Source organism: Colius striatus, chromosome W (genome assembly GCF_028858725.1).
Source record: "Colius striatus isolate bColStr4 chromosome W, bColStr4.1.hap1, whole genome shotgun sequence".
Classification (NCBI taxonomy): Eukaryota; Metazoa; Chordata; class Aves; order Coliiformes; family Coliidae; genus Colius; species Colius striatus.
This window is the reverse complement of record NC_084789.1, coordinates 27,494,479-27,638,657: the sequence shown is the minus strand read 5'-3', so window position 1 is coordinate 27,638,657 and position 144,179 is coordinate 27,494,479. Positions and strand designations below refer to the sequence as shown.

The 144,179-nt window shown below is 47.8% G+C and overlaps 2 protein-coding genes and 3 pseudogenes across 7 annotated transcripts; 1 reads left to right on the top strand and 4 right to left on the bottom strand.

The window, feature by feature from the left end:
- Positions 1–79,147: 79,147 nt before the first annotated feature.
- On the bottom strand, positions 79,148–79,811 carry LOC133628631 (heat shock protein beta-11-like; annotated as a pseudogene).
- Positions 79,812–80,827: 1,016 nt separating this feature from the next.
- Positions 80,828–81,396, top strand: LOC133628407 (heat shock protein 30-like; annotated as a pseudogene).
- A 3,245-nt stretch (positions 81,397–84,641) lies between these two features.
- Positions 84,642–103,421, bottom strand: LOC133628472 (ras-related protein Rab-5C-like). 5 transcript variants are annotated; one of them, XM_062016651.1, is made up of 7 exons: positions 103,334–103,381; positions 92,807–92,865; positions 92,283–92,528; positions 91,093–91,244; positions 90,668–90,790; positions 89,838–89,931; positions 84,642–85,697 (listed from the first exon to the last, which is right to left on the bottom strand). In XM_062016651.1, the coding sequence occupies exons 3-7, from the start codon at positions 92,446–92,448 to the stop codon at positions 85,582–85,584; spliced, it is 651 nt and encodes a 216-aa protein (XP_061872635.1). In that variant the 5' UTR covers positions 92,449–92,528; positions 92,807–92,865; positions 103,334–103,381; the 3' UTR covers positions 84,642–85,581. The 5 variants fall into 5 exon arrangements, with proteins under 5 accessions (XP_061872635.1, XP_061872634.1, XP_061872632.1 ...); XM_062016650.1 differs by lacking the exon at positions 103,334–103,381 and adding an exon at positions 103,266–103,309; XM_062016648.1 differs by lacking the exon at positions 103,334–103,381 and adding an exon at positions 94,327–94,812.
- Positions 103,422–104,605: 1,184 nt separating this feature from the next.
- On the bottom strand, positions 104,606–128,412 carry LOC133628406 (potassium voltage-gated channel subfamily H member 4-like; annotated as a pseudogene).
- Positions 128,413–128,911: 499 nt separating this feature from the next.
- Positions 128,912–129,937, bottom strand: LOC133628669 (hypocretin neuropeptide precursor-like). 2 transcript variants are annotated; one of them, XM_062017094.1, is made up of 2 exons: positions 129,917–129,937; positions 128,912–129,355 (listed from the first exon to the last, which is right to left on the bottom strand). In XM_062017094.1, exons 1-2 carry the CDS (start codon positions 129,935–129,937, stop codon positions 128,912–128,914), a joined length of 465 nt encoding a protein of 154 aa, XP_061873078.1. The 2 variants fall into 2 exon arrangements, with proteins under 2 accessions (XP_061873078.1, XP_061873079.1); XM_062017095.1 differs by having other exon boundaries at positions 128,912–129,349.
- Between the last annotated feature and the right edge of the window lie 14,242 nt (positions 129,938–144,179).

Below are 144,179 nucleotides of genomic sequence, written 5' to 3'. Positions count from 1 at the left end.
GGGTCTTTAATAATGCCTGTGCCACTGGAGCTGCTGGATCTACTCCAGAGTACAGTTGCAGGCTTTTAAATAATCTCTCAAGAAAATCAGTCGGGGTTTTGTCTTTTTTCTGTCTCTCATTGAATGCTTTGTTAATATTCTGTCCTCGGGGAACAGACTCTCTGATTCCCTTGACAATGATGGCTCGTATGTCTGCCATATGGGCTCTGTGCTCCGCCATCTGATTATTCCAATTGGGCCTTTGCAAGGGCCATTTCACATGTGCGTCTGGTCCTGCCTGGTGCTGTTGATCCCAGATTCTCATTCCTGCTCTTTGAATCATTTCCCTTTCCTCCATTGTGAATAATATAGTTCATCCCAGGTATACAGATTCAGCCCTAAGAACTGATCTAATCTCTCAGACACACCCAGAGGATCCTCTATCAAACCTCCTCTTCGGGTGGGCTCTTAGCTTTCTTTTCCTTAAGAGCGAACATGGATATCTTATGAGAAAGTTGGGGTATCCAGAGACTCGCATATTCAATTTCCTCTTGGGTAACGGTCTTCTTATCATTTACCCACAAATTGAGGTCTGCTCATAACCAGTCCTCAAAAGACCCAAATATGGGCCAAATGATATGGGGATTTCCTAATGACTCTTCCCCCCACCCCAAACTTCCATACAGTAATGTACCATCTTTTCCTTACTCTTTTGTCTTGTACAGGGGGGAATCATTCCAAAATTTTATCATCATCCCCAGAGGACTTTCTGGGGGAATACCTGGCAGCCTATCCTTATGCCACCCATGGGATCAGAGGGCTTGCTCTTCCTCTGTCCCAACTTCTAGAGTGCTCTTGACTCGTTCTCACAATCGTTCCCCTCGGTCGTGACCCACGCCCTCGCGGGCAATGGGAACTGCACTACTGGAGGGTCCGCACTCACTTGGTATCCTTGAGACCTCTCAGTCACTCTCACTCTAGGATAACCACCCCGACCGAACGGAACCACACAAATACTCAATCCAGAGTCTTCGTTCGGATCTTCGTGCACAAAAATTATGGAGTACTGCAGGTTTATTTGCTTATTTGCCAAATTTAGAAGGGGTTCGGAATACAGAGTTTGGCAAGGGAATTTCCCACACCAGGGCCATCTGCAGATGGGGCGCCCCCCTAGTCTGGGAATCCAATACCAAATTTACCTGTATCCGAGTCACGGCACCAAATTGTTATAAGTTGCTGTGAAAAAGTCCACAGGCCAATTTAAATGACTCACAGATCAAATTTATTAAGCGAGCGGCAAATAAGCAAAGCAGCACTGGGCAGCCAGGAGACCCTGCTCCACCAACGGCGTGTGACCCCGCCCCCCCCCCCCCCCCATCAGAGTCCTTTTATACAGTCCTTATCGGTCGAGTGCATCGCTCCCTGGTGTACTCTGCGCATGTGCCCGTCTTGTTACTAGGGGGTCTTCTTCTGCCTCCTGGTGGTCATAGGGTGGTGACTGGGATGAAGTCAGTAGTCTTCCTCTAGTGACTCGCTCATGAACTCATCTCTTGGCTCTTATCAGCTCATGCACAACCTATTGTACCTGCTAAAAGCAGCTTGGCCAACTGCACCTGTGCACATTGTAGAGACTTTACAGTTAAGGTTTTAAAAGACTTTTACAATTACTTTAAATGGTTCCTTGCACAACTATTCTTTCATGATTTGATTAACAAACATGACCTATTCCATTACAGACTGGAGATAGCGCTCATAGGAAAGCAGCTGCAAATGTGACACAGTGCTGGCTGATAGAATACATGGGGACCTACTTAACACTGTAGTTGGGGTGTGCCTTCCAGCTTTTTTGTAGCTCCCATACGCAGTGGTATAACTTAATCAACAGCATATATTTTTCAATGGGACCTGAGCAGTACAAGTGAGTGTTATTGGAGATAGCTCCCACGAGAAAAAAGCTAAAATTGTGATACAGTGCTGGCTGATACACTACATGGGGACCTACATAACACTGTAATTGGACTCTGCCTTCCAGCTTTTTTGTAGCTCCCATACGCAGTTGTATAACTTAAGCGAAAGCATATATTTTTTAAATGGGACCTGAGCAGTACGAGTGAGTGTTATTGGAGATAGCTCCCACGAGAAAAAAGCTAAAATTGTGATAAAGTGCTGGCTGATAGACTACATGGGGACCTAGTTACTACTGTACGTGGGGGTTGCATTCTTTCTTTCTTGTAGTTCCCATACGCAGTGGTATAGCTTAATCGACAGCATATATTTTTCAATGGGAGTTGAGCAGTCCAAGAAACTGTGATTGGAGATAGCGCCCACAGGAAAGCAGTTGCAAATGTGACACAGTGCTGGCTGATAGACTGCATGGGGACGTACTTAACACTGTAGTTGGAGTATGCCTTCCTACTTTATTGTAGCTCCCATACGTAGTCATATAACTTCTACCGACAGAATGTATTTTTCAAGGGAGCTAACGAGGCCAAGAGCGTGGGATTGGAGATAGTTCCCACAGGAAAGCAGCTTAAAAGGTGACACAGTGCTGGTTGAGAGACTACATGGAGACATACTTAATACTCTACTTGGGGTCTCCCTTCCTGCTTTCTTGTAACTCCCATACGCAGTGGTATAACTTCTACCGCCAGCATGTTTTTTTTTCAATGGGAGCTGAGCAGTCCAAGTGAGTGGGATTGGATAGCTCCCACAGGAAGGCAGGTGCAAATGTGAAACAGTGCTGGCTGATAGACTACATTAAGACCTACTTAATACTGTAGGTGGGCTCTGCCTTCCTGCTTTCTTATAGCTGCCATACGCAGTGGTATAACTTAAGTGACAGCATATATTTTTTCAATGAGACCTGAGCAGTATAAGTGAGTGGGATTGGAGATAGCTTTCACAGGAAAGCAGCTGAAAATGTGACACAGTGCTGGCTGATAGACTACATGGGGACCTACTTACTACTGTAGGTTGGGTCTGCGTACCTGCTTTTTTGTAGCTCTCATACACAGTGGTATAAATTCTGCCGAAATCTGTATTTTTTCAATGAAAGTTGACTAGTCCAAGTGAGTCGGATTAGAGAAAGCTCCGACAGGAAAGCAGTTGCAAATGTGACACAGTGCTGGCAGGTAGACTGCATGGGGACCTACTTACTACTGTAGATGGGGTCTCCCTTTGTGATTTCTTGTAGTTCCCATAGGCAGTCATATAACTTCTACCGACAGAATCTATTTTTAGAGGGAGCTGACGAGGCCAAGAGCGTGGGATTGGAGATAGCTCCCACAGGAAGGCAGCTTCAAAAATGACACAGATCTGGCTGACAGACTACATGGGGATCTACTTAACACTGTAATTCGGGTCCGCCTTCCTGCTTTCTTGTAGCTCCCATACGCAGTGCTATAACTTATATCGGCAGAATGTATTTTTTCAATGGGAGTTGAGCAGTCCAAGTGAATGGGATTGGAGATAGCTCTCACAGGAAAGCCGCTGCAAATGTGACACAGTGCTGGCTTAGAGACTACATGGGTACCTACTTACTACTGTAGGTGAGGTCTCCCTTCCTGCTTTCTTGTAGCTCCCATAGGCAGTGGTATAACTTCTACCGCCAGCATGTATTTTTTGAATGGGAGCTGAGCAGTCCAAGTGAGTGGGTTTGGAGATAGCTCCTACAGGAAAGCAGCTTCAAAGGTGATACTGTGCTGGCTAAGAGACTACATGGGGACCTACTTACTACTGTAGGTGGGGTCTGCCTTCCAGTTTTCTTATTGCTCCCATACGCAGTGGTATAACTTGTACCGACAGTCTGTATTTTTTCCATGGGAGTTGAGCAGTCCAAGTGAGTGGGATTGGAGATGGCTTTCACAGGAAAGCAGCTGCAAATGTGACACAGTGCTGGCTGATAGAATACATGGGGACCTACTTAACACTGTAGTTGGGGTGTGCCTTCCAGCTTTTTTGTAGCTCCCATACGCAGTTGTATAACTTAAGCGAAAGCATATATTTTTTAAATGGGACCTGAGCAGTACGAGTGAGTGTTATTGGAGATAGCTCCCACGAGAAAAAAGCTAAAATTGTGATAAAGTGCTGGCTGATAGACTACATGGGGACCTAGTTACTACTGTACGTGGGGGTTGCATTCTTTCTTTCTTGTAGTTCCCATACGCAGTGGTATAGCTTAATCGACAGCATATATTTTTCAATGGGAGTTGAGCAGTCCAAGAAACTGTGATTGGAGATAGCGCCCACAGGAAAGCAGTTGCAAATGTGACACAGTGCTGGCTGATAGACTGCATGGGGACGTACTTAACACTGTAGTTGGAGTATGCCTTCCTACTTTATTGTAGCTCCCATACGTAGTCATATAACTTCTACCGACAGAATGTATTTTTCAAGGGAGCTAACGAGGCCAAGAGCGTGGGATTGGAGATAGTTCCCACAGGAAAGCAGCTTAAAAGGTGACACAGTGCTGGTTGAGAGACTACATGGAGACATACTTAATACTCTACTTGGGGTCTCCCTTCCTGCTTTCTTGTAACTCCCATACGCAGTGGTATAACTTCTACCGCCAGCATGTTTTTTTTTCAATGGGAGCTGAGCAGTCCAAGTGAGTGGGATTGGATAGCTCCCACAGGAAGGCAGGTGCAAATGTGAAACAGTGCTGGCTGATAGACTACATTAAGACCTACTTAATACTGTAGGTGGGCTCTGCCTTCCTGCTTTCTTATAGCTGCCATACACAGTGGTATAACTTAAGTGACAGCATATATTTTTTCAATGAGACCTGAGCAGTATAAGTGAGTGGGATTGGAGATAGCTTTCACAGGAAAGCAGCTGAAAATGTGACACAGTGCTGGCTGATAGACTACATGGGGACCTACTTACTACTGTAGGTTGGGTCTGCGTACCTGCTTTTTTGTAGCTCTCATACACAGTGGTATAAATTCTGCCGAAATCTGTATTTTTTCAATGAAAGTTGACTAGTCCAAGTGAGTCGGATTAGAGAAAGCTCCGACAGGAAAGCAGTTGCAAATGTGACACAGTGCTGGCAGGTAGACTGCATGGGGACCTACTTACTACTGTAGATGGGGTCTCCCTTTGTGATTTCTTGTAGTTCCCATAGGCAGTCATATAACTTCTACCGACAGAATCTATTTTTAGAGGGAGCTGACGAGGCCAAGAGCGTGGGATTGGAGATAGCTCCCACAGGAAGGCAGCTTCAAAAATGACACAGATCTGGCTGACAGACTACATGGGGATCTACTTAACACTGTAATTCGGGTCCGCCTTCCTGCTTTCTTGTAGCTCCCATACGCAGTGCTATAACTTATATCGGCAGAATGTATTTTTTCAATGGGAGTTGAGCAGTCCAAGTGAATGGGATTGGAGATAGCTCTCACAGGAAAGCCGCTGCAAATGTGACACAGTGCTGGCTTAGAGACTACATGGGTACCTACTTACTACTGTAGGTGAGGTCTCCCTTCCTGCTTTCTTGTAGCTCCCATAGGCAGTGGTATAACTTCTACCGCCAGCATGTATTTTTTGAATGGGAGCTGAGCAGTCCAAGTGAGTGGGTTTGGAGATAGCTCCTACAGGAAAGCAGCTTCAAAGGTGATACTGTGCTGGCTAAGAGACTACATGGGGACCTACTTACTACTGTAGGTGGGGTCTGCCTTCCAGTTTTCTTATTGCTCCCATACGCAGTGGTATAACTTGTACCGACAGTCTGTATTTTTTCCATGGGAGTTGAGCAGTCCAAGTGAGTGGGATTGGAGATGGCTTTCACAGGAAAGCAGCTGCAAATGTGACACAGTGCTGGCTGATAGAGTACATGGGGGCCTACTTAACACTGTAGGTTGGGTCTGTGTACCTGCTTTTTTGTAGCTCTCATACGCAGTGGTTGAACTTATTTCGACAGAATGTATTTTTAAAGGGAGATGACAGGGCCAAGAGCGTGGGATTGTAGATAACTCCTACAGGAAAGCAGCTGCAAATGTGACACAGTTCTGGCTGAGAGACTACATGGGGAATCACTTATTTCTGTACGTGGGGTGTGCCTTCCTGCTTTCTTGTTGCTCCCATACGCAGTGGTATAACTTCTACTTCTATTTAAGTCATCTTTAGTCCAACATCCTAACTGTTTAGCCAAGTTCATGGCCTTATTGGCTGCTCCTCCTGGCAAAAGGGTGGCAACTATGACTTGCTTCAGTTCACTCCAAAATCATGGGGGACCAATATCAGTACAATCAAACTCATAATAACTAAATTTTTTGTGGGAACTATTATTATGGTCAGCAAGCTGCATTAGCGTGGTTAAGTTAGGGTGGAATAAAGAGAGTTTCCCGAAATAACAGGGTCCACCCAGGGGATTTACTGGTATTCCGTTCCGGACCCTTTCTCTACAGATTAAAAATATACCCGTGGGCAATTTCTTCGGTGATGTAATACTAGAGACATTACAGCTGGAATACAATTGCTTAAATACCGTTTCTGACTTCAAAGAAGAGTCTAAGGTGGCCCAATATTTTCGATTTCTATTAAAGTCATGGATATCCCGTGACATAAAACTTATCCAATTTCCCCCAGTTCCATTAGTACCGAAGCTTGCATTGACACTTCCAAACATGTCTATTTCCTCAGGGGGTGAGGCTAATGTGGTATTAAGGGACTTAATTATCTCACATTGACATTTCCAGTCCGAACGACTGTGATCATCACTAATTGTGTTCAGTCCCGTCCTATTACACAAGGTGTTATTGTCTACTAGTCCACAAAATTCCTCCGGATTCCACACAGGCAATCCTTTCAAACACGTTTTAAAAGGATTAGTAACCCCTCCCAAACTAAGACAAAGAGATGATTGACCAGTTTGATTAGCAAAGGTTATCCAAATATTATCTCTAGGCTGATTAAAATGCGTCAAACTGTTAGCTATTATAGTTACACTAAAAGCTATGGTTATAACAAAACACCTCATTATTATTCATTAAATTCATTGTCTTTTTGTTATATAATCTTCAGTCTTTTGATTGTTAGCCAGTCCTCCAATGACCACAAGACGAGGGTGTATTTATTCTCCAATCTCTTCCTGTCCTTTTTCGTCAGATGGTTTGATCTCCGCAGCTTCAAGGACAGCTCTTGTCCACCTGGCTGGCACCCAAATGGATCCTGTGGGAGAATCAACACACAGTATAATACTTTGGCCGGAGGCTACCATATCCCTGTTTTAGGGTCACGATATTTAACCCATATTTCTTTCTTTCTCTCCTTTTGTGCCTTTGGATTACGATGTATTATTACAGGTGGTAGCTTCTGTTCCCCAAACACACACAGGTGGTTCATAACAAATAAGGCCTTTAACAATTTCATATGTGGGTCTTTCACATCCCCATATTTACCAAGATATCTTTTTAGAGTCCCATTAGCTCTTTCTATTATGGCTTGTCCTGTGGGGGAATAGGGAATCCCTGCTACATGTTTAACTCCCCACTGCCTCATAAACTTTTCTATGCTTCTACTTATATAGGCCGGCCCATTGTCTGTCTTTATTTTCTGAGGAATTCCCATTGTTGCAAAACAACTATATAAATGACGCTCCACATTTATGGCCCTCTCCCCTGTCTGTGCTGTTGCCCAAACGAATTTGCTCCACGTGTCTATGGTTACATGCACATATTTTAGTCTTCCAAACTCTGCCACATGAGTGACATCCATCTGCCAAACTTCAACCCCTTGTTTACACCATGTGCTCACATCTGCGCTCCTGCGCTCCTCTTTCAGGGAACATGCCTAAAAGGCATCCTTAAGGTCTGTCACACTATACCACTGGTACTCTGGACTCAACTGACTCAATAAGGTGTGCAGGTTAGCTACCACAGGGAACCTAGTAATAGTTCTCTTGTTTATCTCCCGGAGGTCATGTACTAATCTATAAGTCCCATCAGATTTCTTTACTGGCAATAAGGGAGTATTGTAAGGGGACATACAGGACTCAAGTAGTCCCTTAGATATTAGTCTTTCTATTTCTGATTAATCCTTGTCTACCTTCTTGTGACAAGGGGTACTGCTTTACCTTTACCGGCAGCCCAAGGTTTTTCCTAAGTCTATAATTAAGTCTCTCCCTACTAAATTATGATCAGCCTCCGGACCTAACAAAAATGATCCTACAGCATATTTTTGCTGCTTCAGATTTTATCAGTACCTCCTTCACAAGAGGTACTTTAAATGGTTCCTCTTTTGCCCCTACTACTTGTGCTTTCTCTGAAAGTATCTTACACCCCTGGGGCAATCACTGGATCGTAGATCTCTCAGCCCGAGTCCACTAAAAATTCTACTTCCCGACGCTGAGGACCTAACTTCAGTTTTATCAAGGGCTTGATTACTCTTGTGGTCCTCAGCAAATAGAGCCCCTGACTCCCCCTATTCTTCCTTAAAAACATTCCGTCGTCCTTTGATTCTTTTTTTTTTTTTTCCTGTTGAATGCACCTGTCTCCCAGGCTTTTGTTTCCCTTTCTAGCCCTTTTTCTTGCCAGTCTTCTAATTTTTCTAGTTTCTTTCAGATGTCTACCCATGATTTTGCCACAAACTGGGTCTTTAATAATGCCTGTGCCACTGGAGCTGCTGGATCTACTCCAGAGTACAGTTGCAGGCTTTTAAATAATCTCTCAAGAAAATCAGTCGGGGTTTTGTCTTTTTTCTGTCTCTCATTGAATGCTTTGTTAATATTCTGTCCTCGGGGAACAGACTCTCTGATTCCCTGCACAATGATGGCTCGGACGTCTGCCATATGGGCTCTGTGCTCCACCATCTGATTATTCCTATTGGGCCTTTGCAAGGGCCATTTCACATCTGCGTCTGGTCCTGCCTGGTGCTGTTGATCCCAGATTCTCATTCCTGCTCTTTGAATCATTTCCCTTTCCTCCTTTGTGAATAATATAGTTCATCCCAGGTATACAGATTCAGCCCTAAGAACTGATCTAATCTCTCAGACACACCCAGAGGATCCTCTACCAAATCTCCTCTTCGGGTGGGCTCTTAGCTTTCTTTTCCTTAAGAGCGAACAAGGATACCTTATTAGAAGGTTGGGGTATCCAGAGACTTGCATTTTCAATTTCCTCTTGGGTAACGGTCTTATCATTTACCCACAAATTGAGGTCTGCTCATAACCAGTCCTCAAAAGACCCAAATATGGGCCAAATAATATGGGGATTTCCTAATGACTCTTCCCCCCACCCCAAACTTCCATACAGTAATGTACCATCTTTTGCTTACTCTTTTGTCTTCTACAGGGGGAATCATTCCAAAATTTAATCATCATCCCCAGAGGACTTTCTGGGGGAATACCTGGCAGCCTATCCTTATGGCCACCCATGGGATCAGAAGGCTTACACTTCCTCTGTCCAATCTTCCAGAGTGCCCTTGACTCGTTCTCACAGTCGTTCCCCTCGGTGACCCACGCCCTCGCGAGCAATGGGAACTGCACTACTGGAGGGTCCGCACTCACTTGGTCTCCTTGAGACCTCTCAGTAACTCGCACTCTAGGATACCCACCCCAACCGAATGGAATCACACAAATACTTACCCAATCCAGCGTCTTCGTTCGGATCTTCGTGGACAAAAATTATGGGGTACTGCAGGTTTATTTGCTTATTTGCCAAATTTAGAAGGGGTTAGGAATACAGAGTTTGGCAAGGGAATTTCCCACACCAGGGCCATCCGCAGATGGGACGCCCCCCTAGTCTGGGAAACCAATACCAAATTTTCATGATTTGATCAACGAACATGACCTCTTTCATTAGAACCCCATGTAGTCTATCAGCCAGTACTGTGTCACATTTGCAGCTGCTTTCCTGTGCGAGCTATCTCCAGTCCCACTCACTTGGGCTACTTAGGTCCCAATGAAAAAATACATGCTGGTGGTAGAAGTCATACCACTGCCTATGGGAGCTACAAAAAACCAGGAAGGGACACACCACTTAGAGTAGTAAGTAGTTCCCCATGTTGTCTCTCAGCCAGCACTGTACCACTTTCTAAGCTGCTTTCCTGTGGGAGCTATCTCCAATCCCACTCACTTGGACTGCTCAACTCCCATTGAAAAAATACAGACTGTGGGTAGAAGTTATACCACTGCGTATGGGAGCTACAAGAAATCAGGAGGGAAGACCTCATGTATAGTAGTAAGTAGGTCCCCGTGTAGTCTCTCAGTCAGCACTGTGTCACATAAGCAGCTGCTTTCTTCTGGGCACTATCTCCAATCCCAGTCATTTGGACTACTCAACTCCCATTGAAAAAATACAGACTGTCGGTTAAGTAATACCAATGCATATGGGAGCTACAAGAAAGCAGGAGGGCAGACCCCACCTACAGTAGTAAGTAGGTCCGCATGTAGTCTATCAGCCAGCACTGTGTCACATTTACAGCTTCTTTCGTGTGGGAGCTATCTCCAATCGCACTCAGTTTGACTGCTCAACTCTGAAAAAATATATGCTGTCACTTAAATTATACCACTGCGTATGGGAGTTGCAAAAAAGCTGGAAGGCAGACCCCACCTACAGTAGTGTGAAATATGTTCCCTTAATTCGTGTCAATGTGGATAAACGAATATGGATGATAATTTTTGGTAGCTTTATTTGTTCTTGTGTAACTTGTTCTTGCGTTTCGTAACGGCAGCTTGACAGGTGTCTTGGAAGACTAGCTTGAACCAGATTTTGCTAAGGAGGGTGTTTCTGCTTCTTGTAACAGCAGCTTGGCAGATTTTTTGGGGAGATTAGCTTGAAACAGTTTTGCCGAGATATACACATGGAGGTCGCCTGGGGGACACCGTGAGGAAGACTACTGACTTCCTTCAACGACCACCTAAAGAAGGTGAAAAAGATCCTCGAGATGGAACAAAGCACGCGCGAGAAGGAGAGGACCCCTTCCCAGAAATGATTAACATTTTTCAGCCCCTTCGAGGAAAAGTCATGAATACGTATAAGGCCTACCCTACTTAATGCGAACTTGGGATGTGACGGGTGTGCTTCCTGATAGAGCAGAGGCTCTCAGTGCACCCAGCGCTGTTTGCTTGCTCTTATTCATCCAATAAATTCCTAAACGCAACCGGAATCCTGCTCGGGGATACTTTATTTATCACAATTGGGGGCTCGTCCAGGATGGTCTTGGTTCCTGAATTCTGACTTGAATTAGGAGGGGCACCCCACCATTTGGTTGCTCTTGATCAGGTCGGTTCAGGACTAACACCAGCCTGAACCTGAATAGGGGCAAGCAAAGAATTTGATTTTTATAAGCTCCCTTGCCGGCTGCAGCAGTTTATTTTGCCCATAATTCTGCGCGTGAAGATCTGAACGAAGACGACGGAGTCGTAAGTATTTAAGGCGTATCCCGTTCGGTTGGGTGGGTTTCGGTTGCCTGTGTGTGTAAGAGTGTGATTGAGATGGAACCTGGTTCCGAAGCGAGTGTGGAGGTCTTCTAACTGCGGTTCCAATCTCCCGAGAGGGACTTGGCCGGTGAAGGACCAAAGCGATTCCTATAGTATTCATGGGTGGGTGATAGGTCCTAAACCCCCTGCAAGGCACTCTTACTGGTAACCAAGGGCTGTAGGAATTGCCACAGTAAAATTCCTAGATGGGTCAGAAAAAGTCAAAGACCCAGGACCTAAAGAAAGGGAGCAAATTACCAGACATACCATCAGAAAGTCCATTAGGAATAATGATTAGGGATTGGAATGAAAGGGGCCCCAGAAAAGGAAAAAGTAAATTCAAATTAGTCCAATATTGTATGATTGAATGGCCAAAGAAACCTTTAAAGCCACATATCTTTTGGCCTGTTTTTGGATCTTTTGAGGACAGGATTTGCCAGGCCTTAAATATATATGTTAATTCAAAGGAACCTTTTTGTTAGGAGGAAAGTGATTATGCAGGATTATGGGTTAGGACTTCACGTCCTTTTCCGACCTCAATACTTACATTGAAAGCAAATGAAAAGTTTGAGGAAGAAGAAGGGAATAAAAATGGAAAAGTAAAGGAAAAAGATGATAAATGGGAGCCACTGGATAACTTACCGCCTCCATATTCTAACAATCCACCTCTGGTGGCGGATCCCACCCGGGTGGCCGTAGTACCCCCACTAGTGCCACCGTTGCCCCTGTCTCCACCACCAACAGCACCGGAATTAGATCTACCTCCCGCTGCATGTACGCGAAGTAGGACTGCCACATCTGAGGGAGCTTCTCTATATCCCTTACGAGAGGTACCCCTCGGAGGTAATCAGGGAGGCATTGGGTTTGTGGCAGTCCCTTTAAATACCACAGATGTAAGAAATTTTAAGAAAGAAATGGGGACCCTATTAGATGATCCCCTTGGGGTAGCTGAAAAATTAGACCAATTCTTAGGCCCCAATACTTATACCTGGGAAGAAATACAATCTATTTTAGGGATCTTATTTACTGCTGAGGAAAGGGGTATGATTAGACAAGCTGGAATGACAATTTGGGAAAGACAAAATTAGATTGGACCTCCTGGGGATCATAAATGGCCAAATATGGGCCCTCACTGGGATCATCAACAACCCCAAGGGAGGCAGAACATGAGAGACCTGAGAACATTAATTATCCAAGGGATAAGTGAAGCGGTCCCCCGAGGACAAAACATTAATAAAGCATTTAATGAGGAACAAGGGAAAAACGAATCACCAACGGAATGGTTAGAAAGGTTAAGAAAAAGTTTACAAATGTATTCTGGAATAGATCCAAATACAGTGGCTGGGACTGCACTCAGAACACAATTTGTAGCAAAATCTTGGGGGGATATAAGAAGAAAATTGGAAAAATTAGAAGACTGGCAAAATAGAGGGTTAGAGGAATTACTTAGAGAAGCTCAAAAAGTCTGCATAAGGAGGGACGAAGAAAAGCAAAAAGCAAAAGCAAAAATCTTTGTAGCAGCCATAAGAGAGAGTAAGGAAGCTGAAATATCATCTGGGGAGAAAGGGAAAAAGAAAATAGAGATGACACCCCAGGGACGACCTTCTAGAGAGAGGTCTGGTATTCCCGTCTGTTACTACTGTAACAAGAAGGGGCATATTCAGAAGAACTGTAGAAAACGGGAACAAGATGAAAAAATGTTTAAAGAAGAATAGGGGAGTCAGGGGCTATATTTGTTGGGGACTTCAACGTCAACAGAGCCCTTGATAAAATTACTAATAGGTCCCCATAAGGAAGAAGTTTTATTTTTAGTCGATACAAGTGCTGAAAAGTCAACCATCCAAAAGCTCCCAAAAGGGATAGAAAAAGAGAAAAATTATATGTCAGTAATTGGGGCAAAAGGAGAACCCTTTAAAGTGCCCATTCTAAAAGATGTAGTAATAGAGTCAGAGAAGAAAATTTACCTTAATGATTTGTTGCTACTACCTGAAGCAGAATATAATTTACTGGGGAGAGATCTGATCCTGAAATTAAATCTAAGCATCCAGAGTCAAGGGGACAAGTTACAGATTAAGTTATATCCCCTAACACAAGAAGGTGAGAAAAATATTAATCCCTTAGTATGGTATAAAGAGGGAGAAACTGGAAAAATACAAATGGATCCCATAAGTGTTCAAATAATAGACCCACATCGCCCAATAAGAATCAAACAATACCCCATATCCATGGAAGGTTGGAAGGGGTTAAAACCGGTGGTTGACAGACTTTTAGAACAGGGGACTTTGGAACCCTGTATGTCACCCCACAATACACCTATCCTCCCTGTAAAGAAACCAGATGGATCATATAGAATGGTACAAGATCTAAGGGCTGTAAATCAGCGAACCATCACTAAATTCCCTGTGGTGGCAAATCCTTATACTCTATTGAGTCATATTTCTCCAAAATATACTTGGTATAGTGTGATAGATTTAAAAGATGCATTTCGGGCTTGTCCTTTGGACGAGGGGTCCAGAGATTATTTTGCTTTTGAATGGGAGGATCCTGAGACAGGACGAAAGCAACAACTAAGATGGGCCGTGCTGCCACAGGGGTTTACGGAATCACCGAATTTATTTGGACAAACTTTAGAAGGAATTTTGCAGGATTTTATAATACCCAAAAAAATTAAATTATTGCAGTATGTAGATGATCTATTAGTGGCAGGGGAAACTGAGGAAGAGACTCGAAAGGCTACCATAGAGTTGTTAAACTTTTTGGGAAAGAGAGGATTGAAAGTGTCCCAGTCAAAATTACAATTTGTAGAACAAGAAGTAAAATACCTAGGACATTGGCTAAATAGAGGAAAAAAAAAATTAGACCCTGAACAAGTATCTGGGATTTTATCTTTAAGACCACTAAAAACAAAAAAAGAAATTCGGCAGATATTAGGATTGTTAGGATATTGCAGACCATGGCTTGAAAATTATAGTGAGAAAGTAAAATTTTTATATAACAAATTAACTAACAACCAGCTTAAGTGGCTTGCAGAAGATGACCAGAGATTTGAGGAAATAAAAAGTGCATTAATACAAGCACCTGTACTGAGTCTCCCAGACTTAGAGAAACCTTTTTATCTTTTTGTAAATACCTCAAATCAAACAGCGTATGGAGTCCTCACTCAGGACTGGGCAGGAACCAAAAAGCCTGTGGGATATTGCTCTAAACTACTTGACCCAGTAAGCAGAGGCCGGCCTGCTTGTCTCCAAGCCCTAGTCACGACGGCTTTATTAATAGAGGAAGCCAGGAAAATTACCTTTAGTGCACCCTTAAAGGTGTACACCCCACATAATGTTAGGACAGTTTTACAACAAAAAGCAGAAAAATGGTTAACGGATAGTCGGATTTTAAAATATGAAGCAATATTAATAGATTCCCCTGACCTAGAATTAAAAGTAACATCTGCACAGAGCCCAGCACAATTTTTATTTGGAGAACCATTAGAGGTACTACAACACAATTGTTTAGAAATAATCGAGACCCAAACAAAAGTTAGACCTGACTTAATTGATACTGAACTAAAAGAAGGGGAAATACTGTTCATCGATGGATCTTCTTGAATGGTGGAGGGAAAGAGAAAATCGGGGTATGCAATAATAAATAAAGGGTTAGACATAGATGAGTCAGGACCCTTGAGGCCAACGTGGTCAGCTCAAGCTTGTGAGTTGTATGCCCTTTATAGGGTCTTAGAATTACTGAAAGGAAAGAGCGGGACTATATTCACAGACTCTAAATATGCATATGGAATAGTACACTTTTGGAAAAATTTGGGAAGAAAGAGGCTTAATTAATACCCAAGGGAAGAATTTAATACATCAAGAATTAATAATAACAATCCTAAAAACTCTAAGGGAACCAAAGAAAATAGCCATAGTACATGTAAGAGGACACCAAAAAGGATTAGATTACTGAACTAGAGGAAATAACTTAGCAGATAAGGAAGTTCAGGAAGCAGCTCTCAGGGCTCAGACGATTAAAGTCTGTGTAGTACAAACTAAGAGGGGCAACAATGAAAAGAAACAAGAATAAAGAGAAAAGAAATTTACCCCTGAGGAATTAAATAAATTGGAGAAAATAGGGGCCAAATTAGAACAAGGGAAATGGATGTTACCTGATGGGCGGGAAATGTTGTCAAAAGCTAGACACGTTATGGAACGCTTACACGCACAAACGCATTGGGGCACGCACTTTACTTCTAAAGTAATAAAATTATTATGCCAATCACTAGGTATCCAGTGGGAATACCATACTCCCTGGCACCCACAGAGTTCGGGAAAAGTAGAAAGGATGAATCAAACAATAAAACAACAGCTAGCTAAATTGATGATTGAGACCCAAATGTCCTGGACAAAGTGCTTGCCATTGGCACTTTTGAATATAAGAACTAAACCCCACAGTGAAACTGGATTATCACCATATGAAATGTTATATGGCATGCCCTATTCCCAAGGGATGCCTCTAGAGAACAATGTAATTGAGGATCAAACTATCCAGAAATATGTGGTAACCATTGGAAAAAGATTTAAAGAATTAAGGGAAATTGGGATGTTAGCCCAGACTCCACCGCTTGGATTTGCAGTTCACCAATTAGAACCAGGAGATAAAGTTCTAATAAAAGCATGGAAGGAAGAAACCTTATCTCCTCTCTGGGAGGGACCTTTTCTTGTTTTATTAACTACAGAGACGGCTGTGAGAACTGCTGAAAAGGGATGGACCCAGGTTTTGCAAGTAAAAGGTCCAGTGAAAGAATGGAAAGTCGCATCTGAGCCTGGAGAGACTAAATTGACCTTCAGACGATCTTGAAAGAGCACGCAACAAAGGAGACTTTGTGACGGTAACTGAGAGTGGTGGTAAGATCATTTTGCGAAAAATTCCCTCCCTCAACACCTAAGCACACTTTGAAGACAGAGTGCTATTACAATAAGGTAGGGAGAAACTCCACACAAGTTTAAAGGACTGTAAGGCCACGTGTTAGAAACTGAACTAAATAAACCCGGAAATCCCTTTAATACTGAAGTTTGGCAAAAACCATATGAGTCTCATCTAGCATGATCCATATGAGACCCCTGAAGAATACCCCTGCTGCCGTGAAGATGAATAACCCCGCTGCTGGAAGCACCCCAGTAGGCGGTGGAGGCAGAGGAGTAAAAAGGTGGGGTTTGATTTTGTTTGTATGGATCAACCTAATCCTACATGGAGTTTCAGCCGATTCGTGCTCCAAATGCTACCAACAAGTGGCATATGGGAAACAAACGGTGTCAACTCTGGTCTATCATACCCACATAAATGCTGGGTGTTAAAAAAGAACTCAATTGGAAAAATGCCAAACAGCGGGATTGACTCTTTGGGTAGCTGACAATCTTGGAGACAAGACAGGAAGAGTAGTCCATGGCTATGGAACTTGTCCCAAGGGAGAGAAATATATATGTTTCACTCAAGGAGGAATGTGGGGGTATTCAGATGGAGGAGGACAACAAGATAGATTTAAAGAAGAATTAGTAAAGAATGTTACACGAAGATTAAAAACAAATCGCAACTGACCTCCTTCAACTTCAAAAACATTATATGAAAAACTCAAAGAAAGGATGAGCACATGGGATTTACCAACTAAAGGACAGAATTTATTTGTAGATTTGATGCAGAAAATAGCTACAGAATTGAATGTATCCTCTTGTTGGATATGTGGAGGGACTCAGATGACTGAGCAGTGGCCATGAAGAGGAGAGAGTGTGGAACCCCGACAATTATTAGAATGGAACAACACCCATAAATCCAGCACAAACAGACCTGAAGGATGGGTGCTAAGTCATGAAGTAATAGGTCAGTTTTGTATATCTAGAAATAGCAGTGATTTTACACAATATGTTGGACATACAACTTGCAAAATGATCTTGACCACTAACTCAACAAGTAGTACCTGGTGGCCAAAGTCACCCAATGGGTACTGGACTACCAACTGCTCTGGCAATCAAATTCAATGTTGGAAAAACAAAATGAATGCAAACCCATTTGAAGAAATTAGGGATTTGAAGTCCTTTTGGGAAAACCCTAGAAAAACAAATAGCAATTGGAAGTCTCCTGATGGGCTATTTTGGATATGTGGGCAAAGAGCATATAACGAATTACCAAAGAGATGGAGAGGTAGCTGTACCATTGGAATGATCCAACCCGCCTTTTTCTTGCTGCCAAAAATGAAAAATAATCATTTGGGAATACCTTTGTATGAGACCCTGAACCGAAGAAAGAGAAGTATATTAATAGGGGGAGCACAAAAGTGGAAAGATAATGAATGGCCCCCTGAACGAATCATTAATTATTATGACCCAGCTACATGGGCACAAGATGGAAGTTGGGGTTATAGAACTCCTATCTACATGCTAAACCGTATCTTTCGGTTACAAGCAGTAGTTGAAATAATTACTAATCAAACTGCTTGGGCTTTAGAATTAGTAGCAAAACAATTATCTCAAACTCGAGCAGCCGTGTATCAGAATCGGCTAGCCTTGGATTATCTACTGGCAGCAGAAGGAGGCGTGTGTGGAAAATTTAATACATCTGAATGTTGTATAGAAATTGATGATCATGGGGATACAATTACAAAGATTGCAAATGAAATTAAACGAGTCGCACATGTACCTGTACAACGATGGGACTCAATTTTGAAGAATGACTGGTGGGATAATTTATTTGACGGTGTTTGGTGGAAGAAAATAGGATTTATGATATTGTGTTCAATATTAAGCTTATTGTTTTTACCTTGTATGATCCCATGTTTCATTAGACTGATCCACTCTATAATCCAAGGTATGCAAATTACTGCTATGCCCATAGATCCTGAAAAAGCAACAAGCGGTAAAACCAACCCTTTGATGATACTAAAATTGAAGGAAGATCCAAAATTGATATCAATCAAACAAATACTAAGTCCATTAGAAGCTAAAACATGAATCAATAGTATCAAAAAGAAAATGGGGGATTGTGAAATGTTTTCCCTTGATCCATGTCAATGTGAATCAACGAATATGGATGATAACTTTTGGTAGCTTTATTTGTTCTTGTGTAACTTGTTCTTGCGTTTCGTAACGGCAGCTTGACAGGTGTCTTGGAAGACTAGCTTGAACCAGGTTTTGCTAAGGAGGGTGTTTCTGCTTCTTGTAACAGCAGCTTGGCAGATGTTTTCGGGAGATTAGCTTGAACCAGTTTTGCAGAGATATACACACGGAGATCGCCTGGGGGACACCGAGAGGAAGACTACTGACTTCCTTCAACGACCACCTAAAGAGGGTGAAAAAGACCCCCCCTGAGATGGAACAAAGCATGCGCGAGAAGCAGAGGACCCCTTCCCAGAAATGATTAACATTTTTCAGCCCCTTCGAGGAAAAGTCATGAATACGTATAAGGCCTACCCTACTTAATGCGAACTCGGGATGTGACGGGTGTGCATCCTGATAGAGCAGAGGCTCTCAGTGCACCCAGCGCTGTTTGCTTGCTCTTATTCATCCAATAAATTCCTAAACTCAACCGGAATCCTGTTCGGGGATACTTCATTTATCACAGTAGTAAGTAGGTCCCTATGTAGTGTATCAGCCAGCACTGTGTCACATTTGCAGCTGCTTTCCTGTGGGAGCTATCTCCAATGACACTCACTTTGACTGCTCAACTCCCTTTCAAAAAATACAGACTGTCGGTTAAGTAATACCACTGCATATGGGAGCTACAAGAAAGCAGGAAGGCAGAAGCCACCTACAGTAGCAAGTAGGTCCCCATGTAGTCTATCAGCCAGGACTGTGTCACATTTGCATCTGTTTTCCTTTGGGAGCTATCTCCAATAACACTCACTGATCGTCCTGCGCTGCACCCCCGTCCGACTCTGCCCACTTGGCATTCCCCTGCAAGTCGTCCCAGGGATAACTCGGTGGGCTGGGCTCGAATGGGAAGCAGCTCTCCTGCGGGGGCTCTGCTCCGAAGCCCCTTCGCCTCTCTGACTTTGTAAAAACTCTTGGGTAGAGAAGAACTTTTTTTTTTTTCGATGTGTTTCGATGGTCTCTTGTCGCTCCAGTTTCTTTAATACTTCCTGCAGGAACCTGTCCGTTCCGTTGTCCGTGTCCTTCAGCCTCGGCGCAACGGTCAACGCCTGGGCTGCAGGCATTTCTTTTAAAGTATTTATCATGTCTCTCCAAACGAGACCTAGATCTTTACTGATCTTACTATTGTCCTTATCATCACTAATAGTGGCTTCCCAGAGAAGGTTTACAATTTCTCGCCACTCACCAGAAAAGGGAGGTGAGGCATAATTAGTCCCGATACCAAACAGTCCAGCTGTTGACTCGACTACAGTCTCAGCCATATCAAGCCGCTGAGTTACAGCAGCGGCCAAATCGTTTTCCAACTTATACTTTTTAAAACAGTTAATTACTTCTCTCCACTGTTTCATCAGTTTCCGAGCAGTCTTATCTTTATCTATAACCAAGTCCCAAAGACAAGTCCCATATGCTCTCCACTGCTCCTCACCAGATAAATCAGTCAGTTTTAAGTCCACTCCCCGCTTTTCTAAAAAGCGATGTAAAAGTGAGAGTGCTACCTTCTTATCCATGTTGCTGGCTCCTCGTCTCACCGCAACCTGTAGTCACTCCCCCGGGTACAGCAAACTCTGCTTGGGATCCGGCAGGCTTCCACCTCCGATGACTGCCTCTGCCTCTGGATTTTCAAGTCTCAGCTCCCCGTAGGCAGGCTATTTACCCGGTAACATCCAGTGAGGGTCCCTGTTCGGGCGACATTTGCGGCAAAGTTTTCGGCTCTTGGCCTAAAAACAAGACTCGAAGTCTGAAAACCAGGCTCGAAGCCTGAAACCAGGCTCGAAGCCTGAAAAATGAACCAGACTCAAAGCCTGAAAAACCCAGGCTCAAAGCCTGAAAAACCAGTTCCAAGCCTACTTCATGCGGCAATCAACCCAGGGTCCGATTCTCAGCTGGGTGGGAAGAAATCAGTCCTACTCAATGTTGGTGATGGCAGAAATCTTCTTCTTTACTGAGAGCAGGCTCTAACTTATACACACAGCAGCTTCAAAACTAGCTCAGCAACAGCAGCTAATAGATTACATTTTCTTGTTCATCCTACTTGCGTTTTCTGCGATAAGCAAGCTCCCTCACATTTTCCCATCTTGTTTTTCCCCAAAGTTTTTTACCATTTTTAGCCAAAAACAGTCTGACCTTGAGGGAACAGAAAGCGGCCTGCTGTCTACATGACAGCAACTGCTTTAACCATGGCTCTGACTCTGGTCTTGATTGTGCATTAAATTCATATAACTAGAGCTCAGGCTGCCTTGCCCCAACAGGCCTAACATTATACCCTGGGATCCATGTCCATTCTCCCTTAACCATTCCTCCACAGCTTTTGGCTTAGTAACAGGGAGAGCAGGTTGCAGTGAAGACCAGGTAAAGAGTTTGCGGACTCTCCCCCGGCTCCTGGGTTCACACCCACCTCCGGCCCGGCTGGGCCCATCTGACGTCTCTGCGATCACTATTTAGGGGATGGGAATTTGAAATGCGAGGTGGGATGTGTAAGAGTGGTACAAGATCGAGGCGACCACGCGGACCCTTCAGTCAGAGAAGGAGAAAGGAAGTAGAAGCAATAGACCAGAGACTCCTCTGCAAACTATGGAGAGAATGCAAGCTGTGCCCCTGCAACCTATGGAGATCCATGGCAGGACCGAGAGTTACCAGCAGCTCCATGTGAGTGAGTCCGGACGGGCGAGGGACTGTGTGGGGAGACGACCATGGCCCAGGCCGTGTTGGAGAGCCTGCACATCGCAGAGCAGCCCCACACAAGAGGCAAAGAGGAACTGCAGTCTTTGGAATAAGTGTGCGTCGGAGCAGCCCGTGCAGGTCTGCCGTGTGTGTGAGTTACCCCACGGACTTGCAGGGAGGACTGGTGTGGAGTTCACGCGTTCTGAGGAGGGACAAACGGCAGAAGCTATCGGGAACAGGCTAACTGAAACCCCCACTGCCTGCCCCCCCGAATCGTTCATGGGGGGACAGGGTAAAAACACCGGGATCAGGGCTCTGAGCCCGGGAAGAGGGGAGGTGTGGCAAGAAGGTGTTCTTAAAAAGGCTGGTTGGACTCTTCATTGATGTATTACTTTGTGTTGTTTCATTTTGGTTATGTTTTGGGTTTTTGGGGGTATGTTTTAGTTGATGTTGCATTAAATTATTTTTCTGTTTTCTTCCCCAAACCCAGTAGCCTGGTCTGTTTTGTCCTGAAACTTAAGCGGCAATTAAGCTCTCCCTGCCCTTGAGCAATTCTCAGCCTCTTCTGTACTTGAGGCTAATCCTGGTATTTGTTCCCTGATGGGCCTAAACCAGGACAGGCTGGCACCCAAATGGATCCTGTGGGAGAAACAACACACAAATACCCACGTCCCCAGTATAATACTTTGGCCGGAGGCTGCCATATCCCTGTTTTAGGGTCACGATATTTAACGCATATGTCTGTCTTTCTCTCCTTTTGTGCCTTTGGATTATGATGTATTATTACAGGTGGTAGCTTCTGTTCCCCAAACACACACAGGTGGTTCATAACAAATAAGGCCTTTAACAATTTCATATGTGGGTCTTCAACATCCCCATATTTACCAAGATATCTTTTTAGAGTCCCATTAGCTCTTTCTATTATGACCTGTCCTGTGGGGGAATGGGGAATCCCTGCTATATGTTTAACTCCCCATTGCCTCATAAACTTTTCTATGCTTCTACTTATATAGGCTGGCCCTTTATTTACACCATGTCCTTATATTTGCTACCACCAGCACCTCCTCTCACTCCACCACGTGTCCACCTCTTCTGTACCTTCCACCTCTCACATTAAAACCTGAGATCTTCCGGACGCCTACCACATCTCCCCCTCCCTATGCTCGATGACTCCAGTGTCCTGTGGCACGGGCATATGATCAGGTGCTGGTCGTGTTCCACTTCACTATTCAATCCTGCCAATAGTTGAGTGACTCCATCTTGATCTGCATCACAGGGAGCACTCCGAGAAACACGTCGATCTGCAAGAGAGACTCAGTAGAACTTTATATCTTCTACGCCCCATGCTCTCCCCCTCCCTAAGACGGTTGAGCTGTACTTTTAAAGTAGTGTGAGTGCATTTAAAGACCGCCTGTCCCTGGCTAGTGTGAGGGATACCGTGGCTCAATGCATGGAGATAGCTGGTATGTCCATGACCCGTCCGGGCAGCCTGCTCCACTGTTTTTAATAACTCAAATTTTACTAACAAGCATCAGACCCTAACAATCAGCAGCAAAGCTAGCGTGTTTATAGCACTTCTAATTGGTCCTTTCTCTAAAAGCCAGCTGTAGTTTTCTGTGACAAGCCTTGCAGTTTCACACGCTGCCCCAGCCTTCTCTTTGCTCCAAGTTGTTATCTCGTAGGTATTTTTGCTTCTTCGTTTCTCACAGTCGAGAGCAGCTCAAGGACAATCTGCACATTAGTTTAGCAACTCATGCCTGGTAAGCTTCTTCTTAATCACTGAAAAAAAAAGCACAGCTGACAAACAAAGTTATTATACTCATGCTAAAGGTAAAATCTCTAGCAGGTCTATGTTGCAAAGTTGTATGGCTAATACTACTTACATTACTAATCAAGTCTTCTAATGTCATTGAGGTTTGGTTACTTTGTTTGCTAGGCCAGTATCCTAATATTCATAGCTGAGTTAATAAAGCAGATACTCCTACACCTGGAGCAAATATACTAGTTGCTATTATTGCTGAGGGAGACCAAAGGTAACATAGTCATCACATTCGCCAGTAAATGCATGCACAAACTGTTTTGGACAATGATGTTTCTAAATCATTGTGTGATTAGGCATCAAGATCGTCAGTTGTCCCAAACTGCATGGTCCCCTTTGTAATCTCGAGGGTATTCCAGGCCATGCCTTGTCCCCACAGATCAGAAAAATTCCCTTTGGTAACTGTACAGGCACAAGACTAGACCTGGATCTTTTTGGTGAAGTATAATTGCACCAAGATGTCGTGTTCTTATACATGCCCAGGATGGGATCCACATTCTGTCCCAAATGTTTTGGTATTGCTGGTAAAATGAAACATAACACAAAAATCCATCTTTATAGATCCCAATAATTCTAACTCCTGTGGCTCTGTTGTCATTATTGGCAACCATGAAATGATCAAATCCCAGCTGTCAACTTTGCCATTACCCTTAACTAAGGGATTTGGTTTTAATGCATTTGGTACAGGCCATTGTGCCACATCTGATGGAACTCCCACCAAACAGGTAGAAAAAGGATTATCTGGAGTGGCCATTGATAAACATATTGTAGACTGATTGATTGCTTTGGCCAGTGTAAGCCACATGTTTTGCTTGGTTTGTTGAAATTGCCTAAAACCGTTTACCACAATCATTTGAAGCATCAACAGTATGACAAAATCCTTTTTTTTTTTTTTACTCCAGATCAAAAAAAAAAAATTCTTCACCAATGAGTCTAAAACAGAAACCACCTTTTAGCTTCTCAATGTCAAAATGTTCTGTTCTTCCAACTTTCATTCCTGACACCTAAATCACCTTAGAAAGTTTCCACTGTAAGAAAACCACTATTCATCATCACATTTACAGCAAAATGCATAACATCACGACCAACAGTTTTTACACTCTTTGAGGCGAGGGACTGAGGATGGAAAGGATGAGCCCAGCGGTCCGTGAGGGCTGGGGCCGGCAGTGTCGGCGCGCGGTGTGTGTGTGGGGAGCACTCCAGAGACAGTGACCGGGCGTGGGAAGTGGCTGCGGATGAAAGGACTGGGGGGGAAATCTGGCTCACTCCGTGCCGTCCCCGGCGCCGGCGGCGCAGTCGGTATTACTCTCTCCCGTGTTTTCTTTTTCTTCCCTCGCATGCCCGATGGTATCCAGTCTAACATGGGATCGCTCTCCCCCACTCTCCTCTGATCATCCTGCGCTGCACCCCCGCCCGACTCCGCCCACTTGGCATTTCCCTGCAAGTCGTCCCAGGGGTAACTCGGCGGGCTGGGCTCGAATGGGAAGCAGCTCTCCCGCGGGGACTCTGCTCCGAAGCCCCTTCGCCTCTCTGACTTTGTAAAAACTCTTGTGTAGAGGAGAACTTTTTTCTTCACTCCGCGTAGCCGCACCACCCCCGTCTCCTCACCAGACTCCGTCTTCTAGCTCTCATTTCTGCCACTCTTCCACGTAGATCACCCATCTTCGGTGGCCAATGAGGCGACTGACTTTTCCCCTTTGTCCCGCCTCCATTTCCGTCAGGCGTCAACTTTGGCGGATCGTGGGGTGTCTGACTTTTCTCTTTTCTCGGTATCATCCGCCTTAGCGCCGCTCCCGGCATTACTATCGGTGCTGCTCCTGGCGCTGCTCTCGGCGCCTCTCCCGGCACTGCTCCCGGCGCTTCTCCCGGCGCTGACCGCTCTACAGGCGGGGGGGGGGGGGGGTGGGGAGCTTTACTTTTGAGACGGTAGGAGCCAGCAGGGTGGATTAGAACCAGTCGTGCTCATCGTTTTTATTCTTACTCTGTGCTGCTGATGCATGCTCAGCAGCCTTCTTTTCTACCTGATGTTGCAACAACTCATTGTGCACTATCTTCCAAAGCTTCCCTAACTTTTCAGCTATCTCATCGTCCTCCGGGGTAGCTTCCCACAGCAAATCCCCAAATTTACGCCATTCGCTCAATTCATGCACTGTATGTGGATTCTGAAACACTCCCTTAGCATACCCATAAGCTAACAACCCTGGTGGGTCCTTTTCCAGATCAATACCCTTTATCTTCCGCTTCTGCAAGAATGCAGTAAATAAATCATATGCCGCTTGCCTTTTCATACCTATTATCGTCAGCGCACTGTTGCAGCCCTTCAAGGTCCGACGGCACGTATTGACAGGGCTCGTCTATACGGTCACCAAGGGCATGGCGTGTTCCCAATTTTCACGCTTATTGCCATCCTTGCCACATAGGACCCGAATACCTTCGTCGCTCCGCCTTGGCGCCCAGTCGGTATATCACGTCCTTCCTGTATCGCGTCGGGGTCATCTTTCCTCTAGCCAAGTCTGCACAAAACTCCCCACACCTATGGGAGCTAAAAGAAAGCAGGAAGGAATACCACACCTACAGTAGTAAGTAGGCTCCCATGTAGTCTCTCAGCCAGCACTGTGTCACCTTTGAAGCTGCTTTCCTGTGGGAGCTATCTCCAATCCCACGCTCTTGGCCCCGTCAGCTCCCTTGAATAAATAAATTCTGTCGGTAGAAATTATACCACTACGCATGGGAGGTACAAGAAAGCAGGAAGACAGACCCCACCTATATTACTAAGTTGGTCCCATGTAGTCTATCAGCCAGCACTGTGTCACATTTGCAGCTGCTTTCCTGTGGGAGCTATCTCTAATCCCACTCACTTGGACTGCTCAGCTCTCATTGAAAAAATACATGCTGGCGTTAGAAGGTATACGACTGCCTATGGGAGCTACAAGAAAGCAGGAAGGGAGACCCCACCTACAGTAGTAAGTGGGTCCCCATGTAGTCTCTCAGCCAGCACTGTGTCACCTTTGAAGCTGCTTTCCTTTGGGAGCTATCTCCAATCCCACTCACATGGACTGCTCAACTCCCATTGAAAAAATACAGACTGTCAGTAGAAGTTATACCACTGTGTATGGAAGCTACAAGAAAGCAGAAAGGAAGACCCCACCTACAGTCCTAAGTTGGTCCCCATGTAGTCAATCAGCCAGCACTGTGTCACATTTGAACCTGCATTCCTGTGGGAGCTATCTCCAATCCCACTCACTTGGATTGCTCAGGTCCCATTGAAAAAATACATGCTGACGGTAGAAGTTATACCACTGCATATTGGAGTTACAAGAAAGCAAGAAGGCAGACCCCACCTACAGTAGTAAGTAGGTCATGTTGTAGTCTATCAGCCAGCATTCTGTCACATTTGCAGCTGCTTTCCTGTGAAAGCTCTCTCCAATCTGACTCACTTGAACTACGCAACTCCCATTGAAAAAATACTGACTGTCGGTTAAGTTATACCAGTGCGGATGGGAGCTACAAGAAAGCAGGAGGGCAGACCCCACCTACACTAGTAACTAGGTCCCCATGTAGTCCCTCAGCCAGCACTGTGTCACATTTGCACCTTCTTTTCTGTGGGAACTATATCAAATTCCACTCACTTGGACTGCTCAACTCCCATTGAAATAATACAGACTGTCTGTAGAAGTGATACCACTGCATATGGGACCTACAAGAAAGCAGGAAGGAAGTCCCAAACTACAGTGTTAAGTAGGTCCCCATTTAGTCTATTAGTCAGCACTGTGTCAAATTTGCACCTGGTTTCCTGTATGCGCTATCTCCAATCCCACTCACTTGGACTGCTCAACTCCCATTGAAAAAATACATTCCGTCGGTGTGAGTTATAACACTGCGTATGGGAGCTACAAGAAAGCAGGAAGGCAGACCACATCTACAGTGTTAAGTAGGTCCCCATGTAGTCTATCAGCCAGCGCTGTGTCACATTTGCAGCTTCTTTCCTGTGAAAGCTATCCCCAATCCCAGTCACTTGGACTGCTCAAGACACAAGTGACTCACAGCGCCCATTGAGAAAATATATGCTGTCCGTTAAGTTATACCACTGCATATTGGAGCTACAAAAAAAGCAGGCTGGCAGACCACAGCTACAGGAGCAAGTAGGTTTGCATGTAGTCTATCAGCCAGCACTGTGTCAAATTTGCCGCTTCTGTCATGTCGGAGCTATATCCAAACCGACTCACTTGGACTGCTCAACACCCCATTGTAAAAATACATGCTTTCCGTTAAGTTATACCACTGAGTATGGGAGCTATAAGAAAGCAGGAGGCAGAACACAACTTCCATAGTAAGTGGGTCCCCATGTAGTTTATCAGCCAGCACAGTGTCACAATTGCAACAGCTTTCCTGTGGGAGCTATCTCCAATCCATCTCACTTGGACTTCTCAACTCCCATTGAAAAAATATAGACTGTCGGTAGAAGTTATACCACTGAGTATGGGAGCTACAAGAAAGCAGGAAGGTAGATTCGACCTACAGTAGTAAATAAGTCCCCATGTAGTCTATCAGCCAGCACTGTGTTAAATTTGCAGCTACTTTACTGCAGGAGATGTCTCCAATCCCACTGACTTGGACTGCTCAGGTCCCATTGAAAAAATATACGCTGTCGTTTAAGTTATACTGTGGGGAGTTTTGTGGAGACTTGGCTAGAGGAAAGAGGACATGATAGAATACAGCTGGTTAGGCAGTGAGCATTACGCGATAAGATATTGGACTCCTGCTCAAGGATGTGAGAGGAAGAGAGAGGTATGATAACAGGAGGAGAAAGCAGGAGCTTAGTTTGGGTTAAGCAGCCACAAGTATCTGGAGTATGTTGAAACAAGGGCGAGGTTTGCATCTAACTGGGAACCAATGATGAGCTTAGCTTTTGCAATATGTATGAGCCTGATAATTGTATCTATAAAAGAACTGTATCTTTGCCAATAAAGTTGAGACTTGTTGCACTACAGGGTGGGCTTGTCTCCTGTTGTCTTCAGCAAATGGTGACCCCGACGTGATACACGAAGGACGTGATATACCGACTGGGCGCCACGGCGGAGCGACGAAGGGGTTCGGGTCCTATGCGGCAAGGACGACTATAAGCGTGAAAATTGGGAACACGCTGTGCCCTGGGTGACCGTATAGACGAGCCCGGCTGATACGTGCCGCCGGACCTTGAAGGGCTGCAACAGCGCGCTGACAAATAGGTATGAAAAGGCAAGCGGCATATGATTTATTTACTGCATTCTTGCAGAAGCTGCAGATAAAGGGTATAGATCTGCAAAAAGACCTACCAGGGTTGTTAGCTTATGGGTATGCTAAGGGAGTGTTTCAGAATCCACATACAGTGCATGAATTGAGCGAATGGCGTAAATTTGGGGATTTGCTGTGGGAAGCTACCCCGGAGGATGATGAGATAGCTGAAAAGTTAGGGAAGCTTTGGAGGATAGTGCACAATGAGTTGTTGCAACATCAGGAAGAAAAAAAGGCTGCTGAGCATGCATCAGCAGCACAGAGTAAGAATAAAAACGATGAGCATGACTGGTTCCAATCCACCCTGCTGTCTCCTACCGTCTCAAAAGTAATGCTCCCCCCCCCCCCGCGTGTACAGCGGTCAGCGCTGGGAGAAGCGCCAGGAGAGGCACCAACAGTAGTGCCGAGAGAGGCACCAAGAGCAGCACCGAGAGTAGCGCCGGGAGCAGCGCTGAGGCGGATGATACTGAGAAAATAGAAAAGTCAACCACCCCACGATCCGCCAAAGTTGGCGCCTGACGGAAATGGAGGCGGGACAAAGGGGAAAAGTCAGCCGCCTCGTTGGCCACCGAAGATGAGTGATCTACGTGGAGGAGTGGCAGAAATGAGACCTAGAAGACGGAGTCTGGTGAGGAGACGGGGGGTGGTGCGGCTATGCGGAGTAAAAAAAACCTTCTTCTCTACACAAGAGTTTTTACAAAGTCAGAGAGGCAAAGGGACTTCGGAGTAGAGCCCCCACGGGAGAGCTGCTTCCCATTCGAGCCCAGCCCGCCGAGTTACCCCTGGGACGACTTGCAGGGGAATGCCGAGCAGGCAGAGTTGGCCGGGGGTGCAGCGCAGGATGATCAGAGGAGTGGGGGAGCGCAACCCCATGTTAGACTGGGCACCATCGGACATGCGAGGGAAGAAAAAGAAAACACGGGAGAGAGTAATACCGACTGCGCCGCCGGCACCGGGGACGGCACGGAGTGAGACAGACCCCCCTGCCCTTTCCATCCGCAGCCGCCGCCGCGCAGCCTCTTCCCGTGCCCGGTCACTGTCTCCGGAGTGCCCCCACACACACACTGTGCGCCGACACCGCCGGCCCCAGCCCTCACGGACCGCTGGGCTCATCCTTTCCATCCTCAATCCCTTGCCTCAAAGAGTGTGGAAACTGTTGGTCGTGATGTTATGCATTTTGCTGTAAATGTGATGATGAATAGTGGTTTTCTTACAGTGGAAACTTTCTAAGGTGGTTTAGGTGTCAGGAATGGAACTTGGAAGAACAGAACATTTTGGCATTGAAAAGTCAGTAACATAGTAAAAAAGAAAGAAAATAGGGTTAAAAAGGTTTCTAAAAAGTGATTTGTGTTTTGGACTCATTGCTGAAAGATTGGGGTTTTTTTTGATCATGAGTAAAAAAAAAAAAAAAAGAAAGGATTTTGTCATACTATTGATGCTTCAAATGATTGTGGTAAATGGTTTTAGGCAATTTCAACAACCCAAGCAAAACATGTGGCTTACACTGGCCAAAGCAATCAGTCTACAATATGTTTATCACTGACCACTCCAGATAATCCTTTTTCTACCTGTTTGGTGGGAGTTCCATCAGATGTGGCACAATGGCCTGTACCAAATGCATTAAAACCAAATCCCTTAGTTAAGGGTAATGGCAAAGTTGACAGTTGGGATTTGATCATTTCATAGTTGCCAATAATGACAACAGAGCCACAGCAGTTAGAATGATTGGGATCTATAAAGATGGATTTTTGTGTTACGTTTAATTTTACCAGCAATACCAAAACATTTGGGACAGAATGTGGATCCCATCGTGGGCGTGTATAAGAACACAACATCTTGGTGCAATTGTACTTCACCAAAAAGATCCAGGTCTTGTGCCTGTACAGTTACCAAAGGGAATTTTTCTGATCTGTGGGGACCAGGCATGGCCTGGAATACCCTCGAGATTACAAAGGGGACCATGCAGTTTGGGACAACTGACAATCTTGATGCGTAATGACACAATGATTTAGAAACATCATTGTCCAAAACAATTTGTGCATGCATTTACTGGCGAATGTGATGACTATGTTACCTTTGGTCTCCCTCAACAATAATAGCAACTAGTATATTTGCTCCAGGTGTAAGAGTATCTGCTTTATTAACTCAGCTATGCAAATTAGGATACTGGCCTAGCAAACAAAGTAACCAAACATCAATGACATTAGAAGACTTGATTAGTAATGTAAGTAGTATTAGGCATACAACTTTGCAACATAGACCTGCTAGAGATTTTACCTTTAGCACAAGTATAATAACTTTGTTTGTCAGCTGTGCTTTTTTTTTCAGTGTATGAGAAGAAGCTTACCAGGCATGAGTTGCTAAACTAATGTGCAGATTTTCCTTGAGCTGCTCTCGACTGTGAGAAACGAAGAAGCAAAAATGCATACGAGATAGCAGCTTCGGGCAGGGACGAGGCTGGGGCAGCGTGTGAAACTGCAAGGCTTGTCACAGAAAACTACAGCAGGCTTTTAGAGAAAGGACCAATTAGAAGTGCTATAAACACGCTACCTTTGCTGCTGATTATGGAGTTCTGATGCTTGTTAGTAAAATATGAGTTATTGAAAACAGTGGAGCAGGCTGTCCGGAGGGGTCATGGACATACCAGCTATCTTGATGCATTGAGCCACGGTATCCCTCACACTAGCCAGGGACAGGCGGTCGTTAAATGCGCTCACAGCTCAAATGTCTTACGGAGGGGGGGAGCATGGGGCGTAGAAGATATAACAGTCTACTGAGTCTCTCTTGCAGATTGACGTGTTTCTCGGAGTGCTCCCTGTGATGCAGATCAAGATGGAGTCACTCAACTATTGGCAGGATTGAATAGTGAAGTGGAACACGACCAGCACCTGATCATATCTTCCTGCAATTGGCTCAGCTAGCATATGTGCTAGGCAGACACGTTATGTATCAGCCCGTGCCACAGGACACTGGAATCATCAAGCATAGGGAGCGGGAGATGTGGTAGGCGTCCGGAAGATCTCGGGTTATAACGTGAGAGGTGGAAGGTACAGAAGAGGGGGGCACGGGGTGGAGTGAGAGGAGGTGCTGGTGGTGGCAGATGTGAGCACATGGTGTAAACAAGGGGTTGAAGTTTGGCAGATGGATGTCACTCATGTGGCAGAGTTTGGAAGACTAAAATATGTGCATGTAACCATAGACACGTGGAGCAAATTCGTTTGGGCAACAGCACAGACAGGGGAGAGGGCCATAAATGTGGAGCGTCATTTATATAGTTGTTTTGCAACAATGGGAATTCCTCAGAAAATAAAGACCGACAATGGGCCGGCCTATATAAGTAGAAGCATAGAAAAGTTTATGAGGCAGTGGGGAGTTAAACATGTAGCAGGGATTCCCTATTCCCCCACAGGACAAGCCATAATAGAAAGAGCTAATGGGACTCTAAAAAGATATCTTGGTAAATATGGGGATGTGAAAGACCCACATATGAAATTGTTAAAGGCCTTATTTGTTATGAACCACCTGTGTGTGTTTGGGGAACAGAAGCTACCACCTGTAATAATACATCATAATCCAAAGGCACAAAAGGAGAGAAAGAAAGAAATATGGGTTAAATATCGTGACCCTAAAACAGGGATATGGTAGCCTCCGGCCAAAGTATTATACTGGGGACGTGGGTATTTGTGTGTTGATTCTCCCACAGGATCCATTTGGGTGCCAGCCAGGTGGACAAGAGCTGTCCTTGAAGCTGCGGAGATCAAATCATCTGACGAAAAAGGACAGGAAGAGATTGGAGAATAAATACACCCTCGTCTTGTGGTCATTGGAGGACTGGCTAACAATCAAAAGACTGAAGATTATATAACAAAAAGACAATGAATTTAATGAATAATAATGAGGTGTTTTGTTATAACCATAGCTTTTAGTGTAACTATAATAGCTAACAGTTTGACGCATTTTAATCAGCCTAGAGATAATATTTGGATAACCTTTGCTAATCAAACTGGTCAATCATCTCTTTGTCTTAGTTTGGGAGGGGTTACTAATCCTTTTAAAACGTGTTTGAAAGGATTGCCTGTGTGGAATCCGGAGGAATTTTGTGGACTAGTAGACAATAACACCCTGTGTAATAGGACGGGACTGAACACAATTAGTGATGATCACGGTGGTTCGGACTGGAAATGTCTATGTGAGATAATTAAGTCCCTTAATACCACATTAGCCTCACCCCCTGAGGAAAAAGACATGTTTGGAAGTGTCAATGCAAGCTTCGGTACTAATGGAACTGGGGGAAATTGGATAAGTTTTATGTCACGGGATATCCATGACTTTAATAGAAATCGAAAATATTGGGCCACCTTAGACTCTTCTTTGAAGTCAGAAACGGTATTTAAGCAATTGTATTCCAGCTGTAATGTCTCTAGTATTACATCACCGAAGAAATTGCCCACGGGTATATTTTTAATCTGTAGAGAAAGGGTCTGGAACGGAATACCAGTAAATCCCCTGGGTGGACCCTGTTATTTCGGGAAACTCTCTTTATTCCACCCTAACTTAACCACGCTAATGCAGCTTGCTGACCATAATAATAGCTCCCACAAAAAATTTAGTTATTATGAGTTTCATTGTACTGATATTGGTCCCCCATGATTTTGGAGTGAACTGAAGCAAGTCATAGTTGCCACCCTTTTGCCAGGAGGAGCAGCCAATAAGGCCATGAACTTGGCTAAACAGTTAGGATGTTGGACTAAAGATGACTTAAATAGAAGTAGAAGTTATACCACTGCGTATGGGAGCAACAAGAAAGCAGGAAGGCACACCCCACGTACAGAAATAAGTGATTCCCCATGTAGTCTCTCAGCCAGAACTGTGTCACATTTGCAGCTGCTTTCCTGTAGGAGTTATCTACAATCCCACGCTCTTGGCCCTGTCATCTCCCTTTAAAAATACATTCTGTCGAAATAAGTTCAACCACTGCGTATGAGAGCTACAAAAAAGCAGGTACACAGACCCGACCTACAGTAGTAAGTAGGCCCCCATGTACTCTATCAGCCAGCACTGTGTCACATTTGCAGCTGCTTTCCTGTGAAAGCCATCTCCAATCCCACTCACTTGGACTGCTCAACTCCCATGGAAAAAATACAGACTGTCGGTACAAGTTATACCACTGCGTATGGGAGCAATAAGAAAACTGGAAGGCAGACCCCACCTACAGTAGTAAGTAGGTCCCCATGTAGTCTCTCAGCCAGCACAGTATCACCTTTGAAGCTGCTTTCCTGTAGGAGCTATCTCCAAACCCACTCACTTGGACTGCTCAGCTCCCATTCAAAAAATACATGCTGGCGGTAGAAGTTATACCACTGCCTATGGGCGCTACAAGAAAGCAGGAAGGGAGACCTCACCTACAGTAGTAAGTAGGTACCCATGTAGTCTCTAAGCCAGCACTGTGTCACATTTGCAGCGGCTTTCCTGTGAGAGCTATCTCCAATCCCATTCACTTGGACTGCTCAACTCCCATTGAAAAAATACATTCTGCCGATATAAGTTATAGCACTGCGTATGGGAGCTACAAGAAAGCAGGAAGGCGGACCCGAATTACAGTGTTAAGTAGATCCCCATGTAGTCTGTCAGCCAGATCTGTGTCATTTTTGAAGCTGCCTTCCTGTGGGAGCTATCTCCAATCCCACGCTCTTGGCCTCGTCAGCTCCCTCTAAAAATAGATTCTGTCGGTAGAAGTTATATGACTGCCTATGGGAACTACAAGAAATCACAAAGGGAGACCCCATCTACAGTAGTAAGTAGGTCCCCATGCAGTCTACCTGCCAGCACTGTGTCACATTTGCAACTGCTTTCCTGTCGGAGCTTTCTCTAATCCGACTCACTTGGACTAGTCAACTTTCATTGAAAAAATACAGATTTTGGCAGAATTTATACCACTGTGTATGAGAGCTACAAAAAAGCAGGTACGCAGACCCAACCTACAGTAGTAAGTAGGTCCCCATGTAGTCTATCAGCCAGCACTGTGTCACATTTTCAGCTGCTTTCCTGTGAAAGCTATCTCCAATCCCACTCACTTATACTGCTCAGGTCTCATTGAAAAAATATATGCTGTCACTTAAGTTATACCACTGCGTATGGCAGCTATAAGAAAGCAGGAAGGCAGAGCCCACCTACAGTATTAAGTAGGTCTTAATGTAGTCTATCAGCCAGCACTGTTTCACATTTGCACCTGCCTTCCTGTGGGAGCTATCCAATCCCACTCACTTGGACTGCTCAGCTCCCATTGAAAAAAAAACATGCTGGCGGTAGAAGTTATACCACTGCGTATGGGAGTTACAAGAAAGCAGGAAGGGAGACCCCAAGTAGAGTATTAAGTATGTCTCCATGTAGTCTCTCAACCAGCACTGTGTCACCTTTTAAGCTGCTTTCCTGTGGGAACTATCTCCAATCCCACGCTCTTGGCCTCGTTAGCTCCCTTGAAAAATACATTCTGTCGGTAGAAGTTATATGACTACGTATGGGAGCTACAATAAAGTAGGAAGGCATACTCCAACTACAGTGTTAAGTACGTCCCCATGCAGTCTATCAGCCAGCACTGTGTCACATTTGCAACTGCTTTCCTGTGAGCGCTATCTCCAATCACAGTTTCTTGGACTGCTCAACTCCCATTGAAAAATATATGCTGTCGATTAAGCTATACCACTGCGTATGGGAACTACAAGAAAGAAAGAATGCAACCCCCACGTACAGTAGTAACTAGGTCCCCATGTAGTCTATCAGCCAGCACTTTATCACAATTTTAGCTTTTTTCTCGTGGGAGCTATCTCCAATAACACTCACTCGTACTGCTCAGGTCCCATTTAAAAAATATATGCTTTCGCTTAAGTTATACAACTGCGTATGGGAGCTACAAAAAAGCTGGAAGGCAGAGTCCAATTACAGTGTTAAGTAGGTCCCCATGTATTCTATCAGCCAGCACTGTGTCACATTTGCAGCTGCTTTCCTATGAGCGCTATCTCCAGTCTGTAATGGAATAGGTCATGTTTGTTAATCAAATCATGAAAGAATAGTTGTGCAAGGAACCATTTAAAGTAATTGTAAAAGTCTTTTAAAACCTTAACTGTAAAGTCTCTACAATGTGCACAGGTGCAGTTGGCCAAGCTGCTTTTAGCAGGTACAATAGGTTGTGCATGAGCTGATAAGAGCCAAGAGATGAGTTCATGAGCGAGTCACTAGAGGAAGACTACTGACTTCATCCCAGTCACCACCCTATGACCACCAGGAGGCAGAAGAAGACCCCCTAGTAACAAGACGGGCACATGCGCAGAGTACACCAGGGAGCGATGCACTCGACCGATAAGGACTGTATAAAAGGACTCTGATGGGGGGGGGGGGGGGGCGGGGTCACACGCCGTTGGTGGAGCAGGGTCTCCTGGCTGCCCAGTGCTGCTTTGCTTATTTGCCGCTCGCTTAATAAATTTGATCTGTGAGTCATTTAAATTGGCCTGTGGACTTTTTCACAGCAACTTATAACAATTTGGTGCCGTGACTCGGATACAGGTAAATTTGGTATTGGATTCCCAGACTAGGGGGGCGCCCCATCTGCAGATGGCCCTGGTGTGGGAAATTCCCTTGCCAAACTCTGTATTCCGAACCCCTTCTAAATTTGGCAAATAAGCAAATAAACCTGCAGTACTCCATAATTTTTGTGCACGAAGATCCGAACGAAGACTCTGGATTGAGTATTTGTGTGGTTCCGTTCGGTCGGGGTGGTTATCCTAGAGTGAGAGTGACTGAGAGGTCTCAAGGATACCAAGTGAGTGCGGACCCTCCAGTAGTGCAGTTCCCATTGCCCGCGAGGGCGTGGGTCACGACCGAGGGGAACGATTGTGAGAACGAGTCAAGAGCACTCTAGAAGTTGGGACAGAGGAAGAGCAAGCCCTCTGATCCCATGGGTGGCATAAGGATAGGCTGCCAGGTATTCCCCCAGAAAGTCCTCTGGGGATGATGATAAAATTTTGGAATGATTCCCCCCTGTACAAGACAAAAGAGTAAGGAAAAGATGGTACATTACTGTATGGAAGTTTGGGGTGGGGGGAAGAGTCATTAGGAAATCCCCATATCATTTGGCCCATATTTGGGTCTTTTGAGGACTGGTTATGAGCAGACCTCAATTTGTGGGTAAATGATAAGAAGACCGTTACCCAAGAGGAAATTGAATATGCGAGTCTCTGGATACCCCAACTTTCTGATAAGATATCCATGTTCGCTCTTAAGGAAAAGAAAGCTAAGAGCCCACCCGAAGAGGAGGTTTGATAGAGGATCCTCTGGGTGTGTCTGAGAGATTAGATCAGTTCTTAGGGCTGAATCTGTATACCTGGGATGAACTATATTATTCACAATGGAGGAAAGGGAAATGATTCAAAGAGCAGGAATGAGAATCTGGGATCAACAGCACCAGGCAGGACCAGACGCACATGTGAAATGGCCCTTGCAAAGGCCCAATTGGAATAATCAGATGGCGGAGCACAGAGCCCATATGGCAGACATACGAGCCATCATTGTCAAGGGAATCAGAGAGTCTGTTCCCCGAGGACAGAATATTAACAAAGCATTCAATGAGAGACAGAAAAAAGACAAAACCCCGACTGATTTTCTTGAGAGATTATTTAAAAGCCTGCAACTGTACTCTGGAGTAGATCCAGCAGCTCCAGTGGCACAGGCATTATTAAAGACCCAGTTTGTGGCAAAATCATGGGTAGACATCTGAAAGAAACTAGAAAAATTAGAAGACTGGCAAGAAAAAGGGCTAGAAAGGGAAACAAAAGCCTGGGAGACAGGTGCATTCAACAGGAAAAAAAAAAAAAAAAGAATCAAAGGACGACGGAATGTTTTTAAGGAAGAATAGGGGGAGTCAGGGGCTCTATTTGCTGAGGACCACAAGAGTAATCAAGCCCTTGATAAAACTGAAGTTAGGTCCTCAGCGTCGGGAAGTAGAATTTTTAGTGGACTCGGGCTGAGAGATCTACGATCCAGTGATTGCCCCAGGGGTGTAAGACAAGTAGTAGGGGCAAAATGGGAAACATTTAAAGTACCTCTTGTGAAGGAGGTACTGATAGAATTTGAAGCAGCAAAATATGCTGTAGGATCGTTTTTGTTAGTTCCGGAGGCTGATCATAATTTATTAGGGAGAGACGTAATTATAGACTTAGGAAAAACCCTGGGCTGCCGGTAAGGGTAAAGCAGTGTCCCTTGTCACAAGAAGGTAGACGAGGATTAACCAGAAATAGAAAGACTAATATCTAAGGGACTACTTGAGCCCTGTATGTCCCCTTACAATGCTCCCATATTGCCAGTAAAGACATCTGATGGGACTTACAGATTAGTACATAACCTCCAGAAGATAAACAAGAGAACTATTACTAGGTTCCCTGTGGTAGCTAACCCGCACACCTTATTGAGTCAGTTGAGTCCAGAGTACCAGTGGTATAGTGTGATAGACCTTAAGGATGCCTTTTGGGCATGTTCCCTGAAAGAGGAGTGCAGGGATTATTCTGCTTTTGAATGATCCTGACACCCATAAAAAACAACAGTTGAGATGGACTCTATAACCACAGGGATTTACAGAGTCCCCCAATCTTTTTGGACAAGCACTAGAACAGATCTTGAGAAATTATGAGTTAGGCAAAGAAGCTATTTTAGTTCAATATGTGGACGATTTATTATTAGCAGGGAGAGATGAAGAAGCTGTTAGACAGGAAAGTATTAAATTGCTTAATTTCCTGAGTTTACAAGGGTTGAAAGTGTCTAAATCTACATTACTGTTTCCTGAAGGAAAGGTAAAATATTTGGGACACTGGTTTATAAAGGGAAGTAAGAAACTTGATCCAGATCGAGTAAATGGGATACTGTCCCTACAAGCTCCAAAGAGTAAGAGACAAGTTAGACAGCTTTTAGGTCTGTTGGATATTGCAGACAATGGATTGAAAATTTTATTAAGAAGGTAAAATTTTTGTACCAGAAATTAGCTCGAGATGGAATAGTTAAATGGCCCAAAGAAGATGACAGAGACTTTGAGAATTTAAAAGTGGATTTGATTAATGCTCCTCTGCCTAGCCTGCCTGATATTAGAAAACCTTTTATTTGTTACCTCTGGAGGGGAGTTAAAGGTGTTTTCTCCCCACAACATTCGGGGGAGGTATTACAACAAAAGGCGGAAAAACGGATAACTGATGCTAGGCTCTTAAAATATGAAGGTATATTAATCCACTCTCCGAAATTAGAAATAGAAACCACCAGTATTAGGAGCCAATACCCCATGGTATCCCCAAAGTTCCGGAAGAGTGGACAGAATGAATGGAGAAATTAAGAAACAGCTAATGAAATTAATGTTAGAAACAGAAATGTCCTGGATTAAATGTTTACCCTTAGCTTTGTTAGAGACACGGGGACTTCTCGGTTTGAAATGTTGTAAAAAGGGAATGGTGGTACAGAGACCACCCTTAGATATTGCTATCCACACGGTTAATCCTGGGGACAAAGTCTTGATAAAAACCTGGAAAGAATCATTTTAACCCCCCCGATGGGAGGTTCCTTTTCTTGTCTTATTTAAGGACCAATTTCCCAGGATCAGTGGGAAGCTGCAGAGGTCCCAGGAGAACTGAAACTTCAGCTGCATAAAAAGTGACATGTTAACTGAGGAGTGTAGTGATTTCCTTTTTGTAAAATATTAGAGTTTAATGTTTACACTGTGATCGTCAGAAAGGTGTGAGATAATCAGTAGGGTTGTAATACCTATTTTAAAGTAACAGATTGTGGAATAGGAATAGCTTAGAAGTATAGAACAACTGAGTCCAGTGGGGACTGTAATTTAAGTTTATAAAAGGGTGCTTTATACTTAGAAGGCCCGGAGGACCGAGACCTGGATGTGAAAGCCAGTGTTTCAGGCACCCCGTGGGTGCTGGAGGAAAAGGCAAGAGGCCTATAAGGAGACAGAGAATACCCCTGAAGATTATGACTGCTGCCGAGAAGATCATAAACCTCACTGCTCTAAGCAACAGAGTAGGTGAAGGAGGCAGAGGCGTACTGGGAGTGGGATATAGAGTCTCTCAAAGCCTCAAACTGGGAATCCTAAGCCTACCTCTAAGAAGGGCAAAAGCGTTGCACCTAAAAGAATGTGGGGTGAAAAACTAAAAAGGAAAGTATCATTTTATATGATAAAGGCCCAACCCATTATCCAGGGATGGTATGTTGTTATCTGGCTGATGGAGTGGTTAACTCTCCTGCTGCTGGCTATGTTATAGCATGAACCCCCCATTTTATGAGGCAATCGGACTGAACCAATCAGACCTGTGAATAGCTCAAAGTGGGTTTATTCGAAAACCAGTGTAACCCCATGCCTCTTTAAAGGTATTTAATGCCAGCAGTGAATATTGTATTCAGGTAACCGTTGTTCCATGCATTTTATAATCACCCTGTAGAGTTTGTCTATAATAATTGGAATATCAGGGTTCTCCGGCACAAGCCGGAGCCTTTCACAGCCCTAACTATAGCTACCTTGATGGCAATTGGGGCATCGGGAGCAGGGACAGGGATTACATCTCTAGTGCAGCAGAACCAGAAATTCCAAGCTTTCAGAAGTAGCTTTACAAAATTGCCGGGAGTTGGATCTGCTGTTTTTACAACAAGGGGGACTGCGTGCAGCCCTAGGGGAAGAATGCTGTTTTTATGCAGATCATACCGGTATAGTGAGAGACATGATGACAAAATTACGGGAGGGCTTGGAGAAACGAAAACAAGAAAGGGAACAGCAATAAGTTTGGTATAAGTCATGGTTCAACTATTCCCCTTGGCCCACAAGACGTTATTGTCAGCTATAGCTGGGCCCGTCATTCTACCGGTATTAGTGCTGATGACTGGGGCTTGTGTATTCAATAAGGTAATGGAGATTGTAAAAACCAGACTAGAAGCAGCCCATTTAATGCTGGTTAGGAAGCAATACAAGCAGCCAACAGAGACGATGAAATAAGTGAAACACCTGTTTTAGAAATGGCTAAAGATGTTCTTAGATTTCATGAACGACATGAGGAAAAAAAAAGGGGGGATTGTAATGGAAGAGGACATGTTCGTTAATAAAATCATGAAAGAATAGTTGTGCAAGGAACCATTTAAAGTCATTTTAAAAGTCTTGTAAAACTTTAACCATAAAGTCTTTACAATGTGCACAGGTGCAGTTGGCTAAGGTGCTTATAGCAGGTACAATAGATTGTGCATGAGCTGATAAGAGCCAAGAGAAGAGTTCATGAGCAGGCCACTAGAGGAAGACTACCGACTTCATCCCAGTGACCACCCTACAACCACCAGGAGAAAGAAGACGACCCCCTAGTAATAAAACAGGCACATGCGCAGAGTACACCAGGGAGCGATGCACCCGACCGATAAGGACTGTATAAAAGGACTGTGATACGGGGAGGGGAGGGTCGCGCGTCATTGGTGGAGCAGAGTCTCCCGGCCGCCCAGCGCCGTTTTGCTTATTTGCCGCTTGCTTAATAAATTTGATCTGTGAGTCATTTAAATTGGCTAGGGAAATTTATCACAGAAACTTATAACATGGGTCCACTTACTACTGTAGGTGGAGTCTGCCTTCCTGCTTTCTTGAAGCTCCCATACGCAGTGGTATAACTTAACAGAAAGCATATATTTTTTCAACGGGAGCTGAGCAGTCCAAGTGAGTGGGATTGGAGATAGCTCCCAAAAGAAAGCAGATGCAAAGGTGATACAGTGCTGGCTGAGAGACTAAATGGAGACCTACTTACTACTGTAGGTGGGGTCTGCCTACCTGCTTTCTTGTAGATCCCATACGCAGTGGTATAACTTCTACCAATAGTCTGTATTTTTTCAATGGGTGTTGAGCAGTCCAAGTGACTGGGATTAAAGATAGCGCCCACAGGAAAGCAGCTTCAAAAATGACACAGTGCTGACTGAGAGACTACATAGGGACCTACTTACTACTGTAGGTCGGGTCTCCCTTCCTGCTTTGTTGTAGCTCCCATACACAGTGGTGTAACTTCTACCGCCAGCATGTATTTTTTCAATGGGAGCTGAGCAGTCCAAGTGAGTAGGACTGGAGACAGCTCCCACAGGAAATCAGTTAAAAATGTGACACAGTGCTGGCTTATAGACTATATGGGAACCTACTTACAACTATAGGTGGGGTCTGTCTTCCTGCTTTCTTTTAGATTCCTTACACAGTGGTATAACTTCTACCGACAGAATGTTTTTTTACAGGGAGCTGAGGAGGCCAAGAGAGTGGGATTGGAGATAACTCCCAAAAGCAGGTACAAATGTGACACAGTGCAGGCTGATGGACTACAGAGGGATCTACTTACTACTGTAGGTTGGATCTGCCTTCCTACTGTCTTGTAGCTCCCATACGCAGTGGTATAACTTCTACCAACAGCATACATTTTTTCAATTGAAGTTGAGCAGTCCAAGTGACCGGGATTGGAGATAGCACCCACAGGAAAGCAGCTGCAAATGTGACACAGTGCTGGCTGATAGACTACATGACTACCTCCTTACTACTGTATGTGGGGTCTGCCTTCCTGCTTTCTTTTACCTCCCATACGCAGTGGTGTGACTTCTACCGACAGCATATATTTTTTCAGTGGGAGATCAGCAGTCCAAGAGCGTGGGATTGGAGGTAGCTCCCACAGGAAAGCAGCTTTAAAGGTGACACAGTGCTGGCTGAGAGACTAAATGGGAACCTACTTACTGCTGTAGGTTGGGTCTGCCTTCCTGCTTTCTTGTACTTCCCATACGCAGTGGTATAACTTAAAGGACAGTCTGTATTTTTTCAATGGGAGTTGAGCAGTCCAAGTGAGTCGGATTGGAGATAGCTCCCACAGAAAAGCAAGTGCAGATGTGACACAGTGCTGGCTGATAGACTACATGGGGACCTACTTACTACTGTAGGTGGGGTCTGCCTTCCTGATTTCTTGTAGCTCCCATACGCAGTGGTGTAACTTCTACCGACAGTCTGTATTGTTTCAATCGGAGTTGAGCAGTCCAACTGACTGGGATTGGAGATAGCGTCCATAGGAAAGCAATTGCAAATGTGACACAGTGCTGACTGATAGACTACATGGGGACTTACTTAGTACTGTAGGTGGGGTCTGCCTTCCTGCTTCCTTGTAGATCGTATACGCAGTGGTATAACTTGTACCGATAGTCTGTTTTTCAAAGGGAGTTGAGCAGTCCTAGTGATTGGGATTGGAGATAGTGCCCACAGAAATGCAGCTGCAAATGTGACACAGTGCTGGCTGATAGACTACATGGGGACTTACTTAATAGTGTAGGTGGGGTCTGCCTTCCTCTTTCTTGTAGATCCCATAGGCAGTGCTATAACTTAATGGAAAGCATGTATTTTTTCAATGGAAGTTGAGAAGTCCAATTGAGTGAGATTGGAGACAGCGCCCACAGGAAAGCAGCTGAAAATGTGACACAGTGCTGGCTGATAGACTACATGGGGACCTACTTACTACTGTATGTGGGGTCTCCCTTCCTGTTTTCTTGTAGATCCCATTCGCAGTGGTATAACTTCTACCTACAGTCTGTGTCTTTTCAATGGCAGCTGAGTAGTCCAAGTGAGTGGGATTGGAGACAGCTCCAAAAGGAAAGCATGTGCAAATATGACACAGTGCTGGCTGATATACTACATGGGGACCTTCTTAGGAGTATAGGTGGGATCTGCCTTCCTGCTTTCTTGTAGTTCCCATACACAGTGGTATAATTTATCTGACAGCATATATTTTTTCAATGGGAGCTGAGCAGTTCAAGTGAGTGGTATTGGAGATAGCTACCACAGGAAAGCAGCTAAAAATGTGACACAGTGCTGGCTGATAGACTACATGGTGACCTACTTACTTCTTTTGGATGGAGTCTGCCTTCCTGCGTTCTTTTAGCTCCCATGCGGTTTGGTATAACTTCTACCGACAGTCTGTATTTTTAAAATGGGAGTTGAGCAGTCCAACTGACTGGAATTGGAGATAGCTCCCACAGGGAAGGAGCTGCAAATGTAGTCTATGGGACTACATTTCAATGGGACCTGAACAGTACAAGTGAGTGTTACTGAAGATAGCTCCCACAGGGAAGGAGGTGCAAATGTGACACCGTGCTGGCTGATAGACTACATGGAGGCCTAGTTATTACTGTAGGTGGGGTCTGCCTTCCTGCTTTCTTTTAGCTCCCATACGCAGTGCTATAACTTAATCGACAGCATATAATTTTTCAATGGGAATTGAGCAGTCCAAGTGACTAGGATTGGAGATAGCGCCCACAGCAAAGCAGGTGCAAATGTGACACAGTGCTGGCTGATAGACTACATGAGGACCTACTTAACACTGTAGTTGGGGTCTGCCTTCCTCCTTTTTTGTAGATCTCATACTCAGTGTTATAACTTAACGGACAGCATATATTTTTTCAATGGGAGCTGAGCAGTCCAAGAGAGTGGGATTGGAGATAGCTCCCACCGAAAAGCAGCTGCAAATGTGACACAGTGATGGCTGATAGACTACATGGGGACCTACTTACTGCTGTAGGTGGATTCCGTATTCCTCCTTTTTTGTAGATCTCATACTCAGTGTTATAACTTAACGGACAGCATATATTTTTTCAATGGGAGCTGAGCAGTCCAAGTAAGCGGGATGGGAGATAGCTCCCACAGAAAAGCAGCTGCAAATGTGACACAGTGCTAGCTGATAGAGTACATGGGGGCCTACTTCCTACTGTAGGTGGGGTCTGCCTGCCGCGAAGTTTTCGGCTCTTGGCCTGAAAAACCCAGGCTCGAAGCATGAAATCCAGTATCGAAGCCTGAAACCCAGGCTCAAAGCCTGAAACCAGATGCTAAGTCTGAAAAACCCAGGCTCAAAGCCTGAAAAACCCAGGCTCAAAGCCTGAAAAACCCAGGCTCGAAGCCTACTTCATGCGGCGATCAACCCAGGGTCCGATTCTCAGCTGGGTGGGAAGAAATCAGTCCTACTCAATGTGAGTGATAGCAGAAATCTTCGCTTTATTGAGAGCAGGCTCTAACTTATATCCACAGCAGCTTCAAAGCTAGCTCAGCAACAGCAGCTAATAGATTACATTCTTGTGTTCATCCTACTTGGAGTTTCTGTGATAAGCAAGCTCCCTCACATTTTCCCATCTTATTTTTCCCCCGTAGTTGTTTTCCACCTTGGGCTGTTAGCTCGTTAGCTGAAAACAGCCCGACCTTGAAGGAGCAGAAAGCGGCCTGCTGTCTACGCTAACTACGTGACAGCAACTTCTTTAACCATGGCTCTGACTCTGGTCTTGATTGTGCATTAAATTCATATAACTAGAACTCAGATTGCCTTGCCCCGTCGGGCCTAACATTATACCCTGGGATCCATGTCCATTCTCCCTTAACCACTCCTCCACATCTGCCTTCCTGCTTTCTTGTAGCTCCCATATGCAATTGTATAACTTATACCAACAGAATATATTTTTAAAGGGAGATGACGAGGCCAAGAGTGTGGGATTGGAGATAACTCCCTGTTTGGGCTAGGATAGAGTTAACTTTGATTAGGAAGTAGGAAGGGGGCACAACATGGGCAGCTGATCTGGACTGGCCAACAGGTATTGGATACCATACTGACATCATGCCCAGTACCTAGAGCCAGGGAGCTAGTCGGGGGCGGGGCTTCGGGAGCACAGGCGGGGCTGCTGTTCGGAAGGGGTCGTTCCGCGTCCCGGGTGGTTAGCAGCCGCGGCACGCGCCATTCCTTTTGTATATTCCACTAGTTTACTGTTAAAACTGTTCCTTTTTCCCCCTGAACCTGTTTCTTCTTATTGTTTTTCTATTAAACCACTCTTATTTCAACCTACACGGGTTGTCCCCTCTTGTCTCTGGTTCCCCTTCCCGCTCCACCGGGAGGGGAGGAGTGAGCAAGCACCCTGGTGGCTCTTTGTTCCCGACTGTGCAAAACCATGACATTTTTCGTGCCCAACGTGAGGCCTCGAGCTGCTGGAGATAGGGATTTGTGATAAGGATGGTGAATTGGGAGTGGTAAAGGACAAAACAGACCACTGGGTGAGGCTACCTTGTGTCTAGGGGTGTATTTTTATTTATGTGTATTTATTGTGTTATGTGTATATCATTTATTTTCACTGGGAAGTGTTTGATTCTGTTTGATATTAGTTACTGTGCGTTGATTTGTGAAGGTGGTTCAGATTTCTTTATGTTTTCTTGAATAAGTGATTCGCAGAGGCAAGGGATGGAATGTTCTGGTTTAGCAAGGAGCAGTTTTTGGCTTAGTAACAGGGGGAGCGGGTTGCAGTGAAGACCCGGTAAAGAGTTTGCGGACTCTCCCCCAGCTCCTGGGTTCACATCCACCTCCGGCCCGGCTGGGCCAATCTGGCGCCTCTGCGATCACTATTTAGGGGACGGGAATTCGGAATGCAAGTCGGGAGGTGTACAAGTGATACAAGATGGAGTCGACCACGCGGACCCTTCAGCCAGAGAAGGAGGAAGGAAGGAGAAGCAATAGACCAGAGACTCCTCTGCAAGCCGTGGCGAGAATGCAAGCTGTGCCCCTGCAACCTATGGAGATCCATGGTAGGACTGAGAGTTACCAGCAGCTCCATGTGAGTGAGCCCGGACAGGCGAGGGACTGTGTGGGGAGACGGCCATGGCCCAGGTCGTGTTGGAGAGCCTGCACATCGCAGAGCAGCCCCACACGAGAGGCAAAGAGGAGCTGCAGCCTTTGGAATAAGTGCACGTCGGAGCAGCCCGTGCAGGTCTGCCATGCGTGTGAGTTACCCCACGGACTTGCAGGGAGAACTGGTGTGGAGTTCACCTGTCCTGAGGAGGGACAAACGGCAGAAGCTATCGGGAACAGACTAACTGAAACCCCCACTGCCTGCCCCCCCAAACCGTTCATGGGGGGACAGGGTAAAAACCCCGGGATCAGGGCTCTGAGCCCGGGAAGAGGGGAGGTGTGGCAAGAAGGTGTTCTTAAAAAGGCTGGTTGGACTCTTCATTGATGTATTACTCTGTGTTGTTTCATTTTGGTTATGTTTTGGGTTTTTAGAGGTATGTTTTAGTTGATGTTGCATTAAATTGTTTTTCTGTTTTCTTCCCCAAACCGAGTGGCCTGGTCTGTTTTTGTCCTGAACCTTAAGCGGCAATTCAGCTCTCCCTGCCCTTGAGCAGTTCCCAGCCTCTTCGGTACTCGAGGCTAATCGTCGTCTTTGTTCCCTGATGGGCCTAAACCACGAGGTTAATAATGTCGTGGTTTTGCCCAGCCGGGAACAAAGAGCCACCAGGGTGCTCGCTCACTCCTCCCAGTGGAGCGGGAAGGGGAACCAGAGAAAAGGGGGGATAACCCGCGTAGGTTGAAATAAGAGCGGTTTAATAGAACAACAATAAGAAGAAACAGGTTCAGGGGGAAAAAGGAACAGTTTTAACAGTAAATGAGGGGAATATACAAAAGGAGTGGCGCGTGCCGCGGCTGCTCACCAGCCGGGACCCAGCGAGACCCCTTCCGAACAGCAGCCCCGCCTGTGCTCCCGAAGCCCCGCCCCGGACTAGCTCCCTGCCTCTAGGTACTGGGCATGATGTCAGTATGGTATCCAACACCTGTTGGCCAGCCCGGGTCAGCTGCCCATGTTCTGTCCCTTCCTACTTCTTCATCAAAGTTAACTCTATCCTAGCCCAAACCAGGACACTCCCACAGGAAAGCAGCTGCAAATGTGACACAGTGCTGGCTGATAGACTACATGGGGACCTACTTAATACTGTAGGTGGGGTCTGTCTTTCTGCTTTCTTGTAGCTCCCATACGCAGTGGTATAATGTGGAGGAGTGATTAAGGGAGAATGGACATGGACCCCAGGGTATAATGTTAGGCCCGACGGGGCAAGGCAATCTGAGTTCTAGTTATATGAATTTAATGCACAGTCAAGACCAGAGTCAGAACCATGGTTAAAACAGTTGCTGTCATGTAGTCAGTGCAGACAGCAGGCCGCTTTCTGCTCCTTCAAGGTCGGGCTGTTTTCAGCTAACGAGCTAACAGCTCAAGGTGGAAAACAACTACGGGGGAAAAACAAGATGGCAAAATGTGAGGGAGCTTGCTTATCGCAGAAACCGCAAGTAGGATGAACATAAGAATGTAATCTATTAGCTGCTGTTGCTGAGCTAGCTTTGAAGCTGCTGGATATAAGTTAGAGCCTGCTCTCAATAAAGCGAAGATTTCTGCTATCACTCACATTGAGTAGGACTGATTTCTTCCCACACAGCTGAGAATCGGACCCTGGGTTGATCGCCGCATGAAGTAGGCTTGGAGCTGGTTGTTCAGGCTTCGAGCCTGGGTTTTTCAGGCTTTGAGCCTGGGTGTTTCAGGCTTCGAGCCTGGTTTCAGACTTAGAGTCTGGTTTCAGGCTTCGAGCCTGGTTTCAGGCTTTGAGCCTGGGTTTCAGGCTTCGAGCCTGGGTTTTTCAGACTTAGAGTCTGGGTTGCAGACTTTGAGTCTGGTTTTTCAGGCTAAGAGCCGAAAACTTCGCGGCATATGGCGCCCGAACAGGGACCATCACTGGGTGTTACCGGGTAAGGAGCCTGCCTGCGGGGAGCTGAGACTTGAAAATCCGGAGGCAGAGGCAGTCGTCGGAGGAAGTCTGCTGGACCCCAAGCAGAGGTTGCTGTACCCGGGGGAGTGACTACAGGTTGCGGTGAGACGAGGATCCGACAACATGGATAAGGAGGTAGCACTCTCACTTTTACATCACTTTTTAGAAAAGCAGGGAGTGGACTTAAAATTGACCGATTTATCTGGTCTACTTGTACATGGTAATTGTAAAGGCTTTTTTAAAGACTCTGAGAAATATTTTGATGAGGAGGAGTGGAGAGCATATGAGACTTGTCTTTGGGACTTGGTTATAGATGAAGATAAGACTGCTCGGAAACTGATGAAACCATGGAGAGAAGTAATTAACTGTTTGAAAAAGTATAAGTTGGAAAAGGATTTGGCCGCTGCTGTAACTCAGCGGCTTGATATGCCCGAGACTGTAGCCGAGCCAACAGCTGGACTGTTTGATATCAGGACTAATTATGTCTCACCTCCGTTTTCTGGTGAGTGGCGAGAAATTGGAAACCTTCTCTGGGAAGCCACTATTAGCCACCGCGCGCCGACACCACCGGCCCCAGCCCAGTATAACTTTTACCGACAGTCTGTATTTTTTCACTGGGTGTTGAGCAGTCCAAGTGAGTGGGATTGGAGATAGCTCCCACAGGAAAGCAGCTGCAAATGTTACGCATGCTGGATGATAGACTACATGGGGGCCTAGTTATTACTGTAGGTGGGGTCTGCCTTCCTGCTTTCCTATAGCTCCCATACACAGTGTTATAACTTAAGCGACAGCATATAGTTTTTCAATGAGATTTGAGCAGTCCAAGTGAGTTTTATTGGAGATAGCTCCCACAGGAAAGCAGGTGCAAATGTGACACAATTCTGGCTGATAGACTACATGGGGACCTACTTATTACTGTAGGTTGGGTCTGCCTTCCTGCTTTCTTGTTGCTCCCATACGCAGTAGTAAAACTTCTACCAACAGCATATATTTTTTCAGTGGGAGTTGAGCACTCCAAGTGAGTGGAATTGGAGATAGCTTTTTTTCCTGCTTTCTTATAGTTCTAAGAGGCAGTGGTCTAACTTCTACCGGCACCCTGTATTTCTTCAATGAGAGCTGAGAAAACGAATTGCCCAAGATTGGAGGTAGCTCCCACAGGAAAGTAGCTGCAAAGGTGGTAAAGTGCTAGCTGATAGGCTACACAGGGACTTACGTACCACTGTAGGTGGAGTCTACAATATATAACCATTTAAATGGCTGTGTTCCAGTCACAGCAGCTGTCCCACCACATCTCTGTGACCACCATGAGGTCGTAGCCCCGCATGCGCACCCACATCTCAAGTTCCTCCTGCTTATTCCCCAGGCTGCGTGCATCTGTTTTGAAGTTACGCCACTGCCTCTGGGAGCTACAAGAAAACAGGTATGCAGATCCCACCTACATTAGTACGTAGGTCCCCGTATGGCCTAACAGCCAGTAATGTGCCACCTTGACAGCTGTTTTCCTGTGGGAGCTCTTGAATCCAGCATCATTGGCCTGCTCAGCTCCCATTGAAAAAATACAGGCTGTTGGAACATGTTACCCCACTGCGTCTGAGAGCTACAAGAAAGTAGGTCCGCAGACTCCACCTAAAGTGGTAAGTAGGTCTCCATGTAGCCTAAAAGCCAGCACTGTATCACCTTTGCAGCTGCTTTCCTGTGGGAGCTATCTCCAGTCTCGCGCACTTGCCCTGCTCTTTTCCTATTTGAAATACAGGCTGCCGTTAGAAGTTACGTCACTGCCTCTGGAAGCTGAAATAAACCAGGTACGCAGGCCCCACCTACAGTGGTACGCTGGTCTACGTATAGCCTGTCTGTCAGCAATGTGCCACCTTTGCAGCTCCATTCCTGTGGAAGCTATCTCCAATCCCGAGCACTTAGCCTTCTCAGCTCTGGTACAGGCTTCCGGTAGAAGTTACTCCAGTGTGTCTGGGAGCTACATAAAATGCAGGTACACAGAACCCACCTACAGTGGTACGTAGGTCCACTTGTAGCCTAAAAACCAGCACTGTGTCCCCTTTGCAGCTGCGTTCCTGCGGGAACTATCTCCTATCCCGTGCACTTGGCCAGCTAAGCTCCTATTAAAAATACTGACCTTTGGTAGAGGTCATGTCACTGCGTCTGGGAACTACAAGAAAGCAGGTACGCAGAGTCCACCTACATTGGTACGTAGATTCTTGTGTAGCCTATCAGCCTGGACTGTGCCAGCTTTCCAGTTGCTTTCCTGTGGGAGCTATCTCCAATCCCGTGCACTTGGCCTACTCAGTTCCCATTGAAAATACTGACCTTCGGTAGAAGTTACGCCACTGCGTCTGTGAGTTACAAGAAAGCTGGTATGCAGAGCCCACCTACATTGCTATGTAGGTCCCATGTAGCCTGACAGTCAGCACTTTTTCACCTTTTCAGCTGCTTTTTTGTGAGAGCTATCTCCAATCCACCAGCACAGCAGCCAGCACTTTGCCATGGTGGTAGTTTGACCCTGGCTGGATGCCAGGTGCCCACCACACTGCTCTATCCCCCACCTCCCCAGCAAACCAGGGAAGGGGAGAAAATGAGATGGGAGTCTTGTGGGTTGAGATAAAAGTGGTTTAATAAAGAAAGAGTAAAGCCGCGCGTGCGGGAAGCAAAGCAAAAGCAGATAAAGCTGTTTCTCTCTGCTTTCCATCTGCAGCGATGTCCGGCCACCTCCCGAGAAGCAGGGCTTTGGTACGCGTAGCGGTTACTTTTGGAAGGCCAAAAATGAATCTTGCCTTCCTTTCCTACTCCTTTCCTACTCCTTTCCCCCAGTTTATATTACTGAGCTGACGTCGTATGGTATGGAATATGTCCTTGGTCAGTCTCGGTCAGCTGTTCTGGCCATGGTCCCTCCCACGATTGTGCTCACTCACAGCTATTGGTGAAGGTGGGGGAATGAATGCTGGACAGCCCTGATGCTGTGCAAGCAGTAGTCATAATATTGATATCAACAGTAAGCACAGCACTGCAAGAGCTGCTGTGGAAAGTCACTACCATCCCAGACCTACTACAGTCTCCACCCCTTATTCCATACTGTGATAAATGAAGTATCCCCAAACAGGATTCTGGTTGAGTTTAGGAATTTATTGGATGAATAAGAGCAAGCAAACAGCGCTGGGTGCACTGAGAGCCTCTGCTCTATCAGGATGCACACCTGTCACATCCCGAGTTCGCATTAAGTAGGATAGGCCTTATACGTATTCATGACTTTTCCTCGAAGGGGCTGAAAAATGTTAATCGTTTCTGGGAAGGGGTCCTCTCCTTCTCACGCATGCTTTGTTCCATCTTGGGGGTCTTTTTCACCCTCTTTAGGTGGTCATTGGAGGAAGTCGGTAGTCTTCCTCACAGTGTCCCCCAGGCGACCTCCGTGTGTATATCTCTGCAAAACTGATTCAAGCTAATCTCCCCAAAACATCTGCCAAGCTGCCGTTACAAGAAGCAGAAACATCCTCCTCATCAAAACCTGGTTCAAGCTAGTCTTCCAAGATACCATTCAATCTGCCGTTACGAAAAGCAAGAACAAGTTACACAAGAACAAATAAAGCTACCAAAAATTATCATCCATATTCGTTGATCCACAATGACACAAATCAAGGGAACACATTTCACAATACCATTTATGTCATGCTCAGACAAACCACCTCAACATCCCATATACATCCTTACATACTCTCATTAACCAGTACCCCCACTCTTCAACAGACAAACATCATTCTTGTATTCCCTCTTGCATCTTGCATCAAACAAACAAACAACATTCTTATATCTTTCATCCTCTGTAGATGTTCACTGGAGCAGGTCATAACTTATGTCTCATCCATCAAGATGGATATCCAGGCCAGGGGAAACAGTATGTTCAGTGTTGGGCACCAGCACCGACTTGGTTTGTCCACTTGTCCGGTTTTCTTCCGAAGTTCATACCTCATCCTCTACAACAGATAACTCACATAACAGGTTATTTTTCCCCCAAGGTTAAGTCTCCTTCAAGCATACATCGAGTTTCCCCATCCTTCCTCATCACCCACCAAGTACAGCCAGGCCCTTGAGCAAAGACAATCCCACGAATGGGTTTGCCCTTTCCCATGGGAGGTGCAACCCATACTGCCTTCCCCAGCCATTTCCCTGGGTGCACTACAGGGACCTTATCTCCCCCCACAGTATGTAATGGATTTGTTTGGGCAGGACCAGGAAGGTTAGTTGAACCTCTGCTGTTAACCAGCCAAGTGGCTTCTGCTAAATTTTTATCCCACTGCTTCCATGCCCCATTGCCCAGTGCTCTCAACATGGTCTTAAGTAATCCATTATATCTCTCAATCTTTCCAGAGGCTTGTGGGTGATAGGGGATGTGGTATATCCACTCAATGACATGTTTCTTTGCCCAGGAGTTTATGAGATTATTTCGAAAATGAGTCCCATTGTCTGATTCAATTCTTTCTGGAGTGCCGTGTCGCCACAAAACTTGCCTTTCAAGACCCAAGACAGTATTTCGGGCAGTGACATGGTTTACAGGGTATGTTTCCAACCAACCGGTAGTTGCTTCCACCATGGTGAGTATATAACGCTTGCCTTGATGTGTTCGTGGTAGCGGTCCAACATAGTCAATTTGCCAGGCCTCACCATACTGAAAACCCAGTCGTCTGCCTCTGTTCAAGGTAGACTTGATTCGTGTGGTTCACTTGATTGCAGCACGTTTCACGTTCGTGGATGACCTATGTAATGGCTTCCATGGTCAAGTCCACCCCTCGATCACGAGCCCATCTATATGTTGCATCTCTTCCCAGATGTCCTGATGTTTCATGGGCCCATCGAGCTATAAATAGCTTACCTTTATGCTCCCAGTCTAGGTCTACCTGAGCTACTTCAATTTCGGCAGCTTTGTCTACCTACCTGTTGGTTGTTCCATTGTTTTTCAGTGGCACGGCTTTTGAGCACGTGAGCATCTCCATGACGTACTTTCAGAGTCATGTTTTCCACTCAAGCAGCAATGTCTTGCCATAATGCAGCAGCCCAGATGGGTTTACCCTTGCGCTGCCAGTTGGTCTTCTTCCATTGCTGTAGCCATCCCCATAGGGCATTAGCCACCATCCAGGAGTCAGTATAAAGATAGAGTACTGGCCACTCGTTCTGCAATCTTTAGAGCTAGTTGGATGGCTTTCACTTCAGAAAACTGACTTGACTCACCTTCTCCTTCAGTGGCCTCAACAACTCGTCGTGTGGGACTCCACACAGCAGCTTTCCACTTACGATGATTTCCTACCACGTGGCAGGATCCATCAGTAAACAAAGCATAATGCCTCGCTGTAGTGGGTCTGGGACGGTAGTGATTTTCCACAGCAGCTCCTGCAGTGCTGTGCTTACTGTTGATATCAATATTATGACTACCGCTCACACAGCATCAGGGCTGTCCCTCCAGCATTCCTTCCCCCACCTTCACCAATAGCTGTGGGTGGGCATGATCTTGGGAGGGACTATGGCCAGGACAGCTGACCCAGGCTGACCAAGGAGATATTCCATACCATATGACGTCAGCTCAGTAATATAAACTGGGGGAGAGGAGCAGGAAGGGGAGGCGAGATTCATTTCTGGCCTTCCCAAAGCAACTGCTACGCGTACTGAAGCCCTGCTTCTCGGGAGGTGGCCGGACATCGCTGCTGATGGGAAGTAGAGAGTAACAGCTTATCTGCTTTTGCTTTGCTTCCCGCGCGCGCGGCTTTGCTGCTTATTTATTAAATTGCTTTTATCTCAACCCACGAGACTCCCATCTTATTTTCTCCCCTTCCCTGGCTTGCTGAGGAGGTGGGGGATAAAGCGGTGTGGTGGGCACCTGGCATCCAGCCAGGCTCAAACTACCACAGTCCCTCACCTCAACAGAACTTAGAGATATGCAAAAAGATTACAGTCGCCAGCCAGGTGAGCGGATTGGTGTCTGGCTGCTCCGATGTTGGGATAACGGGGCTGACAGTCAGCAATTGGAAGGTAGAGAAGCCCAACAGCTAGGATCTCTTGCAAGGGACCGGGGAATTGATAGAGGCATTGGAAAGAAGACCTCAATTTGTAGTCTCTGGAAACGGCTCCTCTCAAGTGTAAGGGCAATATACCCATTCAAGGAAGACCTTGTAAATGCCCAAGGAAAGTGGACTAGAGCTGATGAAGGGATCCAATATCTAAGGGAATTAGCTGTGATGGAAGTCATCTATGGTGATCTAGATAATGTCGAGGCCTCCACAGATCCAGACGATGTCCAGTGTACACGGGCCATGTTGAGAAAAGTGATTCAGAGTGCCCCAGCTACATATTCTAATATCTTGGCAATGGTGTATCACCCAGACATGGATATACAAACAGTGGAGAGGGCATCTTCTTGGTTACAGAACTATGAAGAGAGCCTCTGCACCTCCTCACCAGTGTGGGATGATGGTCTGACTGTCAGAACTGCTTCAAGAATTCGGTCATCCACTGTCCCAACCAGGGGAAAAGGAAGTCCCAGACGCAAGAGTACACCGCGAAATGAACTCTGGCTCTTTTTGCGTGGCCAAGGAGAGGATATGAGGAATTGGGATGGTGAAACCACTTCTAAGCTAGAAGCGCGTGTACGTGAACTAAGGGGGAAGACAGCTGTTAGAAAAGGACCAACCAAGAGGGCTGTCAGCATAGTAGCTGCCAAAACAAAAGAGGACAATCAACAATCTCCAAGACATAGAAGAACTGCAACTACTTCCTTCGATGCCAATGAGGAGACTTCGGGTCTAAAATTGCAAGGATCAGATAGTGAATATTCTGATGAAGAACAGAAATAGAGGGTCCCTGCCTCCAGCCAGGAGGAGGAAAGGGATGACCGAATCTACTGGACTGTGTGGGTTTGATGGCCTGGCACATCAAACCCACAAAGGTATAAAGCCTTAGTAGACACAGGGGCACAGTGTACATTGATGCCATCAAGGTATAGAGGCACAGATTCTGTCTGGATCTCTGGAGTGACAGGGGGATGTGAAGAATTATCTGTATTAGAGGCTGAAGTGAGCTTAACAGGGGACAAATGGGAAAAACACCCCATTGTGACTGGTCCAGAGGCCCCTTGTATTCTTGGCATAGATTACCTCAGGAGAGGGTACTTCAAAGACCCCAAGGGTATCGATGGGCTTTTGGTATAGCCACTGTAAATACAGAGAAAATCAAACAACTCTCTAATTTACCTGGCCTCTCAGAAGACCCTTTTGTTGTGGGATTGCTGCAAGTTCAAGAGCAAAAGGTACCAATTGCTACCAGGACGGTGCACCAGAGGCAATATTGCACGAACCGAGATTCCCTGGCTCCCATCCGTGAGTTGATTCATCAATTGGAGGCTCAAGGAGTAATTAGCAAAATTCATTCCCCATTTAATAGTCCCATATGGCCTGTGAAAAAATCTGATGGAGGGTGGAGGTTAACAGTAGACTATCGTGGCCTGAACGAAGTGACACCACCACTGAGTGCTGCTGTACCAGACATGTTAGAGCTCCAGTATGAACTGGAGTGAAAAGCAGCCAAGTGGTATGCGACGACTGACATCGCTAATGCATTTTTCTCAATTCCGTTGGAAGCAGAGTGCAGGCCACAATTTGCCTTCACGTGGAGAGGTGTCCAAAATACCTGGAATCGATTGCCCCAGGGGTGGAAACATAGTCCTACTATTTGTCATGGTCTAATCCAAACTGTGGTGGAAATGGGTGATGCCCCTGAACATTTACAGTACATTGATGACATAATTGCATGGGGCAACAAGGCAGAAGAAGTGTTTGAGAAAGGGAAAAGAATAATACAGATTCTCCTCAAAGCTGGTTTTGCTCTAAAAAGAAACAAAGTAAAGGGACCTGCACAAGAGATCCAGTTTTTGGGCATAAAATGGCAAGATGGGCGTCGGCATGTGCCTCTGGATGTTGTGAACAAAATAGTGACTATGTCTCAACCAACTAATAAGAAAGAAACACAAGCTTTCCTGGGCCTTCTGGGATTCTGGAGGATGCATATCCCAGGTTATAGTCAGCTTGTGAGCCCTCTTTTTAGAGTAACCAGAAAGAAGAACTGTTTTGAGTGGGGCCTTGAGCAACAACAAGCTTTTCAACAAATTAAACAGGAAATAGCTCGTGCAGTCGCCCTTGGGCCCATCCGTACAGGATCAGATGTGCAGAATATCCTCTACACTGCTGCTGGAGAGCATGGTCTCACCTGGAGTCTCTGGCAGAAAACATCTGGAGAAAACAGAGGTCGACCATTAGGGTTTTGGAGCCGAGGATATCGAGGATCGGAAGCCCACTACACCCCAACTGAAAAAGAAATACTAGCAGCATATGAGGGACTTCGAGCTGCTTCAGAAGTCATTGGCACAGAAGCTCATCTCCTCTTGGCACCACGTCTGCCTGTGTTACACTGGATGTTCAAAGGGAAAACCTCTTCTATACATCATGCAACCAGCGCTACATGGAGTAAGTGGATGGCGTTGATTACACAACGATCTCGGCTGCGGAAATCTAATCGCCCAGGAATCCTGGAAGAAATCATGGACTGGCCAGAAGGCAGAGATTTTGGAGCATTGCCTGAGGAAGTAGCTCGTGCCCAAGAGGCACCACCACATAATGAACTATCAGAAGATAAGAGGCATTATGCTTTATTTACTGATGGATCCTGCCACGTGGTAGGAAATCATCGTAAGTGGAAAGCTGCTGTGTGGAGTCCCACACGACGAGTTGTTGAGGCCACTGAAGGAGAAGGTGAGTCAAGTCAGCTTGCTGAAGTGAAAGCTATCCAAACAGCTCTAAAGATTGCAGAACGAGAGAAGTGGCCAGTACTCTATCTTTATACTGACTCCCGGATGGTGGCTAATGCCCTATGGGGATGGCTACAGCAATGGAAGACCAACTGGCAGCGCAAGGGTAAACCCATCTGGGCTGCTGCATTATGGCAAGACATTGCTGCTCGAGTGGAAAATATGACTCTGAAAGTACGTCATGTAGATGCTCACGTGCCAAAAAGTCGTGTCAATGAAGAACAATGGAACAACCAACAGGTAGATAAAGCTGCCAAAATTGAAGCAGCTCAGGTAGACCTAGACTGGGAGCGTAAAGGTGAGCTATTTATAGCTCGATGGGACCATGAAACATCAGGACATCTGGGAAGAGATGCAACATATAGATGGGCTCGTGATCGAGGGGTGGACTTGACCATGGAAGCCATTACACAGGTCACCCACGGATGTGAAACGTGTGCTGCAATCAAGCGAGCCACACGAATCAAGTCTACCTGGAACAGAGGCAGACGACTGGGTTTTCAGTATGGTGAGGCCTGGCAAATTGACTATATTGGACCGCTACCACGAACACATCAAGGCAAGCGTTATATACTCACCATGGTGGAAGCAACTACCGGTTGGTTGGAAACATACCCTGTAAACCATGTCACTGCCCGAAATACTGTCTTGGGTCTTGAAAGGCAAGTTTTGTGGCGACACGGTACTCCAAAAAGAATTGAATCAGATAATGGGACTCATTTTCGAAATATTCTCATAAACTCCTGGACAAAGAAACATGGCATTGAGTGGATATACCACATCCCCTATCACCCACAAGCCTCTGGAAAGATTGAAAGATATAATGGATTACTTAAGACCATGTTGAGAGCACTGGGCAATGGGGCATGGAAGCAGTGGGATAAAAATTTAGCAGAAGCCACTTGGCTGGTTAACAGCAGAGGTTCAACTAACCTTCCTGGTCCTGCCCAAACAAATCCATTACATACTGTGGGGGGAGATAAGGTCCCTGTAGTGCACCCAGGGAAATGGCTGGGGAAGGCAGTATGGGTTGCACCTCCCATGGGAAAGGGCAAACCCATTCGTGGGATTGTCTTTGCTCAAGGGCCTGGCTGTACTTGGTGGGTGATGAGGAAGGATGGGGAAACTCGATGTGTACCTCAAGGAGACTTAACCTTGGGGGAAAAATAACCTGTTATGTGAGTTATCTGTTGTAGATGAACTTTGCAAGAAAAACCGGACAAGTGGACAAACCAAGTCGGTGCTGGTGCCCAACACTGAACATACTGTTTCCCCTGGCCTGGATATCCATCTTGATGGATGAGACATAAGTTATGACCTGCTCCAGTGAACATCTACAGAGGATGAAAGATATAAGAATGTTGTTTGTTTGTTTGATGCAAGATGCAAGAGGGAATACAAGAATGATGTTTGTCTGTTGAAGAGTGGGGGTACTGGTTAATGAGAGTATATAAGAATGTATATGGGTTTTTAAGATGGTTTGTCTGAGCATGACATAAATGGTATGGAATAAGGGGTGGAGACTGTAGTGGGTCTGGGATGGTAGTGATTTTCCACTGCAGCTCTTGCAGTGCTGTGCTTACTGTTGATATCAATATTATGACTACCGCTTGCACAGCATCAGAGCTGTCCCTTCAGCATTCCGTCCCCCACCTTCACCAATAGCTGTGGGTGGGCATGATCTTGGGAGGGACTACGGCCAGGACAGCTGACCCAGGTTGACCAAGGAGATATTCCATACCATATGATGTCAGCTCAGTAATATAAACTGGGGGAGAGGAGCAGGAAGGGGAGGCGAGATTCATTTCTGGCCTTCCAAAAGCAACCGGTACGCGTACTGAAGCCCTGCTTCTCGGGAGGTGGCCACACATCGCTGCTGATGGGAAGTAGAGAGTAACAGCTTTATCTGCTTTTGCTTTGCTTCCCACGCGCGCGGCTTTGCTGCTTATTTATTAAATTGCTTTTATCTCAACCCACGAGACTCCCATCTTATTTTCTCCCCTTCCCTGGCTTGCTGAGGAGGTGGGGGATAAAGCGCTGTGGTGGGCACCTGGCATCCAGCCAGGCTCAAACTACCACAGCCCTTTTGGTGCCCAACGTGGGGCGAGATAATAGCAGTTTCAGATTAACTGCATTGCAATTACAGTAAGCCAATGAGTGCAAAGTTCCTGTGCTGGCCACGGAGCCTTGATGTTTTGCAGCTTATCTTACACTTTCTAATGTTTGGGAACACGATGCTACTAACATTGACTCTGTGCTGTGCTTTAACCTTAATAGCTTTGCTAAGCTGGCTATATAATTTTGTGAAAAGGATGAAAGGGCCTGGTGATTAGATTTCCCCAGCCAAGATCGTTGTGTAATCAACGCCATCCACTTACTCCATGTAGCACTGGTTTCGTGATGCATAGAAGGGGTTTTCCCTTTGAATGTCCAGCGTAGCACAGGCAGACGTGGTGCCAAGAGGAGGTAAGCTTCTGTGCCAATGACTTCTGAAGCAGCTCAAAGTCCCTCATGTGCTGCTAGTATTTCTTTTTCAGTTGGGGTGTAGTGAGCTTCTGATCCTCGATATCCTCAGCTCCAAAACCCTAACGGTCAACCTTGGGTTTCTCCAGATGTTTTCTGCCAGAGTCTCCAGGTGAGACCATGCTCTCCGGCAGCAGTGTAGAGGATATTCTGCACATCTGGTCCTGTACAGATGGGCACAGGGGCGACTGCACGAGCTATTTCCTGTTTAATTTGTTGAAAAGCTTGTTGTTTCTCAAGGTCCCACTCAAAACAGTTCTTCTTTCTGGTTACTCTAAAAAGAGGGCTCACAAGCTGACTATAACCTGGGATATGCATCCTCCAGAATCCCACAAGGCCCAGGAAAGCTTGTGTTTCTTTCTTATTAGTTGGTTGAGACATAGTCACTATTTTGTTCACAACATCCAGAGGCACATGCCAACACCCATCTTGCCATTTTATGCCCAAAAACTGGATCTCTTGTGCAGGTCCCTTTACTTTGTTTCTTTTTAGAGCAAAACCAGCTTTGAGGAGAATCTGTATTATTCTTTTCCCTTTCTCAAACACTTCTTCTGCCTTGTTGCCCCATACAATTATGTTATCAATGTACTGTAAATGTTCGGGTGCATCACCCATTTCCAGCACAGTTTGGATTAGACCATGACAAATAGTAGGACTATGTTTCCACCCCTGGGGCAATCGATTCCAGGTATATTGGACACCTCTCCACGTGAAGGCAAATTGTGGCCTGCACTCTGCTTCCAACGGAATTGAGAAAAATGCATTAGCGATGTCAATCATAGCATAACACTTGGCTGCTTTTCACTCCAGTTCATACTGGAGCTCTAACATGTCTGGTACAGCAGCACTCAGTGGTGGTGTCACTTCATTCAGGCCACGATAGTCTACTGTTAACCTCCACTCTCCATCAGATTTTTTCACAGGAACTATTAAATGGGGAATGAATTTTGCTAATTACTCCTTGAGCCTCCAATTGATGAATCAACTCACGGATGGGAGCCAGGGAATCTCGGTTCGTGCAATATTGCCTCTGGTGCACCGTCCTGGTAGCAATTGGTACCTTTTGCTCTTGAACTTGCAGCAATCCCACAACAAAAGGGTCTTCTGAGAGGCCAGGTAAATTAGAGAGTTGTTTGATTTTCTCTGTATTTACAGTGGCTATACCAAAAGCCCATCGATACCCTTGGGGTCTTTGAAGTACCCTCTCCTGAGGTAATCTATGCCAAGAATACAAGGGGCCTCTGGACCAGTCACAATGGGGTGTTTTTCCCATTTGTCCCCTGTTAAGCTCACTTCAGCCTCTAATACAGATAATTCTTCACATCCCCCTGTCACTCCAGAGATCCAGACAGAATCTGTGCCTCTATACCTTGATGGCATCAATGTACACTGTGCCCCTGTGTCTACTAAGGCTTTATACCTTTGTGGGTTTGATGTGCCAGGCCATCGAACCCACACAGTCCAGTAGATTCGATCATCCCTTTCCTCCTCCTGGCTGGAGGCAGGGACCCTCTATTTCTGGTTTTTTGGTCCTTGCAACTTTAGACCTGAAGTCTCCTCATTGGCATCGAAGGAAGTGGTTGCAGTTCTTCTATGTCTTGGAGACTTCTGATTTTCTTCTTTTGTTCTGGCAGCTACTATGCTGACAGCCCTCTTGGTTGGTCCTTTTCTAACAGCTATCTTCCCCCTTAGTTCAGGTACACAAGCTTCCAGTTTAAATGTGGATTCACCATCCCATTTCCTCATATCCACTCCTGGGTCACGCAAAAAGAGACAGAGTTCATTTTGTGGCTCACTTCTATGTCTGGGACTTCCTTTTCCCCTGGTCAGGGCAGTGGATGACCGAATTCTTAGGGCAGTTCTGACAGTCAGGCCATCATCCCACACTGGTGAGGAGGTGCAGAGGCTCTCTTCATAGTTTTTTAACCAAGAAGATATTCTCTCCACTGTTGGTATATTCATGTCTGGGTGATACACTATTGCCAAGATATTAGAATACGTAGCTGGGGCACTCTGAATCACTTTTCTCAACATGACCCGTGTACACTGGACATCGTCTGGATCTGTGGAGGCCTCGACATTATCTAGATCACCATAGATGACTTCCAACACAACTAATTCCCTTAGGTATTGGATGCCTTCATCAGCTCTAGTCCACTTTCCTTGGGCATTTACAAGATCTTCCTTGAATGGGTATCTTGCCCTTTACACTTGAGAGGAGCCGTTTCCAGAGACTGCAAATTGAGGTCTTCTTTCCAATGCCTCTATCAATTCCCTGGTCCCTAGCAAGAGATCCCAGCTGTTGGGCTTCTCTACCTTCCAATTGCTGACTGTCAGCCCCGTTATCCCAACATCGGAGCAGCCAGACACCAATCCGCTCACCTGGCTGGCGACTGTAATCTTTTTGCATATCTCTAAGTTCTGTTGAGGTGAGGGACCGAGTAGTTTCCATTTCCTTTTCGATTTCTTTCACTCTTTCTCCTGATCTCCTTACTGAAGGACCAGCTTCTTCTTCTAGCCTTTCCTTTTCCTTCTCTTCTCCCCTTACTAATCGATGATATGGACTTGATCTCCTTATCCACTGCTTCTTTTTCACTACTGGGGCAACCACTGTGGTTGTTGTTTGATTCCCTGACTCAATCGTGGTGGTCTCAGATACAGTTTGAATTTCCACCTCGGCCATAGTTCTCTGAGAGGACTGGACTGCGACTGACTCAACCATGGTGGTCTCAGGTACAATTTGAGTTTCTACTTCAATCATAGTTCTCTGAGAGGACTGGAGTGCAGCTCTGTAGGCAGAGACTAGGTCCCAGTATAGTGCCTGAACCTGATGGGCCTCATTGGGGTAGACAAGACACCCTTCTATCAGGTGGCGTGCCAGTAAAGCAGGGTTTTTTATCTGTTCAGGTGTAAAATCCCAGGTTACAGGAGGTGATAACCGTCCCAGGAATTTTCCCAAGTTCATCCACACACCTTGCCACCCAGGGACTGGCCGCTTCAGGGAGCATTTTAACATGTTTCCTTCCCAAATTTGTCCTCTCTGATACCCAGATGAGTCCAGATTTCACAAAATATGTAATATACCAGCCATGTTAATTAGTAATATTAAAATTCTCATATAAGGGTGACAAAGGACCTGGGAAGTCTGTATAACAAAATTGTCTACATCAGTGCAAGCTGAGAGGAAGGAGGTGCGTTGCCCCACGACCTCCACAAGATAGTTCCCACAGCACAGTAAATCCATCAGTAACAGAATGAGACTCACAGTTATTATTTGGGCCATCATGTTCCCAGGCCCTTTCATCCGTTTTCACAAAATCATATAGCCAACTTAGCAAAGTTATTAACGTTAGAGTGCAGGACAGATTCAATGTTAGTAGCAGCACGTTCCCAAACATTACAAAGTGAAAGATAAGCTCCATTAAAGCAAGGCTCCGTGACCAGCACAGGAACTTTGCAATCATTGGCTTACTATAATTACAATGCAGTTAATGTAAAACTGGTATTATCTCGCCCCACATTGGGCGCCCAAAAGGCTGTGGTAGTTTGATCCTTGGTGGATGCCAGGTGTCCACCACACCGCTCTATCCCCCACCTCCCCAGCAAACCAGGGAAGGGGAGAAAATAAGATGGGAATCTTGTGGGTTGGGATAATAGCAGTTTAATAAAGAAACATCAAAGCTGCGTTTGCGGGAAGCAAAGCAAAAGCAGATAAAGCTGTTACTCTCTACTTCCCATCAGCAGCGATGTGTGGCCACCTCCCGAGAAATAGGACTTCGGTACGCATAGCGGTTGCTTTTGGAAGGCCAGAAAAGAATCTTGCCTCTCCTTCCTGCTCTTCTCCCCAAGTTTATATTACTGAGCTGACATCATATGGTATGGAATATCTCCTTGGTCAGCCTGGGTCAGCTGTTCTGACCATGGTCCCTCCCAAGATTGTGCTCACTCACAGCTGTTGGTGAAGGTGGGGGAATGAATACTGGAGGGACAGTCCTGATGCTCTGCGAGTAGTAGTCATAATATTGATATCAACAGTAAGGACAGCACTGCAAGAGCTGCAGTGGAAAATCACTACCATCCCAGACCCACTACAGGCATTCAGTACTTCGGCCTTCTCTGCATCCTCAGACACCAGGCACCCTCAGCATTTAGAAGCAGGCCCACATTACCACTCATCATCCTTCTGCTGCTGCTGTACTTGAAAAATGCCTTATTGCTGTCCTTATCATCCCTGGCTAAATTTAATTCTAGAAGGGCTCTTGCCTTCCTAGTTACACCCCTGCATGCCCTGACAATGTTCCAATACTCTTCCCAAGAAGCCAGTCCCTGTTTCCACCTCTCATAGGTGGCTGATTTCTGCCTGAGTTGTCCCAGTAGATCCTTGCTCATCCATAGAGGCCTCCTACATGTTACGCCACTGCCTCTGGGACCTAAAGGAAAGCAGGTAGGCAGACACTACCAACAGTGGTACGTTGGTCTGCGTGTAGCCTATCAGCCAGTACTGTGCGACCTTTGCGGGTGCTTGCATGTGGGAGTTATCTCCAATCCTGCGCACTTGGCCTGCTCAGTTCCCATTGAAAATACAGCCTGTTGGTAGAAGTTACATTATGGCGTCTTAGAGCTACTAGAAAGGAGGTACACAGACCCCACCTACAGTACTATGTAGGTCCCTGTGTAGCCTATCAGCTAGCAAAGTGCCACCTTTGCAGCTGCTTTTCTGTGGGAGCTATCTCCAATCCTGCGCACTTGACATGCTCAGTTCACATTGAAAATATTGCCTGCTAGTAGAAGTTACGCCAGTGCCTCTGGGAGCAACAAGACACCAGGTACGCAGACCCCATGTACATTGGTACATTGGTCCACGTATAGCCTGACAGTCAGCAATGTGCCACCTTTGCCGCTGCTTTCCTGTGGGAGCTATCTCCAATCCCGCACACTTGGCCTGCTCAGCTCCCATTGATAATACAGGCTGTCAGTAGAAGTTACGCCACTGCGTCTGGGAGCTACAAGAAAACAGGTACGCAGAGCTCACTTACAGTAGTAAGTAGGTCCCCATGCAGCCTATCAGCCAGTAATGTGTCACCATTGCAGTTGCTTTCCTGTGGGAGCTATCTCAAATCCCGCACACTTGGTCTGCTCAGTTCTCATTGAAATTACAGCCTGCCGGTATGTCACACCACTGCGTCTGGGAGCTAAAAAGAAGGAGGTACGCAGATCCCATCTACAGTGGTACGTAGGTCCCCATATAGTCTATCAGCCAGCACTGTGCCACTTTTGCATCTGCTTTCCTGTGGGAGCTATTGACAATCCCGCACATTTGGCCTTCTCACCTCCCATTGAAAAAATAAAGGCTGCTGTTAGAAGTTACGCCAGTTCCTCTGTGAGCTACAAGAAAGCAGGTACGCAGACCGAACCTAAAGTATTACGTAGGTCCTCGGGTAGCCTATCAGTCAGCACTGTGTCACATTTGCAGCTGCTTTCCTGTAGGAGCTTTCTACAATTCCACACATTTAGCCTGCTCAGCTCCCATTGACAAAATGCAGGATGCCGGTGGAAGTTACGTCACTGCGTCTGGGAGCTACAAGAAAGCAGATACGCAGACATCACCTACAGTGGTACGTAGGTCCCGTATAGCCTATCAACCAGCACTGTGCCACCTTTTCAGCTGCCTTCCTGTGGGAACTATCTCCAATCCCATGCACTTGACCTGCTCAGCTCAATTTCAAATATTGTCTGTCGATAAATGTTACGCCACTGCCTCTGGGAGTTGAAAGAAAGAAGGTACGCAGACCCCACCTAACATGGTACGTATTTTCCCGTGTAGTCTTTCACCTAGCACCGTGCCACCTTTGCAGCTGCTTTCCTGTGGGAGCTATCTCCAAAACTGCGCACTTGTTCTGCTCAGTTCTCATTGAAAATACAGCCTGTCTGTATTACGCCACTGTGTCTGGGAGCCAAAAAGACACCATCTACAGTGGTACGTAGGTCTTGTTAGAACTTACGCCAGTTCCTCTGGGAGCTACAAGAAAACTGGTACGCAGATCGCACCTACAGTATTACACAGATCACCGTGTAGCCTATCAGCCAGCACTGTGTCACCTTTGCAACTGCTTTCCTGTGGGAGCTATCTCCAATCCCGCGCACTTGGTCTGCTCCAGTCCCATTGAAAATACTGGCTGCCGGTAGAGGTTACGCCACTGCATCTGGAGGTACAAGAAAGCAGGTACGCAGACTCCACCTACAGTGGTACATAGATCCCTGTGTAGCCCATAAGCCAGCACTCTGCCACCTTTCAGTAGCTTTCCTGTTGGAGCTATCTCCAATCTCGCAGACTTGGCCTATTCAACTCCCATTGAAAAAATACAGGCTGCCGGTAGAACTGCTCTGTCACTCTCACTGTGAAATAGTTTTTTCTTATTTTTAAATGGAATTTTATTTTTGTTCCAGCTTCATCCCATTACGCCTTGTCCTGTTAATATCTACTATAGAAAAGAGGGATATCCCAACCTCCTGACACCCACCCTTTAGATATTTATAAATGTTAATAAGATCACCCCTCAATCTCCGCTTCTCCAGACTAAACAGCCCCAGTTCCGGCAGTCTTTCCTTGTATGAAAGATGTTCTATACCCTTGATCATCTTGGTGGCCCTGTGCTGGACTCTGTCCAGCACTTCCCTGTCCCTCTTGAGCTGAGGAGCCCAGAACTGGACACAGTACTCCAGATGAGGCCTCACCAGGGCAGAGTAGAGGGGGAGAGGAATTTCCCTCAACCTGCTGGCCACACTCTTCTTGATGCATCCCAGAATGCCATTGGCCTTCTTGGCCACGAGGGCACAGTGCTGGCTCATATTTAGTTTATTATCAATCAGGACTCCCAGGTCTCTCTCTGCAGAGCCGCTCTTCAGCAGTTCGACCCCCAGCCTATACTGGTGCATGGGGTTTTTCCTTCCCAGATGCAGGACTCTGCACTTGTCCTTGTTGAACCTCATGAGGTTCCTCTCTGCCCAACTCTCAAACCGGTCGAGATCCTGATGAATGGCAGCACAGCCTTCTGGGGAATCAGACAGTCCTCCCAGTTTGGTGTCATCAGGGAACTTACTGAGGGTACACTCTGTCCCCTTGTTGATGAAGGTGTAGAACAAGACTGGCCCCAGAACCCATCCCTGTGGAACTCCACTGGCCACAGGCCTCTAACTCAACTCCGTGACAGTGATCACCACCCTCTGGGCTCTGTCATTCAGCCAGCTCTCGATCCACCTCACTGTCCACTCATCCAAGCCACACTGTCTGAGCTTTCTGATGAGGATGTTGTGGGAGACAGTGTCAAAAGCCTTGCTGAAGTCAAGGGAGATGACATCCGCTGCTCTCCCCTCATCTAGCCAGCCGGTTATGCACTCATAGAAGGTTATCAGGTTAGTCAAAAAGGATTTCCCCTTGGTGAAGCCATGTTGACTCCCCCTGAGAACCTTCATATGTTCAGTGATAACATACAGGATGAGTTGTTCCATCACTTTTCCAGGGATGGAGGTGAGGCTGACTGGCCTGTAGTTTCCTGGGTCGTCCTTCCTGCCCTTTTTGAAGACTGGCGTGACATTGGCCTTTCTCTAGTCCTCAGGCACCTCTCCTGTCCTCCATGATTGTTCAAAGATGATAGAGAGAGGCTTAGGAATCACATCAGCCACCTCTCTCAGCACTCTAGGATGCATCCCATCAGGACCCATTGACTTATGAGCCTTAAGCTTGACCAACAAGTCTTTAACCTCTTCCTCTTCCACCCAGGGCAAGTCCTCTGCTGTCCTGGCCATCCTGTTATCCTTGCCGGACTGGGCTTCCCAACGGTCAGCCTTGGCCGTAAAGACTGAAGCAAATAGGCCTCCTACCTCCTTTTCCTCTTTTCTTGCGCATTGTGACACACTGATCCTGAGTTTGGAGGAAGTGGTGCTTGAAAATTGACCAGCTCTCATTGGCACTTCTACCATCTAGAATCATATCCCATGAGATCCATCCAAGGAGATCTTTGAAGAGGCCAAAGTCGACTCGTCTGAAATCCAGGGTCACGGTCCTGCTTTGTGTTCTGCCCCTTCAACACATGATCTTGAACTCTACCATCTCATGGTCACTGCAGTCAAGGTTGCCTCCAACCTTCACATCCCCAACTAGGCCCTCTCTATTCGTCAGTACCAGGTCCAGCAGTACACTCCTCCTTGTTGGTTCCTTGATCATCTGGGACAGGAAGTTGTCAACAATCTGTAGGAACATCCTGGAATGCGTGTGCTTGGCTGTGTGGCTATCCTAGCAAATATCAAGGTGGTTGAAGTCCCCCATGAGGACAAGGGACTGTGATTGTGAGGCAGTTCCCAGCTATTTGGAGAAGGCCTCATCCACATCCTCCTCCTGATCAGGTGGCCTGTAGCGGATTCCTACAACAATATCACCAGCCTTGCCCTGGCCATTAATTTTTATCCATAAGCACTCTATTCTCACCTCATCCCCACCCAGGCACAGTTCAGTACACATTAATTGCTCTCTCACATAGAGAGCAACTCCACCTCCACTCCTTGTCAGTCTGTCTTTCCTGAACAATACATAACCTTCCATGGCTGTGCTCCAGTCACGGCAGCTGTCCCACCACATCTCTGTGACCGCAATGAGGTCGTAGCCCCACATCCACACCCACATCTCAAGTTCCTCCTGCTTATTCCCCAGGCTGCGTGCATTTGTGTTGAAGTTACGCCACTGTCTCTGGGAGCTACAAGAAAACAGGTATGCAGATCCCACCTACATTAGTACGTAGGTCCCCATATGGCCTACAGCCAGTAATGTGCCACCTTGACAGCTGTTTTCCTATGGGAGCTCTCGAATTCAGCATCATTGGTCTGTTCAGCTCCCATTGAAAAAATACAGGCTGCCGGAATATTTTACGCCACTGCTTCTGAGAGCTACAAGAAAGCAGGTACGCAAATCCCATCTACAGTAGTACGTTGGTCCCCATGTAGCCAATAAGCCAGCACTGTTCCACCTCTGCAGCTGCTTTCTTGTGGGAGCTATATCAAATCCCGCGCTCTTGGTCTGCTTTCGTCCCATTTGAAACACATGCTTTCGTTAGAGGTTACGCCACTGCGTCTGGAGCTAAAAGAAAGGAGGTGCAGACCCCACCTACAGTGGTATGTAGATCCCCGTGTAGCCTATCAGCCAGCATTGTGCCACCTTTGCAGCTGCTTTCCTGTGGATCTCCAATCCTGCAGAATTAGTATGCTCAGCTTCCTTTGAAAAAATACAGCCCACCGGTAGAAGTTCCGAGACTGCGTCTGGGAGCTAAAAGAAAGCAGGTATGCAGACCTGCATGTGGGAGCTATCTCCAGTCCTGCATCAGCACCAGCTGGGTTTGTCCACTTATCTGGTTTCTTGTGAAGTTCATACCTCATCGCCTACATCAGACAACTCACATAACAGGTTATTTTTCCCCCAACGTTAAATCTCCTTGAGGTATACATCAAATTTCCCCATTCTTTCTCATCACCCACCAAGTACAAAGCAAAGACAATCCCATGAATGGGTTTTCCCTTTCCCATTGGAGGTGCAACCCATACTGTCTTCCCCAGTCATTTCCATGGGTGCACTACAGGGACCTTATCTCCTCCCACAGTATGTAGGAGTTTTGTTTGGGCAGGACCAGGAAGGTTAGTTGAACCTCTGCTGTTAACCAGACAAGTGGTTTCTGCTAAATTTTTATCCCACTGCTTCCATGCCCCATTGCCCAGTGCTCTCAACATGGTCTTTAGTAATCCATTATATCTTTCAATCTTTCCAGAGGCTTGTGGGTGATAGGGGATGTGGTATATCCACTCAATGCCATGTTTCTTTGCCCAGGAGTTTATGAGATTATTTCGAAAATGAGTCCCATTGTCTGATTCAATTCTTCCTGGAGTACCGTGTCGCCACAAAACTTGCCTTTCAAGACCCAAGACAGTATTTCGGGCAGTGACATGGTTTACAGGGTATGTTTCCAACCAACCGGTAGTTGCTTCCACCATGGTGAGTATATAACGCTTGCCTTGATATGTTCATGGTAGTGGTCCAACATAGTCAATTTGCCAGGCCTCACCACACTGAAAACCCAGTCGTCTGCCTCTGTTCCAGGTAGACTTGATTCGTGTGGTTCACTTGATTGCAGCACACGTTTCACGTTCGTGGATGACCTATGTAATGGCTTCCATGGTCAAGTCCACCCCTCGATCACGAGCCCATCTATATGTTGCATCTCTTCCCAGATGTCCTGATGTTTCATGGGCCCATCGAGCTATAAATAGCTCACCTTTATGCTCCCAGTCTAGGTCTACCTGAGCTACTTCAATTTTGGCAGCTTTGTCTACCTGATGGTGGTTTCATTGTTCTTCATTGGCACGGCTTTTGGGCATGTGAGCATCCCCATGACGTACTTTCAAAGTCACGTTTTCCACCCAAGCGGCAATATCTTCCCATAATGCAGCAGCCCAGATGGGTTTACCCTTGCGCTGTCAGTTGGTCTTCTTCCACTGCTGTACCATTCCCATAGGGCATTAGCCACCATCCAGGAGTCAGTATAAAGATAGAGTACTGGCCACTTCTCTCGTTCTGCAATCTTTAGAGCTAGTTGGATGGCTTTCACTTCAGCAAACCGACTCGAGTCACCATCTCCTTCAGTGGCCTCAACAACTCATCATGTAGGGCTCTACACAGCAGCTTTCCACTTATGATGATTTCCTACCACGTGGCAGGATCCATCAGTAAACAAAGCATAATGTCTCGCACCTTCTGATAGTTCATTATATGGTGGTGCCTCTTGGACACGAGCTACTTCCTCAGGCAATGCACCAAAATCCCTGCCTTCTGGCTGGTCCATGATTTCTTCCAGGATTCCTGGGTGATTAGATTTCCCCAGCCGAGATCGTTGTGTAATCAACGCCATCCACTTACTCCATGTAGCGCTGGTTGCATGATGCATAGAAGGGGTTTTCCCTTTGAACATCCAGTGTAGCACAGGCAGACGTGGTGCCAAGAGGAGATAAGCTTCTGTGTCAATGACTTCTGAAGCAGCTCGAAGTCCCTCACATGCTGTTAGTATTTCTTTTTCAGTTGGGGTGTAGTGGGCTTCTGATCCTCGATATCCTCAGCTCCAAAACCCTAATGGTTGACCTCAGGTTTCTCCAAATCTTTTCTGCCAGAGTCTCCAGGTGAGACCATGCTCTCCAGCTGCAGTGTAGAGGATATTTTGCACATTTGGTCCTGTACATTCATTTCCTGTTTAATTTCTTGAAAAGCTTGTTGAAAAAGTTGTTGTTGCTCAAGGCCCCACTCAAAACAGTTCTTCTTTCTGGTTACTCTAAAAAGAGGGCTCACAAGCTGACTGTAACCTGGGATATGCATCCTCCAGAATCCCACAAGGCCCAGGAAAGCTTGCCTTTCTTTCTTATTAGTTGGTTGAGACATAGTAGCTATTTTCTTCACAACATCCTTAGGCACATGCCGACGCCCATCTTGCCATTTTATGCCCAAGAACTGGATCTCTTATGCAGGTCCCTTTACTTTTCTTCTTTTTACAGTAAAACCAGCTTTGAGGAGAAACTGAATTATTCTTTTCCCCTTCTCAAACACTTCTTCTGCCTTGTTGCCCCATACAATTATGTCATCAGTGTACTGTAAATGTTCGGGTGCAACACCCATTTCCAGCACAGTTTGGATTAGACCATGACAAATGGTAGGACTATGTTTCCACGCCTGGAGCAATCCAGTAGATTCAGTCATCCCTTTCCTCCTGGCTGGAGGCAGGGACCCTCTGTTTCTGTTCTTCATCAGAGTATTCGCTATCTGATCCTTGCAATTTTAGACCTGAAATCTCCTCATTGGCATCGAAGGAAGTAGTTGCAGTTCTTCTATGTCTTGGAGATTTCTGATTGTCCTCTTTTGTTCTGGCAGCTACTATGCTGACAGCCCTCTTGGGTGGTCCTTTTCTAACAGCTGTCTTCCCCCTTAGTTCACGTACACAAGCTTCCGGCTTAAAAGTGGGTTCACCATCCAATTTCCTCATATCCTCTCCTTGGCCACACAAAAAGAGCCAGAGTTCATTTTGTGGCTCACTTGTATGTCTGGGACTTCCTTTGTCCCGTCGGGGCACTGGATGACCGAATTCTTAGGGCAGTTCTGACAGTCAGGCCATCATCCCACACTGGTGAGGAGGTGCAGAGGCTCTCTTCATAGTTTTTTAACCAAGAAGATATTCTCTCCACTGTTGGTATATTCATGTCTGGGTGATACACTATTGCAAAGATATTAGAATACGTAGCTGGGGCACTCTGAATCACTTTTCTCAACATGACCCGTGTACACTGGACATCGTCTGGATCTGTGGAGACCTCGGCATTATCTAGATCACCATAGATGACTTCCAGCACAGCTAATTCCCTTAGGTATTGGATGCCTTCATCTGCTCTAGTCCACTTTCCTCGGGCATTTACAAGATCTTCCTTGAATGGGTATCTTGCCCTTACACTTGAGAGGAGTCGTTTCCAGAGACTGGAAATAGAAGTCTTCTTTCCAATGCCTCTATCAATTCCCCGGTCCGTAGTGAGAGATCCCAGCTGTTGGGCTTCTCTACCTTCCAATTGCTGTCAGCCCCGTTATCCCAACATCGGAGCAGCCAGGCTCCAATCCGCTCACCTGGCTGGTGAGTGTAATCTTTTCACATATCTCGAAGTTCTGATAAGGTCAGGGACCGAGTAGTTTCCATTTCCTTTTCGATTTCTTTCACTCCTGTCCTGGTTTAGCAAGGAGCAGCTTTTGCTTGGTAAGGGGGAGGGGGGTTGCGGTGAAGACCCGGTAAAGAGTTTGTGGACTCTCCCCCGGCTCCTGGGTTAAGATCCACCTCCGGCCCAGCTGGGCCAATCTGACGCCTCTGTGATCACTATTTAGGGACGGGAATTTGAAGTGCTGGCAGGAGGTGTAAGAGTGATACAAGATGGAGGCGACCACACGGACCCTTCAGCCAGAGAAGGAGGAAGGAAGGAGAAGCAATAGACCAGAGACCCCTCTGCGAGCCGTAGCAAGAATGCAACCCATGGAGGGCCATGGCAGGACTGAGAGCCACCAGCAACTCCGTGTGAGTGAGCCCAGACAGGCGAGGGACTGTGTGGGAAGACGGCCATGGCCCAGGCCGTGCTGGAGAGCCTGCACACCGCAGAGCAGACCCATACGAGAGGCAGAGAGGAGTTGCAGCCTTTGGAATAAATGTGCATCAGAGCAGCCCGTGCAAGGCTGCCATGTGTGTGATGTACCCCATGGACTTTCAGGGAGGACGGATGCAGAGCCCACCTGTCCTGAGGAGAGGCAAATAGCAGAAGCTATCAGAAAAAGACTGACTGAAACCCCCACTCCCTGCCCCCCTGAGCCGTTCAGGGGAGGAGGAGGTAAAAACACCGGGATCGGGGCTCTGAGCCCGGGAAGAGGGGAGGTGTGGCAAGAAGGTGTTCTTAAAAAGGCTGATTGGACTCTTCATTGTTGTACCACTCTGTGTTGTTTTATTTTGGTTATGTTTTGGGGTTTTAAGGTTATGTTTTAGTTGATGGTGCATTAAATTATTTTCTATTACCTTCCCCAAGACCAGTAGTCTGGCCTGTCTTCTCTTGAATCTTAAGGGGCAATTAAGCTCTCCCTGCCCTTTAGGAATTCTCAGCCTCTTCCATACTTGAGGCTAATCGTGGTCTTTTGTTCCCTGATGGGCCTAAACCAGGACAACTCCTCCTCCTGATCTCCTTACTGAAGGACCAGCTTCTTCTTCTAACCTTTCCTCTTCATCCTCTTCTCCCCTTACTAATCAATGATATGGACTTGATCTCCTTACCCATTGTTTCTTTTTCACTATTGGGGCAACCACTGTGGTTGTTGTTTGATTCCCTGACTCAACCATGGTGGTCTCAGATACAGTTTGAATTTCCACTTCAACCATAGTTCTCTGAGAGGACTGGACTGCGGCTCGGTAGGCAGAGACTAGGTCCCAGTATAGTGCCTGAACCTGATGGGCCTCATTGGGGTAGACAAGACACCCTTCTATCAGGTGGCGTGCCAGTAAAGCAGGGTTTTTTATCTGTTCAGGTGTAAAATCCCAGGTTACAGGAGGTGATAACCGTCCTAGGAATTTTCCCAAGTTCATCCACACACCTTGCCACCCAGGGACTGGCCGCTTCAGGGAGCATTTTAACATGTTTCCTTCCCAAATTTGTCCTCTCTGATACCCAGATGAGTCCAGATTCCACAAAATATGTAATATACCAGCCATGTTAATTAGTAATATTAAAATTCTCATATAAGGGTGACAAAGGACCTGGGAAGTCTGTATAACAAAATTGTCTACATCATTGCAAGCTGAGAGGAAGGAGGTGCATTGCCCCATGACCTCCACAAGATAGTTCCCACAGCACAGTAAATCCATCAGTAACAGAATGAGACTCACAGCTATTATTTGGGCCATCATGTTCCCAGGCCCTTTCATCCTTTTCACAAAATCATATAGCCAACTTAGCAAAGCTATCAAGGTTAGAGTGCAGGACAGAGTCAATGTTAGTAGCAGCACGTTCCCAAACATTACAAAGTGAAAGATAAGCTGCATTAAAGCAAGGCTCCGTGACCAGCACAGGAGCTTTGCACTCATTAGCTTACTATAATTACAATGCATTTAATGTAAAACTGCTATTATCGTACCCCACATTGGGCACCAAAAGGCTGTGGTAGTTTGACCCTGGGTGGATGCCAAATGCCCACCACACCGCTCTATCACCAACCTCCTCAGCAAGCCAGGGAAGGGGAGAAAATAAGATGGGAGTCTCGTGGGTTGAGATAAAAGCAGTTTAATAAAGAAAGAGCAAAGCTGCGTGCGTGGGAAGCAAAGTAAAAGCAGATAAAGCTGTTACTCTCTACCGAAATCAGGTCTCTGCTAATTTTTGTCATCTGTGTACCTCCTACTCCGACAACAGGAGTGTCTAAATTCTCTAAAGGTCAGCTTTTTGGCAAATAGGATAACGGAACAATGGTAACGTCTGCTCCTGTATCCAGTAACGTATTGCACCCAACCATTTGTTCACCATTTGAATATTGGAATACAACCATCTGAGTGGGCTTTGCCTGTGAAAGTGGCATTGCAAGTCTTACCTCAGGTATTCCAGGGGATGCAAAACCACCATCTCGACGCTCACGACTACCTACAAATGGAACTTTAGCCCTGTGTCGTGGTTTGGCCCAGCTAGCACAGCAGCACCCTGACAGTCTCTTGCTCAGTGCCCCCATTCACCCCCACCCTCGGTAGGATGGCAGAGGCCCCAGCAAAATGGGAGTAAAAAGATAAGCAAGGTTGTCGTGGATTAAGACAAGGGCAGGGAGGGCTTGCTGCCAATTATGGTTCCAGGCATAACAGACTCCAGTACTCAAATTAGAGAGGAAAGTAGGAAAGTTTATTCTACAAGAAACAGAATGGAATAAAAGCAAAAGGGAGTAGGATGATGAGAAAATTACAACCAGCACTTTAAGATCTCCCTCCCCATCCCTCTTTTCCTCCTGGGCCCAGCTCACTGCTCTTGATATCTCTACCTCTTCCCCCCGCAATGTCTCAGGGGGGCAGGGAATGGGGGATGTGGTCAGTCTCTCACAGATGGGCTCTGCCGCTTCTGTCTTCTCAGATGAGGATGACTCCTGGCATTCTTCCCCTGCTCCAACACGGGGTTCCTCCCCCAGGACACAGTCCTTAATGAACTTCTCTGGTGTGGGTTGTTCCCAGCAGCTGCGGCTTCTGGCGATACAGGGTCCCTTGCACAGGATGCAGTCCTTGGTGAATATCTCTGGCATGAATTCTTTGCCACAGTTGTAGTTTCTGCAGATACAGGGTCCCTCTCAGGAGAAGGCGTCTCCTGGGCATAAGTTTGATGAGCTGCTTTGTCGTGCGTTCCTTCCCACAGTTACAGGTGTGGATATTGGGTCCCTTCCCCATGACTTATTAATTCTTCCTGTAACAATTGTCTTTGTTGTTCTTCCCCTTCACTAGATGTTGGGAGCGACGATGGAAGAGGAATGGACTCAGGGATTGATGAGCTCAGGGGCAATGGCAGATCTGTAGTAGCATGGGCAAAGTATAACTTTCATTCTCTGCCAGGTACTCCTTCAGGCATGGCAGCAGGATGGGATGGGGCATACCCATACACAGGCCAATAGCATCATTCAATGTGTCTCCTAGATTTTGCCAATATCCCATTTCATATACTTCCTGTAGGGAGGCAAAGAAACCTACATCCCGTACCCACCTTACAAGTCTTAACAAAATCTCTCTTTCATAGTTAAATCCTTTTTCAGCAAGGATTTGCTGGAGGGTGTCAATAGAGTTGTCCTTTTTGCTTATCGCTTTTCCCATTATACCGGTTTAGTTGGTTCACTTGCCTTTTCAGACAGGAATCCAGGCGACTTTCTGCCAAGGGTTCTTAATCCAACACATTCAGCTGATCACATCTGGGTCACCAAATGTTGTAGCGGTGCAAGCTATATTCATTCAAAGGTTTAGGGAGGCTAGATAATGCACATGCAAAAACATACACAGGCAACATAATACAACCAGCAGAGTTAACTCAAAGCCACTCTTCTTTTGCTAGCTACTTCCTTATATGCTGCTTCTGGCCATGTGATCACCCAGGGTCAAATTGCTTAACTTGCAGCACCTGTTTCTGATAATTGGAAGTGGCTTGCCAGCTGCATTAACTTGTCCTTACCATCTTTATTCAAGCTGGCTAGTCCAAATCATATTTGTGCCTACACATAAGGAAAGAAAATCTCGCTCCTTTAACTCCTGAGTGTTATTTGTTGATTTGATAGCTTTGCCCCTCAGGGTATAAAGTTTAATTAGATTCTGGCAGCTCCCGTGCCAACCAAGAGGACCACCTCTTCTTTCTGGGATCCCACCTTTAGATTTATCATGGGTTTCTAGTGGAACTTTAAATTAAGAAATGCCAGACCTCCCCATTCAGTGTCTTCAAAAGCCAGTAATGACACCACCTTTTCTTTTTCCTTTGACTTGGGGCATTCTCTCTCAAAGTGCCCCACTTCCACACACTTAAAACATCCCACTAGGGAGGAAACAATCTACATTGCCTGCCCAGGCTGTCCTTTACCTCCCCCAACACTTCTTCCCCTGAGTCCTTTCATGCATCTTCCTTCATTCCATTCAATACACTCCTGTCTCCCTTCAGATTCCAATCACACACATCTAATTTCCAACCATTATCTGACAAACTCTACCCATTCGCTCAACTTCCATAATCCCAGCCTAAAGTCATTCTGAGGCTAAATTAAAATTTCATCCCACATTCCCGTGAATTATCTTTTCTTTCTCTTCAGACAAATAGTTTCACATACATAGCACATCAAGGGGTTAAAACCTTCCACAAAAACTCACTCACTGGTTGCAAAACATTTTACACAAACACACTCCTCATACATACAGTGCAGAGACCGGCTCTGCAGGTGCCTTAAGTTAAGAGTACACACAATTGCTGCAGCTTAAATTTTTCCTTTTTCCTCTTATATTTATATTATACAACCTAAACTGCAGCTTTTTTGGCTACAGTCTGATAAGTGTTTAACTTATGAGCAAACAATTTATTTTGATATTGCAATTTTACAATTTGACTTTACAAATCACATAGTTGACGTTCTATATGAGTGTTTTAATAACACCTTCTCCTTTTGTTGGAGCTGGTTTCACTATGCTGTTAACAAAATCAATTCCTGTCTTCCCCAGCCCACAAGTTCTTTTTCTTTTTCAATAGACAATTTTAATTATTTTTTTTCCTCATTCAGGAATGTGAAGTTGAACTGATACGTTTAGTTTATAAAACAATCCTTTCTGTCACACTACATTTATTTTGTCAAATGACAGGGACAACGAGAAAGACACAGACACCAACAAAAAGACCAGTCCCACTTTACTGTCAATGTCAAAATGTCACAGAAAACAAGACAATGCATTCAGCCACCACAAAAAGCCCACTACACTCTAGGCAACAACAACAACAAAAAAAACAAAACAAAATGACAAAACAAAACAACACATGTAATCATTTATATATTATGAAAGTTTTCAGGTGAGCTCACTCAATGTCAATAATTGGATGCTTGGAGGCAACAAAATCTAAGGTCCACAAACACACATGCTGCCAAAACTTGTTTCCTCATACATTGCCATTCTTCGTCTGCCCCAACTCTGGCCAAGAGATGTTTGGGGACTTAATTATCTCTTTAGACCACATAAAACAATAGTACTATATCCCGAATGCCCAACATGTCTTCTCAGCTTTCCAACATTCTTCCCAATCTGGAGGAATGTTCCCGGGACCCTTTACCTCGTCCCTTTTATTTTCCTCAGGCCTGGCACTTCTATTTCCCATTCTGACTTCCCGAGACTTTTACTGTCACTCTGTGCTTTCGCTTCGTCCTTCTCCGGCTGTTTTCTTCACGGAACAGCAGAACCATGGATTCGGACTCCGCGTTCACTTCGTTCCTGTTATACATCTCAAGCACACACACACACACAGAAAGTCTCTCAGAATGCCCCATCCAGGTAATACTTAATAGTCAATTTTCTTACCATGGATACCCGACCACCAAAGTAATACTTAATAGTCAATTTTCTTACCTTGGTCCATTCACAGAGTTTCCTGGTCGATATGATTGTGCCTACTATTCCTATCCTTCTCCCCTGTTGTTCACTGGATCTGCCTTCAAAACTTGGTCTCAGGATTCGGTCGATCTCCTCTGGAACCCCTGCCGATGATCCACGAGAGTGTTGAAATCAACAGGATGCGTCTTCCCGTCCTTCAGCGACAGAGGTCCCCCAGGAAGACGACTTGGGATCCCAGACGAGCCCTCATCTGTAAGAAACAAACAAGTTTTCTCACAAAAGACTCAGGTCAGACTCTGCAGTGAAGCACTTTTATTAAGCATTCTTGCAAGAGCAGGCATCCTAGCTAGTAGGCACACCTGATAGGTACAATATTCAGCTTTTTATTCCCTATCCTGGCCTTAAGGTCCCTCCCTTGTTTCCCCATTAATTAGGTACTCCAAGATTTACAACTTCCCAGAGGCGGTGCCTATAATCCCCTCAGGGGATGCCTGGTTCTTGTTCATGATCTTATCTTGTCACCCATACCCCCAGAGTCTTATCTAAAATTTAAAATTTAAAGCTCATCGGGCATCTGATTAGCAATACAAAGAAACAGTTATGGTAGAAATTCTTTGTCTTAATCCCCTTGGTTCCATCCTGCAAAAACAACATTAACATTTCCTACATGGTATGGTATGGTATGGTATGGTATGGTATGGTATGGGTGATGCTGGCACAGCTCTGAGTGGGTACCACATGGGAGAATCATCCCATAAATGAACCATCCCAGAACCATCCCATAAATGGGGGTCAAGTGCCCAAAGGGGATGCTCAAAGGCCCATTGGGGCTTCTCAGAGCTGTGCATGAGCTGGAGCTCCTCAACTAACCTCCTCTGCCAAGGTAGAGTGGGGAGAGGTGCCAGAGATGTGCCCTGTTGCACAGAGATGCACAGCCCAGTTGCTGTCCCGCTGCATGGGCAGAGCTGGGAGTGTTGCAAAGCATGGGACCAGGCAAGACCAGCAAACACAGAAAACACCAGAAATAAGTCAGGAATATTTATTATATATCAAAAAGCTACATGTATTGGGCAGAGACCACCCCCCACCAGGCTCTGTGGCTCATGGTACTGCTCTGTGACCATCAGCTGCCCTGGCAGCCAGACTCAGCCCAGCCCTGTGCCCTGTCACACCTTGGCCCGCTCAGCCCCGTCCTTGGTGTTAGCTGTTGGCTGTGCCACTGCAGGGCTGACCTGGATAGGCACGTTCTTCTCCGGGGGGGCTGGCAGGGACAGCTTGGGGACCTCGATGTGGAGTTGCCCCTTCTTGGACAGGAGCACATCAGCACCTTGGTGTCCACCTCCTCAGGCACATCCCACTCCCGCTTTAGCACCTAGTACTTGTAAGACAGGGAGCACGTCAGCGCCTTGGCATCTACCTCCTCAGGCACATCCCACTCCTGCTTCAACACCTCACACTTGTAAGAGGAGCCCTTCTCATTGATATTCTGCATCTCCTTCTGCCCCACCAGCACCACTTTCCTGCCCACCACATTCACTCACAACTGCTCAGGTGCAAAGTCCTTCATGTCTTGGCAGATGGAGAAGCTGTCCCTGGAGCTCTGGGTCAGGGCTGCACTGGTGCCCAGCCAATGTGGCTGGGGCTGCTCCCGCTGCTCAGATACTGCTTGAAGCTGCTCATGAACTCCTGAGCTCTTTCCATCTCCAGCCTCAGCTCTCGCTCCAGCTCAGTGAAGAGGGTATCTGGACATGGCCAGAGGGTGCAGATGGGGCTGAGCCAGGGGAACAGCGAGCTGGATGCTGGTGGCATGAAGTGCAGGTGGCAAAGCATCTCTGCTCCTGGGGTGTACTCCAGGTGTGTGCTGTGGCTCTGCTCTACTCAAGGGCTGGAGCAGTGCTGAGCTGGCTCTGCAGAGCAGGCGGTTTTATCCTCCTCTGCCCAGGGGTGTGTCCCTTCCAGAATGCTCTTTCCCCACACACCTTCCTGGAGCCATTGCCTATTTTTGAAAGGCTGATTATCCCCCAGCCAAAATAGCAGTGCCTGCCTCTGGGGACGAGTCACATGCCGCAAATAGGGAACTGCAGTCACCGCGAGGTGCTCGGGTTTCTGCAGAACCACCGCGATGCAGCAGTGATGGTGAGACTGCCAGCCCAGGGGGGTGAGCAGAGCCCTTCCTGACACAGGGTCTCAGCGGAGCACAGGCTATGCTGTGCCAGGAGGGTGTTACTTTGGTCCCACCCCTAAAGCTCACACATCACTCAGTGCCAGACTTTCCAGGTGTCCCCCCCAACCTTCCCAGGGGCTGCTCACTGTCCTGTTTCAGCCCCTCAGCACCCTTTCTGTGCCCCCCACCTGGGGAGGTGCTCATGGGCTTGTTTTTGGTCATACTTGGAGTGCCTCCCACCCCAGACAGTTGAGGGTCCTGCAAACAGGGCAGGAGATAGAGGGGCTCTCCTACCTGCAGATGGGGTAGGGTAACAGGGCACAGGTGAAGGGGCGGGGAAAGGCAAGGAGGAGAGGAACGCAGCCCCACTCCCTGCCTGGGAACTAGAGAGGCCACAGATTTTTGGCAGGAATGGCCCAGGTGCTCTGAACACCTGGGTGATGCTGCTAATTGCAAGCCAGGAGAGCAGAGCTGGAAGACTAAGGGCAAAGGTATGGTAGGCATGATGTAAGAGGTGCCTCTACTCATGAATAACAAAAATGAGCTGGAAAGGGCTGAGCTCTTCTCCTGAGGATGAAGTGATGCATGGGACAAGGCCACTCCTCCTGGGAAGGAGAATAAAAGCCACGGGTGGCAGGGCCAGGGCAGATTGCTCACAGATTGAAAGTCGCCAGCAGCAGCAATGCGTTGCCGAATGTGCCTCGCACCATTCACCTCTAGCTCCCTGGCCACCCAGCTGGGCACAGTGAGGACCCTCTGGCCACACGCAGAGACCATCTTAACCAAGCTGCAGCTTGAGAGTTTGTGAGCAGCTTGCAGCAGCTCCCGAACAGCCAAGGAGCCACCACCATGGAGCGAGCCCTGAGCACCAGCACAGTCCTGATCCAGAACTCCAGGGACAGCTTCTCCATCTGCTAGGATGTCAAGAACTTCACCCTTGAGCAGCTGTGAGTGAATGTGGTGGGAAGGAAAGTGGTGCTGGTGGGGCAGAAGGAGATGCAGAATATCGATGAGAAGGGCTCCTCTTACAAGTATGAGGTGTTGAAGCAGGAGTGGGATGTGCCTGAGGAGGTAGATGCCAAGGCGCTGACGTGCTCCCTGTCCAAGGAGGGGCAACTCTACATCAAGGTCCCCAAGCTGGCCCTGCCAGCCACCCCGGAGAGGAACGTGCCCATCCAGGTCAGCCCTGCAGTGGCCCTGCAGCCTGGAGCAGCCCCCAAGAATGGAGCCACCAACAAAGCCCAGGAGTAATGGGAGGGGAAGCGACGGCCCACGGCAGGACTGGAGCAGAGAGCATCAGGTCTCGTGTTTTAGCCCAGACAAGCTCCATCAGCAATGATATAATTTCTTTCACTATACTGGAAGGGATTTGTATCCAATAAAAATAATTTTACATAGAACCTGCTTATGCTCTGGGTGTTGATTGATGGGGAGGCTGAACCCTGATCTCAGCTTGACGCCAGCTGGATGCAGAGAGGGAAGAACCTCTCTTGACATCTCAGTGCAACACAAAATGGGGCTAAGAGAGGGAGGGAGGGGATTTGTGAGCACTGTGCTGCTCAGGGAGGACGGAGGCAATAAGCTCCCAAGCAGGGAAGGGCAGTCCCTCTCACCTGTACCAGAATAGAGGCAGGATGCCTGAATCCCAGGGTGCAGGTAGGAGGCCTTCACTCCCTCTTCATGCTGATGTCAGCATCTGCACCAGCTCAGCAGCCCCTCGCTCCTTGGCCAATGCCACTGAATGGGAAGATGATGATGCTGGATGGCCTAGCTGGGTGCCCCTTTTGTAGCCACACTTTCCCCTCATGCAGCTTGGAAAGGGGCTGCTGGAGCCCCCTCAGAGACCCAGCAGTAGGCAGGGTGAAGTTAATCTCCTCCTGCTGTGTGTAACCACCATAAACAGCCAGGCTCAGGCCCAGGCAGGCAGCAGGTATGCAGGCAGGCACACCTGTTTGTACTAAAGCTGCTCTGAGATCAGCCAGCCCTTCTCCACAGCAGCACAGTGCCAGGGGCGAGGAGGCTCTGCTCAGCACTGCTGCACACCTGTGCAGCCAACAGCAGGTCCCCAGCCCTGATCTCAAGTCCCTCACATCTCAACATGACACCCCTTGGGACACAGACTCCTTCACAGAGATTGAGACCCAGAATCCTGGAAGGAGCAAGAAAGGAAGCCCTGTCAGCCAGGAACCAAGTAAAAGACAGCAGATGGCAACAGCACCTCGCGCTGGGCTCACAAGAGTTGGGGACTGGGGAAGCCTTCTCCCACAGGGCTGTCTTTTGCTGCCTAGGGAAACAAGTCTAAACTAAGCTGGAAGCAAGGAGACCTCAGCTGTCCCACACAGGTCCTGGGGTCCTCTCCCTTGCAGGGGATGGAAATAAGCAGCATCAGTGGGATCAGGTGAGGGAAGCCCATCGGAGCTCACACACCACAGGCAGCCTGTGTGTCATGTTTTAGCAAGGAGCTGGTTTTGCTTGGTAACAGGGGGAGGGGGTTGCAGTGAAGACCTGGTAAAGAGTTCTCGGACTTTCCCTCAGCTCTTGGGTTCACACCCACCTCCAGCCCGACTGGGCCAATCTGGCACCTCTGACAGCACTATTTAAGGATGGGAATTTGAAATGCTTAGGAGGAAGTGTAAGACTGGTACAAATTGGAGGCGACCATGCGGACCCCACAGTCAGAGAAGGAGGAAGGAAGGAAGGAGGAGCACCAGATCAGAGAGCCCTCTGCAACCCGTGGTGAGAACGCAGCTGTACTTCTGCAAGCCATGGAGGGCCATGGCAGGACTGAGAGCCACCAGCAGCTCTGTGTGAGTGCGCCCGGATGGGCAAGAGACTGTGTGAGGAGACGGCCATGGCGCAGGCCGTGCTGGAGAGCCTGCGGGCCACAGAGCAGACCCACACGAGAGACAGAGAGAAGCTGCAGCCTTTGGGATGAACGGACATTGGAACTGCCGGTGTAGAGCTGCCATGTGTGTGAGGTACCCCGTGGAGGTGCAGGGAGGACTGGTGCGGAGCCCGCCTGCCCTGAGGAGAGGCAAATGGCAGAAGCTATCAGGAATAGACTGACTGAAACCTCCATTCCCTGCTCCCCTGGGCCATTCAGCAGGGGCAGAGAAAAAGACTCCGAGACCAGGGCTCTGAGCCAGGGGAGAGTGATGGGGAGAAGGTGGTCTTAAGGGGCTGGTTGGATTCTTCATCATTGTACCACTCTGTGTTGTTTTGTGTTGGTTATGTTTTGGGGTTTTATTGTTATGCTTTAGCTGGTGTTGGATTAAATTATTTTCTGTTTTCCTCCCCTAGCCCCTTGGCTGTTTTGTCCAGGAACATAAGCAACAATTAAGCCCTCCCTACCCTTTGGCAATTCTCAAGTCTTTGGTATTTGAGTCTAATCATGGTCTTTTGTCCCTTGATGGGCCTAAACCAGGACACTGTACTCCAGCCCCATCACCGAATCACTCCAGACCCTTCCTGCGTCCAGGATTTTAAGGAAATCCAGCATGAAAAGGCATTGAGACCTTGGGTGGAGGATGAAGCCCAAAGCTGTTCCCATACACAAATTCATTTGCAGGTTCCCAGTAGAGCTTTCAGAGCCCTGACACAAGTCCAGGGCAAGCCCAGCCCAGGGCTGGTCACACAGCTGACTGTAGCCATGCCTCTCACAGAGCTTCAGTAGCAATCACGCAGATGGGGAGAAGCAGCAGGTTCAAGTCCCAGCACATCATCTCTCCAATCTCCAAGCTTTCACAAGCAGCAAGGATTCTGGCCCAGCACCACATACAGCAGGTGTAGGGGTGCCAGGCGATGCTCTGTTTTCCATACTGACTCCAGCTCTTACCCAGGGGGTGTAAGTATCTCACAGTCTCCCTGACAGTAACAGAAGAGCAACACTTTTCCAGGCCATTCGCATCTAGGGCCAAAGCCATTTTGCTTGTGAATACTTGAGCACAGCATTCCCAAGCCTGCTTCATGGCCAAGCTGAGCTTTTCCACATATTGCTCCCCTCACTCCTTCCCAACCTGCACTAGAGCAGCTGCCACACAAGTATCAGGCACTGAATAATTCCCACTCTTCACCTCAAGCTTGCTTGTGCACCCCAAGTTTACCTAAGCTCTGGCACTAGGAGCATGAGGAGTTCCTGCATCTGCTGCTGCAGGACCTAGGGCAGTTTAAACTTCTCAACCGGGGTCAGTGGCCAAGGACCAGCAGCCCATAGGCCTCCTAGCCCAGGGAAGGCAGTCTATGTTCCTCCCCTGCAGAAAAGCTAGGTGCTGCCCACAGCATGAGCAGCCTAGCACAGCTTATGTTCTGCTCCACTCCCCTTCTCCTTTGAGCTGATTAAGAAACATGAACATTGATGATTAGGATAGGTTTATAAAAATTGTGGTTTTAATCACACAAAACTGAAGTTTGTGATGAAGACTAAGTTGACAGTTCCTCTTAACTACCAGCATGCAAAAGACATATTGCATTAGGCACGAGGTAGCAGCCAACATCACTTAGAGTCTGGCAACAGAAGCCATTTTAATTCCTCCCTTCATATTTCAAGGAATTACAGGCTTTTACAATACAGTTTCCAATGACAAATCATCTGAGGTTTTCCTCCATACCACCTGTCTACATTAGTAAACTATGTGTATTCACACCAGAGTAGGGTTAACGTTAGTGGCACCACAACCATAAAAAAAAAAAAAGACAATTTCCTATACAAGATTTTTTTTGCAAAAGTTGCAATAGGATTAGTGCATTACAACAGAACTGGAGATAGAAAAGAAAAACATAATAGTTGGCAGGCTAGAGTCCAACACAAATAAAGACAACAGGCAGCTAATTATATGTACTATATTGACAAGATACTGATTGGTTACATGAAGAAACATACAATACAAAATACAGAAGAAACCAGTTTTGCTCCCCTCTGCCCATCCCAGAATACTCATCACTGATTTGGTCAATAAGTGGCTGAAGAGCCCAAGTGTATCCTTAATACTACAAGTTTAGTGGTTGTTGTAGGCAATATCATACTGGTGTCAGGCCCAGCTCTTGAGCGGGGGTGATGTGAAACGTGGCTGGGCTAGCCTGATATCCCTTTGTTTCCAAGAGTGAAGTACAGTACTGTGGGACCTGGGTGCTGCTGGCCCTCCCCTGTGGGAAGGGAGGAGCTGGCTAAGCAGACACCAGGTTACGCATCCACTACCACCACCAGGAAGAGGAAAGAGAAGTTCATATATTTTTAAAAAGTGACTTGTAAGACTTTAGAATTGAATTAGTATTTGTATAGAAAGCTGCAGGTGGAAGAAATCCCTCCAGCCTCTGATCAGAAAGGGATGGAAAAATCACAGCAACCACCAGCAGCAGCCCCTCTACTGTAAGTGCAACTGTTAGAGTGGATTCCAGTCATGTCAATCAAGGGCTCCATCTCAGGCAGGAAAGGGCTGCTCAATTGCTGCAGCATTGGCTCCTGGTTGGCTGACTGCTCTCCTGGAGGTCAACTATCCGATTCCTCCCTAGGCCACCAGGAATGTTTTGAGGTTCACTTTTTGGCAGTTTTTTGGCTGCAAAAAAAAACCAAGATGTTAGTAAGCACCTCTGCAACCTCCTCCCCACTGAGTATGGGTGGGCTTAGCTCTATCCTGACAAAAGCTCTCACCCCTCCCGAAAATTGGGATCAGACACTGTTGGTGTCAAATCCACTCCTAGTTCTGGCTGCTAACCCTGCTCCTTCCTTACAGAATGGTAGGTGTTAGAAGGAACCTCTAAAGATCATTTAGTCCAACTCCCCTGCCAAAACAGGTCCACCTAGATCAGGTCACACAGTAACACATCCAAGCAGGTTTGGAAACCTCCATAAAAGGAGACTTCACACCCTCCCTGGGCAGCCTGTGATAGGGCTCCCTCATCTTTACAATAAAGAAATTTCTCCTTGTGTTTAAGTGGAAATTTTTATGTTCCAGCTTTTGTCCATCATCCCTTATCCTGTCACTGGACACTACGGGGGAAGGGGGGGAAAAAAAAAAAAAAAAAAAAAAAGAGAGAGAAGTGTTGCCTCATCTGCTTGACATATACCTTTTAAATACTTTCAGTCTCCTCTTCTCCAGGCTGAACAGGCCCAGGTCCCACAGCCTTTCCTCCCAAGAAAGATGCTCCAGTCCCTTGATCATCAAAACGATCCCTGTGGAACTCCACTGGCCATTGATCACCACCCTCTGGGCTCTGTCATTCAGCCAGCTCTCCATCCACCTCACTGTCCACTCATCCAAGCCACACTGCCTAAGTTTTCTGATGAGGATGTTATGAGAGACAGTGTCAAAAGCCTTGCTGAAGTCAAGGGAGATGACATCTGCTGCTCTCCCCTCATCTAGCCAGTCAGTTATGCCCTCGTAGAAGGCTATCAGGTTGGTCAAACAGGATTTCCCCTTGGTGAATCCATGTTGACTCCCCCGATAACCATCTTATCCTTCATATGTTCAGTGATAACATTCAGGATGAGTTGTTCCATCACTTTTCCAGGGATGGAGGTGAGGCTGACTGGCCTGTAGTTTCCTGGGTCGTCCTTCCTGCCCTTTTTGAAGACTGGAGTGACATTGGCCTTTCTCCAGTCCTCAGACACCTTGTCTGTCCTCCATCATTGTTCAAAAATGATGGAGAGTGGCTTGGCAACCACATCAGCCAGCTCCCTCAGCACTCTCGAATGCATCCCATCAGGTCCCATCCATTTAAGGGTGTCAAACTTGCCCAACAGGTCTCTAACCCCATCCTCATGCACCAAGGGAAAGTTTTCCATTCTCCAGATTGTCCTCCTATCCTTGCTGGACTGGGCTTCCCGAGGGCCGGCCTTGGCAGTGAAGACTGAAGCAAAGAAGGCATTCAGTACTTTGGTCTTCTCTGCATCCTCTGCCACCAGGGCATTCTCCTTATTCATCAGCAGGTTCGTATTCCCCCTAATCTACCTTTTCTGCTCATGTTTTTGAAAAAACCCTTCTTGTTTTCCTTTACTTCCTTTGCCAGGTTTAATTCCAAAAGGGCTTTAGCCTTCCTGGTTGCACTCCTGCATGCTCTGCCAATGTTCCTATGTTCTTCCCAAGAAACAAGGCCCTTTTTCCACCTTACATAGATTTTTCTCTTCTCCTTGAGTAGTTTCAGTAGTTCTTTTAACCATGGAGGCAAGAGGCCTACTTTTCCAGCTTTTCTACTTTTCTATCCTTCTAGGATCTTATCCTATGAGATCCCTCCAAGCAGGTCTTTGAAGAGGTCAATGTCAGCTTGCCTGAAATCCAGGGTCACGGTCCCGCTTTGTGTCCTGCCTCTTCCACACAGGATCTTGAACTCTACCATCTCATGGTCACTGCAGCCGAGGTTGCCTCCAACCTTCACATCCCCAACCAGACCTTCTTTATTTGTCAGCACAAGTTCCAGCAGCACACCTCTCCTTGTTGGCTCCTCAGCCACTTGTGACAGGAAGCTGTTGTCAACATTCTGTAGGAACCTCCTGGACTGTGTGCTTGGTTGTGTCGCTTTGCCAGCAAATATCAGGCTGGTTGAAGCCCCCCATGAGGACCAGGGATTGTGATTGTGAGGCAGCTCTCAGCTGTTCGTAGAAGGCCTCATCCACATCCTCCTCCTGATCAGGTGGCCTGTAGCAAACTCCCATAATAGTATCACCCACATTACCCTGCCCCTTAATTCTCACCCATAAGCATTCAACCTGTCCCTCATCCTCATCCAGGTAGAGTTCAATATACACTAATTGCTCTCTCAGAGAGAGCAACTCCACCTCCTCAACTTGTTAGCCTGTCTTTTCTGAACAATCCATAGCCCTCCACGGTTGTGCTCCAGTCATGGCAGCTGTCCCACCATGTCTCAGTGACCGCAATGAGGTCATATCCCCGCATCCGCACCCACATCTCCAGTTCCTCCTGCTTATTCCCCAGGCTGCGTACATTGGCATAGAGGCAGCACAGGGGCTTACTCAAACACACAGGTTTCCCTGGATGGATGCAGGAGGATTCTCCCCAGTTTGGCTCTCCCTCAGAGTGGTCAGCCTTCTGCATCTCATCTTGGTGAGGGGCTGAGGAGCACTCATCATTGCATTTCCTGCTCTGACCTGTTTCCCTATTAGATGGGATGGCACATACTTTGTCATTTCTCCCCCCACTCTCAAGTCCTTCAGTTTAAAGCCCTTTTGATCAAGTTAGCCAGCCTATTCCCAAATATTCCAGTGCCCTTATGAGAGAAGGGTATTCCATCCTGCCCTATCAAATACAGTCCCCAAAGAAGGTTCTGTTGTCATAAAAAACAAAATCTTCTTGCTAGTACCAACCTCTTAGCCAGAAGTTAAGTTGTGTAATTTTTGTATGAGTGACTGCTCCTTTTCCTCTGGTGGACAGGATGGAAGAGAAAATAACTTGTGCCCCCCTACCCTTCACTTGCTCCCCCAGGGTTTTAAAATCCTTCTTGATTCTGCTAACTTCAGGTCTCATTACATCCATACGTGGAAGGAGTAGGGGATGGTAGTCCATGTCCCTGACAAGATGTGGCACTCAGCCACATCATGGATCTGGGCTCCCAGCAGGCAGCACACCTCTCCTGACTCCTTATCTGATCAATAAATAGGCCTCTTGGTGCCTTTTAGCAGTGAGTCACCCACTATGATCACACAATTTTTTTTATGCCCACTGGCTGTTGCTGGTAGAGCAGTTGGTGGTAGATTGGTTGTTGAGGTTTCCCCACCCAGACTTTGTTCATCCACATCCTCCATTGTTAATGACTCTTCTTGACTAGAACACTGGAGGGAGGGTTGCAAAGCAGAGCCCTGCTTTGTGTCACCACGGTCCAACGCATTTCATTTTCAGTGATGGATGGTGCCTGGTTTTGGAACCATCTGTCAACCTCTAGCTGCTCCTCTAATAGTTTGGAGCCTACTAATAGTTTCCTGCAGCTCTTTTACCTGATGCTGTAGCTCTTGGACTTGCAGACACCTATCACACATACTTACCTTAGCAGGAGGTGTACTTTAACAACCCCCTGCAGTCTGCCTGCACTGAAGCATCCTTGCTATCCAGCTCCGTCTGGGTGGGACGCATCAATCTTCTGCAGGGCATTCTCTTTCTGAGCCCTGGCTTTAGCTTGCAGGCAGGTGCTCACCATCTTGTCAGCTTGAGACTAGAGTACTCCCCCGGGCTGTGGCTCTGTGCAGGTAGTGGGTTGCTCCCTGCCCATCCTCCCTGCTTGCTTCTGCCTGTGTTCCCTGTTCACTGTGCTCCAGGTTACTCATGCTCCCTGGGGCCATTTAAATCCCCCACAGTTGCTGCAGCTCTGCCTCCCAGCAGGACCATCCCCTAGCAAGAGCTACCTGGTGGGTCTCCTTGCTGCTCCTCTGCTTTGCCTGTTCCAGGAACCCCTTGTTCTCTGATCGCTGGCTCAGTCCTAAAAACCGAGCCTCACCACTGCCATGTGTCTCATCAACCGAAAACTGAGCTTACTCACCACCCCAAATAAAGAAAGAGGGGGAATGGGGTTTGCCAGACAAAGGTTTCCAATGCTCAGGGCTGACTGGTCACAAAAGCACAGCAAACTGGTCAACTGTCTCCAGGAAGAGCCTCCAGACCCTGGCGCAGGAGGTCCCATATTTTCCAGGAGGCTGCACTGCTGGGCTCAGATCTCTTTCAGCCACCCTTCTGCACTCAAGCTGTTACCTATTGCCATGAAGATTTCATTCACATTCATCGCTGTCTTTGCTGATGTCTCCATGAACAGCAAGCTGTTGTCATCTGCATACGTTTGTGCATCCTGCAAACAATCACAATAGTGGTAAAGGCATCCTGCTAAGAGGAGGCTCAGCAGGCTTCACACACTTCACTTGTTAGCAAACTAAACACCAAAGACACCCTCTGTCCCATCCCAGGCCTGACCTTGCCACCACAGTCCCCTGAGTCTGCTTGGCCAGGACAGCTGGGAGACGTGCCACTGGCAATGGGCTACAGCAGCACAGACTGTTTGAGAGCTAGATGTAGACACAGCATGTCCTGAGCAGCACAACACCTTGTACTTTGGTTAGCTGGGAGAATAATACACACTGTAAATGCATCACAAGCAAGCCTGGGCAGAGGTCTGAGATAAGAACTCCTTGAAAGTCTGGCTTAGACAAGGTAAGAGCTACAAAGAGTAGAAAAAAAGCTGGGAACAATTCCTCACGTGCTTTGTGTCTAAAAGATGTCATTTCATACACTGTTGAAGTCAGTCCCAGATGAAGGAGGCACTAGAAGAAACTGAAAACAGAAGCTTGTGCTCCTGTGGGTCTTGTTCTCCACATTCATCAGTTATGACCAACAAGAGCTACCTGTGCTGTGAAAGGAGTGCACAGAAAGGCAGGCTACAATTCACTTTCTAGGGTCCTCAGCAGCCTAAATCTTGACTTCCACATTCCCTCAAAGCATTCTGCACACAGTCACCATCTCCCCCACTTAAGCAAAATAGCTGCTTTCCTGATTTACTCAGGTAACAACTAATCCAGATTCCCACTCACCTGGAAGTCCACAGCTCTCTTGGTAGCAAGGTCTGCCTTGTTTCCAGCTAGTGCAATTACAATATTGGGGCTAGCCTGTCTCTGCAACTCTTTCACCCAGTTCTTGGCTCGTACAAACGTGTCCTGGAAGTAAACAGGAGGCAGCAGTCAGGAAGGGCAGTCCTTCCACAGTGAAGATATTATTAGAACAAGTCTTTCCTGCAAGAAGTGTTCTGCTTCTACAGCACTTTGTAGCAAGATCTTTTATCAGCTTAGATAGCCTTGGTCAGAACTGAGGAAGAGGCCATTAGCAGTTTTCAAGAAACTCAGTACCTGTCTGCAGGGGCTCTGAACACAGACACTTTCCCAGGGCACTGGGAAGCATCAGCTGCAAGTGCAGAAGCCTCCTTCCCCCCAGCAAACACTTCCAACACATTAGTACTCACTGTGTTAGTGATGTCGTAGACAACAATGGCTGCCTGTGCCCCTCGGTAGTACATGGGGGCCAGGCTGTGGTACCGCTCCTGTCCTGCCGTATCCCAGATCTCAAACTTCACTGTTGTGTCATCCAGACAAACTGTCTGTGTGAGGAAGGCAGCTGGAAGAGAAGGTGTGTGTTTGCTCTACCTCCAACTGGAGAGCCCCTGTAGCAAGAGCAAGGAACATGGGGCACTTCTGCTTCTGCATGGGAGGGGGCAGAAGCCCCAGGTGGAGGCCAGTGTGGTACCACTTGTTGTGGTAGCTACAGCTCTGCTCTATCATCAAGCTCCATGCACACAGGAACCCAAGAGCCACCATGTGGCCAAGAGAAAGGTGGTCCAGAGAGCCCAGGCAGCTAAAAGCCACCACTGCCAGTCCCTTCCCCAGCAGCCTCCTCTCCCAGATCATCCAGTACATCTGCAGCATCACCAGGATTAGCTTTGGAGAGCACCACAGTGCCAGAACACTGAAGTCAGCCCAGTAACACTGTGCTCCTCAGCTTAGGAATTGACTATTTTGCTTGTTCCTGTGAGTACACCACCATGCTAGGATTGAGGCAGTCAGTCTTGGATACAGAGTGAAGCTGAACAGCAGTGTGCCCACACAATCCTCTGCAGCAGGTCATTAAGCCCTGCTTGCCCACACAATATACTTACAGTTACTCACTCCTTGCCTGGGTTACTACAGAGACAAAACAAACATGTCACTGCCTGGAGATCTGGGTGCCGACCAACATTTGATTGGTGCCACCATGATAATTTCAAGCTAAACTACTAGACCCAAAAGAGTTGAGGAAGTAGTTAACAATATCAGGCTAGAAACAACCCCAAAATCCTAGGTCATGGTCTGAAAAGATAATTAAGAGCTATAAAGCAAGTTGAAGGCCTCAGTTCTAGTTAGAAGCAGGAATTCATGCTTCACTGGAAGCAAAGACACCTTGGAGGCAGCACACAGTTGCCATGGCATTATTCTCTGCTGCACTGATCTTCCCACTAACAAACAAGTTGTAAATCACAAGTTAAAGCATTAGCTGCTTGACTATTTACAGCAACAATCCCAGACTGGATTGAAATAGCCATTAATACTCCTGAGCCTCCTCAATTGCATTTGTGAGGCCAGTACCTTCCAGCCACAAGCACCTGGTATGGGCACTCACCTCCAATTGTGCTCTCCTGGTACTCATGGAACTGCCCCTTCACAAAGCGCAGGACAAGGCTGGACTTCCCCACTGCTGACTCTCCCAGGAGTACAAGTTTAAACTGGCAGATTTTGTTTCCAGCAGCTGGTCCATTTGGTCGAGCAGCTACACCTCGACCTGCCATTGTGGCCTAGAGTGCAGGAGTGCTAAGAGTTAATGATGCTGTAGGTTCTGCACTGGGATCCACCTGGAGGCAGGTTGCAACTGAAAGAGGAGGTCAGAGTTAGTGACACACTCATGGATCGGTTGTACCAGTTCTAGAGGATGTGTTGTTCTGCAGCCACCACCAGCATAGGCAGGCAGTGACTCTTTCCCACCATGGAAAGTTAAACTGCAGATACCACAGCACTACTGGACAGTTTGTCAGTCAGCAGCTCCTGCAGCATGATCTTTCAAGTCACCTCAGGGAAAGGGATATTGGTAACATAAGCTTTCCTCCCCACCAGTGGGCCCTCCAGCACTTCTGTGGAAGTTATACCCACCTTGCTAGGGCAAGGCAAGAGAACAGGCAGCACACCAATTGATGTCATTAGAGCTTCACCTATTAGAGTGAATGAAAGAATGTATAGAGCATCATATAGGGCATTATGCATTAGCTAGAAAAACCACAAGTACAATTTTGCAAAATTGCTAACCTTGTAAAACCACAAGCCTTGTGGAACTTCTTTTTTTTTTGGTAACTTTTCTTAGGAAATACTAACTGCTATTGTTATCTAGCACTGACAGAACTACTATTTAGTGCTGACAGAACAAAGCCGATTTCATCCTATTCTGCAGTTTGAAGAACCCAAAGGTGAAAAGTACACTGTGAGGAAGACTTAGATCTTCATCCTCAAGAACTCTCAATGACCACTGAAAGGAGGCGTGACGGAGGTGAAACCTGGGCAGACTGAGGCGGGACAGTGGGCGGAACTGATGATAATGAGTTCTTGGAAGTGATTAGCATAATCCAATCTTTATTTTAAGAAATGAAATTAATATAGAATCATAGAATGGTAGGGGTTGGAAGGGACCTTTAGAGATCATCTAGTCCAATCTCCCTGCAGAAGCAGGTCCACCTAGATCAGGTCGCATAGGAACATGTCCAGGCGGGTCTTCAAGACCTCCAAGGAAGGAGACTCCACAACCCCTCTGGGCAGCCTGTTCCACTGCTCCGTCACTCTTACGGTGAAATAGTTTTTTTCTTATGTTTAAGTGGAACTTTTTGTGTTCCAGCTTTATCCCATTACCCCTTATCCTGTTGCTAGCTACTATAGAAAAAAAGGGATGTCCCAACCTCCTGACACCCACCCTTTAGATATTTATAAATGTTAATAAGATCTCCCCTCAGTCTCCTCTTCTCCAGACTAAACAGCCCCAGTTCCCGCAGCCTTTCCTCATATGAAAGATGTTCCGTTCCCCTGATCATCTTGGTGGCCCTGCACTAGACTCTCTCCATATGCGTATGGACTCTTTTCAAATATGCATGCTTATTGTATATATAAGGCAAAAACCTAATGACTGGGGTGTACATGCTTGGTGGAGAAATGTCCCATGCACCCAGCACTGCAATAAAGAATAGCTGTGCAATAAAGAATAGCTGCTTGATAGTCACATTGGCTATTGAGTCCTGACTGGCACCTTCACAGCATCAAGAGCAACAATTACTCAGTTCATGGAGGTAACTGAGGTTGACCTTTAGCTCCTTCCTCCTGTCCTGAGTTAAGGCAGCAGCTTCAGACCATCAATGTGATACAGAGATGTTCAAGTGTTGCACGTAGGCTGTTATGGGAAGCAGCTCTGGCTATCAGCCCTTCAAATCACAAGGCTTTTAAAGGGAGTTGCTACACTGTCTGTTAGTTTAGAAGCACTTGCACCAAGTCTGCATCTCAGCAGTAGAAGGCCTCTGAATAGCTGTGCAAGAAGCCTGTCATGGAGAACTCGCTTGTAGCAGCAAGTTGCATACAAGATGCATATTCAGAGACTGACAGCAACCTTCTCCCTGCTGCAAGCGGGTACTTACCATCAAATAAGTCTCAACAGCTTGATCCAAATGCAGAGGCAACACTTAACACTTGCCACTGCTCACACCCCATTCCAGCAGCCTCAGTGCCCTTATCCCACATCATCCCAGGTCATCAGGCTACTGGCCACATTCTTCAAGACTGTTTGAATCCACAACCAGGTATCATCACTCACAATCAGAACTGCCATCCCATCACCCCCACACTGAGGCTCTACAGCTGTGCACAAAATCATCACAAGAACAGCAAGACAAGCTGGTTTACTTTGCATCCATAGTTAACCACACATGAAATCTCAGGGCCTTCCTCACCATTTAGCTCAGCTGCATGCAGCAGTGAACAGGAGTGCTCTCAAATTGTATTGTTACACAGATTTAGGCATATTTCCTGTGGTCATCACAGATCCCACTTCCTGTCAATGATAAGTGCTACAACTGATTGCATCTGCTCTGTATCTCCACTTTGCCTTCCACTCTTATAGCCCAAGCTTCTTGATGATGTAACTGCAAAAAAAAAAAAAAAAAATCCCCCAAAAGCCAATTTCTCCTTGTTTCAGGTGTATCCCCAAAGAAACTCCATTTATACTCTGAGTACATCCAACATTTACCCAGCAACTACCAGATTCCCATGAACGAGAAGCTTAAAGGAAGTTGAACTGGGGCTGGAGCGGTGTGTTCTGTGAATAATGCTGGAGCCTGCCTCAATATAGAAGCTCACCAGAGTCGTCTCACATACAGCTGGACAGGCTTTGCCCTGGAAAGCAAAACCACTTTAATATCTCATGTTTAAACTCAATCCCATAGCTGGATAAGAAAGTTACAGCCATTTCAGTCAGAGCTCATCTAGAGACACAGCCCAGTGTCATCAGCTGGAGAACTCTCCAGCCTTCAAAGCACTTGAGCATACTCTTGACCTTTAGAGACATTCAACCTCAAATTGTTTGAACCAAAAGGCAATTCAGAAATCTGCTGTTAAGCCTGGACCATTCCCTGAAGCTAGAAGGAAGGAAACAAGCACTGATAAAGTCACTCCTTGTGACAGAGAGATGTTTCAGTAGCCTAAGTTGTGAAGAAGCCATTGCTTTAAGTTAAGTCAGTGAGAAAACTGCAAGTCAAATGCAGGGCCTTGCAAAGGCTAGTAACACTCTTAGGACCTCCACCTCCTCCTTCTGAGGAAGGACACACACTGTTTAGACAGGATGAGAAAGTTTCATAGGAAGCAAATTAGCAATTTGTTTTGCTGGGCAATGAGGAAGCAGAGCTTTGGAGCTCTGGCCAGGAGGCAACTTGGCTACCACCAAGTTTGAGAGGCACATCAGCAGCTCTACCATCTCTACCAGATGAAGAAGTTTCCACCTTTTGGAGCTTCTCCTCTAACCAGGGTTTTCAAGGGAATGGCTTTTGCTTGTTTAACCTTTTATCTATTTACCAGAGCAATCTATCAGCAACATGCAAGCTCTGTCACTGTTTCAGACTAGTGTTCTGCAAATTAAATGCCACGTGAATCACAACTCTCAAGTTATAGCCTCCTGAAACATGATAGGGGTGATTCTCAGAGCAAAACAAGGAAATGAGCCTGCTGATATCCTCAAGTCTTAACATGACTTATATTTCACATTTTGCCATCTGATTGTGCTACATGAACTCAGAATTAAGCAAGCATGTCTGCCCATCCAACTCATCATGGAGAGCTACTGAGCAGAGCAAGTAGTCAAGCAGCTACAGCCTTTGACCACTTTAATTACAGAGAATCTAAAGATGGTTTGAAGTCTGGCTGCAGGACTACATGATTCCATGTCCATCTGAGAAGCCACCAGACCTTTAGGATGTCTGGTGAAATTTATGCAGTTCAGATGACCCTAACTGGTCACTAAGGTATCAGGCTAAGAACATACATGAGATGAGGATGACCAGCTTAGTATTTCTGCTGACATTCCCAGGAAGATCAAATAGTTGAAGTGAACGACTACCAAAGCTGTAGACAGCTTTGTGAGAACTCTCAACTACAGCACAATTATTTTGACACTTCTTGCTAATGTCAATGTCTGAGGATTCTTGTCAGAAACAGAACTCCATGCTGCTGAATGTGGAAGTAACAGGCAGCTAAACTGCACAGCCTGGATCCGTGTTAGACTGTGTGTCAGTCAGTGTTGGTTTGAGAACAGCTTCATGCTGTATGAAGCCATTTCTGATGCTCAGGAAGGCTGTTCCTGCCCCTTCTTCCAGAGGGGACTGGATCCACATCCCTCCTTGCTCCCTGAGAACACCAGTGCTAGTGGCTCAAGTCATGGGTCAGACAAAAATAACTGCAGTGATACAGTGCAGATGAGCAAAAGCAGCTGAAGTTGCAGCTTGCCATACTGATTCAAGAAGGCAAGACCATGAGAGGAAAGGGTATGACAGGGTACTCATGTAACCAAGATTAACAAGTATTAGTTTTCCAACTAGCTTCTTACAACTAGTGAAACTCAACAGTTCATGGTGTCATGAGATCCATACAAAGATGGGGAATGGTTTGTTTGCTTGCTCTGTCTACCTCCTGTTCACAAAAAAACAAATTGTAAACTCTTGGAACAGCCTCTTGTTTGCTTTGAGATCAAAAAGTTCAATGCATAATGCTGTCCAGCAACCAAGAACTCCAGATCCACCTCTTCTGCAGTTTGTGCTCCTCTCATCTGCTAGCCAGGGTTTGTTGTAGAGACTTGTACCCTTCCACAAATATTAAATTCAAGAATTTGAGTGCCCTAAATGAGAAAGTGCAATGCAGTGTTGCTGCATCTCAAGCCTACCCAAGGGCAAGGCAGTTCTGTGGGGCTGTTAGGATGCTAGGGAATACCACAAGGGCTTGTTTCCAACAAGTCAATCCAGCACAAGAATCCCAATCCCCACAGGGAATGGTAACCTCTGCATTAAACCCCTGCTTCACACGACTCCCCATCACAGGGAAGGTGCTAGTTTAAGACATAAGAAGTTATAAAATCTGATATTTTTGCCCTGTGTTCACCCAGTAGCATGGACTACTCCAAAATCTAGCAATGTGTAAAAATCCAATCCTGGGTAAATAGATTTTTCAAGACGACTGCTTCTGCTCTCAGCTATGCAAGAAGCTATTTCACTGGGGATTTGCTGACTTGGAATCAAAATACTCAAGACAAAAGCCTCAGTGAAGTATTTATCTTGTTAAATAGCTGAATACATTAATTCCTTGGCAAAGGAAGCCCTGAAGTTTGAGTGGTTTTGCTTCACCTAACCCTGAGTGGGCAGCTGGCCACTGCTAGCAGGAAGCTCCTTGCAACCCTGCTCCCACCCAGAACTGGCAAGGCAGCCTTAGGATCCAGATTCACAAGCAGCTTCCATGAAAAGGACCGGCAGCAAGCATGAGACCCACCAGAACACCATACTCCACTAGCCCAGGTTAGCACAGCAGTGTCAACCTGATTTTCTAGCACATTAATATGATTAGCAAGAACTTCCAAAGCCTTACTACAGTTGGGTCCATGCTGCAGAGGAAGGAGCAACAGGTCCAGCTCATACTGATGAGATCAACCAGGAAACAGACCTCAGTCCCTCAGCCCTGTGAAGCCTGATCAGTTTTAATACTTCATCTTTCTACAGACAATATGCACTTTCCTCCATAAACAAAGAACACAGTTTCTTCATCAGCAAGGCTATAATCTGGAGCTTCAGTAAGTTCTAAATTAGGGAACTAGGCATTGGAGTTGTCAGGAGCTGCCCTAGAGCCTTAAAATATAGATTCATGGACCTAAATCAACTCAGATAGCAGTTTCAGCAGTACTCCTATGGTTAGCACACCATTGTAAAAGTCACAACTTCTCTGTAGTCTCATGCCCAATCCTCTCAGAGACATGGGGACGCTCATTTTAACTTAGAGGTAAATAGGATTTATATCAGTAAAAAGTTTAACTACTTTTTTGTTGGTAGCTACAGACCTGAGGAAGTGCAGTAGTACCTTGAATACGAGTTCCTTTTCATACTTTTAATACATGCCTCTGTTTCCTGACATCTGCAGAGCCATGGTTTCTGAAGCAGCCTCAGCAACCAGCTGTTTCTCAAAGCAGCTCTTCAAAACCAACTATCAGCAGATTAAGGCCACTACCCTGCAGCCAACACTCCAGCACAGATGCTGTGTGCAGCTGAGCTTAGCAGGAGGGTACAACATGAAGCCTCCCCCAGCTTTGGCCAGCCAGGGCCAAGGCAGAAGAGGCATTTCCATCACTTCACTATATAAGCCAAAGCCTGGTCTTAGGAAGGACAAGCAGTGAAACATAGCCATCTTTCTTCAATCAGCTATAAAGCTAGACTAACAAAGCCTTTAAAGTAAGACAAATCCAAGAGATGAAATTGTGACAAAAGGTCAAGCTTCTGCTACTTCTTGGGGCCTCACACGACAGGCTGCTGCTCAGCACTGAGCACAAGCAGCCAAACTGGAGATCTGACCTGGACAGGCAGCACTGTTCTTGGACAAAATCTTCTGAAGCCCAGATCAGCTCAGAACATTGTTATATACAGGAGGCTACTGCTCAGTCAAACTAAGTCTCATTTGCTAGATGTTATCTTCTTGAACTGGGCTAGACAGCTCTACAACTGGCAGGAAATTATGCAGCTAGGAACTCTCATCCTACAGAGCTGATGTGACTTTGGAAGATGAGGCAAAGATCACAGCCCGAATGACTGAGTCAAGAAGTGTAATACTTTGGTCAAAGGGAGTTCTCAGGCTCTCTCAGACCCTTCTATCTAGACACTTTAATCCCATACACATCCCCTCAGAAGGGTTTCTGAGGTTTAAGTAGTTATCCTTTACCAGGAATTCTCAAAGGCCTCATGAGGTGAAAAAGACATTACAGTTACTGACATTACCTTGGAGCTAGTGTTTTTTTAATACTCATAGTTGACTAGGCATCAGCAACAAAAGCTATTGGTCACACTAGCAGCACAAGGAAGTCCCATGCCTAATCCAATGGGAGCTTTAATTCCACAGAATAGCATGACTAATTGCTTTTAAAACTGCAGTTAGTGCCCTATTAGATCACCATAGCTGAACAGAAAAAATGGCCAGCAAGGCCAGGCTGAGGTGTAGTGCTTCTGCCTGGGCCTCGTGTACCAGGAAAGGAGAAGGGATAACACTAGAACTCACATTCTAACCAGGGCCACCAAAACCCATTTGACATGATAGTGAGTGAACTCCCACCCAATCCGAAGGATAGATGACCCACGAACACAAACATTCAGCATTGTTTCAGTCAAGCCCAAGTTAGTTGAGCTATGGAGAGAACACACCTGCACAGACTGCTTTAAAAAGAGCAGAATGAGAAGCAGCAGCTTTCTACCAAGTGTTATCAAGGCATGAATTGCAGCAAGAGACTTCTGTGGAAGAGTTTTGCATCACCTTCATTTCACATAAGCTTTACACATGCTAGAGAGCACGAAGTCTCCATATTCCCCATCCCCACATTAACTCCCTCTTGGAGGCCCTACCTCCTTTTAGTTATCCTTGGTACTGAAAGGACCTAGTCCTGTTTCACAGAAGATGAGATACAGCTAGGCTGAAGTATTAACTCATGAGTGCAGTCTGGAGTGACTACAAATTGAACAAAAGCATAAAGTCTTTAATTCTGCAGGCAAGGTTCTTTTAATTTGTGTTCTTGCTACTATCCACTGTTTAGCATGTCCCCAGAAGATCTGGCTCAATTTTCACCAAAGTCCAGGAATATGTGCCACTAGATAGCACCCACTATTCTGGGACCAAGAAGGCAAGATCATTAACACTACAAGGCAGAAAACTGTCATCTTCACTGCAAAAGAATCAGTGACCTTCATAATATCTTTTCCAGACAGCACAAAGATATCTCCTACCTCTAGAAGTTCCTTATTTGGAGCACTACCAAATAAAAGCAAACATGAAAACCAGTGTCTTCTTATTGGTTTACACAGAACAACTCCAGCAGTTCATTCCTGTGCTCCAAGGGAGGGAAGCTTTCCTTTTAGGATTGAGATGAATCTTTATTCTTCCCCCTCCATACTGTCACTTCCAGGAAGGTTCATAATTTCTGGCTGTCATTTGGAGTATTTTTGCAGTGTTACCTTGATGACTTAACAGAACTTGCATAAGAGGACCTCAAACTTCATATCCCAAGGGAAGAAAACAGTTGACTCTGTCATTTCCACATTCTATCCTCTTGAAGACACTGACTGAAATAATTTGGGTTACACGCACTTTATTAGAAGCATTCCCACTTCATTTCCTGTATCTGAAAAACACTTGTCATTCCTTCCCCTCCCCCTCTCCCTTTTCAGGGAGATGCCATGATTATTGATCCACTACACAAGGCAGTTTAAGAAATCAGGATCAAGAGCAGATGACTAGTAAGGCCTATAGCAATTCTAGATCTGATCCAAGAACTTTGGATTGAGAGAATTCCACTTCTCGTCACAATAATTAAGTTTGGTCAAGCACATGAACTGTGAACACATTACCAGTTTTGTTTCAGACGCTGACCAATCTATTATTGCTTTAAAAGAGACCTAAATCCAGTTCTGGTCACAGTAAAACCAGAAAAAATGTTTTATTTCACTATATTTACAATTTTATTTACAAATATCTAAAGGGTGGGTGTCAGGAGGTTGGGACATCCCTTTTTTCTATAGTAGCTAGCAACAGAACAAGGGGTGATGGGATGAAGCTGGAACACAAAAAGTTCCATTTAAATATAAAAAAAACCCTATTTCACTGTGAGGGTGACGGAGCAGTGGAACAGGCTGCCCAGAGAGGTTGTGGAGTCTCCTTCCTTGGAGGTCTTGAAGACACGCCTGGACATGTTCCTATGCGACCTGATCTAGGTGGACCTGCTTCTGCAGGGGGGTTGGACTAGATGATCTCTAAAGGTCCCTTCCAACCCCTACCATTCTATGATTCTATGTCCATAGCCACACATCAAGCCAGCTTTCCCCTTTCTGCTCTCTAATAACTTAAATCCTTCTTCAGAATCCCACTCCATCTTACCAGTGCTGTTCCCTCTGCCCAAGGGGTATCAGCACCTCCTTGACAGCCTTGAGGGACTTACACTGCCTGGCACTATCTTAAAACAAATGTAATTGACATTAACCTATAGTATCTTGGGGGAAAGATTGCCTCTACAGGTATATTTTTGCTGTGAAAGTAGTTGACAGACTGGGCATATTGCTGAGACTCAAGAGAAGTCCGAGATGATTCCAGCAATGAGACCCAGTTACTGAATACTAGTGTTGCTTTTCTTAACCTTACAGCTCTACACAGACATGTGCTTTACCTGCTCTCCTCACTCCAAGCATACATTAAGATCAATGTTGTTCTGTAGCTACCTACACACACTATTTCTGAATTCTTCACCCTTCTCAGTCCCAGTTCTTTCACCTTATTATAGAGCTAAGCTGAAAAAAAAAAGGTAAGAATCAAGGCAGTAGTGAACATTAATGAGATAGTCCAAGCAAGTTCACTCAGGCAGCATGGCATGTGCAGCCAACATGAATCAGAACGATCTTCCTTTTTTTTGGTCTCACCCAAGCTTGAACCCTGTTGTCAGAGGAGGCTTAGAAGTCCTAACTTAGTGCAAAGCAGAATTGATGTCATGCTAGAAGCAGGGCAGCTCAAATATGTGTTGACCCACTACGCAAAAAGCTAAGAATAGTAGATGCCAAGTTGTTCCATATCAGACTTAAAATAGTACCTCAGTGTCCTCTCTTCCCTCTGCTTTCCTTCCATGCTTGGAAACAGTCAAGGTCAGAACTCCAACAGTCACAGACAAAAGCAACAAAGCTAAAGGTCAGCTCAGATAAGGTCAATGCTGTATTTAGTCTTGCTGGCAGAGCAGGAGCCACAGATTGTGAGCAGAGAGCAACAACAGTATGCACAGCTCCTCATGGCCCCCATCCAGGACCAGGAACTTCAGTAGCACCTCCAGTCTTAACAGGAATAAGGTTTGAGCAGCTTCCACAGTATTTAGCACAACAAACGTTCCATCAGCACTATTAGCCTTTCCCAGACCAAATACACTCAGCTCACACACATTGGGCTGAGGACCCAGAGGGGCCTTTGCACCTGAGCACATCTGGGTCTCCTGCCACACAAGCTACAAAACTTTCATCAAGAGCCTTCAGCACAATAGTCTCCATTTCACTAGAACTTCTTTTCAGCAGATCAAATTATATCCTTCATGTGGAGTTTCTAGTCCCACCTCAGCAACTGACTAAGTACAAAACACCACACCACCTCTGTCCTTACAGATGCCACACCTTCCTTAAACTCCAATTAACATTCATCATTGCAAGAGGGACAAAGCAGCCGGGAAACTGCAGTCAGGCAGACCCAGTGCACCAGCAGCAGGCGCTGGCTGAGCCCTTCCTACTTTCGTACCAAAGGAAATAGAGCCCAAAGTTGGGTCAAACCTGAGACTCCCCGCACTCCCGAGTCGGAGGTGGTCACCCTCGACGCTTCGCGCTCTCCCATCGCACAACTCCCCTTCCCGGCTACAGTTCACGCCGAGATCGAGTCACACTCCTCAGGGCCGGGGCCGCCAGTGCACCGTGGCGGAGCTGCTATCCCGCCTGGCCGGGATACCCAGTGGCACCGGAGGCGGAACGGCGGGGGTTATTTCTCCCAACACCCGCGGCCGCCGGAGCCCCCCCAACCCCGCCGCTGCAGCGCCCCAGGCCCCAGCACACGCAGCCCAACGGCGCAGCCGGAACGCGACGGCCTCGCCTTGCCCCCTAGCCGCGGCTCTGCTCCGACCGCAAGAACCCCGCAGCCGCGCCGCCATTCCCCGGACAGGTGGGCTCCCGAGGCTGACGGCTCCCGCGCCCGGTAAAGCGGGACGCCGAGGCCCGACTGCCCAGAGCCCCCGCCGCTGCGGCGCGGGACAAGTAACACACTCAGCCCCACTCACCCTCAGGAGCACAACTGTCCCCACCACAAATTAGTCTAGCAAGCCCTGGCCCTCACTTCCGCCTTTACCCTTTCCACTTCCGCGCCCGCCCGTCCGACCCTTCCGCTCGCAGCCCGCGGACCACGGCTTAGCACCATCTGCCAATCACCTTCTCCCCGCCCCTCTTGCCTCATGTGAGTCAGGCGGTGTGACGTCATAGTGCGCCCGTCGCACGGGGGTGATGGAAGTTGTAGTCCGGAGGGAGGGACCCTGGCGTCCCCGGCGGGGACCCGTGAAAGGAGGGTCTCGGCGCGGTGCGGGGGCGAGCGTGGACCACGGGCGCAGACTCACCCGGAGCCGTGGCTAGAAAAAATAGAGCCTTTATTTTCCCTAGGGGCGGGGAACACGGGGCAAGGAGAGGAGCAACAAAAGGAGAAGAGCAACAAGGAGAGGAGCAACAAAAACTATAGCTGCCATAGAGGCGGCACCGCGAAGCCGGGCAGGAGCAGCCGTGACACCCTCTCCCCGGTGCATCCTCCTCCCCCGGAGACCCCCTTCCCGGAGACTCCCACTGAACCTCCGAAGCGACCTCGTGGGTCCCGGGGTGCAGCGCTGCCCAGCCGTGTCCCACGGCCCCGAGGCACGGCGGGGGTTGCAGGGAGGCAGTGGTCCTGGAAGGGGACTGTTGCCGGTCTCAGGCCAGCTGGGATCGGGGCAACGTGCTGAAACACACCAAACCCACTCAGGATTGCTGAAGGGGGAGCATTGCCATGAGCAAGTGCTGCCATACTGTATGCAAGCCCCCAGTTTATTGTAAAGAATTACATCATCTCTGTTTTGCTTTTACATCCTGCTGACCCTCAGACTTTGCCTGTTTTCCACTCTCACGCTGCTGCTTCTCACACTCGCAACAGGGCACACATTACCTCATTGGCCCACAATCAGTCTCATAACCTGAAGGTCGGTTTACATTTTTTGCTAATTGCCAGTTCTTTATTCCCCCAGTCTGTGTGGCCCAGTCTCATTATAAAAAAAGCCCCCGTATGCAAAAAGTATAAAATCGTATAAAAATCCCTGCTGGTGTTGGGCTGGGCGAGGGCTGCGCCCTGGGGAGCTCCCGGGGGAGCGGGTTGGTGGGTGCAAAGTGATTCCTGCCGCTGCCCAGTGCCAGTGGCCACCTCCCGAGGGTCTCAGGTTGGCTGAGTTAGAGTTGGTGACCGGGACAAGGCTGGAGCTGGTGTATCCCAGGCAATGAGGAGGGCAGAGCGGGGCAGCAGGTGAGGGTGCCCCAGGGTGAGTGCTCTCTGGTGCCCGTGGGGTCAGTGGGAGCTGATGGAGCCAGATTGGGGCTGGGTACAGGGCTAACCGCTAACTGAGTAGACAGGGAAGGAGTGGGTAGAGTGAGGTGGCAGCAAGAAAGGCTCCGAGTCCAAAGCCTGGCAGGGGTCAGGGCTAGGGGTGTTTCTCTGGGGCAGGCACAGCCACTTGGTGCCCACCCAGGGGTGCATGGAGAAGCTGGTGGCAGCGAGGGCCGAGTGGCTGCTGATAGGGCAGCATTTGGCCCTGGGATTGGTGGAGGGGGAGCCGGGGGCTATGGGATGGGGCGAGGGGGGCACAGAGGCAGAGGGTGGCAAGGACTGGGAGGGGTGGTGAGGTAGCCAGGGGAGGATGGCGGGGGCAGAGAGGAACCTGTGGGACATCCAGGAGGCCCTGGAACAGCTCTATCGTGCTGCAGCTCCCAGCTGAGGTGGGAAACCTCCTGGTTGAGGTGGTTGATCTGGAAGGGGAGGGAGAGCAGTGATCATTGGTGGATGCCCCTTGCCGAGCTCCCCTGGCCCGTGACACACCTCCTGAGCCTCCTGATGTTCTGCTTTATCTCCTCTGCTTCCATCACCAGGGCTGGGCTGCCTGTATCAGTCCCTGCCAGAGAAGAAGTGACCAGTGGCAGAGGGTTCTCCGACCCCCCAAGCCCCACAGCTAGTGCTCCTGATGTTGGGAAATCCCTTGAGGTACCTGGCATGGGGGAGTCCCTTGCTGCGCTCTGCAGTGGGGGATCCACATTGAAGCTGAAGGCTTGTGGTTCTGATATCTCCTCATTGTCTTCAATCTCATCCACGACTCTAGGGCAGGGAGTTGGGTGAGCGCTGGTCTTCGTCACTCCTTCACCCCTCTGCTACCATTCCCAGTGGCCTCCCATGCAGCCCAGCTGGCACAAACCCGCAGCAGGGGGACAAGCCACCAGCATGTCCCAGTCTTACCTGGGGCTGAGATCTGGGGGGGGCATACACGTGTAGGGAGGGGATGAAGAGCTTGGGTAGCCTCCTGCCCATGCTCCCTTCTGCTTGGGGAGCTGGGGATCCCTCCAACATGGCAGAGAGAGGCTGCGGCCTCAGCTGCAGCAGGCAGGAGAGCGGCAGTTGCGTTGCAGGGCTGAGATCTGGCACAGCTCACCACCCAAGAGGCTGCTGAGGGAGCCACAGCACGATGGGCTGCTCAGCTGGGGCAGCAGCAGCTTGCGGCGGGTGATGGTGGTGGGTGAGTGCTGGAAAACTTCATCAGGCTCTTCCTCATCTTCCAGGATGGAGGGAAGGGGTTTCTCTAGGGCAGCACTGCTCTCCTGATGAGGTTGCGGGCAGTCACGAGGAGAATGTCAGGGCTGGTGCCCACACAGGGGAGGTGCTATGGCCAAGCATAGCCACTCCTGCCCCTTCCCTCCCCCTGCCTGCCCCCAGTGCGGCACAAACCTTCAGTGCCTGCAACAGCTGTAGGAACTGGGAATATTGGCAGAGCCCCTGTGGGGAGAGCAGACAACACCAGCTCAGTGGTCCCTGCACAGCTCCAAGGGGACCAGCTGCAGGCTGACACAGTGCTGGGCATGTGCCCACTCTCTTTGCCTCTCAGTGCCCCCCTGGACCACCAAACCTCTTCCAGCCCCATGCATCAGCCCTGTCCCTGTCAGCCCCAGCACTGGCCTCTGCAGCCCCTCATCCCCTCTCCTTCCTCTGCTGCTGTTGTGACACTGATGAGCTGCCTGACCTTGGCCCGCATAGTCCAAGCTGGAGCCAAGGCTGCACCTCAAATCCCAGCCCCAGCTTAGCCATCAGAGAATCATGTTCCCTGGGAGCATGCTGCCAGCCAGGGGAGGGTGTACAGGGCTGCTGCAGGACGTGGCAAACCCTGTTTGTATCTTCCACCCTTCATTTCTTTATACATCTCCTGGGCTATGGACACGTTGGGTTTTGATAGGGCTATCTGGGATAGAGAGCAACCTCTTGTCAGTGCCTAGGGGCGGGGGGGTACTGGGGGAAGATGCTCTGGAGGAGTCCCTGGCCACTCCAGCACAGAGCCAGCAGCAGATGAGGGAGGAAAAAGGCTGCAGAGCTATTTCTGCAGCAGAACATCCCTGTGACTGCCAAGGTCGTCAGTATGACTAAACCTAGCAGCCCCCGGTGCTGCCACCTCAACACCAGGGGGCCATGGCCTGGCTGCCTGTCCCATGGTGTGTCCCCCAATCCCCACCACCCCCATTTCCAGGCCTTCCATCCACCTCAGCCTCCTGCATTGCAAATGCTCCAGCTTCCAATTCCCCAGGATGGGAATTAACAAATTCCTCAACTGAGAGGAGCCAGAATGGGGATGTAACTGCATGGCTGGGGAGGCGGCACAGCCACAGCCCCCACTCCAGCCTCAAAACCTGGGGACCACAAGCACAGAACAAACTCCCAGGGAACAAACAGACCCAGCCCTGCTCTGGTCTCCAGAGCCATGAGGATGAGAGGAGCCTGTGAGGGAGGACACGCACCCACCTCCATCTCACTGCCCTCCTGCAGGTCAGGTCCTGGTGGCATATTCAGGGTAGAGCTGCAGCATTTCACAGAGCCCCCACAGCCCCATGTACTGCAGGTCACAATAGGTCAGAGCCTACACGTCCATCCATATTGCTCTTGATCACCTGGTCCATGCTGCACAGGTTGGTTCTGATCAAATCCCCTTTGCCTGCAGGAGGAGACCAGAGTGGACTAGAGGTGCGAGCCACAAGACCTGAGCCCTTCACCCAGCTAGGCAGCAGAAGGGGGCAGGGGAAAGCCCACACTACCTGCTCTCACCCAGAATGGCCAGGACCACATCGTCCTTCAGCACCTTGAGGGAGCCGGAGCAGACAAAGTAGTTGGCCTGCAGCGCATCGCCCTGGCACAGCAGGTACTTCCTTTGGGGCACAGAAGGATGTCTTGATGTGGAGGGAGAGGGAGTGGAGGCAGCCCTGACTGGCTGTCTCGAAGACAGGCAGCTGCAGAATATCCTTGTTGAGGTGCTGTCCTGATTTGGGCTAGGATAGAGTTAACTTTGATGAGGAAGTAAGAAGGGGCAGAACATGGGCAGCTGACCCGGGCTGGCCAACAGGTATTCGATACCATACTGACATCATGCCCAGTACATAGAGGCAGGGAGCTAGTCGGGGGCGGGGCTTCGGGAGCGCGGGCTCGGCTGCCGGTCGGGAGCGGTCGTGTCGGGTCCCGGGGGGTGAGCAGCTGCGGCACGCGCCATTCCTTTTGTATATCCCCTCATTTACTGTTAAAACTGTTTTTTCCTGAACTTGTTTCTTCTTATTGTTGTTCTATTAAACCATTCTTATTTCAACCTACGCGGGTTTTTCCCCTTTTTGTCTGGTTCCCCTCCCCGCTCCGCCGGGAGGGGGAGGAGTGAGCGACAAAACCACGACAGGTGCATGGCCACATCTGCCTGCAGCTCATCAAGTCATAAAACAGCTAGGGAGAGCAGGGCCAGGATGCTGGGGTGAGGGAGCAGCCTGGCAGCCCCAGGGGACAGATTGGCCTCCCAGCATGGAGCATCTCACTGCACTGCTGCTCTGGCTGCCTCAGCAGAGTCCAGCAGTCCTGGATGGCAGTGGTGGGACAGCTCTGGCCACAGTGTTGGCTGACTCTACTCCATTGCTTTGGCAGGAACCTGCCCCACACCTGGCACACAGTTCTGGTTCCTCTAAAAATAGAGCATAGAATCATAGAATCATTTTGGTTGGGAAAGACATTTAAGCTCATGGAGTCCACCCCCTGCTCTCACCTGGCCCAGCCCACCACTAACCCATGGCCCTCAGCACCTCAGCTCCACAGCTTTGCAATAGCTCCATGGATGGGGACTCCCCCACCTCCCTGGGCAGCCTGGGACAGGGGCTGACAACCCTCTCAGGGAAAAAGTTCTTCCTCAGCTCCAATCTAAACCTCCCCTGGGGCAACTTGAGGCCATTTCCTCTGGTCCTATCATTCATTACTGGAGAGAAGAGATCAACCCCCACCTCACTACGACTCTCAGGTAGTTGTAGAGAGTGATCATGTTTCAGCCTCATCTTCTCTAGGCTAAACATCCCCACTTTCCTCAGCTGCTCCTCATAAAACTTGTGCTCCAGACCCTTCATGGATGTGTGCCCGTCTGCACACGCTTGCATACACACACACTTGCCCTCTCATAGCTGGCCCTGCCAGCCTCATCACCCCCACAATGGGTGCAGGACAGGGGGCTGGAGTGGAACTGGCCCAACCCTGCCAACACCTCCTACCTCATTAGTGTTAATGCTGTTGTTCACTGACCAGGTGGTCTGGAAGTACTCCACCATCCTCTGCTTGAGCTGCTGGGGCAGGCGGTGAATGTGGATGAAGTCCTTGAGGTCCTTCATGTTAGTGTGGTAGAGTGAGCGGTGGGAGTACATGCACAGGATGATGGCTGCGACGTTGCCATCATCATTGTTAAGACTTGTAAGATGGGTACAGGATGTAGGTTTCTTTGCCTCCCCACAGGAAGTATATGAAATGGGACATTGGCAAAATCTAGGAGACACGTTGAATGATGCTATTGGCCTGTGTAAATTGGTATAATCCATTCCACAACAGCTACAAGCTGAGTGGGCTGCGGCTGCTGCCATGAAAGCAGAAAATGCTATGCCATCTCCGTTCCCAGTAGATGCTAAGAGGTTCTTTGGAGGTGGTGACTTTATAGTGCCATCGGCTCCACCTCTAGAAGAAAATAACAAGAGATTCTTTGGAGGTGATAATGTCATAGTACCCTCAGCTCCACCTCTAGAGGAGGAAAGTATGGATGTGAGCCCACCCCTCCCGAACCCCCTAGAGCACTGTCCCAGGAGCTGAATGTTTCTCCTCTCTTCCCACCCACCCTTCAACGTCCTGCCCCGTCCTATCCTGATGCCCTGCCTGAAGGAGTACCTGGCAGAGAATGAAAGTTACACTTTGCCCATGCTACTACAGATCTGCCATTGCCCCTGAGCTTATCAATCCCTGAGTCTTCCTCTTCCATCATCACTCCCAACATCTAGTGAAGGGGAAGATCAACAAAGACAGTTGTTACAGGAAGAATTAATAAGACATGGAGAAGATATGAAACAGACTTTGGTCCACTTGGAGGAACTGATAGAAAAGCCAAAATCAACAGCTAATCAACTGTTGAAACGGCTTAATGAATTAACTAAACCAGAGATTAAACTTTCACGCCCACAGGTGCTCAGAGACCCCCAGCCGGATGACTATGATCCGGCTAAGAAATGGAGAAGCCTCATATGCAATGCGGTAATTGAAGGAGAATTCATTCCACAAGCCTTTCCAGTAATAACAGCACATAATAATCCTGCACAATGACAATGGGCACCTTTGGACTGGAAGTTGGTAAGGGAAGGCCAGAAAGCTGCGATGCAATATGGCTTGACCAACCCATATGTTCAAACCTTATTAGATCATATTTTCGCCAGCGGATTAATGACTCCCTTTGACTGCCAGAAGCTAGCAGAAACCTTCCTGAAGCCCACTCAGGTATTACTATGGGAGTCTGAATGGGGGAAAAAAAGAGTAGATGTGGAAATAGTAGAAAATATGGACTTATAGCAGGGAGATCTGCAACAAGTCATCACAGTGGATATGATGTTAGGAAAAGGACCATTTGCTGACCCTCAGGTACAAGCCCGATTGCATGAATCCATTTCACAACAAACATAGACGCTGGCTCGTCAAGTGTTTAAGATTGGCCCTGACATGGGGGTACCAGTTCCCTCATACACAATCATTATACAGAAGCCCAATGAACCTTTTATGACCTTTTTAGACTGTCTAAGAGCAGCTCAAATATGTTGGCTGAAGTAAAAGCGGAAATGGGATTACATTTGGCAGTTGCTAATGCTAACCATGATTGTAAAAAGATCCTGCAGGCTCTCCCACGGATGGCAACTTTGGATAGAAGCCTGCTCTCAGGTAGGCACATTTAGCTGAAGCTATGGCAACGGCATTGAAACCATTAGTTTGACAAGACAAAGGAAATCGGAGGCCAAAATGCTTCAATTCCGGAAAAATGGGACGTGAAAAATCAATGTTGGTCCAGACCATTGGTATGGACAAACAGCTCCATCAGAGTCGAACGGCAGATTTAATGGCAATTGTTACAGATGTGGCAAGTTTGGACACAGAGCCACTGAGTGCCGTTCTCGAGTGGCCAGACACATAACGCCTAAGGAAAACGGATTAACGAGCGCAAAAAGGGCGAGCATGATGACACAAAAACGCCCTTCAACACCAGTGGCTGCCTGGATGGCCTCAGATCAGCCACTGCTGGAAGCACGAGAGTGGAAGTGGAAACAGCAATAGAGGTAATCATCCACAATACGGATATAATGGTTATCTCATCCAATGCTAATGGACCCCTTGGCTATGGTTTAAGAGCTCTGCTTTTAGGATGGTCATCGGCCTCTTGACAGGGTATTTTTGTGCTCCCCGGTGTAATTGATGCAGATTATGAAGGAAACATTGGAATAATGGTTAAACTTTGGCAGCCACCAGTTTATATACCTAAAGGAATTAAAATAGCTCAATTAGTTCCTTTCAGGCTGTCATGGTTTGACATGATAGCCTTTTCTGGTAAGGGGGAAGGGGCTGTAAAGATGTCTTCTGTAAGAAGTTGCTCACAACTCTCCCCAGCTCTGAGCCAGACCCACTTCTGGGGCTGAGCCAACTACACACCTCCACGATCACTTTTTAAGAAGAAGCCGGAAAAGGAGGCTTCTTCCTCCTTCTTCTTCCTGTTTCTTTCTTCTTCTGTCCCTTCTTCTGGCTGGTGGTGCTGCACGGAGTAGGAACAGTGAGAGAAACAACCATGTGGACTCCAAGGTCACTGATGAAAGAGAGGAGGAGGTGTGCTGGAGCAGAGACTCCCCTGCATTCTACGGAGAGGACTGGTGAAGTAGTGATTTGTTTACATTTCTTTACAGACCCCGCATCAGCAGTAGAGACTTATTTTGATAATGACTCCGAGCCAGGGGCAGTGACTATGGCCAGAGGAGGCTGTGTCCCAAGGGAGGGACCCAATATTCACAAAAGCTGTAACTGTGGGGAGGAACCCACAACAAAGCAGCTCATTAAACTTATGCCCAGAAGAGGCCATGTCCCAAGGGAGGGACCCTATATCTGCAGAAACTGCAACCGTGGCAAAGAATTCATGCCAGAGATATTCACCAAGGACTGCATCCCGTGCAAGGGACCCTGTATCGGCAGAAGCCGCAGCTGCTGGGAAGAACCCACACCAGAGAAGTTCGTTAAGGACTGTGTCCTGGGGGAGGAACCCTGTGTTGGAGCAGGGGAAGAATGCAAGGAGTCGTCCTCATCTGAGAAGACAGAAGCGGCAGAGCCCATCTGTGAGAGACTGACCACATCCCCCATTCCCTGCCCCCCTGAGACATTGCGGGGGGAGGAGGTAGAGATATTGGGAGGAGTGAGCTGGGCCCAGGAAGAAAAGAGGGATGGGGGAGGGAGATCTTAAAGTGCTGGTTGTAATTTTCTCATCATCCTACTCCCTTTTGCTTTTATTCCGTTCTGTTTCTTGTAGAATAAAGTTTTCTACTTTCCTCTCTAAGTCGAGTACTGGAGTATGTTTTGCCCGAAACTATAATTGGCAGCGATCCCTCCCTGCCCTTTTCTTAATCCACAACAACCTTGCTTATCTTTTTACTCCCATTTTGCTGGGGCCTCTGCCATCCTACCGAGGGTGGGGGTGAATGGGGGCACCGAGCAAGAGACTGTCAGGGTGCTGCTGTGCTAGCTGGGCCAAACCACGACACAGGGCTAAAGTTCCATTTGCAGGTAGTCGTGAGCGTCAAGATGGTGGTTTTGCATCCCCTGGAATACCTGAGGTAAGACTTGCAATGCCACTTTCACAGGCAAAGCCCACTCAGACGGTTGTATTCCAACATTCAAATGGTGAACAAATGGTTGGGTGCAATACGTTACTGGATACAGGAGCAGACGTTACCATTGTTCCGTTATCCTATTTGCCAAAAAGCTGGCCTTTAGAGAATTTAGACACTCCTGTTGTTGGAGTAGGAGGTACACAGATGGCAAAAATTAGCAGAGACCTGATTTCGGTATGGATATAGGATGAAGAAAATAGACCCTATGTGATGAACACTTCAGTTTGGCTTTTAGGTAGAGACGCCTTAAGCCAAATGGGCTTTTGTTTGTTGAATGAAAATTTTTAGTGGCGGCCATTGATGGGCGACCAATCCTGAAGTTTGTCGGGAGTTTTGTGGAGACTTGGCTAGAGAAAAGAGGACATGATAGAATACAGCTGGTTAGGCAGTAAGCACTAAGCGATAAGCTATTGGACTCCTGCTCAAGGCCGTGAGAGCAAGAGAGCTGTATGATAACAGGATGAAAAAGCAGGAGTTTAGTTTGGGTTAAGCAGCCACAAGTATCTGGAGTTTGTTGAAACAAGGGCGAGGATTGCACCTAACTGGGAACCAATGATGAGCTTAGCTTTTGCAATATGTATGAGCCTGATTATTGTATCTATAAAAGAGTTGTATCTTTGCAAATAAAGTTGAGATTTGTTGCACTACAGGGTGGGCTTGTCTCCCGTCGTCTTCAGCAAATGGTGACCCCGACGCGATACACGAAGGACGTGATATACCGACTGGGCGCCACGGCGGAGCGACGAAGGGGTTCGGGTCCTATGCAGCAAGGACGGCAATAAGCGTGAAAATTGGGAACACGCTGTGCCCTGGGTGACCGTATAGACGAGCCCGGCCGATACGTGCCGGCGGACCTTGAAGGGCTGCAACAGCGTGCTGACAAATAGGTATGGAAAGGCAAGCGGCATATAATTTATTTACTGCATTCTTGCAGAAGCGGCAGATAAAGGGTATAGATCTGCAAAAAGACCTACCAGGGTTGTTAGCTTATGGGTATGCTAAGGGAGTGTTTCAGAATCCACATACAGTGCATGAATTGAGCGAATGGCGTAAATTTGGGGATTTGCTGTGGGAAGCTACCCTGGAGGACGATGAGATAGCTGAAAAGTTAGGGAAGCTTTGGAGGATAGTGCACAATGAGTTGTTGCAACATCAGGCAGAAAAGAAGGCTGCTGAGCACGCATCAGCAGCACAGAGTAAGGATAAAAACTATGAGCATGACTGGTTCCAATCCACCTCGCTGGCTCCTACCGTCTCAAAAGTAGTGCTCCCCCTCCCCGCGTGTAGAAAATGACCCTGAAGGCACGGATGGGGTACCAGAACCATATGAGCCATCAGCCCCTCCTGGGGAACGAGAGTGCCGGCCTAAAGAGCCCCCGCCTCTCCCCCCGCCACTTAGTGAGCCTGTCCCTGGGGCAGAGAGTGAACTGGCAGAAGCACCGAGAGTAGCGCCGGGAGAAGCGCCGGGAGAGGGGTTGAGAGCAGCGCCGGGAGCGGCACTGAGGCGGATGATACCGAGAAAAAAGAAAAAGGTTCTTCTCTACACAAGAGTTTTTGCAAAGTCAGGGAGGCGAAGGGTCTTCGGAGCAGAGCCCCCGCGGGAGAGCTGCTTCCCATTCGAGCCCAGCCCGCCGAGTTACCCCTGGGACGACTTGCAGGGGAATGCCAAGTGGGCGGAGTCGGGTGGGGGTGCAGCGCAGGATGATCAGAGGAGAGTGGGGGAGCGCGACCCCATGTTAGACTGGATACCATCGGGCACGCGGGGGAAGAAAAAGAAAACACGGGAGACCGTAATACCGACTGCGCCGCCGGCACCGGGGACGGCACGGAGTGAGTCAGACCCCCCCTGCCCCTTCCATCCGCAGACGCCGCCGCGCAGCCGCTTCCCGCGCCCGGTCAGTGTCTCCGGTGCCCCCCCACACACCGCTCCGAGACCGTCGGCCCCAGCCCTCGCGGACCGCTGGACTCATCCTTTCCATCCTCAATCCGTTGCCTCAAAGAGTGTGGAAACTGTTGGTCATGATGTTATGCCTTTTGCTGTAGATGTGATGATGAATAGTGGTTTTCTTACAGTGGAGGCTTTCTAAGGCGTTTTGGGTGTCGGGAATGGAACTTGGAAGAACAGAACATTTTGGCATTGAGAAGCTAAAAGGTGGTTTATGTTGATGCTTCAAATTATTGTGGTAAATGGTTTTAGACAATTTCAACAAACCAAGCAAAACATGTGGCTTACACTGGCCAAAGCAATCAATCAGTCTACAATATGTTTATCAATGGCCACTCCAGATAATCCTTTTTCTACCTGTTTGGTGGGAGTTCCATCAGATGTGGCACAATGGCCTGTACCAAATGCATTAAAAACAAATCCCTTAGTTAAGGGTAATGGCAAAGTTGACAGCTAGGATTTGATCATTTCATGGTTGCCAATAATAACAACAGAGCCACAGGAGTTAGAATTATTGGGATCTATAAAGATGGATTTTTGTGTTATGTTTCATTTTACCAGCAATACCAAAACATTTGGGACAGAATGTGGATCCCATCCTGGGCGTGTATAAGAACACAACATCTTGGTGCAATTATACTTCACCAGAAAGATCCAGGTCTTGTGCCTGTACAGTTACCAAAGGGAATTTTTCTGATCTGTGGGGACCAGGCATGGCCTGGAATACCCTCGAGATTACAAAGGGGACCGTGCAGTTTGGGACAACTGACAATCTTGATGCCTAATCACACAATGATTTAGAAACATCATTGTCCAAAACAATTTGTGCATGCATTTACTGGCGAATGTGATGACTATGTTACCTTTGGTCTCCCTCAACAATAATAGCAACTAGTATATTTGCTCCAGGTGTAAGAGTATCTGCTTTATTAACTCAGCTATGCAAATTAGGATACTGGCCTAGCAAACAAAGTAACCAAACCTCAATGACATTAGAAGACTTGATTAGTAATGTAAGTAGTATTAGCCATACAACTTTGCAACATAGACCTGCTAGAGATTTTACCTTTAGCACAAGTATAATAACTTTGTTTGTCAGCTGTGCTTTTTTTTTCAGTGTATGAGAAGAAGCTTACCAGGCATGAGTTGCTAAACTAATGTGCAGATTGTCCTTGAGCTGCTCTCTACTGTGAGAAACGAAGAAGCAAAAATACCTACGAGATAACAACTTGGAGCAAGGAGGAGGCTGAGGCAGCGTGTGAAACTGCAAGGCTTCTCGCAGAAAACTACAGCTGGCTTTTAGAGAAAGGACCAATTAGAAGTACTATAAACACGCTAGCTTTGCTGCTAATTGTAAGGGTCTGATGCTTGTTAGTAAAATTTGAGTTATAGGCTGCCCGCAGGGGTCATGGACATACCAGCTATCCCCATGCATTGAGCCACGGTATCCCTCACACTAGCCAGGGACAGGCAGTCATTAAATGCGCTCACAGCTCAACCGTCTTAGGGAGGGGGAGAGCATGGGGCGTAGAAGATATGAGTATAATGGTCTACTGAGTCTCTCTTGCAGATTGACGTGTTTCTCGGAGTGCTTGCCGTGATGCAGATCAAGATGGAGTCACTCAACTATTGGCAAGATTGAATAGTGAAGTGGAACACGACCAGCACCTGATCATATCTTCCTGCAATTCGCTCAGCTAGCATATGTGCTGGGCAGACACGTTATGTATCAGCCCGTGCCACAGGACACTGGAGTCATCGAGCATAGGGAACGGGAGATGTGGTAGGCGTCCGGAAGATCTCGGTTTGTAACATGAGAGGTGAAAGGTACAGAAGAGGTGGGCACGGGGTGGAGTGAGAGGAGGTGCTGGTGGTGGCAGGTGTGAGCACATGGTGTAAACAAGGGGTTGAAGTTTGGCAGATGGATGTCACTCATGTGGCAGAGTTTGGAAGACTAAAATATGTGCATGTAACCATAGACACATGGAGCAAATTTGTTTGGGCAACAGCACAGACAGGGGAGAGGGCCATACATGTGGAGCGTCGTTTATATAGTTGTTTTGCAATAATGGGAATTCCTCAGAAAATAAAGGCAAACAAGGGTCTAGCCTATATAAGTAAAAGCATAGAACAGTTTATGAGGCAATGGGGAGTTAAACATGTAGCAGGGATTCCCCATTCCCCCACAGGACAGGCCATAATAGAAAGAGCTAATGGGACTCTAAAAAGATATCTTGGTAAATATGGGGATGTGAAAGACCCACATATGAAATTGTTAAAGGCCTTATTTGTTATGAACCACCTGTGTGTATTTGGGGAACAGAAGCTACCACCTGCAATAATACATCATAATCCAAAGGCACAAAAGGAGAGAAAGAAAGAAATATGGGTTAAATATCGTGACCCTAAAACAGGGATATAGCAGCCTCTGGCCAAAGTATTATACTGGGGACGTGGGTATTTTTGTGTTGATTCTCATACAGAATCCATTTGGGTGCCAGCCAAGTGGACAAGAGCTGTCCTTGAAGCTGCGGAGATCAAACCATCTGACAAAAAAGGACAGGAAGAGATTGAAGAATAAATACACCCTCGTCTTGTGGTCATTGGAGTACTGGCTAACAATCAAAAGACTGAAGGTTATATAACAAAAATATAGTGATTTTTAATGAATAATAATGAGGTGTTTTGGTATAACCATAGCTTTTAGTGTAACTATCATTGCTAACATCTTGATGCATTTTAATCAGCCTAGAGATAATATTTGGATAACCTTTGCTAATCAAACTGGTCAATCATCTCTTTGTCTTAGTTTGGGAGGGGTTACTAATCCTTTTAAAACATGTTTGATAGGATTGCCCGTGTGGAATTTGGAGGAACTTTGTGGACTAGTAGACAGTAACACCTTGTGTAATAGGACGGGGTTGAACACAATTAGCGATGATCACGATCATCAACGAAAGGTCAATGTGAGATAATTAAGTCCCTTAATACCACATTAGCCTCACCCCCTGAGGAAATAGACCTGTTTGGAAGTGCCAATGCAAGCTTTGGTACTAATGGAACAGGGGGAAATTGGGTAAGTTTTATGTCACGGGATATCCATGACTTTAATAGAAATCAAAAATATTGGGCCACCTTAGACTCTTCTTTGAAGTCAGAAACGGTATTTAAGCAATTGTATTCCCGATGTAATTTTTCTTGTATTACATCACCTAAGAAATTGCCCATGGGTATATTTTTAATCTGTGGAGAAAGGGCCTGGAACGGAATACCAATAAATCCCCTGGGTGGACCCTGTTATTTGGGGAAACTCTCTTTATTCCACCCTAACTTAACCACGCTAATGCAGCTTGCTGACCATAATAATAGCTCCCGCAAAAAACGTAGTTGTTATGAGTTTGACTGTACTGATATTGATCCCCCACGATTTTTTAGTGAACTGAAGCAAGTCATAGTTGCCATCCTTTTGCCAGGAGGAGCAGCCAATAAGGCCATGAACTTGGCTAAACAGTTAGGATGTTGGACTAAGGATGAGGTAAATTAAACTTCAGAAATGATTGGTATGTTAACAGTTGACGTTCAAAGTGTAAATCATGTGGTGTTACAAAATAGAGCTGCCATAGACTTTTATTATTAGCCCAAGGACATGGATGTGAAGAGTTTGAAGGCATGTGTTGTATGAACCTGTCGGACCATTCCACCTCGATACATGCCAAACTGAAAGAACTTCAACAGGGATTACATCAGTTGAAAGAAGAAGAGGGATTAGGACTTGAAGGATGGCTTAAGGGATGGGGAATAGGCCCTTGGTTGCGAAATGTTATAATGTATGTAATTGGCTTTATGGGTATTGTTTTATTTATATTGTTAGTGTTTCCCTGTTTCAAAAATTGTATTCAACAGACAATAGCAAGAACATTTGAGAGGATGTGGCAGCCTAATATCATTGTCCAAAAAGAAAACGGGGGAGATGTCGGGAGTTTTGTGGAGACTTGGCTAGAGAAAAGAGGACATGATAGAATACAGCTGGTTAGGCAGTAAGCACTAAGCGATAAGCTATTGGACTCCTGCTCAAGGCCGTGAGAGCAAGAGAGCTGTATGATAACAGGATGAGAAAGCAGGAGCTTAGTTTGGGTTAAGCAACCACAAGTATCTGGAGTTTGTTGAAACAAGGGCGAGGTTTGCACCTAACTGGGAACCAATGATGAGCTTAGCTTTTGCAATATGTATGAGCCTGATTATTGTATCTATAAAAGAGTTGTATCTTTGCAAATAAAGTTGAGATTTGTTGCACTACAGGGTGGGCTTGTCTCCCGTCGTCTTCAGCAGAAGTTAACCTGGCTGACAGATAAACCAGTTTGGATCGATCAATGGCCGCTAAGCAAAGAAAAGCTCGCCCAGATTCATGAATTAGTAAATGAACAATTAGAAAAAGGTCATATTAAGCCATCCACTAGTCCATGGAATACACTAATTTTTACTATCCTTAAAAAATCAGGGAAATGGAGGCTGTTACACGATCTAAGAGCTGTTAATGCAGTGATATAGGATATGGGTGCTTTACAGCCAGGATTGCCCTCTCCTGCAATGTTTTCAAAAGAATGGCCCCTATTGGTGATTGACCTAAAGGACTGTTTTTTCACAATTCCTCTACGTGAGGACAATAGTGAGAAGTTTGCTTTTACAGTACCATCTATTAAGAAACAAGAGCCGGCAAAACAATATCAATGGACTGTTTTCCCTCAGGGAATGAAGAACTCGCCAACTATTTGTCAAACGTTGCCTGGGAGCTAGCACCTCTGCGCAAAAAATACCCTCGTGTTTTATTTTACCATTATATGGATGATATCCTAATCGCAGGCAAAGACCTGGACCAGCATCAGATTCTACAAGAAGTGAAGCGACAGTTGGGCATGTCTGGGTTAGTGTTCACGCCAGAAAAGGTACAAATGCACACCTCTTGGAAATATTTAGGTAATATTATCACCAGTGTGTGCATTTATCCTCAGAAGGTGGCAATTAAAACAGAGATTGCTAATTTAACAGATGTTCACAAGCTAATAGGTGATATCCAATGGGTATGAATCATATGTCGTATCACGAATGAGGATCTTGCGCCACTAATGCCTTTGTTAAAAGAGGCTGACAGTGCACGAAAACTGTCCCGGCAGCAAATACAAGCAATAGAAAAGATAAGAAACAAGATAGTCAATAACTACAGTCACCGATATGATCCTGACTTGTCAATTAACATTGCTGTGATAAGTCAAAAGCAGCATGTAATAGCAGTCTTGATGCAATGGGATTCAGTAGCAAAAGACCCATTGAGGATCTTGGATAATTTGCAAAAAACAATTACCATGAGACTAGAGACAATTGCAAAAATAATAGTTAAGACCAGAAAACATCTGCTGGAAATAGCAGGGACTGAGGCAGACATCATTTTCATTCCTCTCACAGATGAATTCTTAAACTGGGCACTGCAACAATCTGATGAATTACAATGGGCCTTATTGTCATATCCAGGGACTATAAATAATCATTATCCAGCCCATAAATTGTTTTATGTTAAATTTCAAATGCAAGACCGGCCGTTGAGATCAGCAGTACCCGTTAAAGGCCTGATTGTTTTTACCGACGCAAGTAAGATCCAAGCAAAAGCAGGAGTGGTTTGGTGGGAGAATGGAAAATGGCAAAATCTAACTGTTCACTCCCCAGGCAGCTCAGTTCAACTGTTGGAGTTAATGGCTGTAGTTACAACTTTTGAGAAATGGTCAGATGTCCCATTAAACATCATCTCTGATTCCCTCTATGTGGTCGATGCCATCACTCGATTAGAGAGCATTGTTGAAAGAAATCTCTAATCAGAATTTGTATAACTTATTTCTGCGGCTCTGGCCGCAGAATAAATGAACGTTCTGGATAAATGAAAGTCAAACTGCTTATTATATTGGACATATTAAAAGCCATTCAGGCTTAAAAGATGGCCTATCAGTTGGCAATGAAATTGTTGACAAGATAGTAGCAGCTCTTTTATTGATACCTATGGGGCCAATAATTGACAAATTTTCTCAAGCCCGAAGGGCGCATGATTTTTTTCACCAAAGTGCGAAAATGCTGGCAAAGCAATTTGACCTGACCATATCGGACGCTCAGGGTATTGTTTCCACATGCCAGAATCAAATCGGCCTAGGTGTAGGAGTTTAATCCCAGGAGTCTGGCGCCATTAGGAATATGGAAATTGGATATCACTGTCTATGCTCCCTTTGGACAATTTAAACGAATACATGTCACTATTGATACTTATTCAGCCATGGTTTGGGCCACAGCCTTAACGAGCAACAGTGCTCAAGACGTTATAAGACATTGGAGAAGTTGTTTTGCAGTCCTTGGTGTTCCACGAGAGATAAAAACTGATAATGGCTTGGGATATATAGCCAGTAGAACACGTAAGTTTCTGAACTTATGGGATGTTAAATATACTACTGGAATCCTAGGCAATTCTACCAGTCAAGCCATTATTGAATGTACATATCAAACTTTAAAAGGACTGCTAGAAAAACAAAAAATGGGGGAAGAGGGGGTGAGCCCTCAAGATAGACTAATGAAAGCCCTTTATACAATGAGTCATCTCAGAATTGTGGCAAACCGGAATGAACCACCGGCATTAACACACTTTGCCCAAATGAGTCGGGATTTGGATTTTACTGACAAACCTAAAGTTTGGTATAAGAATCCCACTACTGGAGAGTGGCAAGGACCTGCAGATCTGTTAACGTGGGGAAGAGGCTATGCTTGTGTCATAACAGATCAAGGTCCCCGGTGGATTCTGGCAAAGTGGATCAAGCCACATCAACTGAAAGGACTTAATGACTGTAAGAGCAATGGAAAACACAATCTTGAGGAAAGAACCAATTGATCCACCCTCAATCCATCACTATTAAAATGTAAACCCTGTCAACTGTGGCACCATGTATGTTGCTGCAAATTCCTCCAGCAATCTGTATCTCATTAAAACAATTGAAGAACTTCACAAGACGGTCAGTGGAAAACTGAAAGAAAAGTGGTGTGTTTTCTACAGATGAAGAGATATTTCCAACTTACAGATAATGCTCACAGATAAGCATGCTAAAGAAGTTGAAGAAGAGTCCAAAACTACATTCAGGAAACAGAAACATCAGTTGAAGTAGAGAGAACTCATCCCTTCTCCCCAGTGTGCGTCCCTCCTAGCAACATATATCAGATTATGTTTATTTTGAGTTTATGGATTTTTGTATTTTATTGTTCAGCAATGTAGCTGTTATGGACCTTTTGTTGTAAACTCATGGCCATGGGTAAAAATATTTATGTTTTCTTCATGTACCTTTAATTTTGAAATGTGTTGCTGAACGCTGGCTGGTCCAAAAAGAAAAAGGGGGGAATTGTAGGTACAAATATAACTTGGACCAGCCAGCTTGAATAAAGATGGTAGGGCCAAGTTAATGCAGCTGGCAAGCTACTTCCAATTATCAGAAACAGGTGCTGTGAGTTAATCAATTGGGCCCTGGCTGATCACATGGGCAGAAGTAGCATATAAGGAAGTGGCTAGTAAAGGAAGGGTGGTTTTAAGTCAACTCTGTTGGTTGTACTATGTTGCCTGTTTATATCTCTGCATGTGCATTACCTAGCTTCTCTATGTCTTTGAATAAATATAGCTTGGACTGCTACAACAGTTGCCAAATTCCACACTGGTCAGGCTGCTGAGGATGAAGTAGAGGGAGGTGATGTAGGTGCTGTGGATGGAGGAGCCCCCCACTGAGTTGTTGATGTAGGGAATCTCCAGCTTCTTTCCCAGCTCATGCACCCAGCCTGCCAAGCCCAACCAAGGGATTAGTGCTCACCAAGGGGCCTGGTGCCCAGCACAACTCTAATCCCTCCCATGGCCTCACTTGGAGCCAGCCAAAAGGGCTGTAGCCTCATGGGACTGCCCTCCTGCCAGCAGCATGCAACTGGGGAGGAAGCTGGGCACCCTGAGCACCCCACGCAGCCCTTGCTCACCAATGTCCTAGAGTGTGTGGGTCACTGCTCTCCATCTCCTTGCAGCTGATGACATACCAGATGCAGGCCATCCAGTGGGCCAGCAGCGCGAACATGGGCATGAGCAGGGTGATCACCATGGCGTTGTATTGCAAGTACTGGTCCAGCTTCTGCAGCAGCTACAGCAGCTGCACTGTCTTCAGAAGGTTAACCAGTGAGGTCTGGGGAGTGGGGCAGGAGGGTGAACCCAGAGGAGCTACAGGCGAGGGGTGGGAAGAGAAGGGACCCTCCCCACTCTGCATTCCCCTAGGATAGTGATCTTTCACTACAGGGTCATGAGCTACAGGACCATCTGGGAAGAGCTCATTCCCCAAGCAGGAGGGGGAGCAGGCAGCAGTGGCTTTGCTATCAGAGGCTGTGTTTGGTGAAGCTGTGCTGGCAGAAAGCCCATCTAATCTATTGATGAGGGGAAGTCTCAGCAAGATGCTGTGCCACACGCCTGCAGAGATCCTGGGCAAAGAGAGCCAGAGATGCCCTCGCTTAGGCAGGTGGGTTTGGACACCAAGGGACTCCCACCTCACCCAAAGATCCTGTCTTATCCTTCTGTCTCCTGCCAGCACTGTGTTGGGCCCTGCACAGAAGCCCAGGGCTGTAGCTGGGGACAGACTCCCCTGAGGTGGGCCAGGACAGAACTACTCCTTGGGTGGCTCAGCTGTGCTTTGCTGCCTGGAGGCTCCCTGCCAGGGCTGCTCATCCTGCAAGCCACAGCTGTGTGCCTCCAGCTTACCCAGTCCCAGCAGAGGCAGCAATGGCCCCTGCAGCCCCAGGAACATGCCCCTTCCTCAGCCACAGTTGTTTACTGGTCGGCAGCACTGCTGGGGTGTGAGCAGAGCCAGGTTTGGCTCAGGTGGGCAGTTCCAGCCCCAAATGCCCTTGTCCTCCCCACATGCTGCTCTGCCTCTAATAAGCATAATGACAACCTCTGCACTCACCTCTTTCCTTCTCTCATTGCCTCAACTAGCAGAGGCTGGGAAGGGGCTGATGCCCTTGGCACAGCCCATTGCACCCAACACAGGTGCTCCAGGACCCCTCAAGAGCCCAGGGAGGCTCAGGCTGGGATCTGCCTTCATCACCAGTGTGTGCCCTGTGTTCCTGCATGCATGGTCAGCACCCTGCCAGAGCGGGCAATGTGCCAGTGCCCCTCGCTGCTATGGTATGTGTGTGCACAAGGCATTGGCATGCAGACATGGAGCTGCTCAAAGCTGCTCTGTACCCTTGTACAAGCACAGGGGTGCTGGGTGCAGGGCGGGTACCTACTTGCTGTTCCTGGAGCGGTGCCATGGCAGTTGCTGTGGTTCATGGCAGCCTCTGGTTAAATTAAGATACATGGGAGGCTTCCTGCTGTATCTGCCATCACTGCTTCCCCTTGCTGCCTGTGCTGCTCCCACGGAGGAGAAGATCCCTGTGAAAAGGGGGACCCCCCCCTCCCCCGCTGCCCCTCACCTGCATCACTCACCACTGTCATGTTGAAGACATAGAGCAGATCAAAGGGCAGAGCAGCAATCCGGTCCACGAAGGACCAGGTGGCCATATAATGGATGCAGATGAAGCAGAGGTCATACACCACTTGGCCCGACTGGCACACATACGTCATCTGGAAATTGAGGATGATGTCTGCCCTGGGAGAGCAGGAGCAGCCCTCACTGTTTCCTGCATTTGCAGCATGGCCCATGGTGGGGCTGCCAGAGATGGAGGGTGTTTTGGTGCCTGGGGAGGCCAGTGAGGTGTGTGCATGAGAAAAGCATCCCAGCAAGATCAGACTGTGCTGCAGGGATGGTTCTGGGAGAGCTGCAACACTGCCAGCCTGCCTGCAGCCCCAGCTCAGAGGCACCGGATGAAGCTGAGGGCTCCTCCAGGTCCTTACACAGTTGATTTTCATCTTGCCATGGTCCCTCCGGGCAAACTGGCTGCTGAGCCGGTACAGCACTCTCTGGCCCTGTCTCCGTGCTGCCCGCAGGTGTGAGCTCCTGGGCTTCTTGCTCTTCTACTTCTCTGCAGTGAACAAAACACACTGAGTTACTGAGAGTACTGTGTCACTGCTAGTGCAACAGAGCAGGGGCTGCTACAGGGACCCTTCCTTGCATTCCTGTAATCCCTTCCCCACCCCACAACCACAGCTCACCCTCCTTCTTGTCATCCAGGTGGTTCCTGCCCCGGCTCTCTGTGATGTCCTTGAAGGAGAAGAGGAAGAGCACTACCTCTCCCTTCTCATTCTTGATGGACATGATGTCCAGCAGACACCAGAAAGAATCTCCTGTGTGGTGGAGAAGGGTGGCGAAGGCAGGACCACTTGGCAGCTTCACCCCTGGGGCCAGCACAGGGCTGAGGCCCAGCTCCATGCACCACTCACCACCCTTCTTGTAGAAGCAGACCTCGGTCTGGTACTCCTGCCTGCTGTCCAGCACCTTCTTGATGCTCTACAGGATGGGCTCACTGGTCTCAGCCCCGTAGAGGAAGCAGCGGCTGCAGTTCTGCATGACCTCGGTGTGGGAGAAGCCAGTGAGGTCGCAGAAGCCGTCAGAGCAGTAGACAATGGGGAAGCCACGGTGGACCTGCACGTTGGCCAGGATGAAGTTGCTATCTGAAAGGAGATGCAGCCACCCTGAGGGCTCAGGGATATCCTGGGGGACATGAAGGGGAGCCCAGACCACCTGGCTTCCCATAAGTCCCTCTGAGAAGCTCCCAGAGCCCGCTCATCCCTTGCCCTGCCACCCCAGATCCAGTTAGGACCCCATGCACTGGAAGGGGAAGGAGCCCACATCCAAGTCCCATCACCAGAGAGGCAGTGCCAAGCAAGGCCATTCATGCCTCCCCCTTATCATCTGCTGCTCCCACCAGGACTCAGGCAGCTTAGTGGGAGCAGTAGCCAACCCAGCTTGGTGTTGCCAGCCCAGGGGCACAGGCCCATGGTGCTGGGACCTCCAGCTCCAGCTGTGGCACCTCATCAGTACTCACCAAGAGGAGAAAAAAGCCAAGAGCCTGGAGACCATTGAGGGCTGTAGTGGTTTTGCCTGGGCCAGGTTTTGGTAGCAGGGGGGCTACAGGGATGGCTTCTTTAAACAAAGAGTTGCCAGAAGCCTCCCCTGTAGCTGATAGGGCTAATTCCAGTAAATTCTAAGATGGACCCACAGCTGACCAAGGCCTGGCCAATTAGTGACTGAGGTAACACCTCTGTGATTAATGTATTTGAGAAGGGGATGAAATTGCTACACAGTTGCTAAACTGCAGCAGCAACAAGAGAGTGAGAATGTGAAAACATCTCTGCAGACACCAAGGTCAGTGGAGAAGGAGGGGGAGGAGGGTGCTTAGGCCCTGACAGAAAGACTCCCCTGTGACCTATGGTGAGAACCATGGTGAGGCAGCTGTTCCCCTGCAGTCCATGGAGGCCACTGGGGAGCAGAGAACCACTCGCAGCCCGTGGAGGACCCCACGCTGGAGCAGGTGGATGCCTGAAGGAGGCTGTGACTCTGTGGGAAGCCCACCCTGGAGCAAGTTCCTGGCAGGACCTGGGAGCCCGTGGGGAGAGAGGAGCCCACACCTGAGCAGGTTTGCTGTCAGGACTTGTGATCCTGTGAGGGACTCAGGCTGGAGCAGTCGGTAGCTTAGGGACTGTTCTCCCGGTGGCTGACACACATTGGGGCAGGGCATGAGGAGCCCCATGCTGGAGCAATATGTGAAGAACTGTAGCCCATGGGAAGGACCCACGGTGGAGAAGTTTGTGAAGGACTGTCTCCCATGGGAGGGACCCCACAGTGTAGCAGTGGGAAGTGTGAGGAGGCCTCCCCCTGAGAAGAAGCAGCAGCAAAGTACATAATGAACTGACTGCAACCCCCATCCCCCATCCCCTGCACCGCTGGGGGGGAAGGAAGGAGAGTCCTGGGAAGAGGGAGGGGTGGGGGGAGGTGTTTTAAGATTTGGGTTTATTTCTCATCTCCCTTCTCTGTTCTGATTGTTCATTAATAAATCAAAACTTTCTCCCCAAGTTGAGTCTGTTTTGCCCATGACACTAATTGCTGTGTGATCTCCCTATCCTTATCTTGACTCACAAACCTCTCCCTATATTTCTCTCCCCTGTCCAGTTTAGGAGGGGGAGTGATAGAACAACTTAGTGGGCACCTGGCACCCAGCCAGGGCTAAACCACCACAAGGGCCCATACCAAGGATGCTGATCCTTGCTCTGTCACGGTACCACAAAGCCCCCCCAGCATCACTCCTGCCCCAGCATGGAGCTGGCAACAGTCAGAGGAAAGCCCTTGCCAGCCCCATGCCCTGCCCAGCCACGGGGTGGCCACTTTCACCCCACAGCTCCCCAGCCATGGGCCAGGCAGGAGCTTCCAGGGCCACATCATCTCCTCGCTGCAGGTTCTGTGCCAGAGGAGCAGGACAGATGGTCTTGTGCTAAAAGGGTGCCAAGGAAGTAGGGTGTGTGGCTGGCATGGGCAAACACTTGCGCCCAGCAAGGATAGGCCAGGATGTCCCCAGCCCAAACATGGTCTCCAGCCTGCAGGTCCCCAGCCCAGCACCTTTGCACCCCAAGGATCAGAGGAGGGGAGACCACAGCAGATTGCAGCACCCATGCACTGACAGCCATGCCAAGGCAGCATGGGCAGGACAAGGAAGTTGTGGGAGGAGGGGATGGTAGCCACAGGCAGCCCTGGTGCGATGGTCATGCAGTGGGGCCACAGCTCAGCCCAGGATTAGCTTGGAGAAGCAAAAATAGCTCAAAGCTGTGACTAAGGCCATATTTTGGCTCTGGGGAACCAGGATTACAGCATTGTCCAGGATGTGTTATTAGAAAATGGGAAAAAAAAGGGCTTTCATTTGGGAGCAGCTCTTCTGAGCAGGGGGATATGGTCCTGGGGGGCTCAGCAGCCTCCTGCCATGGTAGCCAGCTTGCCTGGATGGACACACCTGGGTACAGCAGTCAGTGGCTGCCTGGGAGAGGCAGGGATATCTCACACAGCATATCACTGCAACTAAAACCCCTCTCCATGGAATAAAGCCAATAAGGGACCTATCAAACTGCAAAGTTTGACACCGTTTAAAAGTGCCTGGGAGGCGAGTTGGCGAAGCTGCAGGCAGGATGCTGTGAGACACATCGTGTCTCTCTGGGGCAAATTCCCAGGGTTTTTAGTCAGGGTGTTGCAGGCAGCTCCCCTGGGGACCTTTCTCCTCAGAGGAGGCCTGGGGAGCCTCTGCCCCTGTGGAGGGACAGTCATAGGCTCATGAGTGTGAGGCACATGCAGTTCTTCCCTGGCACCTCTGGGTGCAGCTTTGTCTGAGCTGGGGAAGGCTCAGAGAGATGCCTACCTCATTACGCACTGCACTGAGGTAACATCCCAAACGAGAGCTCCTGTGGGCAAATGACACCCTGTGCTATCTGGGATACTCTGTGCCACATCAGACCAGGACTAAGCCCAGCATCGAAGCCAACACATGCCCCTAGGGTGCTCCTGGTGTCCTGAGAGGTGTCTGCAGGCTCCCAGCGCCATCTTCATGCTGGTGCCTCTCAGCAAGGTGAGAGATGTCCAGTCCTGCAGGCAGGTGGCCTGGGAAACCCCTGCTCCAGCTCCCCCTCGGCCGCGCATGCCTCTCCGGGCTCTGTCCCTGCTGCTGAGAGCGGCTGCAGCGGCACCGGGAGTGGGGAGAAAACCACGGAGGCTCCCCGGGACACGGCGGACACAGTAGCACCAAGCCCGCCCACGGACACGGGGGAGCCCCAGGACAGCGCAGAGATCGTCAACGGTCGGGTCTTGCCGAGCCACGGGGACTGCGATACCGAGCCGAACACCCTCCTCGCTGCCTCCCCCTGCCCGAGCCCCGGCGCGGACCCTCCCTGCCGCCCCGGCCCTACGTGTGCCATCGAAGCGCGTGGCGATGGTGTCCAGGAACATCAGGCGGATCCCGGCCTGGGGCTCTCGCTCCACCTCCTCCCTGCCCCGGGCCCTGTGCGCCACCAGGGTGCAGGTGCAACTGGTGCTGCAGTGGGGGATGCTCCGAGCTCTTTATGGGGGCTTAACACCTCCACCTCCCAGGAAGGCTGATCAAAGCTCAGGTCGCCCCAGTTCTGGTCCTGCAGCCACTCAGTTGAGCCCACACATGCACCCAGCACAAGCATCACATCCAGGCCCCGCAGAGGAAGGCATCAGCCTCACAATCTGCCCCGGGGCAGAGCTGTGCCCCCTCAACCCCTCCCCAGAGAGAAGGCAGAGCCAGGTAACATCAGGGTACCATTTATTGCAAATGGCCAGTGGTGCCTGCAGTACTCCGAGCAGGCTCAGCCAGGACCAGGAGAGGTATGTAAAAGTGCTATTTATACCGAGCTCCAAGTGTGTGTCCCCGGGATCCATTCCCCCAGGGACCCCCCCTCTGCTCCCACTGCCCCCACCCACCTCAGTAAAAGTTCTTCATAGCTCCCTGAGCCTGACTCTTGGTCAGATCCTTCCCCAAGTGTCCCTGGCACTCCTTGGGGCTGGCAGAGCTGGCATCTGCGCCCCGCAGTACTGGTGTTGGCTGGGCGTCCACACCCATGGGGCAGCCCGATGCATTGTGGCAGGTGGTGCCAGGGTGGTCTCCACGCTTGCCCATGGTGAGGATGCCTGCAGCGTGGTTTCCAGAGCCATGCAGCAGGCGGTAGAGACGGCTCTGAAAGGCTGGCAGGATGCTCTTCCTCTTGCCCAGCGTGAGGATGCCAGCAGCATGGTTGCCCATGCCATGCAGGTGGTCATAGATGGGGCAGGAGCAGGTCTTCTGCTGGCAGCACTCAGGCAGACTCTGCCGGGCAGCAGCCAGGGAGCAGAGCAGGAGCAGGAGCAAGAGGAAGGCAGCCCGCTGGAGCTGCTGGAGCAACAGGCAGTGTTAGTGCAGGGCACTGCCAGAAGGGGAGCTCCATACCCATACCCATGCTCCATACTCCATACCCGAGGAGAACCTGGAGCATCACCCTTTGATGCCCTGGGGCACAGCCAGCACCACAGTCCATGGGGAGCTGGAAGTGCTGCTCCTCATGTGCCCCCCAGGCCCAGAGACCACAGCCTCTACCCATGCTCTGACCAGTGGCCAGATGCAGGTGCCCTCACTGGCACACCTGCCCTGCTCCAGCACAAGGCAGCCCCAGCAAACACCCTCCCCTCACCACCAAGTGTCATGGGACAAGCAGTGAGAGCATCCACACTCGATGCCACAGTCACCATGTGCCCAGCTCCCTCTTGATGAACCCATGTGGGGCTGAATCCCCCTGATCAATTGCTGGCCACAGCTAGGGAGCCCCGGGGAGGAGCTGCGGGCTTGAGGCTTCCCAAGGAACCAGCCAGGTCCTCTCACATCCCCAGCCCCACATGCCCACCCTCTCCCCATAGCTGCCCTCCCACCTCCACAGCTGCGGTGTCCCAGCCCCACCTTGGCATTGGGCACCTCCATCCTTCCAGTGGTCTTCAGGCAGCCAAGTAGCACCAGGGCATGTCCTGCCAGGCAGCTGAGAGCCAGCACCCTGCACTGCACACCACAGCCATGGCTTTATAGGGCCCAGCACAATAGCACTGCCAAAAATATCCCTGGGGCCAGGCAGGAGCAGAGACAGTGTCTGGGAGACTTGTTGGCTGGTAGCCTGGAGACGGGCCAGGCCTTTCCCCTCATTTGCAGCTCCTCATTGTATGAGTGCTCACTGGCCAGGCACCACAGCCAGGGTGAGTGGCACTAATGAGACACTAATTGCCTGAGGGTCCTGTGGCCAGTCTGGCACAAAAGGGGCTGAAGGTCAGCACTGAGGAAGTGGGTATGCTCCTCATGGCCCTCTTAGGCTAATTACCTCCCCAAACAATGGGACACTGGGCAGCCACACAGCTCCCTGATGTGGGGAGACATCACCCTGTGCTCTGCTGGTGCTGGGGGCCAGATGGTGTCACCCCTGTCACACAGGGTTGCTGTACCCCGTGCTGGCTCCCATCTCCTTTGGTGATCCCATCCTGCCACGGTCCTGTGCTAGACATGTGGAGAGAGCAGCAGGGCACCAAAGAGGGTCTTGCACTCTTTCTAACTCTCTACAGCTCCAGTCCGATCCCAGACTGCCCCTCATCCATTGCTTTTACAGGGAGCCCCTTGCCCTGAGGGGCAAGTCTGGACACTTCCCTAACACTAGAAACCACATCTGCTGGCCAGGCTGGTCTGCAGTGGCCCACCTGCTGCACCTCAGAGCCTCCTGGCCTCTCTGCACAGCAAGGTCCCAGGGATGGGAAGGGACTCACTACTCTGTGGAGAGGGAACAGGTACCAGCCAGCACCCTTCCTGCCAGACAGGTTTTCCCCAGGGCTGGGAAAGGCAAAGCCCGAAGTCCTGGACAGGGACAGGAGCCCAGATCTGGGACTAATTTTACACAATCTGGCACAGCAGGCTGGGGGCATATGCACACAGGCACCGGGGTGCCAGAGATTCCCCAGCTCAAGAAGGACAGGGAACTGCTGGAGAGAGGCCAGTGCAGGGCCATCAAGATGATCAGGGGACTGGAGCATCTTCCTTATGAGGAAAGGCTGTGGGAACTGGGGCTGTTTAGTCTGGAAAAGAGGAGACTGAGGGGGAATCTTATTAATATTTACAAATATCTAAATGGCAGGTGTCAGGAGGTTGGGACATCCTTTTTTTCGGTGGTATCTAGCAGAAGGACAAGGGGTAATGGGATGAAGCTGGAACACAAAATGTTCCATTTAAATATAAGAAAATACTATTTCACTGTTCAGGTGAGGGAGCAGTGGAACAGGTTGCCCAGGGAGGGTGTGGAGTCTCTTTCCTTGGAGGTCTTCAAGACCTGCCTGGACATGTTCCTATGTGATCTGATCTAGGTGGACCTGCTTCTGCAGGGAGGTTGGACTAGATGATCTCTAAAGGTCCTTCCAACCCCTACCATTCTATGATTCTATGATTCTATTATCCCCATTGGCCCTGCGGCAGGGCATGTGCTCCTGAAGCAGATAGGGGGATGGATGAGGCCAGGGAGCTCGTGGGGGGAAAAGCAGGAGCGGGGACAGTCCTTCCCAACCTCCCCACTGCTGCAGTCCTTGCAATGGCAAAGAGCAGGCACCCAGCCCTGCATGCATCCCTTCACGCCTGCTGAGCCTGCAGGCAGGTGGCTGCCCACCCATGCTTAAGCTGGGGCTCCCTGGTCCTGGTCCCTGTGGCCGAGGGGATGCTCAGTCCAGCCCCTCGAGCCCCATGCTAGGGTCAGCAGGATGCCATGTTACTACCTCCTTCCATTTTGGGGATGGGCTCCAGTGGGGCCTGCAGCCAGGAGGACTCCAGCGAGGCTGAGACGTTCCTGCCAATGCCACAGGACTGTCCCGCATTGTAGATCTGCCACAGGTTGTCCAGTGTCAGCCTTGGCATGTTTGAGGAGATCAGCCTGGCCCTGCATGGGGAGAGGGTGTCAGGAATGGTCCCTAGCACTGTGCCCCTTGGACTGCTCAGACCCTCAACACAGAGCACGGGCTGCTTCTGGATGAGCTGGTGCCATCCTCAGCACTTACAGAGCATTCCCTGGGTGCAGGCACAGGGGAAGGTAGGGAGGGGGGTCACGCAGCCCCTCACCTTCAGCACAGTGATGTTCCAGGCAAAGCTCTCCAGTGCCTTCTGCAACTTGCAGTCCCGCAGCCCCTCCTTGGCCTCCATGTGGTGAAGCTCCTTGTGGAAGTCCATCCCTGCACAGATGGAGCAGCATTCAGTGCATGCGGGGCCACGGGGATGGCTACCATCCGCCATGGACAGGGACCAAGTTGGAGGGACGCCCTTTGCCCAGCACAAGGCAGCAGGCTGGGTGGGTTCCCCAGCAGCCACAAGCTCCCTCCGTGCTGGGCACGATGACCTGACGGACCCCTCGCCACCTCAGTGTTATAAGAATATAAAATTTAAGAGATTTTACCAAATAGTTGGAAAATTTATAAGTTAACATAACTAAGCAAAACTAGGCCTCCTTTGTAAAGGTGCTCCCAAGGAAAAAACACACGAGGAATCAGGCACCATGAGGATGAAAGTGATAACAAGGCGGATTGTTCAGATCCATGCACCTGCAAGCCATAAAACATCCAAGAACAATGTTGGGAGTAACTGCTTAGAAAGAAGGAAAGGGTTTTGTTATTAACCATTAAGCTGCTCACTGTCCTGAACGCCCCCTACCATTCTGGCCCAGAAAATCAGATAATCAGTAGCTTAGATTGGTTAGTTGGCCAAGTGATTTCAAAATGTATATGAATATGTATAACTTGTGTAATAAGGGACCAATCTGTAAGGGTGATGTAACATGTAAAATTAAAAAGTAACTAATCAAGGTAAAAGGTAACTTTAATGAACAATTATAAGCAGGCTTTATATGCATAGTAGAGAAGAACAAAAGAATATTGGGTATAAATATCTGTTAATGCTTCATTGGACATTCTTTGGGAATGATCCCGTGTCCCTGGTATATCGTCAAATAAAGGACATCTCTGCTTATCTAACTTTGTGTTTGTGCAGATTTGCAACAGTTTTGGCGAGTGTCATGGTTTGACTCTCCCCAGCTCTGAGCCAGACCCACTTCTGGGGCTGAGCCAATTAGACGCCTCCACGATCACTTTTTAAGAAGTCGGAAGAGGAGGCTTCTTCCTCCTTCTTTTTCCTGTTTCTTCCTTCTTCTGTCCCTTCTTCTTCTTCTGGCTGGTGGTGGTGCAAGAAGTAGGAACAGTGAGAGAAACAACCATGCAGACTCCAAGGTCAGTGAGGAAAGAGAGGAGGAGGTGTGCTGCAGCAGAGACTTCCCTGCATTCTACTGAGAGAACTGGTGAAGCAGTTATTCACAGAAGCTGTAACTGTGGTGAGTAACTCGCAACAAAGCAGCTCATTAAACTTATGTCCAGAAGAGGCCAAGTCCCAAGGGAGGGACCCTGTATCTGCAGAAACTTCAACCGTGGCGAAGAACCCACACCAGAGATATTCACTAAGGACTGCGTCCCATGTGAGGGACCCTGTATCGGCAGAAGCCGCAGCTGCTGGGAAGAACCCACACCAGAGAAGTTCGTTAAGGACTGTGTTCCGGGGGACGGACCCACGTATTGGAGCAGGCAAAGAATGCAAGGAGTCGAGAAGAAAGAAGTGGCAGAGCCCATCTGTGAGAAACTGACCACATCTCCCATTCCCTGCCCCCCTGAGCCATTGTGGGGGGAGGAGGTAGAGATATCGGGAGCAGTGAGCTTGGCCCGGGAAGAAAGGAGGGATGGGGGAGGGAGATCTTAAAGTGCTGGTTGTAATTTTTCTCATCATCCTACTCCCTTTTTGCTTTTATTCCGTTCTGTTTCTTGTAGAATAAGCTTTCCTACTTTCCTCTCTCAGTGTGGTAGGCATCCGGAAGATCTCGGGTTGTAACGCGAGAGGTGGAGGGTACAGAAGAGGTGGGCACGGGGTGGAGTGAAAGGAGGTGCTTGTGTTAGCAGATAAAAGCACATGGTGTAAACAATTAGTTGGAATAAAGCATCATCCATACTGAGTATGCATTGATCTTGTCCCCTCAGTGGGAGTGGGCTGAGTGATCCGTGCAGGCGGCCTGGTGATGTTGCCGCTAGTGGCAACATATGGTGACCCCGACGTGATCAGCGGAACGCTGGACGTCCGCGGCCATGATACAGTTGGAACAGGTGATTAAGGTACTCAAGGCGGTGGCACCTGAGGTGGGCGCGGGTTCATCGCACGCCCATGGCCGCGTGCATCCCTTGGATGCGGAGGTGGGGTGTGGTATGGGCACCCACAAAGTTATTAAGTGTCCAGATATAGACGGCGGTAGAGGAAGAGATGTTACAGACTGTCATAGCGGGGACCAAGGGGATGGATCAGCATCTTAAAACGTGGGGGGAAATTAAGAGGACTCTGACTAAGGCAGCAGATGAGAAACAGTTTTTGTTGTTGGCGCAGGAAGCTATCCGGGGGGGAGGGGCGGAAAGCGCAGACAGAGGAGAGAGTTTGTAGCAATCGGGAGGCTCAAACGAGCGTGGAAGTGGAGAATCGGGCGGCGCAGACGGGTCCGTCACTGTGTGGGGACACGGAATGTGATAAACTTGACAGAGAGAAGGAGAGTGAGGGGTGCGGCCCCGGAGCAGAGCCTCCGCGGGAGAGTTGCTTCCCACTCGAGCCCAGCCCGCCGGGTTACCCCTGGGACGAGTTGCAGAGGATGCGGATGGGGAATGCCGGGCGGGCGGAGTCGGGCGGGGGTGCGGTGCAGGATGATCAGGGGAGAGTGGAGGGGCGCAACCTCATGTTAGACTGGGCACCATCGGGCACGTGAGGGGAGACAAAGAAAATGAAAACGCAGGAGGGAGTAATACCGACTGCGCCGCTGGGGACGGCACAGAGTGAGCCAGACCCCTCTTCCGCAGCCGCCGCGGCCCAGCCGCTTCCCGCGCCCGTTAAGTTTCTCCGGAGTGCCCCCCACACACACCGCGCGCCGACACCACCGGCCCCAGCCCTCACGGACCGCTGGGCTCATCCTTTCCATCCTCAATCCGTTGCCTCAACGAGTGTAAAAACTGTTGGCCGTGATGTCATGCATTTTGCTATAAATGTGATGATGAATAGTGGTTTTCTTACAGTGGAAACTTTCTAAGGTGTTTTAGGTGTCAGGAATAGAACTTGGAAGAACAGAACATTTTGGCATTGAGAAGTCAGTGACACATTAAAAAAAAGGGAGGTGAAGAAAGTTTATGAAAAGTTATTTGTGTTTTGGACTCATTTGTAAGGGTAATGGCAAAGTTGACAACTGGGATTTGATCATTTCATGGTTACCAACAATAACAGAGCCACAGGAGTTAGAATTATTTGGATCTATAAAGATGGATTTTTGTGTTATGTTTAATTTTATTGGCAATAACAAAAAATTTTAGACAGAATGTGGATCCCATCCTGGATGTGTATAAGAACACAACATCTTGGTGCAATTATACTTCACCAAAAAGATCCAGGTCTAGTCTTGTGCCTATACAGTTACCAAAGGGAATTTTTCTGATTTGTGAGGACCAGGCATGGCCTGGAATACCCTCGAGATCACAAGGGAGACCGTGCAGTTTGGGACGACTGATGATCTTGATGCCTGATCACACAATGATTTGGAAACATCGTCATCCAAAACGATTTGTGCATGCATTTACTAGTGAATGTGATGACCATGTTACCCTTGGGTCTCCCTCAGCAATAACAACTCTAGGTGTAGGAGTATCTGCTTTATTAACTCAGCTATGCAAATTAGGATGCTGGCTTAGCAAACAAAGTAATCAAACCTCAATAACATTAGAAGGCTTGATTAGTGATGTAAGTAGTATTAGACATGCAACGTTGCAAAATAGAGCTGCTATAGATTTTTACTTTTAGTACAAGTGTAATAATTTTGTTTGTCAGCTGTGCTTTTTTTTTCAGTGTTTAAAAAGAAGCTTACCAGACATGAGTTGCTAAAACAAAAGAAAAGGGGGAAATTGAGGAGGAATTTCTGTCTGAAAGAGGCCACGGTCTGGTAACAGTGAACAACCCATGCTTTGGGAACTAATGTGCAGATTGTCCTTGAGCAGCTCTCAACTGTGAGAAAAGGAGGAAGAATGCCTACATGATAACAAGCTCAAGCAAGGAGGAGGCTGAAGCAGTATGTGAAATCACAAGGCTTATTGCAGAAAGCGCAGCTGGAGCTGGCTTTTAGAGAAAGGACCAATTAGAAGTAGTATAAACATTATAAAACTCTGATGCTTGTTAGTAAAATTGGAGTTAGGACCTAAAAAAAAAAAAAAAAAAACAAAACCACTCCAAACCTAACTGTTTTACTGTGAGGGTAATGGAGCAGTGGAGCAGGCTGCCCGGGGAGCGGTTGTGGAGCCTGCTCAGGACCCGCCTGGGCATGTTCCTGTGTGACCTGGTCTGGGTGAACCTGCTTCTGCAGGGAGGGGGGGTTGGACTGGGTGATCTCTGGGGATCCCTTCCAACCCCTAACATTCTAACATCCTAACATTCTATGATTCTATGATTCTATGATTCAGTGACTGATGGGGGCAGATATGAATGGGCTCCCCTAGAAACAAAGGTTGTGAAGGAGCTGCATGGGACTGTAAAGACACACGCTTTACAGATGCCTCATCAAAGACCAACACAGTGGCACTGGTGTGGAAACAGGGAGACAGATGGGAGCTACCCCCATGCGTCGAGCCACAGCACGCCACGTGATTAGGCACTGGCTATAATGTATAGCCGTGTCCTAGGATGTCCTGCACAAATCTTTCATACTGATGCCACAAAATCGGTGCAATATCTAGAGGCCAAGGCTGTCGCCCTTGCCCTGGAGGCATGGCATTCAACGCCACTCAATATCGTCACGGACTCGAGATTCGTCACTGAACTAGTTCGACAATGTGCACGAGCCATTTGTGCCTCCACCGGTACAGCAGACCTCATATTGAATGCTTTACAAATTCGTGCTGCCCCCTGCTCTATTGTACACATCAACAATCACACCAATATTCCAGGGACTTTCACCGAAGGTAACCAAAAGGTGGACGAAGCAGCGACACATGTATGACCTATCTCCACCCAAAAGGATTTTCCAGCAGTCAGACAACTACACACCTTTTTGCATTGTGGAGCGCGGGCTCTACATCATCAGACCAAGATCCTTCTCCAAGTGGCAAAGCAGATAGTTTCTGCTTGCCCTCAATGTGCTTCGGCGCTACCATGGGAAGCCGGAGTTAATCCCCGAGGGCTGCTCCCGAATCAGATCTGGCAAACGGATGTCTCAATGAGCCCTTTCACCCCAACCATCACCTGCATGTCACCATTGACACCTGCAGTGGCTACATACTAGCTACCCACATGCGCCAAGCCACAGCGTGCCAGGTGATTAGGCACTGGCTACAATGTATAGCTGTCCTAGGATGTCCTGAACAAATCAAAACTGACAATGGGCCTTGTTACACCTCCCATGTGACAGAGGAATTCTGTCGAATCTGACAGATTAAATTGGTGCACAGTATCCCTTACAATAGCCAGGGACAGGCAATCGTTGAACGCGCTCACGCTACTCAGCCGTCTTAGGGAGGGGGAGAGCATGGGACATAGAACTGCCCCCGATAGGCAACATGATATTTTAATGCACTGTCTGTACGTCCTTAACCACTTTGTTCGAGGGTCAGGACCCATACCAGCGCAAGCACACTTTAGGGAGCAAGAATCGGTAGCAGTAGATAATTTACCAGCAGTCCAATTACGGCAAGTTGACACTGGGGAGTGGGAATCAGGGTGGAAGCTTAGATGTCTGGGCCGAGGGTATGCTTGTGTAGAAAAGGAGGGAACCCAGCAGTGGGTCTCGGCGAAACGAATACGACCAGAGATATGAGTCTAACGGTCTACTGAGTCTCTTTTGCAGGTTTGCGTGTTTTTCGGAGCGCTCTCCAAGACGCAGATCCAGCTGGGGTCACTCAACTATTGGTAAGATTGGACAGTGAAGTGGAACACGACCAGCACCTGTTTCTTTCTTACCCAAATTGGCTCAGCTAGCACGTGTGCTGGGCAGACACGTCACATATCAGCCCATGCCACAGGATGCTGGAGTTATCGAGCATAGGGAGGGGGAGATCTTGTAGGCGTCCGGAAGATCTCAGGTTGTAACACGAGAGGTGGAGGGTACAGAAGAGGTGGGCATGGGGTGGAGTGAAAGGAGATGCTTGTGTTGGCAGATAAATGCACATGGTGTAAACAATTAGTTGGAATAAAGCATCATCCATACTGTGTATGTAATCATCTTGTCCCCTCAGCGGGGGTGGGCTGAATGATCCATGCAGGCGGCCTGGTGATGTTGCCAGTAGCGGCAACACTGGAGTCTATTTTGCTCGGAACCGTAATTGGCAGCAAGCCCTCCCTGCCCTTGTCTTAATCCACAACAACCTTGCTTATCTTTTTTACTCCCATTTCGCTGGGGCCTCTGCCATCCTAACAAGGGTGAATGGGAGCACCAAGTGAGAGACTGTCGTGGTGCTGCTGTGCTAGCTGGGCCAAACCATGACAACGAGCCAGCCAGGAGCCTTGCGAGGAGATCGAACGGGATCAAGAGCGGATCGGAACCCAGCCGACACTGAGGGATTCTTGGGGAGAAACATCCATCTTGCCCCTAAGGTCCCTCGCAACACTCCACTGGAGAAGGGTAAGAATTCAGACACATCCTACTTAAAGTATTGTATATAGTAATAAACCTCCCTGTTAGATGGGGCAAGACTTGCATGGATGAGGCCTTTTGTATATTTTCTTAATAACCCATCTGTTAGATGGGGCCAAAGTCCTGCATGAATGAGATTATTTTATATATTGTATATTTTGTGGTAAACCTGTCTGTGAGTCCAGGCAAAAGCCCTGCATGGATGAAGCTCCTGTGGTAGTAAGCCTGCCAGTCAGACAGGGCGAAAGCCTCGCATGGTTGTGTTAGGGGATCTCCGTACGTTTAAGCCTAGGTCTCCGCTCGGTAAGATGCATATGAAAGTGGCACAGGGTGGAAATATTGGAAATTGTGTATTTGAGTACTCTGAGGAATTTGTTGTGTACCTGTATATAGTAGTGCATTGAGTGTGTTTGAGACACATATTTGCAAAGTTGTGAAGCGTGACTGTGTCTGAGACACACAACTGTGTGTGAAGCGAGAGGGAACTTTGATCCACGGTTCTGTGATCCCAGGAGGAGTGCAGCCAGAGATAAGTGAAGCGAAAGGACAAAACATGTGTGGAAGTATTGAACTGTGCCTTCAAGTCTCTATGTTTGAAGGCATTGTAATTTTACTACGGCATCTAAGTTGTTGAACCTGTTTAGGGGAGGAAATTCTAGGGATCAGGGCCCTGTGCCAAAAGCTTCTCTTCTGGGCTGCCTTTTGGCTCACTGGAAAGAAATATATAACTAATTGCATAAAAAGCAGCTTATTGAATAATGCAGCTCTGTGTGGCCAATTGTCATGGTTTAGCAAGGAGCTGGTTTTGCTTGGTAACAGGACGAGCAGGTTGCAGTGAAGACCCGGTAAAGAGTTTTTGGATTCTCCCCCGACTCCTGGGTTCAGACCCACCTCCAGCCCAACTGGGCCAATCTGGTGCCTCTACCATCACTATTTAGGGATGGGAATTTGAAGTGTTTGTAGGAGATGTAAGAGTGACACAAGATGGAGGCAACCACGCGGACCCCACAGTCAGAGAAGAAGGAAGGAAGGAAGGAGGAGCACCAGATCAGAGAGCCCTCTGCAACCCGTGGTGAGAACACAGCTGTACTCCTGCAAGCCATGGAGGGCCATGGCAGGACTGAGAGCCACCAGCAGCTCTGTGTGAGTGCGCCCGGATGGGCAAGAGACTGTGTGAGGAGACGGCCATGGCGCAGGCCGTGCTGGAGAGCCTGCGGGCCACAGAGCAGCCCCACACAAGAGACAGAGAGAAGCTGCAACCTTTGGGATAAACGGACATTGGAACTGCCCGTGTAGAGCTGCCATGTGTGTGAGGTACCCCGTGGAGGTGCAGGGAGCTTATCAAGTGTTACTGACCACATTCACTGTAATCGAGATCGCTGAATCAGATACCTGGATCCACTACACCAGAGCACCATCCCCAAACTGAAGAGTGGTGGGGGATCCAGAAACTTTAAAATTTACTCTGAAACATGATTAACTGTCTGTATTTGCCGCGAAGTTTTCGGCTCTTGGACTGAAAAACCCAGGCTCAAAGCCTGAAACCCAGGCACGAAGCCTGAAAAACCCAGGCACGAAGGCCTGAAACCCAGGCACGAAGCCTGAAAAACCCAGGCACGAAGGCCTGAAACCCAGGCACGAAGGCCTGAAACCCAGGCACGAAGCCTGAAACCCAGGCACGAAGGCCTGAAACCCAGGCACGAAGCCTGAAAAACCCAGGCACGAAGGCCTGAAACCCAGGCACGAAGGCCTGAAACCCAGGCACGAAGCCTGAAACCCAGGCACGAAGGCCTGAAACCCAGGCACGAAGCCTGAAACCCAGGCACGAAGGTCTGAAACCCAGGCATGAAGCCTGAAACCCAGGCACGAAGCCTGAAAACCCAGGCACGAAGCCTGAAACCCAGGCATGAAGGCCTGAAACCCAGGCACGAAGCCTGAAACCCAGGCACAAAGGCCTGAAACCCAGGCACGAAGCCTGAAAACCCAGGCACGAAGCCTGAAACCCAGGCACAAAGCCTGAAACCCAGGCATGAAGCCTGAAACCCAGGCACGAAGCCTACTTCATGCGGCGATCAACCCAGGGTCCAATTCTCAGCTGGGTGGGAAGAAATCAGTCCTACTCAATGTGAGTGATAGCAGAAATCTTCGCTTTATTGAGAGCAGGCTCTAACTTATATCCAGCAGCTTCAAAGCTAGCTCAGCAACAGCAGCTAATAGATTACATTCTTGTGTTCATCCTACTTGCGGTTTCTGTGATAAGCAAGCTCCCTCACATTTTCCCATCTTGTTTTTCCCCCGTAGTTGTTTTCCACCTTGGGCTGTTAGCTCGTTAGCTGAAAACAGCCCGACCTTGAAGGAAGAGAAAGCGGCCTGCTGTCTGCGTGACAGCAACTGCTTTAACCATGGCTCTGACTCTGGTCTTGATTGTGCATTAAATTCATATAACTAGAACTCAGATTGCCTTGCCCCATCAGGCCTAACATTATACCCTGGGGTCCATGTCCATTCTCCCTTAACCACTCCTCCACATGTATTTTTGTTTTTCTGTTTTTTTCTTTCTGTGATGGTGGAGATATAGAAGAAAGATCATGAATGACCAATGATACTCAGATTCAAACCCATGATCCAAATGGTTGGTGCGTAAATGTAGAAACACGTAAAAAGGAAGAAAAAAAATCAGATCATTAAATAGATAAAATTTTTAGAAGATGGGAAATAAATCTGAGTTCATAGATAGAATCACTGATCGAAACATTGCTCATTTTGATACTAGTATTTATATTGAGTGATGATTATCAATACTTTCAAAGGGGGGAAATGTTATAAAAGCATGCAAGTGCATGGCCAAAAATCTCACCACGTTTGGCTGTGCCAGCATCCAGGTCTGGAGCCAGATGCCAGACCTCCTGAACTGAGCCCTGTGGGGGCACACATGCCCCCAGCCCAGTGCAGAGGACCAGGGATGTGCCCCAGTCCGTGCCCCCCCTGCACCCACCTGACTGCTGTGCCTGGATGAGTTTGTGGACACTGCATCAGCAGATTCAGTGTCACAGAATCGCAGAATGGTAGGGGTTGGAAGGGACCTTTAGAGATCATCTAGTCCAATCTCCATGCAGAAGCAGGTCAACCTAGATCAAGTCACGCAGGAACATGTCAAGGCAAGTTTTGAAGGCCTTGAAAGAAGGAGACTCTACATCCTCCATGGGCAGCCTGTGCCAGGGTTCCCTCATCTCAACAGCAAAATAGTTTTTCCTTATGTTTAAATGGAATTTTTTGTGCTCCAGCTTCATCCCATTACCCCTTGTCCTGTTGCTAGATAGAAGAGAATAGAAAAAAGGGATGCCCCAAACTCCTGACACCCACAATTTAGATATTGTAAATATTAATGAGATCCCCCCTCAGTCTCCTCCAGACTAAACAGCCCCAGTTCCCGCAGTCTTTCCTCATAAGGAAGATGCTCCAGTACCCTGATCATCTTGGTGGCTCTGCACTGGACTGTTTCCAGCAGTTCCCTATCCCTCTTGAGCTGAGGAGTCCAGAGCTATATACAGGACTTCAGCTGAGGCCTCACCAGGGCAGAGTAGAGGGGGAGCACAACCTCCCTTGACCTGCTGGCTACACTCTTGGCCACAAGGACACATTGCTGGCTCATATTTAGCTTATTATCAATCAGGACTCCCAGGTCTCTCTCTGCAGAGCTGCTCTTCAGCAGTTCAACCCCCAGCCTGTACTGGTGCATGGGGTTGTTCCTTCCCAGGTGCAGGACTCTGCACTTGTCCTTGTTGAATCTCAAGAGGTTCCTCTCTGCCTGTCTCATAGGTGGTGAGGACCTTGCACAGCAGGTCCGGGATGCGGCCCCAGATTTCCGGGGGGGGGTACTGCTCTGCCAGGTTGAGGGTGTGTAGTTGGTCTGGGATGGTGGTGATTTTCCACAGCAGCTCTTGCAGTGCTGTGCTTACTGTTGGTATTGATAGCACATCAGTGTTATGACTACTGCTCGCACAGCATCAGGGCTGTCCCTCCAGCATTCCTTCCCCCATCTACACCAATAGCTGTGGGTGGGCACAATCTTGGGAGGGGCCACGGCCAGGACAGTTGACCCAGGCTGACCATTCCATACCATATGACATCAGCTCAGCAATATGAACTGGGGAAGAGGAGCAGGAAGGGGAGGCAAGATTCATTTTTGGCCTTCTAAAAGCAACCATTACGTGTACCAAAGTCCTGCTTCTCGGGAGGTGGCCGGACATCGCTGCTGATGGGAAGTAGAGAGTAACAGCTTTGCTTTTACTTTGCTTCTTGTGCATGCGGCTTTGCTGCTTCTTTATTAAATTGCTTTTATCTCAACTCACGAGACTCTCATTTTCTCCCTTCCCTGGCTTCCTGAGGAGGGGGTGATAGAGCGGTGTGGTGGGCACCTGACATCCAGCCAGGGTCAAACTACCACAGCCTTTTTGGCGCCCAAGATGGGGTGAGATAATAGCAGTTTTACATTAAATGCATTGTAATTATAGTAAGCTAATGAGTGCAAAGCTCCTGTGCTGGTCATGGAGCCTTGCTGCAATGCAGCTTATCTTTCACTTTCTAATGTTTGGGAACACGATGCTACTAACATTGACTCTGTGCTGTGCTTTAACCTTAATAGCTTTGCTAACCTGGCTATATGATTTTGTGAAAAGGATGAAAGGGCCTGGGAACATGATGGCCCAAATAATAATAGCAAGTCTCATTCTGTTACTGATGGATTTACTGTGCTGTGGGAGCTATCTTGTGGAGGTCGTGGGGCAACGCACCTCCTTCCCCTCAACTTGCACTGATGTAGACAATTTTGTTATACAGACTTCCCAGGTCCTTTGTCACCCTTATATGAGAGTTTTAATATTACTAATTAACATGACTGGTATATTACATATTTTGTGGAATCTGGACTCATCTGGGTATCAGAGAGGACAAATTTCGGATGGAAAGATGTTAAAATGCCCCCTGAAGCGGCCAGTCCCTGGGTGGCAGGGTGTATGGATGAATTTGGGCAAATTCCTGGGACGGTTATCACCTCCTGTAACCTGGGATTTTACAGCTGAACAGATAAAAAACCCTGCTTTACTGTCACGCCACCTGATAGAAGGATGTCTTGCCTACCTCAATGAGGCTCATCAGGTTCAGGCCTAGTCTCTGCCTACTGAGCCGCACTCCAGTCCTCTCAGAGAACTATGGTCCAGGTGGAAACTCAAACTGTATCTGAGACCACCATGGTTGAGTCAGGGAATCAAACAACAACCACAGTGATTGCCCCGATACTGAAAAAGAAACAGTGGATAAGGAGGTCAACAAGTCCATATCATCGATTAGTAAGGGCAGAAGAAGAGGAAGAGGAAAGGTTAGAAGAAGAAGCTGGCCCTTCAGTAGGGAGATCAGGAGAAGCAGTGAAAGAAATTGAAAAGGAAATGGAAACTACTCGGTCCCTCACCT

Bases quoted from the DNA above. Each gene is read 5' to 3' on its own strand.
- LOC133628472 (XM_062016652.1), bottom strand. From the start codon at position 92,448: ATGGCAGGTCGAGGTGTAGCTGCTCGACCAAATGGACCAGCTGCTGGA. The intron at 91,245-92,282 runs GTGAGTGCCCAT...CTTCTCTTCCAG, and splicing joins CCAGGAGAGCACAATTGGAG to CTGCCTTCCTCACACAGACA. The intron at 85,698-89,837 runs GTAACAGCTTGA...TTTTTTTTGCAG, and splicing joins TGAAATCTTCATGGCAATAG to CCAAAAAACTGCCAAAAAGT.
- LOC133628669 (XM_062017094.1), bottom strand. From the start codon at position 129,937: ATGGAGGTGCCCAATGCCAAG. The intron at 129,356-129,916 runs GTGGGGCTGGGA...TTGCTCCAGCAG, and splicing joins TGGAGGTGCCCAATGCCAAG to CTCCAGCGGGCTGCCTTCCT.